Source organism: Rana temporaria, chromosome 3 (genome assembly GCF_905171775.1).
Source record: "Rana temporaria chromosome 3, aRanTem1.1, whole genome shotgun sequence".
Classification (NCBI taxonomy): Eukaryota; Metazoa; Chordata; class Amphibia; order Anura; family Ranidae; genus Rana; species Rana temporaria.
Window position 1 is genome coordinate 73,841,435 of NC_053491.1, and position 140,006 is coordinate 73,981,440.

General features: G+C 42.2%; 1 protein-coding gene across 1 annotated transcript; it reads left to right on the plus strand.

Moving 5' to 3' along the window:
- Window positions 1-57,313: 57,313 nt before the first annotated feature.
- On the plus strand, window positions 57,314-121,370 carry AQP9 (aquaporin 9). The gene is made up of 6 exons (XM_040342758.1): window positions 57,314-57,836; window positions 73,222-73,348; window positions 108,081-108,218; window positions 111,210-111,328; window positions 114,363-114,580; window positions 120,741-121,370. Exons 1-6 carry the CDS (start codon window positions 57,654-57,656, stop codon window positions 120,913-120,915), a joined length of 960 nt encoding a protein of 319 aa, XP_040198692.1. The 5' UTR covers window positions 57,314-57,653; the 3' UTR covers window positions 120,916-121,370.
- Window positions 121,371-140,006: the final 18,636 nt, after the last annotated feature.

Genomic DNA, 140,006 nt, shown 5'->3' on the forward strand with positions numbered 1-140,006 from the left:
GTGTTGGCGGGAATGCGGACAAGTAGGATCTCTGTATCATATACTGAATTCTGTATTCAGTATGTAAATGTCTATCCAGTTTTTGGCACAAAATATCTTGTATTCTTTCTGATATTACTCTCCCTTGTCAGAACTAACTTTTCATATTAAAAAGGCCCTTGCCATTAGTAATAACTCATTAATTTAGGTGTGGAGCATGGGCGAAAAAATATCAAACCATTTTTACACTTGGTCATCTTTTTTGCCGCCAGGGCCACAATTGTAAGAAATTGGAAATCCCAATTATCTCCCAACCCCTCAGAGGTAATCTTCATAGTCAGAACTAACTTTTCGTATAAAAAGGCCCTTGCCATTAGTGATAACCCATACTCGTCCTTCTTAAAGGCTTGGCAATCTTGGATAGAATGGAGTTCTGTTCACATACTCTGAACCCCAGATTACAATATTTAGTGGTATTACTGATGTAATGTCACCACTTAGTCATCACAAAATGATCCAAATGTGTTGTGTAGAACTAATCTGTTTCTGTTTTTGATTGCTTTTTGCATATCCTCTACCACATGTGGGGCCCTGGCTCATTAGCATCTGGGTATGCTGTTTCTTGTGTATTTGATATATATATATATATATATATATATATATATATATATATATATATATATATATATATATATACACACACACACCAATAAAAATTCATTGAAACAGAAATTGAATTAACAGTTGTTAACAATTAAAATGTTTTTGTGTATTCACCAAACCCTTGGTGAACCAAACCTTAGTTTATTCCTTCATCCCTATTAGCTATCTTAGGCCCCGTACACACAAGAGGATCCATCCGCTGAAAAATCTCAGCGGATCGGTTTCAGCGGATAGATCCCCTGGTGTGTACGTTCCAGCGGATATTTATCCGCGGATATTTCCGATTTCCAGCAGATAAAAATTTGTAGACATGCTTACAAATCTATCTGCTGGAATCGGCACCAGCGGATCGATCCGGTGGTCTGTACAGACTCACCGCATGCGTGGATATCCTTATATGACAGCGTCGCACACGTCGCCGCGTCATCATCGCGGCGACGGCGCGACACGTCACCGCGATGGGAATTCGGCGCGGATTTCGATCCGATGGTGTGTACACTCCATCGGATTAAAATCCGCAGAGGATTTATCCGCGGATACGGTCCGGCGGACCGTATCCGCGGATCAATCCTATCGTGTGTACCAGGCCTTAAAGATTGTGAGGAATTTCACCACAAGGTCCAGGAAAAACAAACTCTAATGACAGATCAATTGAATACATTCTGTGTACTCTACCCAAAATTAAAAATACTTTTGAGTTATGTAATTGAAATAGTAAGCAACTACTATTTAAGCAAATGTGGGGGAAAAGTGCCTTACAATTTGAACGTATTAATTTATATAAAAATTTTCATGGGTCAGGAGAGAAACATTACAGTATAATTATAATTCAGTACAGCTATGGTATAGGTGAGTGGATATACTTTTATTTTGGGTATGTGTACTATAATTTAAAATTAACGCCATTAAGTATTGTTCAAGATAATAATTTGCTGTCTGGTTTGATCTGGTTTCAAGGTGTAGCCAACCCAAAATTGACAAGTAAATGACTATCATAAACAATTCCACTATACTGTACATGCCACTTTATTGTATTCCAGTGCCTACATAAGCAATGGTGCTGGAAGGAATAATTTTATTACCGGTAATGCCCAATTGAATATTAACCTCTTCAGCCCCGGAGAAATTGGCTGCCCAATGAATTTTTTTGCGATTTCGGCACTGCGCCGCTTTAACTGACAATTGCGCGGTCGTGCGACTTTGCACCCAAACAAAATGTATGTCCTTTTTTTCCCACAAATAGAGCTTTCTTTTGGTGATATTTGATCACATCTGCGGTTTTAATTTTTTGCGCTATAAACAAAAAAACTGCGAAAATTTTGAAAAAAAAGCAATATTTTTTACTTCTTGCTATAATAAATATCCCCCAAAAATGTATAAAAAAATATGTTTCCTTAGTTTAGGCCAAAACGTATTCTTCTACATATTTTTTGTAAAAAAAAATCGCAATTAGCTTATATTGATTGGTTTTCGCAAAAGTTATAGCATCTACAAAATAGGGGAGTTTTATGGCATTTTTATTATTATTATTTTTTTTACTAGTAATGGCGGCAATCAGTGATTTTTATCATGACTGCGATATTGCGGCAGACACATCGGATAATTTTGACACTATTTTGGGACCATTGTCATTTATACAGCGAACAGTGCTTTAAAAATGCACTGATTACTGTGTAAATGACACTGGCAGGGATATCGCTTTGTTTAAATGATTGTGGGTCCCACGGGCATGCTAGGCGGCAGTTTCAAAGCAACTTAGAGTTGCGTTGCTTTGCCTGCCCATGCTATTCTGCCGATGTATATCTATGTTAGGCAGTCGGCAAGTGGTTAAGGACTACAGACCATACACGCATAATTTGCTGTATGTGTACATAGTGGATGTTTAAAGGAGAAGTACAGGCAAAACTTGTTTGGCTGTACTTCTCTTGTGGATTACAGGAGTGCAGTTCTGCACTCCTGTGACCTATTTTCACCAGACAACAGGCTGAAGCCCGCCTTGGGCAAGATTGCAACAATAGAGTCAGGATCCGCCCACATGCCTGGCCTGGCACCCGGCACAACCTCTCATCGAGCTGCTGAGAGCGTGAGCCATCCACTCCCACCCCCTCCACAGCCCAGCATGGGGCAGTTATCAGCTCTGCTCTCAGAACCGAGTGATTGGCTGTGTTTGATCGATCGGTTCTCAGTCTTAGAGCCGGCGGGGGACAGATGCAGCTTTGGACTGAGGCTGCATCCACCTATGTAAGTATGATTCTGAGCAAAAAAATCCCCATACTTCTCTTTTAATAAAGCCTTGTATACACAATAAGAATGTCAGATGAATGATCGTACATTTTTTTTTGCATGCTAGTTTCGAAAACCAATAGGTCACTAAAGTTCCAAAAATTCTCGTACTACAGAATACAACTTTGGAAGTGATGTAATGTTTTGTATTGTATTGTATTGTAATGTATTCTTTCATTTCTGAGCATGTGTGGTCTTGATCACACAATTGTTTTGTACAAATCCCATACTAATCACATGAAAATCGTTCATTCTGTTATCATAGGAGAAAAATTGTCATGCTTATCCCTTCAGATTAAATGTGTTAGGAACCTCGCACTATGAATATATAAGCGCTAAATTAAATAATTATTGTTGGAGCTGCTTCCCTAAAAAGTTAAATGTGCTGACTTCCGCCAAAAAAGATTGAGAGCTGGTTCCCAATGACAAAATATTTTTTTTTTTTTTTTTTTTTTTTTAGTGAAACAAGGATTGGTGATAAAGCATCAGTGGACAGGAGACACCTCTTCCTAGGGGTTGATTTTCTCTCACTTCCTGTTGTCTCCTTCCGTTTGCAAGTAGGAGTCGTTTGTAAGTTGGATGTTTGAAAGTAGGGGCCTGCCGTATATACTCTGCAGAAATTTGGGCCCTAAGTGTTGGTGGTGCCACAACACTGTAAGTCCTCACAGTTAGTCTTGGTGGGCGCTGGAACGCCCTGTTGTGAACGATTCTATCAAGAATTGTAATTACATGCCATTAATGAACAGTGGTAGAAAAATTGGGCCTTTGGTGCTGGCGCTGGTGCCACAACACTGTAAGTCCTCACAGTTATGCCGCGTACACACGGTCGTTTTTTGGCATGAAAAAAAACAACGTTTTTCAGCATGTCAAACACACAATCGTTTTTGAAAAATGATGAACAAAGCGCGGTGATGTACAACGCGTACGACAGCACTCTGAAGAGGGAAGTTCTATTCGCCTTTGGGCTGCTTTTAGCTGATTCCTTGTTAGTAAAAGACGATTCGCGATTTTTTGTATGTTACAGCGTGATGAATGTGCTTACTCCATTATGAATGGTAGTTTTACCAGAACGAGCGCTCCCGTCTCATAACTCGCTTCTGGGCATGCGCGGGTTTAAAAAGTCGTTTTAGCCCACACACGATAATTTTTTACAACCCGAAAAAATACATTTTAAAAAACGACATTAAAAAATGCAGCATGTTCGAATTTTTTTTTTGTAATTCTTCAGAAGCCGAAAAACTATGTGAAGCCCACACACGATCATTTTATATGACGTTTTTAAAAACGTTGTTTTTTTTCATGCCGAAAAACGACCGTGTGTACGTGGCATCACTCTTGGTGGGCGCAGGAATGGGCCCTGCTGTGAAATATTAGATCAAGAATTGTAACTACATGCCCCTGTTTAAAAGGGGCAGACAAATTGGGTCTTTGTTGGTGGTGGTGGTGCTGGTGCCACAACTCTATAAGCCCTCACAGTTACTCTTGGTGGGCACAGGAATGGGCCCTGCTGTGAAATATTAGATCAAGAATTGTAATTACATGCCCCTGTTGAACAGGGGCAGAAAAATTGGGCCTTTGTTGGTGGTGGTAGTGGTGCTGGTGCTACAACACTGCAACCCCTCACAGATACTCTAGTTGGAGTGCAGGAATGAGCCCACTGCAAAGTATTGCATCAAAAATTGTAATTACATGCCCCTTTTAAACAGGGGCAGAAAAATTGGGCCTTAGGCACTGGTGCTAGTGCCACAACACTGCTACCCCTCACAGATACCCTAGTTGGAGTGCAGGAATGAGCCCGCTGCAAAGTATTGCATCAAAAATTTTAATTACACGCACCTGTTAAACAGGGGCATTAAAATTGGGCCTTAGGCACTGGTGCTGGTGCCACAACACTGCAACCCCTCACAGATACTCTAGTTGGGGCGCAGAAATGAGCCCGCTGCAAAGTATTGCATCAAAATTTTTAATTACACGCCCCTGTTGAACAGGGGCAGTAAAATTGGGCCTTAGCCTCTTGTAGCAGTGCCCAGAACCAAAAATTTTCTTACAAGCTATCAGCATGATCAGTAAAGGGAAAATCTATTGCGCTACTGCGAGTATTGGAATGTAAACCAAGTGAATAAATAATAAAATAATACTAAAGCTACTATATCCAAAGCTGCACAAAAACCGCTGACATAAATAAGTAAAAGGTGATAAGCGCTAAAGTATAAGTGAAATAACACAATTAATAAATAAATACACAATGAATAGTTGGCTAAGAGCCAACACTCAGTGAGCTGTAAAGTGGTCCGATGGGCTACAGCAGCCTCTACACACAATGAGCTGCAAAGTGATCGGATGGGCTACAGCAGCCAAAACATTAACAGTGATCTCCCCACAAAGAAAATGCAATAGACAATGTGGATCAAAGATGACAAAATGAAATAAGAATATAAATGTGAGTGACACTGATCACTAGAGAGTCTATAAGGGATGCTCAGATGGAGCAGATGGGATGCATGGATCTTCTAAACATGGTGAGTAACTCCAACAACTGTCTCACATTGCCCTTACCTTCAACCGATGATAAATGCGCATAAAGGGCAAGTGGTTCCTTCTCCTGTTGGTTCAGCGCCGCCGATCCTGCATGGATTCAAATAGCCTCCTGGGATGGTGAGCAGTCCTGGGATCCGTTCGTCTCATGGATTGGAGTCAAGAAATAGAGGGAATAATACCACAATCGTGAAGGACGTTTGGTAAAAGGTGTTGGTTTTTAATAAAGGATTCGTTCGGTACAGATTTAAAAATTTGCGCTCAGCATGGGACGCGGCGTTGTAACCCATCAGACCACTTTACAGCTCACTGAGTGTTGGCTCTTAGCCACCTATTCATTGTGTATTTATTTATTTATTGTGTTTTTTCACTTATACTTTAGCGCTTATCACCTTTTACTTATCAGCATGATCATTGAGGAGGAAAAGGATAGTTACTCAGCATAACAGGATAGTCACTCAGCATCAGCATTTCAAAAAAAATTATTCAGTTACATCAGCATCAGGTGCTTGGTAGCTGGTGGTGATCCAGGCCTGATTCATTTTTATGAAGGTCAGTCGATCGACCAAGTCGGTGGAGAGGCGCACCCTGTGATCGGTTACAAAGCCTCCAGCAGCACTGAATGTGCATTCTGAAAGAACGCTGGATGCAGGACAAGCCAGTAGCTCAATTGCATACTGTGCAAGCTCTGGCCAGTGATCCATCCTCAAGACCCAGTAAGCCAGAGGATTTTCGTTGGTAAAGGTGTCCAAGTCTGATTTTGCCCCTAGGTATTCCTGCACCATGTAAAACAGATGCTGGCGATAGTTGCTGGAACCCACACAGACAGTACACACACCACGTAGCTTTTGGTGCACACTGCAGAAGACACAGACATTACACCACGTGAAAGTACTTGCAGCAATATACCCTGCCTGTAGTATTAATATGAGAAGATCTCTGCTTCTAGAAGTAAATATGAGAAACACCAGCTTTACGTTAGGTGCACAATGTGCAGAGGACACAGACAGTACACACACCCCGTAGCTTTAGGTGCACACTGCAGAGGACACAGACAGTACACACACCACGTAGCTTTAGGTGCACACTGCAGAGGACACAGACAGTACACACACCACGTACGGTAGCTTTAGGTGAACACTGTAGAAGACACAGACAGTACACCACGTGAAAGTACTTGCAGCAATATACCCTGCCTTTAGTATTAATATGAGAAGATGTCTGCTTCTAGGAGTAAATATGAGAAACACCAGCTTTACGTTAGGTGCACAATGTGCAGAGGACACAGACAATACACACACCCCCTAGCTTTAGGTGCACACTGCAGAGGACACAGACAGTACACACACCACGTAGCTTTAGGTGCACACTGCAGAGGACACAGACAGTACACCACGTGAGAATACTGCAGCTAGAACAATCACCTGCCTGCCTGTCAGTAAATTAGGAAGAGCGGATCTAGCTAAACTATACAGTGTATAAATATATATACAACACCTGGGATGCATATATATCCTCTACACACTGTGGGGAAGATTCACGTAGAGCCGCACAAAATTGTGTGGGCGTAACGTATCTGATTTACGTTACGCCGCCGCAACTTACACGGGCAAGTGCTGTATTCTCAAAGCACTTGCTCCGTAAGTTGCGGCGGCGTATCGTAAATCGGCCGGCGTAAGCCTGCCTAATTCAAATGTGGAAGGGGGGCGTGTTTTATGCTAAACTACTGTGACCCGACGTGATTGACGTATTTGCGGAACGGCGCATGCGCCGTCCGTGGAATTTCCCAGTGTGCATTGCTCCAAAGTACGCCACAAGGACGTCATTGGTTTCGACGTGAACGTAAATGACGTCCAGCCCCATTCACGGACGACTTACGCAAACGACGTAACTTTTTCCAATTTCGACGCGGGAACGACGGCCATACTTAACATTGGCTGCGCCTCATATAGCAGGGGCAACTATACGCCGGGAAAAGCCTAACGTAAACATTGTAACTTTACTGCGTTGGCCGCGCGTACGTTCGGGAATTCGCGTATCTAGCTCATTTGCATACTCAACGCGGAATTCGACGGAAGCGACACCTAGCGTTCAAAAAAAAATGCAGTTTAGATCCGACGGCGTAAGAGACTTACGCCTGTCGGATCTAATGGATATCTATGCGTAACTGATTCTAAGAATCAGGCGCATAGATACGACGGCTCGGATTAGGACTTACGACGGCGTACATGGCGCTGCGCCGTCGTAAGTCCTCTGAGAATCCGGGCCTGTAACTCTAACTGACTAGCCTGCCTGCCTGCTCTATCAACCTGCAATAAATGACACTCTATCTCTGTCTTCTCTTTACCACCGCAACACACTACAAAAGGCCGACCGGCAGGCGGCCTTTTATAGTGTGGGGCGTGTACTAAACCCTCTGAGCCATAATTTTGGCTCTCTGTTTTTTGCAAGCTGTGATTGGCAAAGAATGCGGGTCATAGTTCATGCTTGGCCAATCATCAGCCAGCAATGCACTGCGATGCCGCAGTGAATTATGGGCCGTGACACGCTGTATTTCGACGAACTGTCAAACATACGATGTTCGAGTCCCTATTCCTGATCACTAGAAAAAACAGATCTCCATGTTGTCCCCTGTCAGAATGGGGATCTGCCTTGTTTAAATAGGCGGATCCCCATTTTGCCTCTCTGTACCGCGATTGTGGGTGGCCGACGGACATCGGGTCCACTGGGCACTCACATCTGCTCAACCTCCGTGCAGCACGCGCGCACCCCCACACTATATATTGCATGAAATGACGCACAGGTATGTTGTTGCGTGCAATAGAGTCACCCTGCCGCAGTCTTTAAGTGGTTGAATCTGAGCTCTAATCAATGAGCTAAATTTATAATTGAAATATATACATGGGATCTGTTTTACCTGCCTAATGAATTGTACTGTATTTCTAAATTTGTCCATCTTAAAAGACACTCCTTACCTTATGATTGGACGGTGAAGCAGCAGCTTATTGATGAGGTCATCCCACATATAACATTTCCTACATAATAAATATTGTACACTAATTTAGTTTATTTTACCAAACAAAGATATTTTGGCTTAAATTTATGAATAAAGGATCTGGAGGATTTTAGTTATGAGGAAAGGTTGCGAGCACAGAACTTATTCTCTCAGGAGAAGACACTTGAGAGGGGATATGATTTCAATTTACAAATACCATACTGGTCACCCCACAGTAGGGATAAAACTTTTTCGCGGAAGGGAGTTTAACAAGACACGTGGTCACTCATTAAAATTAGAATAAAAGATGTTTAACCTTAAACTATGTAGAGGGTTCTTTACTGTAAGAGTGGCAAGGACATGAAATTCCCTTCCACAGGCGGTGGTCTCAGTGTGGGGGGGGGCATCAATGGTTTCAAGAAACTATTAGATAAGCACCTCAACGACCACAACATACAGGGATATACAAAGTAATACTAACATATAGGTTGTAATCACACTTATAGGTTGGACTTGATGGACTTGTGTCTTTTTTCAACCTCACCTACTATGTAACTATGTAACTATAATAAAGATTATTTATTTGCAAAATGTTATAACAAAAAAAGAAAAATGATTATTATTTTTTTTAAATTGGTCATTTTTATTTATTTAGAGGGAAATAAAAAAACCCAGTGGTGATTAAATACGATCAAAAAGAAAGCTCTATTTTTGGAGGGGGTGCTATGAAATGAAAAAGTGGTGAAAATAAAAGGAAAGGGAGGGTAGGATAACGAAAGGAAGCCGACAAAAAGGAAGACACGGGGGCTGGATAATAAAGACAAGGCTCCTCCTACAAATTCAGATGGGCCTGCGCCCCGCCTTCCTACTTGTACTCAGAGACTCTTATGGAAATTAGGGGAAGGCAACAGAAGAAAGCTAGAAGGTGACCTGGGGTGTGCCGTGGTCAGTATGCCTAAAAGGGGGCAAAAACTAAAGACAGTAGGATGAGTATGTGTAGAAAAGTGTAGCGCTAACAATGAAACAATTAGTGATAAACAATTGTAAAAGATAACGTGCAACACCACGTGAATTAATGGTATATTAAAGTCCATATATTAATGACTGAATCGGTGAATCCTTCTCAAATGAATGGAAAACGCACACATAATCCAATGCTTAAAAAATGTGAAGAGTCCACCACCACTTATGACAAGGGGCTTACCGGATCGATTGGACCCAGACAGGCATATACCTACTAGGCCAATCAAACTTTGTTAAAGATGATACGCTGAAGAGGGTACACCATACATGTCATGCGATTCGGTATCAATGAAGAAAACCTCAGGCAAATGGTATGAAAATGGTTTCCAGCAAGCAGCGATGTTCACACAGAGGGTATATCAGTAATCCAACCGATAAGTATGAAAAAGAAAAAGCAGGGCGCACATAGCATAATTTCGTAAAAAAAAACAATATTTATTTTAAAAGAGAGTAACTCACATTTTGCAATGTTCAATCGAGCTCATAAAAAAGGGTAGCAGGAACAACAGCAGTTCATCCCGACATGTTTCGTTACAAAAAGAACATCATCTGGGGTGTTGTCATCATGCTACACTTACCCTTAAATACATCAAAGGACCCCCACATTCATATCAAGGCTCCAATAGGCAGCTGGTGTCCATATCACAGCACTTCCTGCTTGTTGGAATGGAGGATATGGCGTGCGGGTCAAGCCTCTCTTTCAGTACAGGAAGTACATCGAGAGGGTGGATATAATGGACCAAACCTCAAAGGAAAGAGGATTAAGAATAGTGGAGCTATAAGATCGCTGAATAGCATCTGCTCCGATTTATAATAAAATTGGCTGTGCAAAGACCCGATCCATGGATCGCAGCGTCTATATTACTAAAGGGATGTGCGCTCCATGTTCTCACAGCACATCATGTGACAGTGCAACCATGCCTCGTTGTGAAATCCAGGATGGTTGCACATGATTTTTCCCTATTGGTAGATTGCGGTCACCTGACCGCATTACCAAGCCTCGTTATGGATCCAAAGTTATGCACTCCACAGCAGTCTGATTGCCTTGAAAAGCATAGCTGCGGATGTGCATATAGGGACACAGCCAGGCCTCGCTCTGAAAACCAAGACGAGTATACATACTTTCTCCCTATTGGTAGATGGCAGTCACCTGACCTCACTACCAAGCCTCGTTGTGGATTCAAAGCTATGCGTTCCACACCAGGCTGATTACAATGAATAACATCACTGTGGATATGCATATAGGGAAAACGTAATCAGGGGAGAAAACACTAGGGAATAGGAAAAGCACATAATAAGAGCCCATCCACATCACAAAAAATGTGAATACAAAGATATTAAATTTAAAATATAAAAGGGAAATTCTAACCTTCAATTAAAAAATTGCTGGTTGATATAAAATGACATAGACGACATAATAGAAGGAGAATATGTCAGATAAAAAGACTTGTATATATGAAAAATAAATAAAAATTTTTTTTTTTTTTTTAAGATAAAATATGCCACTAAAGGGAATTAAATCCACAAAAATGTCCTTTATAGTGATTGCTAAAAAGCTGCAACGAGTATCAAAAAAAGGAAGAAGGGATGGACATGTATTACCATTGGAGCCAAGATTGAACATAGGTTTACATGAACACCAAATAATCAGCAGAGATGCTATATATCGTAATAATAATCAGAAAAAAGGAATTATTAACCACTAATAAATTATTGGGAATTGGGTGGGATCAACTAATAAACTAAGACTGGTTGATAAATGCGTTGATATCCCACTCTACATTCATACCCTGTGGGGAGTGAGTTTGCAATTCGTATATCCAGTAGGTTTCGAGTCTGGATACTCCCCTGGTCTTGGCTCCCCCTCACCAAGGTGGGATATACCTGTCAATGATCAAGAACTGTGACCCTTTAGGATCCCGACTATGACAAGATCTATAATGCCTTGGTACAGTATGCTTAGTGTCACCCCCTATGATCTTGGCTATGTGCTCACCTACCCGTACAGAGAACGCACGCGTTGTGCGACCCACATACTGCTTCCCGCACGGGCAAGTGATCAGATAGACAACGTGAGTGGTGGCACACGTGCAAAAATGTTTGATCGGATAGCTCTGGTTGGTCACTCTAGATTGAAATTCCAAAGTTTTGCGTCTACCACAAAGATTGTATTGGCAGACTGTGCATTTTTTACACGGAAAGTATCCCTCCATATTTTGAAAAAAGGTTGGCCGTACTGGAGGGTCAACAGTATTTGGAGCGATACTGCTCCTCAAGGAGGGAGCACCTTTAAAGATGATCCTAGCCTGTTCAGGCAAAACTTGTCCGAGAACCTTATCCTTTCTTAGCATGTTCCAATGGCGATTAAAGATATTTTTGATATCTCTATGTTGGTTGGAGTAAGTTGTAAGCATAGAATAACTGAAAGAGTTATCACTAACTCGTGGAGGTCTATCAGCTAGGAGACATCCCCGATCAATCTGCTCTACGTTTAACATCTCTAGGTTCACAGAGGATTCATCATACCCCTTTTCAATGAATCTCTGTTTGAGCAGAGAAGCTTGGGACAGATATGTGTCGGTATCACTACAATTTCTCCGTAAACGTAAAAACTGACTCCGGGGCACAGATTTAAGCCATGACCTGTGGTGACAGCTATCCATGGGGATAAAGCTGTTATGGTCTGTGGCATTAAAATGGGTCTGAAACTTAAATTCCCTCGATTCCAACCTAATCTCGAGATCTAGAAAATTGATCTTGGTGGTACTCTATTCAAATGAAAGAGAAATACCTCGATTGTTGTCATTTAGTGTGGAAAAAAATGCTTTAAGGGATTCTGGAGAACCATCCCATAGGAGGAGGATGTCGTCTATATACCTGGCCCAAAGGACCAGTGAGGGATTGCGCTCCGAATAGACGACATCCTCCTCCCACTTGGCCATAAATAAATTCGCCAAGCTTGGGGCGAACTTGGCGCCCATCGCCACTCCACGCTTTTGTAAAAAGAACTTCTGGTCGAACCAGAAGTAATTGTGGGTGGTGGCGAATTTGAGTAGTTCAATGATAAAACTGCGTTGTTCATTAACTAAGGAATGGTCCCGATCCAAAAATAGAGTGACTGCTTCTATTCCCAAATCCTGGGGGATGCATGTATACAATGAAGCTACATTCGCAGTAGCTAATAGATAGTCACCACATATTTCGGTATTTTCTAGTAATTTGATAGTGGAGGTGGTGTCATTCAGATAGGACGGAGTTGTCTTGACTAATGGTTGTAAAAAGAAGTCTATATAGCGACCAATGCGAGAGGTAATAGAATCTATGCCGCTCACAATGGGCCTTCCGGGAGGGTGTACAGAGTCTTTGTGGATTTTGGGTAAATGGTAGATCGTCGGGATCCTGGGGGCAATAGGTATCAGATAAGATCGTTCTTTCTCATTCAGAATACGAGATTGAAACCCTTTCTTTACCAGGCCAACAAGTTCTTTTTTAAAACTATTAGTGGGATTATTTTGTAATTCCTGATACGTGTCGTGATCTGACAAAATTCTCGACATTTCAGCAACATATTTGGATTTATCCATAACCACTATTCCGCCACCTTTGTCCGCTGGGCGGACAACAAGATCCTTCTGATCACAAAGAGATTGAAACCCTTCTTTAGGTATGGGATTGTGGTAATGCTTCTTGATGGGTAAAGAAGCCAAATCTTGAAGGACCAAGTCTTTAAAAATGCTAACTGCAGGGGCCACTGCGACAGAAGGATTGAACAGTGACAGATTGGACAATCTAGTATGAACCGTTCCTGAAGTAGCTGTTAGTAGTATTAGTGGTTAATAATTCCTTTTTTCTGATTATTATTACGATATATAGCATCTCTGCTGATTATTTGGTGTTCATGTAAACCTATGTTCAATCTTGGCTCCAATGGTAATACATGTCCATCCCTTCTTCCTTTTTTTGATACTCGTTGCAGCTTTTTAGCAATCACTATAAAGGACATTTTTGTGGATTTAATTCCCTTTAGTGGCATATTTTATCTTAAAAAAAAAAAAAAAAAAATTTATTTATTTTTCATATATACAAGTCTTTTTATCTGACATATTCTCCTTCTATTATGTCGTCTATGTCATTTTATATCAACCAGCAATTTTTTAATTGAAGGTTAGAATTTCCCTTTTATATTTTAAATTTAATATCTTTGTATTCACATTTTTTGTGATGTGGATGGGCTCTTATTATGTGCTTTTCCTATTCCCTAGTGTTTTCTCCCCTGATTACGTTTTCCCTATATGCATATCCACAGTGATGTTATTCATTGTAATCAGCCTGGTGTGGAACGCATAGCTTTGAATCCACAACGAGGCTTGGTAGTGAGGTCAGGTGACTGCCATCTACCAATAGGGAGAAAGTATGTATACTCGTCTTGGTTTTTAGAACGAGGCCTGGCTGTGTCCCTATATGCACATCCGCAGCTATGCTTTTCAAGGCAATCAGACTGCTGTGGAGTGCATAACTTTGGATCCATAACGAGGCTTGGTAATGCGGTCAGGTGACCGCAATCTACCAATAGGGAAAAATCATGTGCAACCATCCTGGATTTCACAACGAGGCCTGGTTGCACTGTCACATGATGTGCTGTGAGAACATGGAGCGCACATCCCTTTAGTAATATAGACGCTGCGATCCATGGATCGGGTCTTTGCACAGCCAATTTTATTATAAATCGGAGCAGATGCTATTCAGCGATCTTATAGCTCCACTATTCTTAATCCTCTTTCCTTTGAGGTTTGGTCCATTATATCCACCCTCTCGATGTACTTCCTGTACTGAAAGAGAGGCTTGACCCGCACGCCATATCCTCCATTCCAACAAGCAGGAAGTGCTGTGATATGGACACCAGCTGCCTATTGGAGCCTTGATATGAATGTGGGGGTCCTTTGATGTATTTAAGGGTAAGTGTAGCATGATGACAACACCCCAGATGATTTTCTTTTTGTAACGAAACATGTCGGGATGAACTGCTGTTGTTCCTGCTACCCTTTTTTATGAGCTCGATTGAACATTGCAAAATGTGAGTTACTCTCTTTTAAAATAAATATTGTTTTTTTTACGAAATTATGCTATGTGCGCCCTGCTTTTTCTTTTTCATACTTATCGGTTGGATTACTGATATACCCTCTGTGTGAACATCGCTGCTTGCTGGAAACCATTTTCATACCATTTGCCTGAGGATTTCTTAATTGATACCGAATCGCATGACGTGTATGGTGTACCCTCTTCAGCGTATCATCTTTAACAAAGTTTGATTGGCCTAGTAGGTATATGCCTGTCTGGGTCCAATCGATCCGGTAAGCCCCTTGTCATAAGTGGTGGTGGACTCTTCACATTTTTTAAGCATTGGATTATGTGTGCGTTTTCCATTCATTTGAGAAGGATTCACCGATTCAGTCATTAATATATGGACTTTAATATACCATTAATTCACGTGGTGTTGCACGTTATCTTTTACAATTGTTTATCACTAATTGTTTCATTGTTAGCGCTACACTTTTCTACACATGTTTTATTAGCAACTTTTTTGATCTCATTTGCTGTGTTAGCGGCTTTTCAGTTTACTAGATAGCGCAGTATTTTTTTCTTTTTTCTAGTAGGATGAGTATGCAAAGGAGGTTTATTGAAACAACAATACAGACTAATCAGCCAAATGAACAAACGCTCGAGACATCTCAATGAGTGGCTCAGAAAAAAAACCTGGAGTTGCATGATGATCTCCACCTGCGTAACCTTTTAATTATGTGAACAGGGACACCCTGGCGTGAGGCCGCAAAAGCGGCTCCAATTCTAAACAAATGACCTGAGTAAGACCTAGGATCCAACCCCAGATTCCCTAAGAGGGTGTGACAATACTTAATGAAAAGTGCAGAGGTGAGAGGAGCCCTGTTAAATGGCAAAAGAGGATTATCCCTGGGTACCCCAGACAACTGGGCCATGAGTAGATCCAAGACCGGCACCAACCAGCCTCAACCTTGAAATACCTAATATCAGTACCTGCCACAGTTTGCTGCGTTTTACATGCATCGAGGTGTAACAGGAAATGGTCTGGGTACCTGACTAACTGACTAATGGACAGTGTACGGGAATTAGCTCCAGTACGAAAAAACTCCCCCAGTCTGAGAAAACCATAAAAAGCTAAATATATGGCTGCCTTCAGCACCAGTAGGTAGCTGCCCAAAAGGAGACTGTTGGTCCACCAAAGCATATTTAAGTGAAAACTCCTCCGATGGAATTAAGGAAGTTAAGGTAGGCACATGGGAACAATGAGGAGCTGACAAATCGTAAATTAACCAAAGTTTATTTGAAAATTTCCCTTTGACCAAGCCAAGATGGTTGACCCTCCAATTATGAAAAGGAGGTGAGAGAAAGGCCCTTTGACAAAGCCCTTATCCAGCTCAGATTGGAGCAGCCCATCCACCACCTCCATGTCTGTGCCTGCAAACAATAAATTCTTACATTTAAAAGTGCCCTGAGGCAACGTGATGCAACCTGTATGAAAACCGTGAATGAAACTCTCCACAAAAAATTGACATAGCATGAGTGAAGGATGGGAAGCCAAACAGGCCCGTAAGAAAGCGACATTGACATGGCTTAGTCACGAGGACATCCCCTGTTTGAATGAACAGGATGATTTGGGATGTGCCCTATAGCAACTGGCACAGACATGTAGGAGGCGACACTGGCTATAATTGCATGAGCCATGATTAAAATTGTTGCATATCTGCGACTTACTAAGAAATTTAATCCGGCGGCCAAGTTTAACAAAAGAGGTTGAAAGGGCCGGGGTTGGAAACAAACTAGAGGGCGCCCTGGAGGTACCTGGCACAGCAGGGGGTCCCATGAGAGGGCACCAGTAGGCTGTATGTGTAGATGACTGGCATGTGGTGCACACAGGAGACCCGCCAAATGGTGACAAAAAAGTTCAGTATCTACTGTATGTTACTCCAGTCGGTCATCACCTGATGCTGGGCAAACTCAGCCGCAGCTTTAGCAGAAAAAGACCAATGGTAGTCATAAAAGGCTGAACCACCATATTTTTGACTCAACTCGTCTGCCCCATACAGGGCCGCCACCAGGGGGGTACAGGCATTACACCTGTAACGTTCCCGATGGTCCCCAGAGGCCCAGCCACAACCCCCTACATTTTTTTTTGTTTGACCCCCCCCACGGGGGGTCAAACAAACGTTGCTCCCAACATTGCGTCGGTTTAACGTAAAGTCGTCGGCGTAAGCCCGCCTAATTCAAAGTAGGTGGAAGTGGGCGTGATACATTTAAATGAAAAGTGACCCCATGCAAATGATGGGCCGAACGAACAGTGCATGCGCCGTCCCGTGGACGCATCCCAGTGCGCATGCTCAGAATCACGTCTAAAATACTCCATAAGATACGTCGAATCACTGCCTACGACGTGACGTAACCTACGCCCAGCCCTATTCACGTACTACTACGTAAATGACGTAAAATATGATTGCTGTTCCCTGGTCCATACCTTAACATGACTTACCCCTGCTTTATGAGGCTTAACTTTACGCCGGACGTACGACTTACGCAAACCGCGTATATGAATGCGCCGGGCGCAAGTACATTCGTGAATCGGCATATCTCCCTCATTTGCATATTCCAATCGTAAATCAATGGAAGCGCCCCTTGCGGCCAGCGTAAATATGTGCCGATGATACGACGGCGTTGGAAACTTACGTCGGTCGGATGAAGCCTAATTTCAGGCGTATCTAGTTCTTTATCCTATGAAATAGATAATATTTTTTTTCCATGAAATCTGCATGCCCTCTCAAAATTAAAAGTCTAATTAAAAACTGCTGCAAATATGTACTTTTTTGGCCTTTAGCCTAAAAAAAAACACAGTTGTTTGTTTAACCAAAATGAAATCTGAGTATTTTTTCATTGCCTGTTAGCTATAATAGTAGTACTTACTGTGAAACAAATCAGTTCTGTTATTCTCTGGAATATTGCACTCCAATTTAGTTACATATAACACCTTCCAAGTCTCTCCATCTTCCACCTACAAGGTGTGCAGTGTGACTGTGACATAATAAATAGGATTTTTTTCAGAATCACATATGCCTTATCTTTTTCCCTAACACAGTGGCAAGTACAAATTATTGCATATAATTCAGTGAGTCTATGCAATATTAAGGCTGCTGTATTTGAAATATCATATTCTGTTTTTTTTTTGTTTTTTTTTTCCATTAGTCTTTATTTCGTTCTATAGAAAAAAAAAGTTATTGGAGCAAGCACAAGAACTAAAACATGTAAGAACAAAGATGTGAGAACAATTTAGGTTCAATCATTTGAGTGTTAAGAATACGATATCAACAACAAAGTCAGTTTGAGGTAAATTACATTAACAAGGAAGCTAAAGATTATCTACCAAAAGGTAGACACTCAATTGGTCACAAAACACAATAGAAAAAGAAAAAAGAAAGACAAATTAAAATATACAGGTTCTTTACAGTACAGTAAACAGATATTTTTCTCTAGAGAACTAGTTTCTGGGCCATTTTCCCTAATGCCAATACCCAACTCCAAACTATTTTGCCCAAGGCCTCCAAATGTTCTCACATATAATACTTTATCTTATCTTATAGCAAGAGAAAATTCATAGCTGTAGTGCATGTTAACCAATCCAACAGCTTTGGATGGGTTAGGTGAAAGATTTTGTTCCTAGTGTCTGGCAATAATCAGTCTTGCTTCCAATAGTGACCAACCATTGTATGAAAACTTGGGGGAAGTCATTAATTTCTAGGTTTAAAATGCCTAATGGTTATTTAGAGTTCAAGGTTTTTTTTTTTTTAACTGTGATGCTTGAATCAAAAAAATAAAAATAAATAAAAAATGAAAAACAAATAAAAATTAGTAAGAGCACTGCAGCTGTCTTGTTGGAACGTAGGTATAAAGTTATCAAAAGACCGTGCTAAAATGTGTAATTAATGCTTATTTCAGTGCTGAATGTTAATAAAATGTATAATAATCGATTCTATTCAACGTATATATTATAGTGCAATATGACCACATATATCAAAGTGCCATTGTGCAAGACATATTAATGCAATAATAAATGTAAACATTTTGCGCAATATAAAAAAGTCTCCTCAATTCATATGTATTTAAACAGTAACCAATATAAAAAAAATCAAGGCAAGATCCTTGTGCCTTTTTCTCAACTTTGGTCTATCAATGCTACACCAACAAAAAGTTGACTCTGAAAAAAAGACGTATATGCTGTATGTAGACCAATAAATAATGTAAAAGTAAAGTTAAATATTACCTATGCAAGTTATATGATGTGGTGATGCTGCTGATGCTGTCCCTGAGAATTGTAATGTTCTGTGAAACCATATACAGCTTAAGGCATTATTTAAGAGATTTTTGTATTTTTGTTGTCCTTAAAGTCACCTGAAAAGACATAAATTAAAGAAAAATAATAACTTGTACATATCCCTCAGGACACTACCCGGCTCCCATGCTCTTTTTGTCAACCCCTTAACTATTAGCTCAGAAAATGGGCAGGCATTACTGATATCTAAGATTTAGTGCTTCCTTCAAATTCAGGATCCGAAATGGCCGAATCGGTGTCAAACCAAACCCATACATTCAGCTCATCCCAACTCTGACTTCAGCATAGTTTTATAAATACATTTCATTGGAGATGTACTCCTACTTACGGCTTCATTCTTCTTAATCATATTCAAACAAACCTTGGTATAACCCTCTAGACACTAACTATTTTTAATGTGCAGAAAGAAATTATCCTATTTTGCTTTAAAGAAAAACACAAACTTCACTACTCTCTGCCTTCAGCATAATCTCATAAATTCATCTTAATAGAAATTTACTGATTATACCATTATTCTTAGGAAAGTTTTTTGTAATCAGGGTAGTAATAGCCTGTGTTTAATCTCCCAATCGCCTATTCTCCCTGAAATAGTTTTGCATGTACTGTATCTATAGGAGAACCTGCTTTGTCCTTTAGTTTATTAAAAGGAGTCCACTGGTCATTGTTCTCCAGAATGGATTCAATATTTGGGAAATCCCTGTGTTTCCATTATTGATATTCTCTAAATTAACCCCTGCTTGATCCTGAATTTTTCTAGCAAAGGCATATATTTTAAATGTTTGAAATAAAATGTAGTATTTTCCAAAAGAATTGCAAGGCCTTGAGTGTATCCCAAAAATAAAAAGATATTTTCAAAAGACTAAGTATTTTTTTATTTTTTTATTATTATTATAGCTTTTTTTCCCCATGCCAGATAAATCCATGTAATTGTGTAGAGTCTGAAATCCTGCGTTATAGGTATTTTAAACTCCACAATCAATGTTAATATTTTAGGCAAGTATATTTTTGAGTCAAAGACATGCAGAAGCATTTCATGCAGATCTATATATAATTTCTGGGTTTTGACCCCTGTTGCCCCAGCTAATATTATAACAAAAAATTAGTGAAATACTGAGAAAGTGACTAGCATAGTGCACAGTAAATTACTTGGTGACATTTGGCCAGAACAGACTGAAACAACAAGGAAGCAGGATTATGGAGTCACAAAGAAAGAACTGAGAACAATAATTCTAATCAAGCTTGCACAATTTAAAAATAGGAGGGATAGCAAATACAAGACCCATAGGGATGAGATGAAGCAGGGCAGAGAGGAAAGAAGGCATACAAGAAATAATCGGCTGAACACCTTAAGTAGTATACATTAGAAGAATAGTGATGGAGACAGTACACAGCACACACAAGCAACCCACAATCAAATATAACTTATGGTCTGATCCTCACAATACCTATAATCATTCTTGATTATAAATAAATAACCAAAGATTCATCTTCTCTAGAGTACATATGTTCCTTTGTCTCAGATATTCTGAACCTTAATCATCGCACAATGTCACCATGTATGGTGTAAAAAAAAAAAAAAAACCTTCATCTATGGATACTTCTTTTAATTTCAGTAGTCAGGTATCCATATCAGACAACTGTAAGCAGAGGACAAAAGTCAATTGGCAATGAACTAGAAGGTTTCATTGTGATTTTAGTTTTTTTATCTTTCAGTGGCAATTACACATCTGTCTAGGAAAAGAGAAAACCTTTCATCTTCTGTTTTTGCTTTAAACATATTTATATTCCATTTGAAAGCCTAACAAAGGGGATCTATAAAGAGCTATGACAACAGAAACCCATATCCATCTTCTTAATAGTAGTAGAGTTTGTTAAATTGATGAGATAAATCAGGGCTTTATAGCTCTGTAAAGTAAACTGATTCATTCAAAACTATTAAGGCTTGATGAGAAGATGTGGTCACTATCCCGATAAAGTGGTGCTCTGATTTGTTGCTTGTGCTATTACTTTTAAGAGCCTACCCCAGGTCAACAAAGGTAAGCTACATTCCAATAAAACAGGTTTTGTAGTAATTATTACTACTGTAGAGAAATTGTTTACATCATGTGGACTTACCAACACAGCTTTTTAGATGTATTATTATTTTTAACAAAACACATGCTTATCAATTTCCCGTTTCACATATTAACTTATAAGATTTGTCAGTACCGGGACAAAAAATAACAGAGATAGACTTTCTGGCTTATAAATTTTCTTTGCAAATTACTTAAAAAATTATGGTACAAGCAGTAGAAAAACACTAATGCCCACAATAAAAAGTAACATACGCAGTGTAAAGTTCGGGGGACCAGCTTGATCGCAGGACACAGGCTTTTAAATCAAAACTGAGGTTTATTAAACACAAATGGCTTCACAGCAGCAAAAACAAAATAAATAGCCTCATCGACTTGTAGAGCTCAGAACTGCTATCACAGTTAAACAGTCCTTGCAGGTAACTTATCAGGTAGCAGGCTTCCAGGCAGGACACTGCCAAGTCCTTTCACAGCTTTTCACAGCTTTTCATTATCCACCATTCACCATGCATAGACTCTCCTACACTCTAGAGAACTCGTTTCTGGGCCATTTACATTTAAGTTACACAGCCGAAAATTTCTAGGTAAGTGCTTTGTGGATCGGGCACTTAGGTAGAAATTTTGCGGCAGTGTAACTTAAATCAGAATATTTAAGTTACGGCGGCTCTTTGTGGATCTGGCCCTTTGGGCCAAATTCTCAAAAAGTCTGCGTAACTTAAATTTCAGCAGTTAAGTTACACTGACTTAAAATTTCTACCTAAGTGCCCGATCGTCAAAGCACTTAGGTAGAAATTTCAGGCCGTGTAACTTAAGTGCCGCCGTCGTAAGGCGGTCCTCCTCTCCTGGGGGCATTTTAAATTTAAATGAGGCGCGCTCCCGCGCCGGCCGTACTGCGAATGCGTGTGACGTAATTTTCCCGACGTGCAGCGCGCGAACGTAATTAACGCCGGGCGGCTTTGAGAATTTCGACGGGACACTAAAGTTGCGACGGGTGAAAAAAAAAGACGCGCCGGGAAAACAAATAATTATAAAAAAAAATGACAGCGTCGCTCAGCATGAATTCCTGAGAGGGAGAACTCCATGCCAATTTTCAAAGAAAAAAACGGCATGGGTTCCCCCCCCAGGAGCATACCAGGCCCTTAGGTCTGGTATGGGTTGTAAGGAGACCCCCCCACACCGAAAAATTGACGTAGGGGGTCCCCCTACAATCCATACCAGACCCGTATCCAAAGCACGCTACCCGGCCGGTCAGGAATGGGAGTGGGGACGAGCGAGCGTCCCCCCCCTCCTGAGCCGTGCCAGGCCGCATGCCCTCAACATGGGGGGGTTGGGTGCTCTGGGGCAGGGGGGCGCACTGCGGGCCCCCCCACCCCAGAGCACCCTGTCCCCATGTCGATGAGGACAGGACCTCTTCCCGACAACCCTTGCCATTGGTTGTCGGGGTCTGCGGGCGGGGGCTTATCGGAATCTGGGAGTCCCCTTTAATAAGGGGGCCCCCAGATACCGGCCCCCCACCCTAAGTGAATGGATATGGGGTACATCGTACCCCTATCCATTCACCTGGAGGCAAAAAGTAAAAGTTAGTAAACACACAACACAAGGCTTTTTAAAATAATTTATTATTCTGCTCCGGATGCCCCCCCTGTCTTCGTTATTAGCTCAATTACCAGGGGGGGCTTCTTCTTCCACTCTCCGGGGGTCTTCTCCGCTCTCCGGGGGGGGGGTTTCTTCTTCCGCTCTCCGGGGGGGGCTTCTCCGGACTCCGGGGGGCTTCTTCCATCTTCTCCCCTCTTCCGCTGTTGACTCGGCGAACCCCGGTTCTTCTGCAGCTCTCCGGTGCCTTCTTCTTCAGCGCTGGCTGCCTGCTATGTTTGTGTGTTAGCTCAATTAGTAACAGGCAGCCGGCGCCTGTTGTCGCTGTAATGATGGAAGCGCGCCTTGCATCCCATTTATATAGGCATCACCGTCCCATCATGCTCCGGTAGGTACCCACGTGGTGGGTGCACGTGGGTAGGCACCCACCACATGGGTACCTGCCGGAGCATGATGGGACGGTGATGCCTATATAAATGGGATGCAAGGCGCGCTTCCATCATTACAGCGACAACAGGCGACGAGTCAACATCGGAAGAGAGAAGAACAGAAGACCCTGACGTCACAGAAGACCGCGCCGGCTGCCTGTTACTAATTGAGCTAACACACAAACATAGCAGGCAGCCAGCGCTGAAGAAGAAGGCACCGGAGAGCTGCAGAAGAACCGGGGTTCGCCGAGTCAACAGCGGAAGAGGGGAGAAGATGGAAGAAGCCCCCCGGAGTCCGGAGAAGCCCCCCCCGGAGAGCGGAAGAAGAAACCCCCCCCGGAGAGCGGAGAAGACCCCCGGAGAGTGGAAGAAGAAGCCCCCCCTGGTAATTGAGCTAATAACGAAGACAGGGGGGGCATCCGGAGCAGAATAATAAATTATTTTAAAAAGCCTTGTGTTGTGTGTTTACTAACTTTTACTTTTTGCCTCCAGGTGAATGGATAGGGGTACGATGTACCCCATATCCATTCACTTAGGGTGGGGGGCCGGTATCTGGGGGCCCCCTTATTAAAGGGGACTCCCAGATTCCGATAAGCCCCCGCCCGCAGACCCCGACAACCAATGGCAAGGGTTGTCGGGAAGAGGTCCTGTCCTCATCGACATGGGGACAGGGTGCTCTGGGGTGGGGGGGCCCGCAGTGCGCCCCCCTGCCCCAGAGCACCCAACCCCCCCATGTTGAGGGCATGCGGCCTGGCACGGCTCAGGAGGGGGGGGGACGCTCGCTCGTCCCCACTCCCATTCCTGACCGGCCGGGTAGCGTGCTTTGGATACGGGTCTGGTATGGATTGTAGGGGGACCCCCTACGTCAATTTTTCGGCGTGGGGGGGTCTCCTTACAACCCATACCAGACCTAAGGGCCTGGTATGCTCCTGGGGGGGAACCCATGCCGGTTTTGAATTTAAAAATTGCCGTGGAGTTCTCCCTCAGGAATGCATACCAAATGCCGTCGCTGGAACGGGTCTTTACAATGTGTGACTAACTTTCCACATTATAAAACCAGCCCTAGTTTTGCGCAGGCAAATTCGGAACTTACGCAGAAATCACAGTGCTGAAATGCTTTGAAAATCTGCTTAAGTCCTCATTTGCATACGCAAAGCTGCATTTCAATGAGAAATGCCCCCAGTGGCGGATGCGGTACTGCATCCTAAAATCTGACCGTGTAAGTGTCTTACACATGTCAGATTTTCTGCCTAACTTTGGAAAAAGCCTTTTGAGAATCGTTTCCAAAGTTAGGCACAGGGATACGCAGGCTGAACAGCAGTTAAGTCTGCGTATCTCTTTTGAGAATCAGGCCCTTTGTTCCTAGTGTCTGGCAATAATCAGTCTTGCTTCCAATAGTGACCAACCATTGTATGAAAACATGGTGGAAGTCATTAATTTCTAGGTTTAAAATGCCTAATGATTATTTAGAGTTCAAGGTTTTTTTTTTTTTTGAACTGTGATGCTTGAATCAAAATAAATAAATAAAAAATGAAAAACAAATAAAAATTAGTAAGAGCACTGCAGCTGTCTTGTTGGAACGTAGGTATAAAGTTATCAAAAGACGGCGCTAAAATGTGTAATTAATGCTTATATCAGTGCTGTATGTCTCATAAAATGTATGATAATCAATTCTATTCAACGTATATATGTGCAATATGACCACATATATCAAAGTGCCATTGTGCAAGACATATTAATGCAATAATAAATGTAAACATTTTGTGCAATATAAAAAAAGTCTCCTCAATTCATATGTATTTAAACAGTAACCAATTAAAAAAAATCAAGGCAAGATCCTTGTGCCTTTTTCTAAACTTTGGTCTATCAATGCTACACCAACAAAAAGTTGACTCTGAAAAAAAGATGTATATGCTGTATGTAGACCAATAAATAATGTAAAGGTAAAGTTAAATATTACCTATGCAAGTTATATGATGTGGTGTTGCTGATGCTGTCCCTGAGAATTGTAATGTTCTTTGAAACCATATACAGCTTAAGGCATTATTTAAGATATTGTTGTATTTTTGTTGTCCTTAAAGTCACCTGAAAATACATAAATTAAAGAAAAATAATAATTTGTACATATCCCCCAGGACACTACCTGGCTCCCATGCTTTTTTTGTCAACCCCTTAACTATTAGCTCAGAAAACGGGCAGGCATTACTGATATCTAAGATTTAGTGCTTCCTTCAAATTCAGGATCTGAAATGGCCGAATCTGTGTCAAACCAGACCCATACATTCAGCTCATCCCAACTCTGACTTCAGCATAGTTTTATAAATACATTTCATTGGAGATGTACTCCTACTTACGGCTTCATTCACCTTGGTATAACCCCCTAGACACTAACTATTTTTAATGTGCAGAAATAAATTATCCTATTTTGCTTTAAAGAAAAACACAAACTTCACTAATATCTGCCTTCAGCATAATCTCATAAATTCATCTTAATTCCCCTTATGTGACTGTATATTTGGATTTGCATGTCCAGTTTTTATTAATAAAGACTACTTCTTCAAGTTCCTTTGGAGTGCGGCTGTCCATCCATTTCCACTTTTCCATGTTTGCCTAGTGCATTGCCAGCACCTTGGATTCCTGGGAGGTTCCTTGATTTGTCTGCTAAAGATCCATCTGGAGCGGTGACTCCTTTTCTCAAAAAATAGACAGAGTAGGGGGGAAGGACTGGGGGGGAAGGATCCAAGTGGGGGTTTGAGGTAGTAGTCCTGGAGATAGGATTCCCGATCTATCCCGTTGGGCAGTGGTATTAAGATACAAGTTAGGGGTCGGGGTAATTCCCCTAGAGGGCTTGGCCCTCATCTGAATATATGAAAAGATTCCATAGTGTCCATGTTTTGGTGTACCTTTCCTGTCTATGTTGGGCCGCTAGTATTTTCCATCTGTTTTATATCTTCCACCATCCTAAGCCACATGGCGATGGTTGGTGGTTGTGTCAACTTCCAATGTAAGGGAACGCATTACTTTCGATGCGTCTAGGAGGTGGTGCACCACAGGTTACTTATAGATGCACTCGGGAGTTGCGGACACATGTAGAAGAAAGAAAAGCGGGGTCCTCTGGAATAGAATGTTCCGTGAACTTTTGTGTAATCTGACAGACTGTTCTCCAAAAATCCACAATCTTAGGGCATGACCAGAATATGTGAAGGAGGGTTACCTTTTCCTCCCCACACCGCCAGCAGGTGTCAGATGTAGTCAGGAAAAATTTGTGTAGCAGTACCGGTGTCCTATACCACCTTGTCAAGAGCTTGTAATTCGTCTCTTAGATTTTGGTACAGATGGAGGATTTATGGGTAAATCTGAGAATGTGATGTCGTTGATTATCACTGAATGTGTGGTTCAACTCCCCACCCCATAAGGCTCGGAGGCTGATACCCCGCTGGAGGCGTGATCAACAAGGAAGAGTGCATGTGGTAGGTCACCCTCGGCTGTGCAATAGTCTTCTATCGATGTGAGGGGTTTACTAGCATCGTCGGGGGTTGTATAAGTCTCAGAAATTCCCGAAGCTGTAATGCTCTAAAAAAGTCTAGGTGAAAGAGCCTGTGGGGTCTGTCAGCTGTGCAACAGTTTTCCATCGGCCCTGGGAGCTAAAGTGCGATGCCTGAAAATGTCCCGCTACACTCAGTCCCCGGAAGGTCATGTCATGTCATGTAAGCCCGGTTCAAAACGGGGGTTACCTAGAATAGGGAATGAGGGAGATCTCTGGGAAGGGGGAGTGGATTGGGATTTGAGGTGTGAGCAGATTTTAGTGGTGGTGCCGATTAGTAGATGTCTTCTGATAGTCATGGGGAGCGTTGAGTAGCACCAAGGGGCTCTCCGAAAAGGGATGACACTTTGGGCCTGCTCTATTTGAGGCCACAGTTTAGCCTCTGTGTGTCTACATCAATTTATTAGCCTATTAAATATGGACAGCGTGGTAAAAAGTGCGGACGTCTGGTAGCGTCAGTCCCCATGTAGCTTAGGGAGGGAAAGTATCTTCTTACTGAGGCAGGGTCTTTTCCGTGCCCAGAAATTGACCTGGAGTTCCCCTAATGATTCATACCAAACAGACAGTGCCTGTTATCTTGGGGATCAAAGCCAGATCCCTGGTCATTGAAGTTGGACTTTAAGTCACATGGCAAAGTCGGATCCACAGTCATATGAGTGTTTTGTCAAAATCGCGGCCGCAAAATCGCAGCAAAATTGCGCGACTTTGGAATCGCACAAGTGTGAAAGGGGCCTAAAACCCACATTTGTTGTATTGCAGCTTACCAACTCTTATGCCGCGTACGCACGACCGTTTTTCATGATGAGAAAAATGCAATTTTTTAAATTGGTTATTAAAAAACGATCGTGTGTAGGCTCCAGAGCATTTTTCTCGACGAGAAAAATGGGCATTAAAAATTTAGAATCTGCTCTATTTTTTTCTCGTCGTTTTTCACGTCATTGTTTTTCTCGTTGTGGAAAAGGGTCGTGTGCAGGCTTTAACGACAGGGGAAAAAACACGCATGCTCAAAAGCAAGTTATGAGAAGGTAAATTTGCATAATCAGCCCAAAGGGTGGCGCCATTATAAATGGAACTTCCCCTTAATAGTGCCGTCGTACATGTTGTACGTCACATTTTTTATCATGATCATGTGTATTCAAGGCAGGCTTGAGAGGAATAACGTTGAGAAAAATATGACATGAAAAACGGTTGTGTGTACGCGGCATTAGATGTGATTGCGACAGAACAAGCTGTCAGGCAGATTTAGCAGAGAGTTAAGACAAACCATTTACTGCTGACAGGGGGCTTACAATGCCTGTTATCTTGGGGATCAAAGCCAGATCCCTGGTCATTGAAGTTGGACTTTAAGTCACATGGCAAAGTCGGATCCACAGTCATATGAGTGTTTTGTCAAAATCGCGGCCGCAAAATCGCAGCAAAATTGCGCGACTTTGGAATCGCACAAGTGTGAAAGGGGCCTAAAACCCACATTTGTTGTATTGCAGCTTACCAACTCTTATGCCGCGTACACACGACCGTTTTTCATGATGAGAAAAATGCCATTTTTTAAATTGGTTATTAAAAAACGATCGTGTGTAGGCTCCAGAGCATTTTTCTCGACGAGAAAAATGGGCATTAAAAATTTAGAATCTGCTCTATTTTTTTCTCGTCGTTTTTCACGTCATTGTTTTTCTCGTTGTAGAAAAGGGTCGTGTGCAGGCTTTAACGACAGGGGAAAAAACACACATGCTCAAAAGCAAGTTATGAGAAGGTAAATTTGCATAATCAGCCCAAAGGGTGGCGCCATTATAAATGGAACTTCCCCTTAATAGTGCCGTCGTACATGTTGTACGTCACATTTTTTATCATGATCATGTGTATTCAAGGCAGGCTTGAGAGGAATAACGTTGAGAAAAATATGACATGAAAAACGGTTGTGTGTACGCGGCATTAGATGTGATTGCGACAGAACAAGCTGTCAGGCAGATTTAGCAGAGAGTTAAGACAAACCATTTACTGCTGACAGGGGGCTTACAATGATATGCTTTTATTTATTCATGCAAAACCTTTATCCCAAAAGGAATTTTTTTTTTTTGCTGTAGCTGATTATTAGAGGGTGAGCTGGAGTTTGGCCTCAATGTGTTAGTTTATTTAAACCTGCTATTACATTTACACTACCTCCTCCCAGACTGACAATGCTGATGCCTTCTGTGCATTCTGTGCTCATTCATCGACTCTGTACAGCACTGGTCAACAGAGAACAGCCATTACAGATTTCAGAGTAGCATGTTTCGTCTTGAAGGGCAGCACAATGTGATAGTTAATACATGAATCTGTTTTTGTAAAGAAGATGGTATTCTTTAAATAACATTTAAATATGTAATGCGATGATTTATGTCAATTTGAAAGTTTATTCAGAACCATGTAGCCATGTGCTGGGCTACAGCAATATGGGGAAGGAGACATTGGGGATGATTTACTAAAGGCAAATCCACTGTGCACTAAAAGTGCAAGTGGACTTGGAAGTGCAGTCACTGTACATCTGAGGGGAGGCACTGCTGATTTCTATCATCCAATCATGTGCAAGCAAAAATGCTGTTTTTTATTTTCCTTGCATGTCCCCCTCGGATCTACAGTGACTGCACTTCCAAGTGCACTTGCAGTTCACAGTGGATGCTCCTTTAGTAAATAACCCCCCCTGCCTTTAATTCTTTCCTCCCTCTACTGAGATACTGATGTTATTCTGTACCATTCTCCTCCGCCCAGCAGTTGAAGAGCTAAAGCCAAACAAGGCCATAGACTTCTATGCAGAGCAGTGGGAATCCCAGGAGTTGCAGTTTTAGATGGCAGTCATATAATGGGTTGACTAGATTCCTTACACTACCAAACTCATTAGACACTGTGCAGTAGGAGCAGTGAAGAGATGATTTTTATTAAACTGCCCAGGAATGTTCTCTCTCTTGGCACCAAGGGAGTGAGAGAGCACCTCTGTCTGGATATTCGCCTGCCAGCGGGAGACCATGCCAGCAGAGATCCTAGCTGAGACTGGGAGTGAGGACACCTGGTGGTAGAACAGCAACCCTCACTTCTGGGCCGCAGGGAGACTGGAGCATTCCGGGCACTGGTGAGAGGACTATTCACCCATTGCTTATACTTCTAGCAGGGACTGAGCCACTGAGAGCAGGACACCAACTGTTCCCAATCTATACCGCACCCATACTGTACTCTATACCACACTTTTTCCATCCCCACCTATATCAAACCTATACCACGTTATCCTGAAACTTTACTGCATCTTAACAACATCTACCTAGCACCTGTGTCGAGGCTATACTGTACCTGTATTGTAATTATACTGCATGCAGGCTAACTGTGGCTGTTGTTAAGTGCACCAACATTCTTAAAGGATCCCAACAATAGCAACAGACTGTCCCTCCCCAAAAAAATATTCTGCAAGCCCCCTCTGTTTCATGCCTCCCCCCATATGATGCTTCTTTTCTTTTGGACAGTGCATTCTGAGTCAGTCTAGGACTAATAAACCATTGAGCATTGGACTAATAAACCATTCCTCAAGTAGCCTGGACACAGGCCCAAAATAGATTTCTTAAGGGTCAGATATTAAACCTCTGGAATGGTACATCATAACGTCTTAATGCATTCTTCTCTTTTTCTGCACAGGTCCAGTTATTCTTTGTCCACTGGAAATGAGACTACCCAGTCTCTATGTCAGATGCAAGCCTGCGAAGAAAAGGATGCACAGTGGAGCAGTATGTATTCTAGGGAACCCTGTCTCCGGCGCAAGTGATAAGATCCTCCAAATACAGATATTAAGAGTGATCTAGGAAGCTATCCAAAGGTAATATAATATTTTCTTTCAACGCCACATGACAATCTTCTCAGACAACACTAAGGCAGTAGCCTTTGTGAGCCATCTTGGAGGAAGAACCATTGTTATGGGAATTAAGCCATAAGATCTGCTCCGAGCCAGAGTCACATATTTTCACCTTAAAGGTGATACATCTGTGAGGAAAAGAAAAGATCTGTGACAACTTTCGCGGCTGCATGGACTTGGATCAAGAGGAAGGATGTCTAAACTTTGAGGTGTTCCAATATCTTAAGCCTCGTACACACGATCGGATATCTGATGAAAATCGAATCTGATGGATTTTTTCATCGGATATCCGATGAAGCTGACTTTCATCAGTCTCGCCTACACACTATCAGTCAAAAATCCGACCGTGCCAAAACGCGGTGATGTAAAACACTACGAAGTGCTGAGAAAAATGAAGTTCAATGCTTCCGATCATGCATCGACTTGATTCTGAGCATGCGTGGATTTTTGACCGATGGACTTCCACACAGACGATCGTTTTTTTCTATCGTTTTTTTATCCATAGGAAAAATTTAAAACATGTTCTATTTTTTTTCACAGATGGAAAACAAACCGACGGGGCCCACTCACGATCGGGGGCCCCATCAGTCGGTCTGTTTTTATCGGACAAACCGATCGTGTGTACAGGGCTTCATAGATCACTGGGAGACTCTCCAGATTGATCTTTCTTTCATGAGAGGAAATGCTCTATTACCAAGATTTTTTTCTTAAACAAAAGGGACCTTCCAGAGGGGTTGAATGCCCTTAATCAGTAGTGAGACTATGCTCTTGCTTATGTGTTCCCCTCCACAATTTTTTCTTAAAGAAAATCTGTATGAGCAAGCAGAAGTCATTGTCATAACTCCTTGCTGAACCAGAACAATTGTTCAGCACTTTGACAGTATGAGACATAGATTGACTGCCTAGCATTTTAGTGGGAGATGCTCTTAAAGAAGAGGCCTCTCCAACAGAGTGAAGAATATTAAAAAATATGCCTAAATAAAATCGCAGCATTAACAGCACTAAAAAGATATCAGGAGATATTCAGTGCAATCAAATTTCATTCAATGGGCTGTAAATTTCTCCCATAAAACATAAATGTCATCAAAGTCCATGCTTTAAAGGGGTTGTAAAGGTTCATGTTTTTTCACCTTAATGCATCCTATGCATTTGACATTTACCGGCCCCCCAGCCCCCCGTTTTACTTACCTGAGCTCTGGAAAGTTTTGCGTTGTGAACGCGCTCAATGTTTGTCCGGGTTATTTGGCTCTTCATTGGATAGATTGATAGCAGCGCAGCTATTGGCTTGTGCTGCTGTCAATCAAATCCAATGACGTGGCCACCGGGGGGCGGGGCAGAGTAATACACTCTGTGTCTATGGACAAAGAGTGTATGACAGGGAGCGTGCCTGCAAGGTAGCCCCCTCAGGAGAGAGCTTCCCAGAGGGGGTTAGCTATTGCAGGGAGGAGCCCAGACAGCCGCCGTGGGACCCCAGAACCGGAGGGTCGGGGGCAACTCTGTGCAAAACAAACTGCACAGTTGAGGTAAATATGACATGTTTGTTATTTAGAAAAAAAAAAAACTTTACAACCACTTTAATCAATGTGAAAAAGATAGCATACAGAGGGCTATGTACATCACACACACACATGAAGTGAATAATGTCAAAGTTCATGTAATCAATCCTTAAATGAGAGTGCCGTGTCGTATCTAATCAGAACTTAAATTGTGAACATTCTCAGCTTGAATACCACCACCGATCCACCTCGTGAGCACCTCTTTGTTAATGTACTCACCAGAGGTAAGTATAAAGTGAGCCTGTAAACTCCTCTCAACCAATAGATCACCTGGAACCTTTCTCTAGATCATTACAGATCTTTTCCTGGGACAGCTCAGAATGGCAGGTGAAGCATGGAAAGATACAAAGAAATACTCTGCATAGTGTAATGCTGTCTTTATTTTTTAAACACCAAACCTCTGCATACATAATATGCTTACAAGATGTATCTAATAAAAACAGTGTTTCAAGTGCAGAGTTGCGTCTTTCTTAACCACCGCTTGGAGTTCAAAGAAACCACTTGCCGCGATGAGACCCGGGATTATGCTTTCTGCGATTGACGCCCTCCGACGAAGACTTAATGATGAAACAGGTCACAGCATGACCGCACGGCTCACTTGTCAATCACAGAAAGCACCATCCTGGGTCTCATAGCTGCAAGTGGTTTCTTTGAACTCTAAGCGGTGGTGAGAAAGATGCAACTCTGCACTTGATACTCTGTTTTTATGGATATATCTTGTAATCATATTATGTATGCGGAGGTTTGGTGTTTCTAAATAAATGGTAGTATTACACTATGTAGAGCATTCCTTTGTATCTTTTCATGCTTCACCTGCCATGCTGAGCTGTCCCAGGAAAATATTTTTGATGATCTAGAGAAAGGCTCCAGGTGATCTATTGATTGAGAGGAGTTTATAGGCTCACTTTATACTTACCTCTGGTGAGTACATTAACAAAGAGGTGCTCACGAGTAAAGATGTATAGAACGGTTCGCCGGCGAATAGTTAGTGGCGATTTTCGCTTGTTTGCGTTTGCCGTCGCCGGCGAACATATGCGATGTTCGAACCGCCTCCTATTAATTAACATTGAGCAAACTTTGACCCTCTAACTCACCGTCAGCAGACACATTCCAACCAATCAGCAGCATACCCTCCCTCCCTGACCCTCCCACCTCTCGGGCAGCATCCATTTAAGATTCATTCTGAATCTGCATTCTTAGTGAGAGGAGGGACAGTGTTGCTGCTGCTGATTTTATAGGGAAAGCGATAGCTAGGCCAGTGTACTCCAGTCCTGAAAGACTCATCTGATCTCTGCTGTTAGAACAGCACCTCAAACAGCCCTTGTTAGGGCTAATCAATCAGTCGGCTTTTTTTTCTCTGTAATCTGTGCTGCGTGGTTTACAGAGAGAGAGAGAGAGTGTAACTTTTTGGAGTTAGGCAGGCTAGTCAGTTAATGTTACAGTGTGTAGAGGATATATATACATCCCAAGAGTTGTACATATACAGTATTTATACACGGTATAGTTTAGTTTGATTAGAGGTGCAGGGTGCTGTGTAATATAAAGGGGTCCAGTGGTGCAGGGTGCTATGTAAAGGGACCCAGAGCTGTGGGGTGCTGTGTAATGTAAGGGGCCCAGTGGTGCAAGCTGCTGTGTAATATAAAGGGGTCCAGTGGTGCTGGGTGCTATGTAGAGGAGCCCAGAGCTGTGGGGTGCTGTGTAATGTAAGGGGCCCGGCGGTGCAAGCTGCTGTGTAAAATAAAGGGGTCCAGTGGTGCTGGGTGCTATGTAGAGGGGCCCAGAGCTGTGGGGTGCTGTGTAATGTAAGGGGCCCAGTGGTGCAAGCTGCTGTGTAATATAAAGGGGTCCAGTGGTGCTGGGTGCTATGTAGAGGGGCCCAGAGCTGTGGGGTGCTGTGTAATGTAAGGGGCCCAGTGGTGCAAGCTGCTGTGTAATATAAAGGGGTCCAGTGGTGCTGGGTGCTATGTAGAGGGGCCCAGAGCTGTGGGGTGCTGTGTAATGTAAGGGGCCCAGTGGTGCAAGCTGCTGTGTAATATAAAGGGGCCCAGTGGTGAAAGCTGCTGTGTAATATAAAGGGGCCCAGTGGTGGAAGCTGCTGTGTAATATAAAGGGGTCCAGTGGTGCTGGGTGCTATGTAGAGGGGCCAGAGCTGTGGGGTGCTGTGTAATGTAAGGGGCCCAGTGGTGCAAGCTGATGTGTAATATAAAGGGGTCCAGTGGTGCTGGGTGCTACGTAGAGGGGCCCAGAGCTGTGGGGGTGCTGTGTAATGTAAGGGGCCCAGTGGTGCAAGCTGCTGTGTAATATAAAGGGGCCCAGTGGTGCAAGCTGCTGTGTAATATAAAGGTGCCCAGTGGTGCAAGCTGCTGTGTAATATAAAGGGGCCCAGTGGTGCAAGCTGCTGTGTAATATAAAGGGGTCCAGTGGTGCTGGGTGCTATGTAGAGGGGCCCAGAGCTGTGGGGTGCTGTGTAATGTAAGGGGCCCAGTGGTGCAAGCTGCTGTGTAATATAAAGGGGACCAGTGGTGCAAGATGCTGTGTTATAATATAAAGGGGTCCAGTGGTGCTGGGTGCTATGTAGAGGGGCCCAGAGCTGTGGGGTGCTGTGTAATGTAAGGGGCCCAGTGGTGCAAGGTGCTGTGTAGTGTAAAGGGGTCCAGTGGTGCAGGGTGCTGTGTAATGTAAAGAGGCCCAGAGGTGCAGGGTGCTGTGTAATATAAAGGGGTCCAGTGGTGCAGTGCTGTGTAATGTAAAGGGGTCCAGAGGTGCAGTGCTGTGTAATGTAAAGGGGTTCAGAGGTGCAGGGTACTGTTCAATGTAAAGGGGTCCAGAGGTGCAATGGGCTGTGTAATGTAAGGGGCCCAGTGGTGCAGGGGGCTGTGTAATTTAAAGGGATCCAGAGGTGCAGGGTGCTGTGTAATGTAAGGGGCCCAGTGGTGCAGGGGGCTGTGTAATGTAAAGGGGTCCAGAGGTGCAGGGTGCTGTGTAATGTAAAGGGGTCCAGTGATGCAGGGTGCTATGTAAAGGGGTCCAGAGCTGTGGGGTGATGTGTAATGTAAGGGGCCCAGTGGTGCAGGGGGCTGTGTAGTGTAAAGGGGTCCAGAGATGCAGGGTGCTGTGTAATGTAAAGGGGCCCAGAGGTGCAGGGTGCTGTTTAATATAAAGGGGTCCAGTGGTGCAGGGTGCTGTGTAATAAAAAGGGACCCAGAGGTGCAGGGTGCTGTGTAATGTAAAGGGGTCCAGAGGTGTAAGGTTCTGTGTAATATAAAGGGGTCCAGTGGTGCAGGGTGCTGTGTAATGTAAAGGGGTCCAGAGGTGCAAGGTGCTGTGTAATATAAAGGGGTCCAGAGGTGCAGGGGGCTGTGAAATGTAAAGGGGCAACACAGAGAGAGGAGTCTGAAGAAGAGGATTCAGAGGAGGAAGGTGGCTTTGAGGAGGTGGAAGACCAACCACAGCAGGCGTCCCAGGGGGCTTGTTGTCACCTTTCAGGGACCCTTGGTGTTGTACGTGGCTGGGTGGAGGAAGAGACAAGAAACGGGACATGGCTAGCTTGGTATCCAACCTTGTATAAACGGGGAGTTTGCGGTTGTGCAAATGGACTGTTTGCGGTTGTTTGCGGTGCGTTAAACGGGGAGTTTGGTCTGTCAGAGTTTGGTCTGTCACTGTGAACCCTAACCCTGTCTGTAACCCTAACCCTAACCCTGTCTGTAACCCTAACCCTAACCCTATCTGTAACCCTAACCCTTACACTACCTAATCAATACAACATCATACCTGATGTTTTAAAGCACGTTATTCCAAACAATTTAGGAATGTTAGGTGATTTATGCCCTTTAAGGATTAAAAACGGACTCTGCGACAACTACGTAATTTTCCATGGGAGTTTTGCCATGGATCCCCCTCCGGCATGCCACAGTCGAGGTGTTAGTCCCTTTGAAACATCTTTTCCATCACTATTGTGGCCAGAAAGAGTCCCTGTGGGTTTTAAAATTCACCTGCTCATTGAAGTCTATGGCGGTTCGCCCGGTCGCGAACATTTGCGGAAGTTCACGTTCGCCTTTCGCGAACGCAACATTTTAGGTTTGCGACATCACTACTCACGAGGTAGATTGGTGATGGTATTCAAGCTGAGAATGTTCATAATTTAAGATCTGATAGGATACGACACGGCACACTCATTTAAGGATTGATTGCATGAACTTTGACATTATTCACTTCATGTGTGTGATGTACATAGCCCTCTGCATGCTATCTTTTTCACATTGATTAAAGCATGGACTTTGATGACATTTATGTTTTATGGGAGAAATTTACAGCCCATTGAATGAAATTTGATTGCACTGAATATCTCCCGATATTTTTTAGCACTGTTAATGCTGCGATTTTATCTAGGCATATTTTTAAATGTTCTTTGTATACTTATAATAGCTGCTTTAGTGCGTGATTCCTCTACCTTATGAGCGCTGGGATCAGTGACACTTAGTGCCTCTAAAACTTTACAATAGAGTGAAGAATTTGACTTGCACAAACTGGATGTGAAAAGGTGCCTACTCCAGTATCTACAAGTCACAAAACCTTGATGAATAGACAAAATATTTTAGTCCAGTTCCAGTGTAAGGATAAAGGTCATAAAGCATCTATAATCCCTATAGCCAGACAGATTACACAGACCATTCATTCCTTTTGTGTAGAATAATTATAAGCACGCAATCCAAATATAAATAATAAAATACAAATAATGTGAATTCAAAAATTCTAAATTATAATGTGTCCATACATAAATAAGAACTATATATATGACCATATAAAAGTCCAACAAGTGCTCCAAAATGTGCAACTTAATGAACGCAGTGTTCACTCGGTGCTCCTTTTTCATATAAAATCAGCGCCACTTACCAAAACAGTTGGATCTCAAATTATAGCGATCATATGCGCTCATGCAAATGTCAGCCAACACGTATCATCCACTCCTCTGGCTCCTCCAAACAATGCTCCTCTCCAGTGAGAATGGGCTTTTTAGTTAAAAGATCTATCGTGGACACGGACCATCTATGTTGTCTCAGGGTTGTCTCAGACACATAGGATAATGGAAGGAAGAGGCTTCATGGTGTAGTACTCCAAACATATATTTATTTGAAAATACGTAGCACTTGCATTCAAGAAAACAGTGAAAATCACGATAATAACATAGCCACGGATTTTGCAAGTAGCCTGATGCGTGGTGATGTCAAGGAATACTGCTCCATCCGATCCGTTTCCCCGTAAGAGGCATTGACTGGGACCTCTGGTCCCAGTCCATGTCTCTTTTGGGGAAACACAAGAGACAGAACTGTCCAGACAGAGAGTCCTCCTGACCCTCTGTCTGGGCAGTCCTGATTGCCCCTGTGCTGATCACATGCATTCTCGCAAAAAAAAAAACTGTCTAGCAATACACACCAAAGCGAGCATGTGCAGCTTGTCCCCAAGCCTCTGTACTATCAGGAGATATATTGGGGACTGTGGTTGAAAGGAAGGATCAAATGAGACAGGATCAAACTACTTTTTTACACAATACAGAGGACTAACCCCTTAGGTTCCACAGTGAGTAGAACAAGCTTGTTGTACTGCATATACAGTCTAATTTTACTATTGTGTGTTTAGTAACACTTTAAACCTACTCCTCAGAAACTGAAGGCACATTCCACAAAATTATTCTCTACCTCTGCCTCAGCTATAGAGGACCAAATTTATAGAGCTGTGACATGGAAAAGTTTTCATACTTTTGTCTGGCACTATAGACTGGATATGGATCTGGATCTATCTTCCATTTGCCACACATAAGATATTTATCTGTTATATCTCTCAGGAGTTCTGTCATAGGATAGAGTGGAAAACACAAATTGCTCTCACCCATAATTCTCTTTCCTAATAAAAAATGAATAAAATGTAGTCACCGTGACAGCTCAGGCCTATTCCCATTCCTTGGCAATTAATTGTCTATTTTTGGTACTTTTTTATGCACTGAGTGAGTGTTGGTCTATCCTCTAGGGTTTTTTTTAGCAGCAAAATTTGTTTTGAAAAGCAAAAGGTATTACATTAAAAGGTTTATTTATTGAATTGATGGTATCAAGGATATTTTACATAATTACAAAAGTCGTAAAAAACAGTTCTGGCCCCAACATTAACAACATACTCATTAAAAAATTGGAAAATCTCTATAGGTGAAGTTTTAAAACCATTACAGTCTACCAGTTTAGAGTTTCACAGGAGATCTGGCATTCATTTTTGCTATCACTCTAATGTTTGCAACAGTACCTCACATTTGTGGTGCGATCATCATTTAACAAAGCATGTAAGACCTACAATGTCCATTTGCAAAATATACTGACCCTGAACTTTCACCCCAACCTTTGAGCCCAATCTTTGGCGCCGACCCTAACTTTTGACCCGTATCTTGACTCTAACTCAGACCTAGATCAAACCTTAATCCAGCTGTTTTTTCCATGTATTATCATATTTTTACACATTTTTGTTTACATCTTTCTCCCCTGCAAGGAGAGGAAGATACAGTGTAAGTGAAACATTTTTACTTCATGAACCATTATGAAATAGCCATTCAAGGAATAGGAACCCTTTAATAGCGATTTATTGTACAAATAGTAAAATCAAATCTAGTTACTAGAGTACTATATTTATACATAACATTTAATGACCACCTAATCAACTTATACAGGTACAAGTTAACATCCAATAGCAACTCTGCATTGATTGGAAAAAGCCAATGAAACAAGTAGAAAATATTATTAGAGCTTAAATTAAATTTTTATTATAAATGAAAATATCTTCTAATGTATACTTAATATAAATAGTGCCTTCTTTAGACTTATACCATATTTTCAGAGTCAGTCAAGTAATACATACCGTACATTTTGAAATCATACACAATAATTAACAATGATCATCATAATCATCATCATAATCATATACCTCCTTTATAAAGTATCAACTAAATTTAATGATGCAATTATTTACCAGTTAGTAGTTACTACATTTTAAATGTTTAGTCTATCATTAAACATTTCTTGACCTGTTTTAACCATGCAATATATGAAAAGAATTGTATGAATTAAAATGTGTCTTAATAACGAAGAGTATAATTTATAGCAAAGATTACAATAGTTAATGGAAAGTTTGCCAGTGAGCAACACATTTCTCTTTGCACAGTATTCCTAACGACCATGCATCATTATTTCACGTGTTACCTTTGGTTTCGTAATGGTATGATTTATCTAGGTTCTCTGTTACCTTATCAAACCTAATAGAGGAAGTGCATAAAGAACATAAAGAAGATATTACATATCCTAAGAAGTAGGTGTAGTGGGCAAGGCACATGTACGAGTGTAAGCTAATTCAAAAAGTAAGTAAGAAAGAAAATTAGGGTTAATGTAATTTCTTGCAAAAATTCGCTCCACTCAACATGACCCTTCTAAACTGACAAGTCATCAATTGCAATCAATTACAAATCTCACAAACCCTAAAGGGTGTTCTCCTAGATGTATTTTGTTTTGGATATGGCAGCAAAGGCTTAAAACCTCCTTTTTTTTTGGAAAGGAAGTGGTGGGAAATCTCTCCAATAGCGAACCAGGCAAAAGTTCAGCAGTGTAAAGAAAGGGTATGAACTTGATGCATACCAGTGTTCATTTTGGCAGCACCTTTTGATTTAGTCTTAGGACTATAAGGGCATTTTAGTTTTTGGTCCCATTTTAGTCTTCTGCAATTGTTTTAGTTTTAGTCGTATTTGGCCGACTAGATCTCCAGTATATTTTAGTCAACTAAAATGTCCTACATTTTACTAGACTAAAATCTTCAGTATATTTTAGTCGATTAAAACTAATTTTAGTCATCTAAAATCTAATGGGTGTAATTAAATTGTAATGCATTAGTTAACATTTCTCTACAATTTCTATACTTATTATATACTGCTGAAGTGAAAAATCGAATATTTATGGTATTGAGATATGAACATTTATTAAAATGTTTAAGTTGTTTTAGTTGACTAAATTAACACTGATGCATACATCCCTCATTTCTTGTATGGGAGTCGCAGGCACAGGGAGTGAGGGAAAACCTCTGCAATGGAATTACAGACATAAGGAAAAAAACTGGCAGAAATTTTAACTATTTCAGATCTTTAAATCCTAAGCCTAAGCCTGGGAAACCCAGAGATCCGTGCACATTTCCTTGCTCTTTTCAAATCGTACTATCTTTGTGATCTGCAGCAGGTGTCAGTGCAATCTTAATGACACCTCAAAGGCAGGTAGCCAATACAGTGCCTTTGCCCTCAACTGGATTGCATAGTACAAAAGTACTGGTTGCAGTGCAGTTCCAAAATTGCTGCATGCATGACTTTGTTCTGATGCAGTGCAATTTGAGCCCATTCAGAATGAATGGGCTCAAATTGCACTGCACTGAGTTGCATGTGAATTGAACAGGAATGTGGTGAGGTTCCTGTTTGATTCACATGCATTTTTTTTACTTGCAGTTTCAGCATAGATTGTATGTACTGTAGATGCAGCCTCATCCTATAAGAAGTAACCCATAGCAACAAAGCATCAATCTGGTATTGTTCTGACCGATACTTTTGATACTGTTCATACACTCAAGAATTAGAACTCCTTATTGTGTAAGACCATGTGATATGTTTATTAGTGCTGTGGTCCTCCATAGTGATGGGTACAGATTTGCTGGTTCTTGACAAAGCAAAAGGAATTGACACAGAAAGGGGAACTGACATCTTAAAGTGGTTGTAAACCCTCATGTTTTTTCACCTTAATACATCCTATGCATTAAGTTGTAAAAACACCTGTCAATGACCGCCCCCCCCCCCCAGCCCCACGTTTTACCTACCTGAACCCTGAAATTTCACCCAGCAGAGATGCGCTTTTCCTCTCCTCGGGGTTCTCGGCTCTTGATTGGATAGATGCCAAATGATGGACTCAAGAACACATCTGCAAGGTAACCCCAGGGGAGAGCGCTTCTCCTAGAGGATTATACAATGTGGGGAGGAGCCGTGAGAGCCGCCAAGAGGAACCCCAGAAGAGGGTGATTGGGGCCTCTCGCAAAACAAACTGTAAGGTGGAGGTAATTTGATATGTTTGTTATTTTAAAAAAAACATGAAGCTTTACAATCACTTATGGTTTACCAGGGGTTTTAAAGGGGGAGCAACACATTTTAAAAGAGCTTCTAGAATGATGAGGAATTCCTAAAACATATATGACTAATAACTCCTAGATACTCCTATCTATAGTAATTTATTTGACCCCCTTTTATGAAATATATTTTTTTTTTCAGTTTATTAAAATAACCAGTCATCTGTATTTCAAATTTGTGATCTGTGGTCAAGCTATAGTAAAAGGATTGTGCTTCCCTCAGCAGTTTTCATTTCAAATAGCTGCATTTGTGTGTACTGTACATGCATTTATGGTGAATTGTTATACCGGATTTCTAGCCTGTGCATCCTCCACTTGTGTGATATAATTTCCTTCCTCCTTTCGTGTACGTTTTTACTGTCTTTCCTGCAAAGGAAATTCTATGGAAGTGAATATTCCTTTTAACATCCAAATACCTCCAACTACAACATAATATTGTATCTGCTTGAACATTCTGTATGTAATGCATTATATTCGGGTGGCAAAGTATTTTGGTGACTTCACCCATCTAACAAAAAATGCCTGTGGAGTGTGTCTCTGTTCCATTGGGTCAGGCATAGAGGTCCCAGGGACAGTCACTATTACAGCTTTTCATTTAGAATAACAATGGTAGGTGACAGATTCTCTCATTTTCATATATTGGAAGGTCCTGGGGTTAATTACTGTAACTAAAGGTGTAAAGGCTGTTCACTTATCACTCACCAATCATTTGCAAAGAAAATAGGGAACAAAAAAAACAAGATTTTGGCTTACACTTGTTTGGATGATTGATGTTAAAGAACATTCACCTAATTTACTAAGCTTAGTGAGCGTTTACTTTGCAAAATACAGTGAACACACATTTTACAAAGTGAATATGTTCTGTTTCTTTAGTAAGTCATCCAGGGGTTTAACTACATATAAAACATGATTGGAGAAGTTGTTTTCTATATCTGGAACAATTGCACTCTTTCTTCAGTTCCAAGGGGTCTGCGACCTGTACTTGGATCATACAAATCCCTAGATAATCAGGCAGAATCACAGAGGAAGCTCCAACCCCAAGACAAGCCACCACCAAATCTCCTTAGATTCCCTCATCAAGATCTCTAGTTGCTGGGATTCCTTATCACCCTGGGCATGGGATCAGTGAATGTGCAAACCATCATGCAAAACATCAATTCCATTCCTTGTCATTACATGCCTGAAGTTTCTTCTGCAGGGTTTCTTTATCAACAATATACAGAGTATTAAGAACAGTGAAAACCCTGCACTATGGTGTGTATTTTCTTTGTAGCTGCCTGCACTATGATTATCCTGTATGAGATAATCTCAATGCTAACACCACTAAGCATATGTGGTGCTATTTCAACATGTACAATAGAATGCTCAAAGTGCCTAAATCAAAAATAATCTCCATAAATTAAACAATTAAAAATAAATTCCGGAGTGGGCATGGCTACAACGCTGCCTGATGGAAGCCTGACCGAGCAGCTCCTCCAGAGTACCAGGGAATATAGAATTTAGAGGTGACTTGCTGTACTGAAACATCTACAGCTACCTGCCACAGTTTCCCTGCACACATGGAGATGGCCAGAAAGAAAAAGGATGCTTCCAACAACAAATAATTACAGAGTGGCTGCATGTCCATGATGACTCCAGGAGCAGAACACCACCCTTCTCCAGCAGCTCCTCTCACTCCACACTGAGCCCTGCACAAACGGGAGCTTCAAAGGCCTCACAGCCACAATCGCTAGCGGCCTCAACTCCAATGTCACAGAGCCCTACCAAGAGCAAATCACAGCTATCTGATGGGACATCTCCCTTCGACATTTCCCATTACCAATCAGCCTATCTCTGACAACGCTCTAAAGGATATGTTGCTGTCCCTGCGTGCTTTACTGCACACAGACATGATGGCATGTATGACAAATTTCAGAGCTGAAGTTTAGAAGCTGGGAGGGAGAGTGGATCATATTGAGCAACAAATTTGGGAATTTGCATTCTCACACAATAGATGCACATAATGACCAGGATGATGAACTGGAAAAACTTAAAGCTAAAGTTGCCCACATTGAAGACCGCTCACGGTGAAATAATGTAAAACTCAGAGGCGCGCCTGAGTCTGTCCAAAATACTCAATTAAATCAATATGCCTGTGACCTGATCTGCATGGCCCTACCATCTATTATAGCTTCTGAATTAGTAATTTATAGAATTCACTGCCTACCTAAGCCCTTCTTTCTCCCTGACAACATTCCCAGAGATATCATCATGCGGGTACATTTCTATCTTTTAAAGGACCAGCTTATGTCTATCTTCTGCAAAATGACTCAACTACCTGAGAAATACTCCCACCATCAAATGTATGCAGACATCTCCCAATATACGCTACAAAAAAATAAAGTTGCTCCTGCCAATCATGAAGGCATTGCGCAATATCACCTACCTCCGGGCTACCCAATGAAGCTTACCATCACTCACAATGATGACACATCTGTGATCACAATGCTCATTGAGGGCCTAGCACTACTCCGATCATTGGAAATTCTTCCGGATAAAGAATCCACATCCCTATCATCCCCTACCAGGGTAAAAATCCTAGGATGCATGGCAGGTTGTTTCTTTTTTTCATATCTTATATTTTTATTTTATCAAAAGGAGAAACATACATAACAGAATACATATGCCATAAAAAAGAAAAAAAGAAATCCACGTCTGAATATTACAAATGTACAGGTATAACAAATACCTTATTCTATACATCCATACAATTTAATCTGACAATTAATCTATACTTTATGTATCCGTCTCTCCCTTTTACTGGTAGGTTGTTTCTAATAAATGCAAACAAATGAGCCATGTACCTTGATCGCCTCTTATTCTCAAGTTCACAGTAGCTACAGTATACTACCTGACTTTCCTAGTGAGATGGAGCACATAACCCACATAATTCCCTCCACAAGTAATGTGCAGTACTCCTGCAATCGGTTTCCAGTTGGAATCAATCACATTTTTTTTTCTAACTGTTCATTTTCCTTTTTTATACGTTTTTCTGTTTTTGTCATGCTTTCCTCCACTCTTAGTTGGTTCCAGGTCTGACATTTGTGATGATCACCCATCAAATACTCAACTGGTATACTAGCGAGCAACCTCTACCAACACTCACACTTGGCTTTCAATGGTGGTCAATGTGACTTGCTTTAATGTGCGGAGGCTTAATCACCCTGCTATGAGAGCATCTTTATTGAAAGAGTCTCTTAAATTAGGATGTGACCTAATCTGCATGCAAGAAACGCACTTTCAATCATCGGCCCTTCTAACCTAAGGCCCCGTACACACCATAGAATCCATCCGCAGATAAATCCCAGCAAATGGGTTTCAGCGGATAGATCCTATGGTGTGTACACGCCAGCGGATCTTTTTCCGCGGATAAATCTCCCCTGGGATGGATTCCAGCAGATCGGATATTTGCTGACATGCACAACAAATCCATCTGCTGAAGTCCATCCCAACGGATGGATCCGCTCGTCTGTACAGACTCACCGGATCCATCCGTCCAAAGGGATTCCCCGCACGCGTCGTAATGATTTGACGCATGCGTGGAATTCCTTATATGACAGCGTCGCGCCCGTCGCCGCGTCATAATCGCGGCGACGGCGCGACACGTCATCGCCAGAGGATTTCCGCGCGGATTTCAATGCGATGGTGAGTACACTCCATCGCATAGAAATCTGCGGAAATCTTTGAGAGGATTTATCCGTGGAAACGGTCCGCTGGACCGTATCCGCGGATAAATTCTCTCGTGTGTATGGGGCCTTAGACATAAACAGTTCCCTCACATCTTCACTGCATCTGCACAGCATAGTCCTCATTGCGGTCAAAAACTCTTTAGCTTTCTCCTCGCACAAATCTATCTGTGACCCAGAGGGAAGATAATTGATTCTCCTGTGTGATAAAAAACAACAGGCCATTCACCATAGTGAGCGAGCGCTTATGCTACCAATTCGCACCAGCTCCGCTTTGTACACAGTGGGACAGATCCACAAAGAGAGTACGCCGGCGTATCTAGTGATACGCCGGCGTACTTTCAAATTTCCTGCGTCGTATCTTTGTTTTGAATCCTCAAAACAAGATACAACGGCATCTGGGTTAGATCCCACAGGCGTACGTCTTCGTACGCCTTCGGATCTTAGATGCAATTCTTCGTCGTCCGCTGGGTGGCGTTCCCGTCGTATTCCGCATTGAGTATGCAAATTAGCTATTTCCGATGATCCACGAACGTACGAGCGGCCGTCGCATTCTTTTACGTCGTTTCCGTTCGGCTTCTTTCGGCGTATAGTTAAAGCTGCTATTTCGTGGCGTACGCAATGTTAATTATGGCCGTCGTTCCTGCGTCAAATTTGAAAATATTTTTTTTTGTTTGCGTAAGTCGTCCCTGAATGGGGCTGGACGTAATTTACGTCCACGTCAAAACAATGACGTCCTTGCGACGTCATTTAGCGCAATGCACGGCGGGAAATTTAGGGACGGCGCATGCGCAGTTCGTTCGGCGCGGGGACGCGCTTCATTTGAATGAAACACGCCCCCTACTCGCCGATTTGAATTAGGCGCCGTTACGCCGCGAGAGATACACTACGCCACCGTAACTTACGGCGCAAATTCTTTGTGGATTCAAAGCTTCCAAAAGTAAGTTACAGCGGCGTAGCGTATCTCACATACGCTGCGCCCATGCAATTGTATGTGAATCTGCCCCAAACTGTTTTGCAAGAGCTCAAAAATCAGAAGGGGCTCTCTAGTGATATGTGGAGATCTCAATCTTACTGCAGACCCACATATGGACATGTCCTCAAAACCAAAAGGACCTCCCTTGGCACTTCATCCGCTATTCCAGAAAGAAGACGTCTACGACACATGGACTGGACAGTCTATCAAAATCTCCAGGACTGGACAGTCTATCAAACGACTACTACAAACAATTTCAAGCAACCCTTACCCCAAATCTCTCCTCAGTGTTCGCAGCCGTAATGGCCTCGGCATCCTTCCCTCCTGAAATGCTACAGGCCTACATAGTAAAAATACAGAAACCTGGCCAACTACAGACCAATTTCCTGATTAAATACCAATGTTAAATTATATGCAAAAATTCTAGCCCATAGACTAACCCCTATTCTACCAGCCCTGATTAAGCTGGACCAAACAGGCTTTGTCTCCGGATGCCAGGCATCAGATGCAACTAAGATAGTCTTGGGTATAATTCAGCATGCTGGGGCTGGTCGGGTGTGTTCTCTGCTACTATATCTGGATGCGGAGAAGGCATTCGACCGCATCTATTGGAAGTATATGCATCAGACTCTTAGAAAATGTGTCTTTACTGGACCGATACTGTCTGCTAGTTTAGCAGTATATTCAACCTCTTCTGCTATAGTATACACCTCCAACATGCTTTCCCATCCCTTCCTGATTTCAAATGGCACCAGGCATGGCTGTCCTTTATCCCCATCCATCTTAAATTTAATAATTGAATCATTTGTAGAAGCTATAAGAATATCACCACAAATTACTGGATTCAAATTTCAGCAAAATTCCCATAACATAAATGTATTTGCTGATGACATAATAATCTTCCTAACAAATCCAGAAACTTCTCTTGCAGCAACCCATGAAATTCTTACAACATTCAGTGAACTATCCTATACTAAATCTTTACTTCTAGACCTTGAAATTTATCCCACTATACGATACAAACTTTAAACTTCCTGCCCCATACTTGGAGCACTGACAGTATTTCTTACCCAGGTATCAGGCTAGTATCTGATATCTCACAACTTGCGGACCTTTAGTCATTTTTTCAACTTTCCATCTATTAAATCTTGTGCCCCTGTTGTTTTACCTTTGGATAGTGAATTTTTTTTTTCTGACAGTAAATATATACAGCCCACTTCCTGTTTCATGTCTGATTATTAGCCTAGGCTTATGACATCATGCACAGCCCTCTCTCTCTCTCACTCTCATGATTGTTTGCCAGGAAGGGAGGGGGGGGTGAGTCATAAGAGGGCCAATGAGAGCTGCAGCGCTGCAGAGCTGGAGGTGTGCCTCTGTGTGTCTGTGTAAATCCAGGAAGTGAACAGGCAGCAGCTGCCCACAGTTAAAATGGTTGCAGCCAGACTCAGTGGAGGGATATTTCTGCAGCATATTTGGCAAGTACAGAATCGCAGTATATATACAATAATAAGCAAAGTGGTTGGAGGGAAGCTTCAGAATGGCAAAGATGTTTTTATTACAAATTATGTAAGCAGACTGCAGTTCCCCTTTAATTATTCCAATGAAAAGTGCAACAAAATAAGATAATAAGATAAGATAATTTCTTTATTGTTAGTACAACAAGTCACAATGAGATTTTCTCATATAGAACACTGACATTATATAAAAAAAAACACAAAACGAAAAAAAAAAAAAATGCAACAGTAACAATGCAAACAAACCCAATGCCCAAACCCCCCCCCCCCCCCTCAACAGGACCAGTTATCACAGCAGATGCCCAATCTTTACTACTATCTATTTATTTTTATGGAAGACTTCATTCATAGACCTGATGGCTCCTGGGAAGAAACTTTCACTGAAACGATTTTTCCTCACCCTAACACCCTAACATATCTGAACCGTCTTCCAGATGGCAGCAGTTCAAAAAGTTGATGTCCAGGAAGGGACAAATCACTCACTATCCTTTCCTCTCTGCCAACACAGTGGGACTGATAAATTTAATCTACAGAGACAAACTTACAGTCCACAATTCTCTGTGCAATGTTTACAATGCTATAGAGCACAGCCTTTTTTGTTAGCTTACAATTAGAATACCAGGCCAGAATTTAGTAAGTCAGCATGCTCTTAATAGAGAACCAATAAAAGTACTCTTAGGCCCTGTACACCGAAGTTCATTTTCATCGGACCAAACCGACCGTGTGTATAGGCTATCAGTCTGTTTTCCTTCGGTCCAAAATTTTAAAACATGCTTCAAAACCGAACCGAAGGACCGCTGCCCCATCGGACCAAACCGATGGTTAGTACAGAAAAGCATTGGTTAAAAACCCGCGCATGCTCAGAATCAAGTCGACGCCTGATTGGAAGCATTTAACGTTGTTTTTTTCAGCACGTTGTGTGTTTTACGTCACCGCTTTCTGACCCGATCGGATTTTGAACTGATGGTGTGTACACACATCAGACCATCAGGCCACTTCAGCGGTGAACCGATGAAAACGGTCCGTCGGACCATTCTCATCGGTTTTGTCCGACTGTGTGTACGGGGCCTAAAGTGTTTTTACCTAGACCATATTTCCTAAAGAGTTCCAACCACAATTAGCATTTTTTAAATGTATGTCCTTTCATCCTGCATTTTTATAATATAAATCCGGTCACTTACTATTTTACAATCCGATGCCGATCCGCATAAATATTCAAAAAATATAGGGCCAGATTCACAGAAGAAGTACGCCGGAGTATCTACTGATACTCCGGCGTACTTTCAAATTTGCCGCGTTGTATCTTTAGTTTGAATCCTCAAACCAAGATACAACGGCTTTTGGCTTTGATCCGACAGGCGTACGGCTTCGTACGCCTTCGGATCGTAGGTGTAATACTTCGGCGCCCGCTGGGTGGAGTTCGCGTCGTTTTCCGCATCGGGTATGCTAATTAGCATTTTCCGTCGATCCACGAAGGTACGCGCGGCCGTCGCATTCTCTTACGTCGTCGCTAGTCAGCTTTTCCCGGCGTATAGTTAATCAATATATTAGGGGCGGAGAGCTCCTGTATCATGCATGTCAAGCCTCAATTTCTCCGCCCCAACTAACAGCTGAGACGCAGGCCGCGCTTCTTGAATCACACATGACGAACCAGCCTCTGCCTCTTCCCCTAACTGCACTGCAACCTACTGTACCTACACATGATGCCTTTCTGTGGCTCGTTTATGGTGGAGCCTAACCTTACAGCTTGGAAAAATTGAGCCAAGGGAGGAAGAATTCTCTTCATTTATATGCCTGGCGGCAGTGACAGCTGGTGCTTAACATTTTTGGGGGGACGCAAACAAACAAAAAAAAACCCCATCAATTGAAGCCTCACTGTGCCCATCAAATGCAGCCACTGTGCCCATCAAACATAGCCACTGTGCCCATCAAACACAGCCACTGTGCCATAAAATTGTCGCCACTGTGCCATAAAATTGTCGCCACTGTGCCACGCCATTGTCAACACTGTGCCCATCAATTGTTGCCACTGTGCCATGCCAAATGCCAGTTTGCCCCTAAAATGCTGCCAGATCCCCCCCCCCCCCGCCTGGCACTTACCTTTCTCGGTCAGCCATCTTCGGATCCCTCGAAGTAGTCATGCCCTCAATGTCGTAACCAGAACCGGTGAACCTGATTGGCTGAGACGCCTGTTAGTGTTAACCAGGGAACGCACACCCTCGTGCGTCCCCTGGTTAACTATTTGGAAGCCGATTACAGCCCTCAGGCTGTAATCGGAAAGCCTATCAGAGCCGCTGGCTCTGATAGACACTTCCAAGGCCAACCAGCTGCCGTTATTCAGATGGCCGGCGCTCACCAGGGGGTCGGCCATCTAAATAGTGGGCAGAGGCGACAATACATAGATTTATGCAATGCATGAATCTATGTATTGGATTTCACTGCCTGGCGGTCACTTTTTGGCCTAAGATATCTGGTGAGCACATTTATATGTCACTTCGGGTGAAGCACACTTTTTTAAGAATTGAAGCACATTGCACTTTGGGAGGGACAGTGTTGGAGTTTGCACAGAAAGCCCGAATTACTTTGTTTACATACATAATATATTGATTATTGATTTTTGGACTCTGACAAAAATATAAGTAAATTGTGATAGGATATAATATGCACTTTATTTTATAATGTATTAGCACATGTTCTATTTGCACCCTTAACCCCCCTGGCGGTATTCCCGAGTCTGGCTCGGGGTAAGATTTTTATACCAAAATCGGTATCCCCGAGTCAGACTCGGGCTCGCCACGCTGCAGCCAGAGACAAAGTTACTTACCTTGTCCCTGGATACAGCGATGCCGCCGTGCTGTGTGAGCGAGCGGGACCTCGCTCGATTCACACAGTGTCCTCCTGTGCCGCCGATCTCCGTTCCCTGCGACGTTACGACGCACGGGGGCGGAGAACGGCGCCAAATTCAAAAAGGTAAACAAACACATTACATACAGTATACTGTAATCTTATAGATTTCAGTACTGTATGTAAAAAATACACACCCCCCCCTTGTCCCTAGTGGTCTGCCCAGTGCCCTACATGTTCTTTTATATAATAAAAACTGTTCTTTCTGCCTGAAAACTGTAGATTGTCCAAAAGTGTCCCTTTATGTCAAAAATGGTTTTAGAGCAGCTAGAAAACAGCGATAATAAATTATAATCACTTGCAGAATTGTGCGATAGCGATTTGTGGGGAAATTCGTCATAAAAAAAAGTGAGTTATTCCTTAGAATTACAGGTCTACAGTATAAAACGCCAAATTTCCTTGCAAATATTGGTACCGCTTTCAGCACCTTTTTTCTGAAATAATCATACCGCCAGGGAGGTTAATCACTCTTCTCTTATTTTCTTATTGTGTATGTGTATCTACTGGCCCAGCAACTCTCAAGGTTTACTGTTGCTCATTGATGTATAACATTTGTAATAAATCTTTATGTAGTTACTTTCATCTATGTTATGTACATTGGCTATTATGCCGGGTAACTCACAATCATTGTTGTTGCCGCTCAGTTACAGAACATTTTAAAACAAATAAATAGATTTTTTGCCCATTGTTCGTTATGAACATTGGCTAAACCTCTCTTAACTCATCTAAAGTCCCAGGGCTAACTCTTTTGTATTTTTGTGTACTACTAGGGATGGAGGTGTCAGAGGCCTCACACCAGACCTTACTTTCTTTTAAAGATCTCCACTATGAGCACATCTCAACCCACGCTTACTCAGATCTTGAAGCATGTTTTTTTTCAGTCTTCAGAAAAAGTGACATTAGTTGCTTCCAGGTCCTGTTCTCCTTTTTTTTTTTTTGTTCTTTTCCTGTCCCATTTAAGATCTCCTCATCCACCCGACTTCCTGTGCTATATATCTAATTGCCACCTTATTAAATATGACAGATAGGACATTGACCCATCCCCAAAGAGGGATGAACTTACTCTAAAAGGGCCTTACATACTGTACATACCATTCGGGACCAAATTTAAAGTGGAGGCCCCCGGTGACCTCTCTCTGTGGCATCTGGCAGTGTCAGCTGTGACAATAAGCCCTAGGACTGCTGCTGCATGCCACCATCTTGCCTCAGTTGACTCAAAGCTGTCACCCAAGTGACACTCTAGAGCATGGGTCTTCAAACTACAGCCCTCCAGTTGTTCAGGAACTACAATTCACATCATGCCTAGTCATGACTGTGAATGTCAGTGTGTTACAATGCCTCATGGGATGTGTAGTTCTACAACACCTGGAGGGCCGTAGTTTGAGGATCCCTGCTCTAGAGTATTCCCCTTTTCTCCTCCCCCGGATGCTACCGAAAAGGATAAGTAGGGAGTTAAAGGGGTGGGCAAAAGGATCTGGACCAGAAAATACATTAATTAGACACTTCCAGAAGAGGGAAGTAAAAGCAAAGCCTTGCAATAAAGGAGAGACTGTTCTAGGGAATTGACTCTTCTGGATTTGCTATCGGGTTTAGAGGCACATTGCAAGTGAAAAGATGCTTATGAAAAGGAAAAACAGTGCAAGCAAATATTTTTGATGCTTGATTATTCTGTGGTTTTACTCACTTTAAGTTGATGATGGGGTCCTTTAACCATTTGATTACTGGGAACGTTCACTCTGTTCCTGCCCAGACCAATTTTCAGCTTTCAGTGCTGTCGCAGTTTGAATGACAATTGCGTGGGCACGTAATACTGTACCTAAACAACATTTTTATCATTTGTTTGAGACAGATAGGGCTTTCTTTTGGTGTTTTTTATTGTTCACTAAACAAATGAGAAAAGACTGAACATTTAGAAAAACGAAAATAAAATCTTTGTTTCTGATATAATTTTTCTCCTTCACTGATGTGCGCTGATGAGGTTGCACTAATGGGTACTAATAGGCTGCACTGATGGGACTGATAGGCTACACTGATGAGCACTGATGGGCACTGATCAAACGGCACTGATCAGGCTGAACTGATATGTGGCACTGATTGGCAGCACTGATGGGCACTGATAAGCAACACTGACAGGCACTAATAGACACTGATAGGTGGTACTGATGGGCACTGATAGGTGGCACTGATGGGCACTGATAGGCATCACTGATAGGCACTGATAGGCACTGACTGGCAGCACTGATAGGCACTGGCAGGCAGCACTGATTGGCATTGCCTGGCACTAATGATCAGGGCAGTGATGATCAGTGCTCTGATTAGCAGTGTAAATGTAGATGTGGATTTGTCGCCTATCAGTTCTCCTATCCTCACATGCTGTCAGTGTGAGGAAAGGAAGGTCATTAACCGGCAAATCCTGTTTACACTGTAATTAGCTGTGACTGGACACAGCTGATCACAGGGTAAAGAGCCACTGTGATTTGCTCTTTACCCCGATCTGTGATAAGCTGTGTCCTAAAGACGCAGCAATCACAGATCCCTGCCAATGTGCTCTGCAGATCACGGGAGAACGTCCATAGACGCCCCCCCCCCCCGGCAATGTGCGACTGCGCTGTAGCCGTCTTTTGGCTATAGTGCAGTGGTGAAGAGGTTAACATTAATTTTCCAGCTAACCACTCCATCCTTAGTTGTTCACCAGTCTTTTTCATCATATCAGATCTCTGGGCCTTAGTCTAAATTCTAGGCCTTCCAACCCATTCCATAGCAAGAATGTGCTGAAAGGGGTGGCCTAGTAGTCAAATATAAAAAATAAGAAAACAAAAGTTGTAGTAGCAATAAAAAACCTTGACAATAATACGTATTATTGCATAATTGTTAGTATCTCTTCATGCTATTACTTTATAACTCTAATGCCGCGTACACACGATCGGTTCGTCTGATGAAAACGGTCTGATGGTCCGTTTTCATCAGACCAACCGATCTTGTGTGGGCCCGATCATTTTTTTCCCATCGGTGAAAAAACGTAGAACTTGTTTTAAAATTATCTGATGGTTAAAAAACCGATAGAAAAAAACGATCGTCTGTGGGGAAATCCATTGGTTAAAAATCAACGCATGCTCAGAATCAAGTCGACGCATGCTCGGAAGCATTGAACATAATTTTTCTCAGCACGTTGTTGTGTTTTACGTCACCGTGTTCTGACACGATCGTTTTTTTTACTGATGGTGTGTCGGCAAGACTGATGAAAGTCAGCTTCATTGGATATCTGATGAAAAAATCCATCAGACCGTTTTCATTGGATGAACCGATCGTGTGTACAGGACATAAGACAATCTTCTTAAAACGCTGACTTTTTAGCAGAACTACAAACTTTAGCTCTACTAAAAGTTTTCAGTTGAGGTAAGACGCTGGTATTTTTACAGAATGAGGAATACTGCATTAGACATGCAGGGTTTATTTCAGTGTTAGTCTGGATGACTAGAAACTCAGGCCTCGTACACACGATAGGTTAAACAGAGGACAACGGTCTGATGGACCGTTTTCATCGGTCCAAACCGATCGTGTGTGGGCCCCATAGGTTATTTAACCATTGGTTAAAAAAAGCCAACTTGCTTTAAATTTAACCGATGGATTCCTAACCGATGGGAAAAAAAAACGTTAGTAGGCACAACCGTCAGTTAGAAATCCACGCATGCTCAGAATCAAGTCGACGCATGCTTGGAAGCATTGAACTTCGTTTTTTTCAGCACGTCATTGTGTTTTACGTCACTGCGTTCTGACACGATCGGTTAACCGATGAAAACGGTCCATCCGTCCCTTCTCATCGGATGGACTGATCGTGTGTACGCGGCATCAGCCCGCAAAGATGATCTGTGGCTAGCAGGTAGCAAGGGTGATCCTAAAGACTCCTCCTGTGCATGCACCTGACATAAGTGCTTCTTGACTGAGACTGTTTAAGGAGCTACAGAGTCTACGTCGACAACAACTCTTAGGGCCTTTATGTAAGTCTTTGGGAGTGCAAAACCATAGTATGTTGATATCTATTCTCCAAATTTTTGCAACCTTTCAACTTTGAAAATCAAAGACTGTCATCATAACTTCAGTGCCACAAACTAAAACCGGTGTTTCGTCAGATTTGGCGACCCGTCAGAATTGGTAATGGAAGTGACGTAACTCAATTTACTGTTAAATATAAGTATAAAATGCAAAACTCCGGTGGGTGTAAAAAGATGTCCGCTTTCCCCTTCTCGGAGTATCCTTACAATGGAGGAGTGCGGGGTGTAACAAGATGGAGGCGACGGAACGTTACTTCCGTTACCAATTCTGATGGGTCACCATATCTGATGAAACACCAGCATTCCTCATAGGATTTTTATTCAGCACTCTTACGCTGAAGCTAAAGATTGCATAACGTGTATGTAAAGCCAAAACTTTAATTGATTTATAGATAGAATATGGAAGAGTTAAAACTCCTGTGTGTTTTATATTTGTCTGTAACCACTTTACATGTGTCCTGGTGACTATTGCTTCTGGTACAGAATGTAATGGAAAACCCCCATGATTGAGTGTTTGCAGTAACAAGAATAGAGGAGAATTTTTGCAAAAGGGTCCTGATGACGAATGCCTCTTTCTATCAAAATAAAACAAACTCTATCAAAAACAAAACAAAATTGGGGCTTTTTACACACAATTGCATGCATAGCCTTCATCCTTATATGCACACTCACAGAATAACTGCTGCTGCTTTCTGCACTATAAATGTAAAGGAAAATAATAATGCCATTATGACACCAGTGTGCATGCCTGGCTGTGCTAGGAATTATGGGATATGTAGTCCTGAGGAGGTTTTGTGCATGCTCCCCAACTGGAAATTCAGGGGAAGCACGTAATTAAGGAAAATGTGAGTCTTTAGTGGCATTGTAGTAAATAATTGATTAACGTCCAGTTACAATTTTCCAAGACGGTTATATCTGTAATATTTAAGGCTTTAGTATTACTTTCTAACTATCATTTACAAACTAAGACTGTACAGTGGCAGTGTGTATGAGACCTTAAAGTGATTGTAAAATCTTGTTTTTCTTTTTAAAATAACAAGCACGTTATACTTACCTCCTCTGTGTAGTTGGTTTTGCACATAGCAGCCTGGATCCTCCTCTTCTCGGGTCCCTCTTCGGCTCTCCTTGCCCCTCCCTCCTGTCAAGTGCCCCCACAGCAAGCAGCTTTCTATGGGGGCACTCAACGCGAGTCACAGCTCCCTGTGTCCATTCAGACACAGATCCCTGACCCCGCCCCCTCTTTCCCCTGATTGGCTAACTGACTTTGATTGACAGCAGCAGGGGCTTATGGTGTCGCTGCTGTATCACAGTCAATCAAGAGGAGAGTAACGGAGGGTGTGGACATCGCTGGAAAGAGATGGGGCTCAGGTATGTAACTTGGGGGTGCTGAGGAGGCTGCAACACAAAGAAGGTTTTTTGTATCTTAATGCATAGACTGCATTAGGATAAAAAACCTTCTGCCTTTACAACTCCTTTAATGTTAAATTCTTTGCCTTTAAAATCAATTGTACCAGGAAGCAGTGTTGCCAACCTACCAGATTGAAATTTACTGATACGACACCCAAAATTTACTGGCACAGTCAAGTTTTTACTGGCATATCCAAGAGTTACAAAATGGCAGTTTTTAGTGCACATTTCAGTATTTATGCTTCAAACAAGTACAATATGCAATTACTAAAGTGATTTAAGGTAGCTATTAAGACAAAAACATATTTCTTATTTTATTTTTGATAAGTAGCTCAGGAACAAGATTCGAGAGGGCAAGAAATTAGAATGGGCGGCACACACACATAAAATTGACTCTCACAGTGACACTGACAACAGTGTACAGCAGCACAGATGTTGGCTCCTCACCAACATGACATGTCCCATCCTGAGTCACAGTGACCCTCTCTCTCCTTCCCAGGTGGTCCCTTCAGTCCACTCCTGGCTTGCCTTCCTCCCATTCCACAGACCTGCACATGGGCTCCGGCTGCTCTGTTCCCTTTCACCATGACTTCACGCGACACACTGCCAGCACAGTGCGACCAGACTGTAGCAGGCACTCGCATGGTCTCGGCGACCAAATGCCACAGCCATATTTTTTACTGGCAACCTTTTTTTTTCACTAGCATTTACTGACAGGAGAAAAGTGCCCATTTTTTTACTGGCTGGCAGTAAAAATACTGGCGGTTGGCAACACTGCCAGGAAGGTGTGAGCTATGAACTAAAGGGGAATCCTTCCTTTAAGTTGGATTCATACTACTGGGCTGTAGTAACGCACATTATACATTTTGGTCTGTTGCAGCGCCTTTTGCAGCCTAATGCACATGCATACTGCAATGCACAGTCATGTGTTACCACTGCATTGGAAAATTAGTTAAGGGCCCTTTCACACCTACGGACCGTATGTCCGTTTTTTCATCCATCCGTTTACGGATGAAAAAGGAACATACATGTATCCCTATGGAATAGCGGGTGTCAGCGGTTTGAACATCCGCTGACACTCGATCTCATCGGTGTCCGCTATGCTTTGATTCTGCAGACTGGAGAAAATCCTATTTTTCCATCCGTCTGCGAATCGGATCGGGTGAACACAGACAGATGGTGCGTGTTCATCTGATCCCCCTATAGGGGAGAGCAGAGATCTGACAGGCTGCCCTGTCATCTGCCGGCTCAACTGAGCCATCCCCACTGAGCAAGCGGATAAGAAACGTACGGATCCTCATGGGATCCGTACGTCTGAAAGGGGCCTTACAGGTAACTCTTTCTGCCTGCTCTGGTATGTTGGCAGTTCATTACATGTAATTAGGACTTATTAGTGTTGTTTTTTTTTTAGTAGTCTGTAATTAAAAAGCAAAATTTCAAAAAACATTCGATAATTATGTAAAACATTTTTTGCATTCAGTTTTTTTTTTTTTTTTTTTAGAATAATCTGCTGTTCTGTGTATGTTTATTCTGACGACATTTTCCTAAGTAATGATTAACACAATCCAGGATGAGTCGTTTCATATACGCTGAACAATCCCCACTTCTCTACACATACTGCACATATTCACATTCATAAATCACCAAAGCCACAACTTTTAAATAGCCTGTTATTACTGGAGCTAGAAAAAACCCAGATTAATTAATAATATGTCTTCTATTATACCTTTTGTTTAGAACACTACATTCTCTCCACCCTTCTATTTTAGGGATGCACGTTTAAAAAAAAAGTTTTTTGGATGAGCTGTTTTTCTGCGTAGTTGTATCCAGCCAATAGCAGCACAAGAACAGGGTTTTCTTGGCAATATATGAATCGGTTCTTTCACAGGAGTTGATGCACAGAGCTCACAATTTCAAACGTGGGTTAAACTTTATATGGGGATCCAAAGCCTGCAGAAGAAAATGCCTGAAACTGACAACTCCAAGGACAGCAGGAGAAGCAGCAAGTACAGTGCGATAGCCATGCAGGAAGACAGAAGCTGTTTGGGCAAGCTGAAATTAAGGAACAGCCTGGCGAAGGAAACTCTGTCTGAGTTTTTTGGCACATGTTTGTTGATTGTAAGTGGCAGCTGCTTTCCTGTTTCTTTACAAATGACTGTGCTGATGTGTGCATATTACTAAGTACTTATGTGTAAGGCAGCTGTTTTCATTTTTCTGGTAAGAGCGTAGAAATAGAAAACATCTATTCATGTCTTCCTTGCTTTTACTTGCAGCATAGATATTGCACAAGCCACTAATTCGTATGTCAGAGTAGAAGACTAAAGCCTCGTACAGACGATCAGATTTTCGGACAAACGTTCGTCTGTTTTTTTTGCATGCTAATCTCATGTCGAAAGTGAAGAAGTTGCTCACCATACGAAAATTCTCGTACGACAGAAGTGACGTCATGTGTTGAATAGTTTTGTATGTATTTTTTCGTCTCTGAGCATGAGTTGTCTTGCTCTTATGCCGCGTACATATGATCGGATTTTCCGGCGGAAAAACCTTAGATGGTTTTTCCGACGGAATTCCGCTCAAGCATGCATTTTCTGATAGGATTTTTTTCCGTCTGAAAATTTGAAAACCAGCTCTCAATCTTTTGTTGGCGGAAATTCCGAATAGCAAAAGTCCGATTGAGCATACAAACGGTCGGAATTTCCGCTCAAAAGCTTGCATCGGACTTTTGCTGTCGGAATTTCCAATCATGTGTACGGGGCATTATGATTTTTTTCAGACGAAAATCGTACTGATTAAACAAAAGTCGGATGTTGTGTTCACATCTGACAAAAATGTTATAGTCTGCACATCCAGCTTTTGTCATCCGAAAAATCGGAATCGACTGTCGAAAGCACTGTACTAACAATCTGAAAATCGGCAGATCGTTAGTCGGATGAAATCTTACTTCCGATTTTCGTATCGTGTGACGGGCCTTAACTAGCTCCCAGTAGTAGTTTATGATAGGCTTCGACACAATTTCATCTGAAGTAGACAGAGGGGCATCAGTAGAACACAAAGTAGTTCAGGACTCAATTGAACTGTACTCTAGTTTAAAATTCAAGACATGTCTGTTGTCCCCGTTGAGTCCTTGGTGTATTGAGCCTTGCTTAACAGACAACAGAAAAGCACCGCCTGCTGTGTTTTCTCTCTTGGTATTCTGGTGACTATATAATCAGAATTCAGCGTGTTAGTAATCTCCTATTTCTCCCTTCTTAATATCTGCCGCCATAACAATGGTATTTAATGTCAAAGTAACGACTTATATATACTTGGCGGTCGGCTATTCTATAATGTCATTAACCACTTACAGACCGGAAGATTTGCCTGCTTAATGACCAAGCCATTTTTTTGCGATACAGCACTGCGTCGCTTTACCTAACAATTGCGCAGTCATGCAACGTTGTACCCAAACAATAAGCGCACAAAAGTTATCACGTTTACAAACTATGGGAAAGATTTAAGGCCTTATTTTTATTTTTTACTAGTAACGGTGGTGACCTGCGATTTTTAGCGGAACTGCGACATAGTGGTGGAAAGATCGGACACTTTTGACACATTTTTAAAACCATTGACATTTATACAGCGATCAGAGCTATAAAAATGCATTACTGATAATAATAATAATGATTACTGTGTAAATGTCACTGGTAGGTAAGGGGTTAACACTAGGGCGCGATCAAGGGGTTAACTGTGTTCCATAGTGAGTGTTTCTTACTGTATGGGGATAGGCCTGACTGGGGGAGGAGACAGATCGCTGTTCCTCATGAACATATTCGTCAGCACACCACGGATCGTATATAACGTCCAAAAAAGTTTTAATGCACAGAAAACATCACAAGAGGTGCAACGTTTCGAGGCCGCATAGGACCTCTTCGTCAGGCAAGTGATGTGCCTTGCCTGACGAAGAGGTCCTATGCGGCCTTGAAACGTTGCACCTCTTGTGATGTTTTCTGTGCATTAAAACTTTTTTGAACGTTATATGCGATCCGTGGTGTGCTGGCGAATATGTTCATGTGGTTGATTGTTCCAGTACCCAGCTGGTGATCGCTTCAGCACCCCTTTTCTGTACTTTTGAGCCGTTTCCCCAGGAAGGTGTGTGATTGGAAGATATACTAGATCGCTGTTCCTCTCCACTGACAGGACAGGGATTTGTGTGTTTACACACACAAATCCCCGTTCTAGTTCTAGTTCCCGCAATCGCGGGTGGCCGGCGGCCCTTAAAGGGGACGCGACATACCCATACGGCGATTCATGGGAATGTGCCACTTTGCCGACGTATATCGGCGTTAGCCGGTCGGCAAGTGGTTAAACAAAATACTCAATGAAATATGAGTAAGTTAAATGGACTTATACAATACGGTACCCTATAAAGTCCCAGTGGTTTTGGATTTATTAAGCCCTGGTTCACATTGGAGCGATTTGGCATGCAATTTGCACATTAAATCGCATGTCAAATCAACAGGATTTGCAGAAAATGGCCGCGCCAATTCCCAAAAGTAGTTTCTTTACTACTTTTGGCAACTTTGGGGTGCGATTTCCATTGACGTCTGTGCAGAAACCTGCACAGATGTCTCTGAAATCAGCTGAATTCACACAATTTCATTCGCACTGTCATTGTGAACCTGGGCTTAAGGTCATCCTTTTTTGTTATGGATGTATAGTTGGCCAAGGAGCATAAATAAACGATTTGCATGTCTCTGTCCATTATTCTGTAGTGAGGGACAAATCCTTTATATTTTGGATTTGAGATGAAAGTGAGACATGTAGATACCTTCTGTTTTAAGAAGGTTCCACTATGCCTGAAGCTGGCCATATATTAGTCAATTTTCTTGTTCAAGCTTTACATTTACTTTCAACTATGTAGTGCAAGGACCTGCCCCATTGCATACAAATTGAAAGTGTTTGGGTTTGACTTCATATTCTATGGTTTTGCCAAATCAAGGAACATTCTACAAGAGAATTGTATAATGTATGGCCAGCTTAACCATATTTTACATAATGAAAGCCATGCTATGGTAACCACCCTTGCCTCAGTTTTGAGCTGCTGGGAGTGATTTACTAAAGGATCAGCAACTATTCACTCTCCATATTAATTGTTCACTTAGCTTAGTGAATACAATGGTTAGGTTCACTTTAAATATTATATCACATGCATGGGAAAAAAAAAAAAGTTTTTGATCTTATTCATTAAATGAAGTGGACAAAAGTCAGAGGACCTCAAATTTCAGAATATAAAACAGCACAAATTCTGAAAGTTGATTAAAGGTAGATTGGGCCAGATTCACAGAGATCGGCGTATCTCTGTGCGGGCGTAGCGCATCTCATATGCGCTACACCGACGTAACCTAGAGAGGCAAGCACAGTATTCACAAAGCACTTACTCCCTAAGTTACGGTGGCGTAACGTTAATAGGCCGGCGTAAGCCTGCGTAATTCAAAGTAGACTGGTAGTGGGCGTGTTGTATTATAATAAATCGTGACCCCATTTAAATGAAGCACTATACGAACGGCGCATGCGCGCGCATGCTCAGAATCACGTCGAATTTACGCCCTAAGATACGACGGCTCAATGGCAACGACATGAACGTAACCTACGCCCAGCCCCATTCACGTACGACTTACGTAAACAACGTAAAAATGTTCCGACGTCCATACTTTGCATTACTTGCGCCTCATATAGCAGGGGTAACTTTACGCCGGACGTAAGCCTTATGTAAACGGCGTAGCGGGCACAAGTACGTTCATGAATCGGCGTATCTAGGTAATTTGCATATTCGACGTGTAAATATACGGAAGCGCCCCTAGCGGCCAGCGTAAATATGCACCCAAGATACAACGGCGTAGGAGACTTACGTCGGTCGTATCTTGGCAAAATTCAGGTGTATCGTGTTCCCTGAATAGGGCGCATAGATAAGAAGGTGCATCACAGAACTTATGCCGCGTATCAATAGATACGTTGGCGTAAGTCGTCTGTGAATCTGGCCCATTGTGTTTACTTTATAAACAGATCTACTTCACAGTATTATATTTTGGATACATATTTTCGTTTACTATACCTTACACCTTACACTTTAGAAAGGGCCTTTTTTTTGAGCATATAGATAAGGACATCCGACTATTCTCTAACTATCCTGACCTCTTGCAGCTAAGAAACTGAGATTACCAACGGGTCAACATATTAGCCAAAAGACCAATACTTTCAGAATGAGGTCAACAATGGCACAAATCTCCACCCCCCTTCCCCCCTCCCGGGATCTTTCAGGTTTGCTTTAACCTTTTGCAGTATTATAATTCACCTAGAAAGGAACAGGCATTTAGGAACTATAGCATGGAATTCTCACTGTGCCCCTATCCAAGACATGGGGAGGGACTGACACAATTTTGCACTTTCCTTTATATTGTACAGCTTTATTTCTGTTGTTCCCCTATCTAAGACATCCAAGAGAGGGGCTGATTCAGTGCACTGTGCATTGCATTATTACTTTTTGGTGGACTAACAACTAGCAGTAGGCAGTATTAAAACTTATGATGCATTTTGCTAAAAAAAATAGCACAGATTGTTACATCAATTATGTGCCATACAATGATATTAAAATATGTAATCCTTACCATGTATTTAATATTCAAAATCTATAACCCGTTAAGCAAATACACAGTGAAATAGAGTATACAATATAAAATCATTTTGAGAGGATTGACATTTATTAATTAGAAATGGTAAGCATTATTCAGATGTATGATACTTTTCATTGAAAAGATACCACATTATTTATACAATAACGTGTGTATATATATATATATTATATCATCAAAAGTATGGGGACATACATGCCTTTACACAGACATGAACTTTAATGGCATCCCAGTCTTAGTTAACTGAGTTGGCCCACCGTTTGCAGCTATAAAAGTTTCAACTCTTCTGGGGAGGCTGTCCACAAGGTTTAGGAGTGTGTCTATGAGAATGTTTGACCATTCTTCCAGAAGCTTATTTGTGAGGTCAGGCACTGATGTTGGACAAGAAGGCCTGGCTCGCAACCTCCACTCTAATTCACCCCAAAGGTGTTCTGTCGGGTTGAGGTCAGAACTCTGTGCAAGTCAGCCAAGTTCCTCCACCCTATACTCGCTCATCCATGTCTTCATGGACCTTGCTTTGTGCACTGGTCCGCAGTCATGTTGAAACAGGAAGGGGCCATCTCCAAACTGTTCCCACAGCTGTCCAAAATGTCTTGGTATGCTGACGCTATAAGAGTTACCTTCACTGGAAATAAGGGGCCAAGCCCAAACCCTGGAAAACAACCCCACACCATAATCCCCCCTCTACCAAATGATTTGGACCAGTGCAAAAATCAAGGTCCATAAAGACAAGGATGAGTGAGTTTAAGGTGGAGGAACTTAACTGGCTTGCACAGAGTCCTGACCTCAACCTGATAAAACACATTTGGGATGAATTAGAGCAGAGACTGCGAGCCAGACCTACTTGTCCACAAATGCGCTTCTGGAAGAATGATCAAACATTCCCATAGGCACACTCCTAAACCTTGTCGACAACCTTCCCAAAAGAGTTAAAGCTGTTTTAGCTGCAAAGGGTGGACCAACTCATTATTTAACCCTACAGACTAAAACTGGGATACCATTAAAGTTCACGTGTGTAAAGGCAGGCGTACCAATACTTTTGACAATATAGTGTATGTACTTATCATTGAAAATTAATGAAATCCAGAGAGTAAATGTTTTATGTCAACTCTGAACTCTAGTGATGTTGGCCTTAATCATTAACAAATATAGATTTATGTTCCCTCACAAAGCCCAACTGTTTGCTTTGACTTATTTTTGGAATCAATAGTATTGACTCGCTGGTTTGAACACAGCATATTTTTTATTTTTTTTTAGTCACATGAATATCACATTTTGCAACTTCCTTTATTTTGTACAGACTTATTTCTGCTGGATAAGCTTTTCTTACTCAATAGTATAACAGATGATAATGGACTGTTAGCCATCAGCATATATGATTCTGTAATACTGACATAAATACATTCATGTTTATAAATTTGCCATTTGTAGATTTGTATGTAATTAAACAAGCCACTACAAGTGTAAATATGAAACTATTAAAAGCCATTTAAGAATTACTTAGCTTTAATGACATGTAAATAAAGTTTCAGCTAAAGCATGTTAATATGTGCTGGAGTACCTCAGTAATGAAGGAAATCAAACAAGTTCTGACAACTTCATTTCTTATACTGAATGTATGATTTGTTTAAAGCTGAAAGTTAAGGTATGGAAATCTCCAGCTTGGATCGATGTAAATATGTATGTAACATACCTGTGGGATCCCGGTGGAAGCTGGAAATCACTGTAGTTAGGGATGAGCAGAACATGCCCCGTGTTTGGTTGGCAGCAGAACTCCCAAACAGGGGAAATGTTCTAACCCAAACAGCCAACCCCTTTGAAGTCTATATAAGCCGAACAGGGAAAATCAAAAGTGCCCATTTTGAAGGCTTATATGCAAGTAATTGGCTATAAAAGGGATATGGGGGCCTGGGTATTGCCCTGGGGTACCTGTATCTGACGTCATGTGGCCAGGTGGCCCTGCCTCTTGCCTATATTAGAAAAGTGCAAAGCAGATATACAGTGGGAGGCCTCCCAGGAAGTGGAGCTTTTTTCTATTTTTCGGGTCCAGCAGGCGGCATGATTGATGATGGATTTACATCGAGGGACACTATTTTTTTAATATTTAATAAACAATTTGTCAAAAACTGTCTCTTGTGTTTATTACTATTTGACACTTTTTTGGTGAATGGGTAGGGGTACTAAGTACCAGATACCCATTCACATAGGGGAGGGGCAGGATATGGGGGCCCCCCTTTATTAAAGGGGGCTTCCAGATTCCAATAAGCCCCTGACCACATACCCCAAAAACCACAGCCCAGAGTTTCGGGAAGAGGCCCTTGTCTCCACCAGAGCCCCCCTGCTCCAAAGCACCCAAATCCAATGTTGAGGGCATGTGGTCTGGTATGGTTCAGGAGGAGGAGGAGGTGCTCTCTTGCCCCCCCATTCCTGACCTGCCAGGCTGCATGCCCAGATAAGGATCTGGTATGGATTTTTGGGGGGACCCCATATTGTTTTTTTTCTTTCTTTTTTTTACCCGCTTCTTTTTTATTATTATTGTTTAGCTGTAAGCAGGGAAACCCATTGACAGCTAATGCCTCATCGGTTGTTATGGATGCCATGGCCGGATTCCCTTAACAACCAGCATACAATGCACCCTGATTGGGCAAAGCTTTGCCCAATCAGGGCACAGAATGCACTGTGTAGCGCTCAGTGCAGCGCTCAGTGCATTGCCGGATCTTCATTGGGTCAAACATCCTGCAAATTTGGGTGTTCGGCAGATAACCGAACATGCAAATTCACCCATCTCTAACTGTAGTAGACACGACTTCTACAAGGTTCCCCACTAGCTTCCAAGTCCCGTCCTGAGCAGCTGCACTGCTGCTTACTAAACATAGGAGGTTGTACACTCAGCATAGGTGCCATTTAGAGGTCACTTACAATTTTCCCAATAAATACAAAGCAGTGGACGAAGTCCAACCAGTGAACACTTTGCACTGAAAATGTAAAGCGTTCTTCCAATGGTGCCTGTTTTGAGTAAGTGGCTTCCTATGTGCACAATGCAGCAGGGTAACTGCTTAGCGTGGGACCTATTAGCTAATGGATATCCTTGTACAAGTGGTGTCTACTACAGTGATTCCCAGCTTCCACAAGGATCATACAGATATGGCACATACGTACATACATTGATCCAAGCTGGACCTTGTAACTATGTAAACATTGCCATATCAGGAATTTATCTTTACCTTTTTGCATGTCAGGTGAGGCTAATAGAGGCTCAATCATGAGTGAGAATCTTGACATGTGGGGGTCCACTAGATGTTTCCTTATTGGAGATCTACCCCTTGGCCTTGTGGGGGCAGCAATGTTACAAAAGATAGGCTGGTATCTTACCACTCTTTCTTTTTGGTGGGTAACTGCCCATGTGTAGCTAGCTTCAAAGCCTATTTAAAACCAAAACTTTAATATGTTGCAGCTTACAAGTCCGTAGATGTGGTGGCTGCATTAAGTTGGCCATTCCCAAATACTGTATTTATTGGCGTATAACACTCACTTTTTTACCCTGAAAATAGAGGGTAAACTGTGCCTGCGTGTTATACGCAGGGGGCTGTGTAAAGTTTTTTTCCTGAAACTTCCCTCTTAAAGTTAGGGTGCGTGTTATACGCCTGTGCGTGTTATACGCCGATAAATACGGTAGATTTTTTTTCAGGCAGAGCATGAAACAAAAACGTTTCTGTTGATGCTGAGAGGCTGAGCTGGGTGATAGTCCAGGCACGTGGTGGATCCTGACTCCATTGTCATGATGATGCGTTGCCTGGACCGAGTTCTGTGACATCAGCAGAGAGCGGACTTCAGCCTGCTGTCTGCTGAAAACGGGTCACAGGAGTGCAAAACGAACTGCACTCCTATGATCCACAGGAGAAGTACAGTGAAATAAGCTTTGGCTGTACTTCTCCTTTAACCATTTATGGACCGCCTGCCGCAGGAATATGTCACTACTTTGAAGAGAAATACCGTTATCCTCATCTTCAGCAGGTGGTCCTCTTTCAGATAAAAGTGGTCTCGGCGGCAGATACGCAGCGAGATCACTTTTATCGGTGGCGGTAGAGGGCCCCTTTTTTTTTCTTTTTTTTTTAAATGACATAAAAAGAAAAATGTATTGCATTGTAGTCTAAATATGAGATCTGAGGTCTTTTTGACCCCAGATCTCATATTAAAGAAGACCTGTCATACCTGTCATGCTTTTCTCTATTGCAAGGGGTGTTTACATTCATTGTAATATGAATAAAAGTGACCCAATTTATTTATTTTTTTAAACAGTGTTTAAAAAAAAAAAAGAAAAAAAAAAGCTGAGCTTGCGTGCAGAAGCGAACACACACGTGAGCACCGCCAGCATATGAAAATGGTGTTCAAACCATACATGTGAGGTATTGTCGCGATCGTTAGAGCGAGAGCAAACATTATAGCCCTAGACCTCCTCTGTTACTCAAAAAATGCAACTTGTAGAATTTTTTAAACGTCGCCTATGGATATTTTTAAGGTTAAAAGTTTGTCGCCAATCCACGAGCGGGCTCAACTTTGAAGCGTGACATGTTGTGTATCGATTAAAAAAATTGGGCTAACTTTACTGTTGTCTTATTTTCTTTATTCAAAAACTTTTTTTTTTTTGTTAGACCGCTACGCAAATATGGTGTGATAAAAAGTATTGCAACGACCACCATTTTATTCTCTAAGGTGTTAGGAAAAATATATATAATGTTTGGGGGTTTTAAGTTATTTTCTAGCAAAAAAATTTTTTTTTTTAAATACTTTTTAAGAAAGAGGTTCTGTCCTTAAGTGGTTAAATGATGCCATTCAGGAGGGTGCTGACAGGGTCAACCATAAAGTAAAAATTTGCTTTGTGTATGGCCAGCTTTAGTTTTGTCTGTTTTATGTGTTTTTGCCTTTATTTACACCTGCTGATCAGAAGGAAGATGAGGCTATTTAACCTTCCAGTTCAATTCATAGGAAGTGACAAGGACACGGAATTTGTGGCAAGGTCACCGCGTATTTTCTGAACTTGCTTAAATAGTTTTTAGCCTGAAAAAAGGATACTAATGCAGTTACCACATCTAAGGACTGGTAAGCTGCAATATATTTTAGCTTTATACAGTATACTGTATAAAAAGGCCAAAATGTAGTTTTTTCCCTTTTTCTTATTTGTGTTTCATGTAGCGCAGATTGCAGGGGTTACGTTTTTAAATTCCCCTCTCAACATTGGCAGGGCTGCCTGATTGTCACTTTCCACTGTAAATGACTATGTTCCTTCTCCATGGTCCCACTGTATGTAGGAAAGTAGCCAGGCCCGGACTGGGACAAAAAATAGGCCTGGGCATTTTAGCACCTTGTACCTCTGGACCCCTTTACATGACACAGCTCCCTCTGGACCCCTCTACATTACACAGCACCTTGCACCTCTGGACCCCTTTACATTACATAGCACCACACCTCTGGACCCTTTTAAATTATAGAGCACCCTGCACCTCTGGACCCCTTTACATTACACAGCACCCTGCACATCTGGACCCCTTTATATTACACAGCCCCCCCACAGTTTGTTACACAGACACCCCCCTAACAGTTCTAGACCCCCTGCATGTTACACAGACCTCCCTACAGTACAGACCCCCTCCCTACAGTACAGACCCCATGCCTACAGTGCAGACTCCCTCCCTACAATACAGACCCCCTCCCTACAGTACAGACCTCCCTACATTACAGATCCCGTGTACAATACAGAACCCCCCTACATTACAGACCCCCTCTACAATACAGCCCATATTAACCCCCCCCCACTACATTACAGAGACGTGACCTGCGGCCCGCATATGCCCGATGTGCCCTATAGACCAGTCCGGGCCTGAAAGTAGCCACCTGTTGCTGAGATGGACTGTGGACTATGAGATTTGCAGTGTGAATAGAGCAGTGCACATGATTGCAACTAATGCACACTGCTCATTTCAAACAAATGGAAGTAAGGCAGAAAGGGAGAAGTTAAAGAGCTTATAGAAGACATTACAGTGCATCCGGAAAGTATTCACAACGCTTCACTTTTTCCAAATTTTGTTATGTTACAGCCTTATTCCAAAATAGATTAACTTTATTATTTTCCTCAAAATTCTACAAACAATACTCCATAAAAACAATGTGACGGAAGTTTATTTAAAATCTTTGCAAATTTATAAAAAATTAAAAAAGCTTTTGCTTAATACTTTGTTGAAGTACCTATGGCACCAATTACAGCCTCAATTTTTGAGTATGACGGCACGCCTATTTTTGGGCAGTTTTTCCCAATAAATTTTGCAGGACCTCTCAAGCTCCATCAGGTTGTTTGGGGAGCGTTGGTGCACAGCCATTTTCAGATCTCCCTAGAGATGCTCAATTGGGTTCATGTCTGGGCTCTGGCTGGGCCACTCAAGGACATTCACAGAGTTGTCCCATAGCCACTCCTTTGTTATATTGGCTGTGTTCTTAGGGTCGTTGTCCTGTTGGAAGATGAACCTTCACCCCAGTCTGAGGTCCAGAGCGCTCTGGAGCAGGTTTTCATCAAGGATGTCTCTGTACATTGTTGCATTTATCATTCCCTCAATCCTGACTAGTCTCCCAGTTCCTGCCACTGAAAAACATCCCCACAACATGATGTTGCCATCACCATGCTTTACTGTGTTGGGGTGATATTGGCCAGGTGATGAGCATTGCCTGGTTTTCTCCAGACATGACGTTTGCCATTCAGGCCAAATCTTTGTTTCATCAGACCAGAGAATTTTGTTTCTGATGGTCTGAGAGTCCTTCAGGCGACTCGTCATAGTATTGTACGTCACCGCGCTCTTGACGTTCGGAATTTCCGACAACATTTGTGTGACCGTGTGTATGCAACACAATTTTTTAGCCAACATACCGTCAGAAAAAAATTCCACGGTTTTCTTGTCGGAAATTCAGATCGTGTGTACGTAAGAAAAGATTTAACCAAAAATAGAATACGGGACCGTTAAGCAGTAGATGTGTATAGATTATTTTTGGAAAATAAGGATATTGTGTAGAATCACTTTAAAGCCGTGTACACACGATCAGTCCATCCGATGAGAACGGACCGATGGACCGTTTTCAGCGGTTAACCGATGAAGCTGACTGATGGTCCGTCGCACCTACACACCATTGGTTAAAAAAATGATCGTGTCAGAACGCAGTGACGTAAAACACAACGACGTGATGAAAAAAACGAAGTTCAATGCTTCCAAGCATGCGTCGACTTGATTCTGAGCATGCGTGGATTTTTAACTTTAAATTTAAAGCAATTGGCTTTTTTTTTAACCGATGGTTAAATAACCTATGGGGCCCACACACAATCTGTTTTGACCAATGAAAATGGTCCATCACACCGTTGTCCTCTGTTTAACCTATCGTGTGTATGAGGCCTTAGCCTCTTGTAAACTCCTGTACAGCAACACTCAGACTGAGAGGAAGGGGCAACATATGTGGGCAGTCAGTTGTGCTTTTTTTCGCACGTCCTACAAGGGAGATGCTAATAGAACATAGAGATAACCTCCTTGGTCCATTAGTGTTGCTTCAGTGAGGTCACAGGCTGGGGGCACAAAGATGAGCAAGTTGCTTAACTGCAGCAAAGTATGGATGCCAAGCTGGCTGTGATTTGTGTTAATTCTGCAAGATTTAACAGCACAGTTCAGGGTTGGAGTATATTTTGAAACACTATCTGCATGCAGTCTGTATGTCCTCCCTCAGTTTAGATAACTTTCATCCCACATTCGATAAGACATCCTGGAACGTTTTATGGCTTTATTTCAAAACTAGCCTTGATGTGTGCACAGATGTGAATGGCTCAATAGAGTAATCATATTAGGTGCTAGTTTGCTGGAAAAAGGATAAAGGCAACTTTTTTAATTTTTAATAGATAGAGGGTTATAACCCCTATCATTTTTTTTTGGCCATCTGTGTCCCATTGGGGGGATTTTCCTTCACTTCCTGCCCCATAGCCAAAACAGGAAGTGAAATGGAATCCTTCAAAGGTGAGGAAATCCCTGGCAGTCAGCAGAACTAGTGTCTCCATTGGAAGATTTTCCCTCTATTCCTGTGCTAGTGACAACAAGACCTATTTTTTTTTCACTTTGACTCTCGTAATAATGGTAAGCAGGACAAATAAAGAGGGTGAATCTCCCTAACGTGGTACAGACATCATTAAAAACTGACAGGGGTTCTAATACCCCCCCCTGCAGTGGTTTGTCACAGAGCAGCCCTGACCCTCCTTTCTCGGATCCCTCGCCGGTGCTCCTGGCCCCGCCCTCCTGCTGAGTGACCCCCAAAGCAAGCAGCACCCGAGTCGCTGCTCTGTGTCCATTTATATATGGAGCCCCACCCCCTCTCTCTGATCATTGGCTCAATGACTTTGATTGACAGAAGCGGGAGCCAATGGCACCACACTACCAACCCAGCCAATGATGAGGGGGAGTCCTAGTTTTTGTAGAGTTTCTGTACAGGCGTTTTCAAGGTTAAAAGGTCACCAATGTAAAAGCAGTAAAACATAATGTAATCTGGCAAAAAAGTAGCTCATGTACTTTTTTGAGCGATGGGCGTTTTGCTTTAGGCGACAGGACGCTCAGATGTGGACAGGGGTCATTAAAATAAATGGGATTTGTCTTGGGCGTTTTTAGAGATGAGGCTAAAGCCGTGTACACACGATCGTTTTTCATGACGAGAAAAATGCTATTTTTTTAATTGGTCGTTAAAAACGATTGTGTGTAGGCTCCAGAGAATTTTTCTCGTCGGGAAAAATGGGCATTAAAAATTTTGAACATGCTCTATTTTTTCTCGTCGTTTTTCTCGTGTGTACACTTTAACGATGGGGAAAAAAACGTGCATGCTCAGAAGCAAGTTATGAGACGGGAAATTAGCATAATCAGCCCAAAGGTTGGCGCCATTCGAATGGAACTTCCCCTTTATAGTGCCGTCGTACATGTTGTACGTCACCACGCTTTGCTCAAGCATTTTTGTTCACGATCGTGTGTATGCAAGGCAGGCTTGACAAGAATCACGTCGAGAAAAACTTTGTTTTTTTCCATGACATTAAAAACGGTCGTGTGTACATGGCATTAGAAAAATGCCCAAAAAACACCTATGTGTGAACAGAGCCTTATGCCCTGTACACACGATCGGTACGTCTGATGAAAACGGACCGATGGACCGTTTTCATCGGACGAACCGATCATGTTCGGGCCCCATCAGTTTTTTTCCCATCGGTGAAAAAAAATAGAACCTGATTTAAAATTTTCATATGGTTAAAAAAAACGATCGTCTGTGGGGAAATCCATCGGTCAAAAATCCATGCATGCTCAGAATCAAGTCGACGCATGCTCGGAAGCATTTGACTTAATTTTTCTCTGCACGTCGTTGTGTTTTACGTCACCGTGTTGGACACGAACAGATTTTTAACAGATGGTGTGTAGGCAAGACTGATAAAAGTCAGCTTCATCGGATATCCGATGAAAAAATCCATCAGTTCGTTTTTATCAGACGAACTGATCGTGTGTACAGGGCATTACTGTTTGTTCAGAATATGTAAACACTTTATTGTGTATGATCTGGGCACAAGGGATGTATTGTTTGATAACAAAAAAAATGCCTGACTAGTTCGTCTGCTATGAGTAGAGTATAAAATAAATAACATCAGCGTCACTCTTTTAACCACTTCCCAACCACCGCATACCGATATATGTCGGCAGAATGGCACGGGCAGGCACATGGGCGTACCTGTACGTCCCTTTGAATTTGCCGCCCACCGCGTGCCTCTTAAGTGTACTCGCGAGTCCCGGGAACTCAATGTTCACCATAAGCCCGCGATTGCAGTCAGGAGAGGCAGAACGGGGAGATGTAAACAAGTGACAGGACGGTGATCTACTGTTCTCTGTGATCAGGAACAGTAATCAGTGATGTGTCACTGGTAGCTCCTCCAAATAACAGTTAGAACACATCCCTAGGACACACTTAACCCCTTCAGCTCCCCTAGTGGTAAACCCCTTCCTTGCCAGTGCCATTTACATAGTAATCAGTGCATTTTTATAGCACTGATCGCTGTATAAATGACAATGGTCCCAAAAATGTGTCAAAAGTTTCTGATGTGTCCGCCATAATGTTGCATACATGATAAAAATTGCAGATCGCCGCCATTACTTAAAAAAAAGTAATAATAAAAAGTAATAATAAAAATGCCATAAAACTACCCCCTATTTTGTAGACGCTATAACGTATGCGCAAACCAATCAATATACGCTTATTGCAATTTGTTTGACCAAAAATATGTAGAACAATACGTATCGGCCTAAACTGAGGTAAAAAAAAAAAATCAAATTGGGGACATAGCAAAAAGTATAATTTGTTTTCGTTTTTTTTCAAAATTGTCGCTCTTCTTTTGTTTACAGGGAAAAAAATAAAAACCTGCAGAGGTGATCAAATACCACCAAATAAAATCTCTATTTGTGGGAAAAAAATACGTAAATTTTGTTTGGGTACAGTGTTGCAGGACTGCGCAATTGTCAGCCAAAGCGACGCAGTGCAGAATCGGAAAAAATGGCCTGTAGATTGGGCAGCCAATTCTTCCAGGGCTGAAGTGGTTAAAAGCAGACAAAGATTAGATCACAAAGACAGAAGACAATGGCTCTGTAATGGATGCTAGGCCAACATTTTATCTTGTTAGTTTTACATGGTAAATATTTAGAAAGATGAAAAAAGATAAATGATTAATGTGTAATTTACATATCATCTCTAACTGGAACCTAATTTACAACATTATTTCTGTCTTTACCCAGACTTTAGGCTGCTCCTGTGTAGCATCTTCTGTTCTCAGTGAAGGAAAGGCTGGAGGATTTTTGACTAATAATCTTGGCTTTGCAATGGCAGTCACAATGGCAATCTATGCTACTGGAGGAGTGTCTGGTAGGCAACATCTTTTTTTTTTTGCTGTTAGCAGTGCACTGTATTGAAGTCTATGTATAGCCACAAAATTAAAAAAAGGTTTTATCTCAAGATTTTCTTTAAAGCGGACTTTCAGAAATTTTTTCATCTTTCCATCTATTAAATCTTCTGCCCGTGTTGTTTTAACTTTGGATAGTAAAACATTTTTTTTTTATGCCAGTAAATACCTTTTACAGCCCACTTCCTGTTTTTTGCCTGGTCATTAGCCTAGGCTTATGACATAATGCACAGATCTCTCTCTGATTCTAATGAGAGTTTGCCAGAGAGGGAAGGGGATGTGTCATAATAGGACCAATGAGAGCTGCAGAGCTGGAGATTTGCCTCTGTGTGTCTGTGTAAATCCAGGAAGTGAACAGGCAGCTGCTTCAGCTGCCCACAGTTAAAATGGCTGCAGCCAAACTGGAGGGAGATTTCTGTGGATTATTTGGCAAGTACAGATTTACAGTATATATAAAATATTATGCAAAGTGGTTGGAGGGAAGCTCCAGAATGGCAAAGATGTTTTTATTACAAATTGTATGAGCACACTGCAGTTCCTCTTTAAGCCATGTACTATATAGTATAACATTTGTGCTGTGTTCACAGTCATTTGTGCTATCACTGCTGACATTATTTTTGCATTATGTACTGTATATTGCATGTATAGCTGTGTTATTATTTTCAAATTATGTTTTTATAGAAGTGGAGTTTTAGGCCTCATTCACACGGACGGACCGTTCGGGTCCGCCTGTCAGTTTTGATGGCGGACCTGAACGGCCGCCCATGCATCCCTATGGAGCGTCGGATGTCAGCGGAGACATGTCCGCTGACATCTGACCCTATCCAATCTGCTAAAAACAGACGTATGGGAAGCACGTCCCCATCCGTCCATGCGGATTGGATCGGGTAAGATCTGATGAAAGTGAACATGCTGTCCGTTTTCATCAGATCGCTCCATAGGAGACAGCGGTGCCCGACAAGCCCCTCCCCGCTCAGTGAGCAGAGAGGAGCTTGTCATCCGTCGGCTCAGCGGAGATCTGCGGACTGATCTCCCGCTGAGCTGGAGGGAGCAGGTGGACTCCGTAGGAACGTGTGTGAATAGGGCCTTACTCTTGTAAGGGGCTGTGTTTTCAAGCTTTTGTCTGAGTCCCCCCATACACATCCATGGAAATGCAAATAACATAAAGTGTTTTTTAAATAACAAACATGTTATACTTACCTGCTCTGTGCAAGGGTTTTTTATAGAGCAGTCCCGATCCTCCTTTTCAGGGTCCCCCGATGGTGCTCCTGGCCCCTCCTTCATCGGGTGCCCCCACAAAGACCCGCATTCCCTGGGAGCACCCATGCGAGTCCTGCTGCTGCATCCATTGACACAGACAGCAGGACTCAGCCCCGCCCCCAAGCTCCCGTGCCACTGGATTTGATTGACAGCCAATGGCTCCCGTTATTATCAATCTATCCAATGAGGATGGAAACAGCAGCTGAATAGAACACATTAAGGTCAAAAAAATTAAGACCTTACAACTTCTTTAAAGTAGAACTATAGGCAAAACAAAATAAAAAGTGCCGCGCTTTTCCTTAAAGGCTGGTATATATAAATTATATATAATAAATCACCTGTTTAAATACTCAAAATCAACCATAACATAATTTCATATGTGATAATGTTAAGTGAATAAATCTCAAATATGAAAGTGCAGTCCAAGATAGAGTCCTCATACGTCCAATATAATCCAAGTGTAGAAAATCTAAATAAAACAATCCTTTAAATAGTGCCATGTCTTGATGCACATACTCATGCTTGTGCTGATCCCATTTTGGTGCTCCTACTTATTTGTGTATGTGTCCCCATGCATGTGACGCTGTTCAATATCATTTGGGCTCCCCCATTAGATGTGCTCTCACCTGATATTATGTGACCTTACACTTACTTCATGTCAAATAAGACTCAAACTAGATTTCTCTTTGCCCTCCTTCTTCCTCCTTAGTGCAGCTTTTTGTATTTCCTCATATCATACCATTTATAGCCAGAGCCATAATGGAAAGGAAGAAATTGCCAATAGTGCTTATATCATAAAATAAAATAACTTTATTCACACTCCATATACTACTGACATTAACAAGATGCTTGTAGCGTACCACACTCTTGCCACATTTGTTTAAAACCGTTTATATTCATGACACTGTAACAGCTCAACAGCGTATATTCGATTATTTCTCCTTCGGGATGTGAGCGCAGTGACGTCAATTTGCCCCTCCCCCATCACTCGCTCCCTTTCCAATATGGCTCTAGATATGATTGGAGAGAGCGCGAGAGGGAGGGTTATAACCCCTGTCTCTATTGTGGAGATTTTTTTTCACTTCCTGTCCTAAAGCCAAATCAGAGAAAATACTTCCAAAATTAGGGAAATCCCTGGTTGTCACCAGGGTTACTAAAGCTAGTTTACCCATTGGAAGATTTCCCCTCTATTTCTGTCTTGATGACAACCATTTTTTTTCCTATTTATACTTTCACTTTAAGTAATAATTGTAAACATGACAATAAGGCCCCTTTCACACTGGGGCGGGGCGGCGTTGGTGATAAAGCACCACTATTTTTACCGCCAATTTTGTGGCACTATTCGGCCACTAGCGGGGTGGTTTACCCCACGCTAGCGGCCGAGAAAGAGTTAAAAACCACTGCAAAGCGCCTCTGCAGAGCCTCTGTATAAAAAAGATTCTTTCCCTAGGGATAGGGATAGCCGTGGTGCCCCATTGATTTCAATGGGCTGAAGCAGGGGAGGTGCGGTATACACACCGCTCCTTCACCGCTCCAAAGAAGCGGCTAGCAGGCCTTTTTTCACATCCTGCTAGCGCACCGATCCAGTGTGAAAGCCCTCACACTGGAGATACAGCAGCGGCTGTTTCAGGTCGGTTTGCAGGCGCTAAGCGCCTGCAAAACGACCCAGTATAAAAGGGGTCTTAGAGAGGACAGATCTCCTTAAAGCGGAGGTTCACCCTCAAAATGAACTTTCCAGCATCCTTAAAGCGGAAGTAAACCCATCAATTTAACAGTTTGAAAAAGCAGTTACATTCCTGGCATGCCGGGCATGCTAACTGTCACATTGGTTGTGCTCTCAACCAAACTGTCAAACCATCCAATGGCTGGTGTCATAACTGATTACATGTGCAGCATCATGGCAGTTGAAGATTAAACAGAGGCCAAGACGCGCCTTAGCAGCCGTCAATCAACTCCTCTTCGCTTAGAAACGCCCATTCCCCGCAGGATTCCCCGCTCGGAGCCGGAAAACAAGGGCTCATATAACGGTAAGTACAAGTAAAAAAAAAAAAGCATACTGCAGATGTTAGCAGTATGCTACAGCTAATGTCAAAAAGTGGATTTTTGGGTAAACCTCCGCTTTAATTGGGGCACAGACAGCAATAACTACCTGACATGTTCTAATCTCTCTTACTTAAAAAAAGTTATCCTTTAAAGGGGAATATCATGGGAATAGCACATAACAAACACATAAACAATGACTAGTGAGTGGTAGGCACAAGTAGCAAATGTTCCCACAGCATGACCTTTCATGAGCAAACGCTCATTACAAAATAGTTGTTATCAGATGCCAGCCTGTAGGCTTCACGCTCAAAGAACTCTTCTAGTTTACAGACTGATGTTATACGTAAAGTACATTTATAGCTAAAACTTTTTTTTTACATTTTGGATAAGGTAGGTAACCATTATAATCACGGTTACATTTTTATTTCTGTCTGTGTCCCCATTTCTGAAATGAATCTTCTAATTTCTCCTGGTGGCCGTTGGCACTGGGGAAGAAAGTGATTAAAAATCCAAAATTGTACAGTTGTCAACAGAACAAGATGTAAGAGGAAATCTAACAGGTATACCTGTTACAAGAATAGGTACCATAAGAGAGACTTCCGCTCACTTAGAAGAGATTTTATCTTACTTTGTATTGTCTTTCTGGGGCAAGAAGTACAAGCAAATTACTCCAAGAGGATATAGACAGCAAAAAAACAACAACAAAAATGGACTAAACTAAAAATAAAGTTTCATTTAGATATATAACATTATAACATTTGATTGTAATTGAATGTAATTGAATACACAAAAATATAACTAATAAATTGGGGTTGATTTACTAAAGACAAAAATACTGCAGTTTCTCCAGCGCTTAGTAAATTAAGTGAAGCTTCACTCTGCAAAAAAAAAAGCATTTTTGCTTGCACATGATTGGATGATGGAAGTCAGCAGAGCTTTTGCTCATTTACTAAGCCCTGGAGCAACTGCTCTTACAGAGTGCAACTGCACTTTGGAAATTGCACAGTCTATTTGCCTTAAGTAAATCAACCCCACTATCTTCTATGCAAGATGGACATGAAGTCTTAGAACAATTGGAAAACTGAACATTCCATCTTTTAAGGTGAAGCTGTGTTCACTTCAATCGACCAATTATGTGCTAGCAAAAATACATTTTTATTGTTTCCTTTGCACACAACGGAATTGTACAGGGATCCTGTCAAATCGAGTTTGCTAGGTGGTAACTAACCTGGCCAATTGTAAGGGATCTTCTCGTTCTTTACCTAACTCTGAGTTTGATGTACCTCTCCCCTCTATCACTGGGTGGCATTGTCACCCACGACATTGGAATTTTAAGGTGGATATGAACTTGGAATATGAGTGGCTAGCCAATTGGCAGGGGTTTTCTTTGGCCCCATAGGCTGCTGGGAGAGCCTATTTATTTGGGGGGGCAGGTAATCAGGGTTCGGTGCCCCCTGGGAAGCTGTCTGAGTGGATATGTGTTGAAAGCTCCCGGCTGCTAGGCCAGAAGCCTGAGGCCTATCCGGGAGTTTCCTGGTTGTTACGCAGTCTGAGGCCTACCCAGGATAAGAAAGAGCAGCGTAGGGTTGGGGCTTCATGTCAGAAGCCTAACCAAGTTGCACAGGTTCTACCGGTCGGAGAACCCCTCTTTGTCGAAGTTGAAGGGACAAATTTGCTAACGGAGGACAACCATTCCTGTCACCAGGGGCATCAGGGGAAAAACTTGAACCAATGTCAGAGGTAAAGGGGAAACTGTCGATATCAAGGGATAATGCTCCTGTTATCAGAGACTAGAGTTCAGAGTCTGAGAGAGTACCAGAGCAGCCTTATTCACTAACCGGGGATTGTGAAGAAGTTGGAAAGTCTCAGTGGAAGTCAAGTCAGGGACCCAGCGGGATAGCGGGGGTGACGCTTGCAAGTGAGTTCAGTCGTTGGGCTGAGTAAGGAACCCAGCAGGTCAGCGTAGGTAGGCATCGCAAGCTACATCGGGAGGCTGTGAGATGGAGGGCAGGTCTTACACAACAGGGATACCAAGTTTGGTATGTGTACAGATCTGTATGGAAGTCAACCAACAACTTCAGTTGCTAAAGGAAACAGCTTGTTCAGGCGCAGTGGTGTCCTTGTCCAAACCCTCCCTCCCCAGTTCTTTAAGAGAAAATAAATCTTGTGTTCTGCATAATCAAAGTGTCTGGCGCCCCAACTTATTCTACACTACTCTTCACCCACTATGCCTAGTGACCTACACTGTGAGAATGGATGTCAACTCTCCTTGACATTGAAGTTCACCTCAGCCCTTCAGAGGTCGGGGCCATGGCTACACAAAGATTACATGGTTTTATCTGATTTACCAAGCTAAAGGTAGTCTATACACAGCTCCTTTTTCTCTTGTTCTGACCACAGGTTGAACAAAAGAAAATCCATTGATTCCCCAAGGAATCTCTACTGTTATCCATTATATACAAGCTCCCATAGCCATTTCCACTGCCTGAATGCCCAAACAGCGATGGCATTTGATAGGATGCAGACTCTGGCAGAAAAATTTCCACCTTGATTTTTAAATCAAATTTTGCTGGACCAGTAGTGCTTGCAAGGCCACCCAGGGCTCTAATCTGGGCAAATTCAGAGGAATCAACTGAAATTCGAACTGTCTATGCCAGACTAAGGGAACATTTACATCACAAGTGAACACTTTTAGTAAATAACCCCAATTTCAAGGGAACCCAACTGTACCTCCCATCCTATAAAGAGGCCGATTTACTTTAACCACTTCCAAACCGCTGGCCGTCATATGACGGCCTGTACTTTTAGTGGGGATATCTGAAAGATGCCTGCAGCTACAGGCATCATCCAGATATCCATCTCTTCAGCCGGCGATCCTGTGCACAATAAGAATGATCATATCGGCAGTTCCGCCGCTTGATCGTTCTTATACGCGACGGGACGTATGTCCCCTCCTGCCGCCATCCGGTGCTTCTCCGGGCTCTCCCGTGCCATCAGAGACCTGGAGAAATGATCTGCCGGCGTGGGATGGGAGGCATAAAGATGACTGGGGACCAGATGGTCACCAGTCATCTCTATGATCGTCGGAGGCCCGGGCGCGATGTTATGACGTCTCGTCCGGGTACCGGAATGTAAACAATTTTTTTTTCACGATCTCATGCTTTCCAGCCTTGAGAAGAGATGCAGGGTCTTATTGACCCTGCATCTCTCCATAAAGAGTACCTGTCACGAACCATTCCTATTACAAGGGATGTTTAAATTTCTTGTAATAGGAATAAAAGTGATAAAAAAAATGTAAAAAAACGTGTAAAAATAAAATAAATGAAGTAAAATAAAAAATAAAATAATAATAAAAAAAAATGTAAACACCCCTATCCCCGGTAGATCGCGCTCAGAAGCGAACATACATGTAAGACCCGCCCACATATGTAAATGCCATTCAAACCACACATGTGAAGCCTCGTACACACGACCGAGGAACTCAATGGGTGAAACACATAATTTTCCTCGTCAAGTTCCTTGTTAGGCTGTCGAGGAACTCGACAAGGCAAGTTTCTCCATTCCCGTCGAGGAAAAAGAAGAAATGCTTTCTTTTTGGCTCGACGGGATCCTCAACAGTTTCCTCGTCGAAAAATGTACACACGACCGGTTTCCTCTGCAAAAAAAAAATCACAGCAAGTTTCTTGCTGGTTTTTGCCAGAAACTCGGTCGTGTGTACGAGACCTTGAGGTTTTCGCCGCGTGCGTTAGAGCGCCAGCAACAATTCTAGTACTAGACCTCCTCTGTACCTCTAAACTGGTAACCTGTAAAAAAAAAAAATAAGCGATACCTATGGAGATTTTTAAGTACTGAAGTTTGGCACCATTCAATGAGTGTGTGCAATTTTAAAGCGTGACATGTTAGGTATCTATTTACTCGGCGTAACTTCATCTTTCACATTATATAAAAAAAATTGTGCTAACTCTACTGTTTTGTTATTTTTTATTTCATGAAACTGTTTTTTTTCCAAAAAAAAAGGCGTTTGAAAAATTATTGCGCAAATACCGTGCAAGATAAAAAGTTGCAATGACTGCAATTTTATTCCCTGGGGTGTCTGCAAAAAAAAACATATATAGTGTTTCGGGGTTCTGAGTAATTTTCTAGCAAAAAAATTATGATTTTTGCATGTAGGAGAGAAGTGCCAAAATAGGCCCGGTATGGAAGTGGTTAAAAATATGACAATCTTCACTGAAAATAGTGTTTGAAAACTTGCTTGATTTTTCCATGTATGTGTAAAGCAACTTTTTGATCACTTATTATGTCCAGATGCTCTTAACATGATTGGATAATTCAAGTGAATATCCACATCATTTTTTTCATTAACAATTCTCAATTCCTTTAGTAAATCAGCCTAAAAGTTTTACTCTTATTATTGTCTAAATTAGGTGCCTTTAATGGAAAATTGATGATTTTTTTTTAAAGGCTTGGCCATATTTGACAGATCAACACAATGAGGTCCTAATTCCAGGGTGTAAGAAAACTGCATACATAAATTTTGTTTAACCTGAATACGACTACATCCCCCATCCCAATCGTTCAGTATACCAGTAGGTATTGATCAGCTTTTGGAGTCATCTGTGCCCCCTATACAGCTTTATTATGGGAAGCTTTGATCTGAAGCACACCAATCTGGCTAATGTCTAGAATATTTATGGGCACATTAAAACTATTTACACACATTACTTTACAGTGTTCTACCCAAGTAATTTTAACATAGTCCATAATCTGTCAATACTTGGTGGACAAACAGTCAACCACTGTTCTCCAGTCAGCTGGTGCAGTTCATCGTCTTTTTCTGTGATTATAGTATTCCAACATTTGTATGTCAGTGAACAGAAAGCTGATTTGATGTTCAGATAAATAACATCTAACTGTGATTTAATGGGTATAAGAGCTTTAAATAAACAAACTTATGTAGTACGGAAATGTTATTGTATTTAAATCTAGATTATTTACATTTTAATGGGTCTATAGATATAAGATTTCCTAATTGGGCTGAAATCATCATAGAGGCTGTAAGCACATTTTAGATTTGGTGTCTTTTGACAGAACAGTTACTTGTTTGATTTTCTGCTCAGTGCCCCCAATGGCTCCTGCTGCTGTGTCTGAGACAATGAGCAGGGAGAGAGCCAGGAGAGCAACTGCTCTCGTGCACATCCCTGAATGGAGATTGGGCTCAGGTTAGTATTAAGGGGGCTGGGGGGAGCTGCACACAGAAGATTTTTTACCTTAAGCCTTTAGAACCACTTTAATATTGATATACAATTATTAAATGTACATATTATTAAAGACTTTATGAATTTAATCAAGTAAAGGCTTTAACAGGTGTTGGGGTTGAGCCAATGAGCAAATGTAGCTTGCTTTCAGGTACACTACAGTTATATTTAAAGCTCAATTCCAGGCAGATTTTTAAGCAAGACCACTGCTTCCACACAGAGAACAAGGGTCCTCTGCTGGAATGGGACAGGCTTTTCTGTTCAGGCTTTGACTGCTGTTAAACTTTAGATATCTTTCTTATGTCCCTGAAATGTATTTAGCTGATTTAATCTGAAAGTTCATTTGCGCTTGGGCTTCAAACACTTTAACCAGTTGTCATATTACTAGTGTATGGGCACAATAAGATATAGGTAAAAATCTGTGAAAAACACCAATTGTTAGGCAAAACTAGAGGCATCTTTTGTTTCTAGCTTTGGACAGAGTGGGGAAGAGGTAAAGCTTTTTATTTATTTAAGACTTCAGATAAATGCACATATGTTCAATATCATACAATGTATAATGCAATACAAGGTCACATTCTGTACCACATAATATATGGTTGCATATCTATATCCAAATAAAGCACCTATATAACTATATTTCATTGCGACCCCTTGTAGCCTTGTTCATCAGAATTCTTAATATAAAACCGGAATACAGAGAATATAGGGAGGGGAGGAAAGCCGTGGAAGGATAATCCAAAGATAGAAATAGGGTCTCCGTTATCTGTCAGGTTTTAACTGAAACATGCAACTGAAGGGATTTACCCTCACGTCCTGTCCTGTAAATTGTCCGAAACATGGAAAGTAAAAAGCAGACAGCATTAAAATCTGATGGAGATCCTAATGCCCTGTACACACGATCGGTCAATCCGATGAGAACGGTCTGATGGATTTTTCCATCAGTTAACCGATGAAGCTGACTCATGGTCAGTCGTGCCTACACACCATCAGTTAAAAAAACGATCGTGTCAGAACGCGGTGACGTAAAACACAACGACGTGCTGAAAAAAATGAAGTTCGATGCTTCCAAGCATGCGTCAACTTGATTCTGAGCATGCGTGGATTTTTAACCGATGGACATGCCTACAATCGTTTTTTTTTCTATCGGTTAGGTATCTATCGGTTAAATTTAAAACAAGATAGAATTTTTTTAACCGATGGATAAATAACCGATGGGGCCTACACACGATCGGTTTGGTCTGATGAAAACGGTCCATCAGACCGTTCTCATCGGTTTGACCGATCGTGTATACGCGGCATTACCCTTCTCCAGACAACTATCGATGTCAATATCTCCATTTCAGAAATCTTTCCTCATTTGTTTTTTTCAGTGAGGGAGGCAGGAAGACAGGAAAACATTGCCAAAATAGAAGCATAAACAGCATATAAAAACATTGCAGAAGGGTTAACATTTCTATCAGGTTTTGGAACTGTCTGTGTCTCTGTGGAGGAAATGTGGAAATGTGAAGTCTCATTTCCTGTCCATTCCTAACGTTATCAGAAAAAAAAAAAAATATTTTGACAGAAGTTGAGCTTTAATACTTTGCTATTGATGCAAAACCAAAGGCTGATGCTGCTCCATGGCAATTGACAAAAAATTCTACACCATCTGTAAATTATTTTGGCCACTTTGGGCTCCCTAAGCTAACAAATGACTGTAATAGCTCACCTGCTAGCCATGTATTACAGAAATATATATATATATATATATATATATATATATATATATATATATATATATATATATATATATATATATTTATTTATATATATATATATTTATATATATATATATATATATATATATATATATATATATATATATATATATATATATATTTGTAATATATTTAATAAAGGTTTTATTAGAAGGTTTTTCATACATATAGAATTGTCAAAGTACATGTGAGCAAGAAATATGATAGTATGACATCATTGGCTACATATCATAGATACAAAAAAAAAAAAAATTTGCAAGATAAGTAACAACAGTCATCTCTATTATACAGAGACTGTCATCCTGAACAGAGAATTACAGGGAACGCTCACTTGGGATGATACTCCTTTGGAATGCCACTATATGGACAACTGAGACATATAATTAGTGGGGGTTCCCCTAATTAATCCATAAGCTCCATAACAGCTCCATAACAGTTGCCTATCAGCAAGTCTTTCAGTTTTTTTTAACCACTTTTCCTAAGGGCCCCGTGTGAGTTTGTATCTATAGATTGGCTCTGAAGCCATTTGAGTATATACCCCTGCATTTCCGTCTGTGTTGCATTCTCTGTTTACTTTCTACTCTTTGCTTTTAAACTAATACGCCATAAGCTCCTGAAGGAGCGTTTTTTGAATACGCGCAACATGTCGAGCTTAGCTACATATGACACACTGCCTTTCTTTTCATGACAATATATCAACTTGTAGGAAGTGACCTCTGGGTCCTCGTTTCTAAGTATACTATACCATATCTGGTTTGTAGGTGTTGTGTTATTTTTGTTCTGAGGAATAGTATAGTTAATGCATTTTTATGATCTGCTTTGTATGTTTTCTGTAAAAAAAAAAAAAAATTTATATACATCTGTGTTATGCCTATAAAGTCCATCATCTGCCAACTTATCTTCTAACAATCCAATTTATCGGGACATGGCAAGTCGGAGTCGTTTGTAAGTTGGATGTTTGAAAGTAGGGGCCTGCCTAGGTGTTAGGCCCCGTACACACGACCGAGTTTCTCGGCAGAATTCAACCAGAAACTCAATCGGAGCCGTATTCCGCCGAGAAACCCGGTCGTGTGTACACTTTTGGCCGAGGAAACCGACGACGATCTCGTTGTGCCAAATAGAGAACATGTTCTCTATTTCCTCGCTAGTCAATGAGGAAACTTGGCTCGCCGAGATCCTCGGTGGCTTCACAAGGAACTTGACGAGCAAAACTATGTGTTTTGCTGGTCGAGTTTCTCGGACGTGTGTACGGGGCCTTAGTGTTGCTACAACACTGTAAGCCCTCACAGTTAGTCTTGGTGGGTGCTGGAATGCAATGAACCATTATACAACACTGTAAGTCCTCACAGTTACTCTTGGCGGGCGCAGGAATGGGCCCTGCTGTGAAATATTAGATCAAGAATTGGTATTAATATGAGCAGATCTCTGCCTGTAGGAATTAATTTGAGAACACCAGCTTTACGTAGCTTTAGGTGCACACTGTGCAGAGGACACAGACAGTACACACACCACATAGCTTTAGGTGCACACTGTGCAGAGGACACAGACAGTACACCACGTAAAAGTACTTGCAGAATGATCCCCTGCCTGTTGTATTAATATGAACAGATCCCTGCCTCTAGGAATTAATATGAGAAACACCAGCTTTACGTAGCTTTAGGTGCACACTGTGCAGAGGACATAGACAGTACACACACCACGTAGCTTTAGGTGCACACTGTGCAGAGGATACAGACAGTACACACACCATGTAGCTTTAGGTGCACACTGTGCAGAGGACACAGACAGTACACCACGTAAAAGTACTTGCAGAATGATCCCCTGCCTGTGGTATTAATATGACCAGATCCCTGCCTCTAGGAATAAATACGAGAAACACCAGCTTTACGTAGCTTTAGGTGCACACTGTGCAGAGGACACAGACAGTACACCACGTGAAAATACTGCAGCTAGCACAATCACCTGCCTGCCTGTCAGTATATTAGGAAGAGCGGTTCTTGCGTAACTCAAAAGAGTGTATAAATATATATACAACACCTGGGATATATATACATCCCCTACACACTGTAACTCTAACTGACTAGCCTGCCTGCCTGCTCTCTCTAACTGCAAAAAATGACACTCTCTCTGTCTCTCTCTGTAAACCACCGCAACACACTACATAAGGCTGATTTCCAGGAGACCTTATATAGTGTGGGGTGTGTACTAAACCCCCTGAGCCATAATTGGCAAAGGCCACCCTGGCTTTGGCCAATTATAGCTCTCTGTTTTTTGCAAGCTGTGATTGGCCAAGCATGCAGGTCAAAGTGCATGCTTGGCCAATCATCAGCCAGCAATGCACTGCGATGCCGCAGTGAATTATGGGCCATGACACGCCACTCGAATTTGGCACGAACGGCCCGTAACATTCGTATTTTGACGAACGGTCGAACATATGATGTTCATCCCTAATCATAAGGTAAAGCTGCAAAAAGAGTGTGAATATGTAGTAATGTAAATAAAGTAAAAAGGACTAAAGGAAGATAGAAGGGGTGAAGTTGAAGGCAATAGAAACAACAGAAAAGAGGGATGAAAAAGATGGCCTCAACTGCAAACTGATTTTGATTAGATCTAAATACAAAAAAGTACAGACACTCACAAATACAGATGCACACTAAGGACCAAATGATGTTACAAAATTAAGACATTAGGGAGATTTAGTAAAACTTATGTACACAGAATCTGGTGCAACTGTACATAGTAATCAACCAGCTCTTTAAAGCGGAGGTTCACCCTAAAAAACATCTATTCACCATTACATCCAGCATACTTCGGATATGTAAAGTATGCTGGATTTTTTTTTTTGGGACACATACCTTTTAAAAGTTCTGTTTCACTCAGTTCGGGTTCTCTCTGCCACGGGGAATAGGCGTTCCTAGGCAGTGGTGTAGATGATTGATGTGCTGTTATGGCGCGTCACGCTTTCCGAAAATATCCGAGCTGGACTCGGCTCTGTACGGCGCCTGCGCTTGCCGTGTAGAGCTGACTGCGCAGGCACCGTACAGAGCCGAGTCCAGCTCGGATATTTTCGGAAAGCGTGACGCGCCATAACAGCACATCAATCATCTACACCGCTGCCATAGGAACGCCTATTCCCTGCAGCAGAGAGAACCCGGAAGTCGGATGAAAAATAACTTTTAAACGGTATGTGCCCCGAAAAAAAAAAAAGTCCAGCATACTTTACATATCCGAAGTATGCTGGATGTAATTGTATATAATTCTTTTAGGGTGAACCCCCGCTTTAACTTTAGCTTGTTCAATTCAGCTTTGACAATAAAACCTAGAAGCTGATTGGTTCTGCACCAGATTCTATGTGCACCAGTTTTTAATAAATCTCCCCCATTGAGTCCAGATAGTCCTTAAGATGAACCAGTAGGTCCATATTTTATTAGCAGCATTTGAACTTTATTTTCAGTAATCATTTTAAATTAGGAACATTCAAAGAAAACATTACCTATGATTTTCCTAAAACCATATGCCTAGTTAAATTCTAAAAACTTTCCATTTGCTGTTATTAAATAATGGAAGATGATATCATTATTGCCTTTCTTACAAGTGATGTATTTGGCAATGTGAGTCATTCCTTACCCAGTGTTATAGTGACAGTTATTAAAGTTAAATGAGTGGTCATTTGGAATGAATGGATAAGAATTGGTCGGAGCTTTTAAGTGGAAACATTTGTGCCATAGCTGAATGTGAATTTTCATAAAATAAGCCAGGTATCTTCTAAGTGACAGAATAATCTATGTCAAGAATCTTATAACCTATCCAGCTGCTGTTCAATAACAGAGTTCAGAGATCAATGGCAGCCAAAAATCTAATTCTATTTATGAATGGAAGGGGCAATGTTTTAAAGCCTGTGTATCACTTAGATGCATATAAATTGGATTTGCAATAATGTGAAAGCACTTGGTTATATAACAGGCAGTTAAGGAGTAGTAATTCACACTTTGAAAGACAAGCTTACAATAAAGTGAAGGTAATAGATCTTTCAGGTTCCTATAGAGAGGACCATTGCTGATCTCTCAAGCTCGGTGATCTGTATTAGAGAGCCCTGAACTGGCAACTATGGCAACGATACTTATCTTCTATAAGATGTGCACTCAACATTGTTGTCCAAATATATTCCTTTATTCCTTTTATCTACTGAAGTTTGATAAATTAAAATTGCTTAACTTTGAGGTGCAATTTACTATTATGAACTGCCTGCTCCAAAATGTTTTAAGAACTGTAACAAAAGAAAAAACAATTCAGAAACCACTCATCCATAAAATTAATTGGTTACTTGAGTCTGAATTTGGCTTTTGTTTTCACTGTTCAACAGAAAAGGATTCGCACCATATTTTGGCTTACTTTAAATCCAAGATCTGCTTGCAACATGATTTATTAGGGTTGGGGTTGATTTACTAAAAGCAAATAGACTGAATAAAGAGAAATTGCACTTTCCAAAGGAAATCCCCCCCCCCAGAGCTTAGTGAATGGGGTGAAGCTCTGCTGACTTCTATCATCCAATCATGTGCAAGCAAAAACACAGTTTTTTTATTATATTTCTTGCTTATGATTGGGCATTTTTTGCAAAGTGAAATTTCATCTCAATAAGTTCTGGAGAGTACGTATGGTTCTACCAACCTCTGGTTGTTTGGTTCTCTATTGGGTGTTAAGACCCCAATACACTTACCTCCTACGATGCTTGCATCCATACGAACTTGGCAAAAATGTATAAGCTCCACTGGTCTAGCAGGGCCCGGAGTCGAAGTTAGAATTCCCATCCAAACATTATACTTTTTTACTAACAGGATGCCGATTTCCTTTTGGTACCAGAAAGGTATTAGGTATCTGGACGACTTTTATTCGAATGGATACATCAAGACCTTTTCTTCTATCCAATCGGAATATGACCTCCCTCACACCAACGAGTTTCAATATACTCAATTAATGCATTGTCTATATAAACTTGGCAATATTTCCAAACAAATTAATGCTTCAGCTTGGACCTATTTTTCTTCGCCAATACGACAAAATAAGGGCATTTCTTTATTTTATCAATTAATGCAACAAAAACGAGTTTTTAATAAATCTGCCTCCCATCTTCTTTGGGAAAAAGATCTTAAATGCTCTTTCACGAATGACCAATGGCGCTTGGCCTGTAAGGCCAATCAATCTGCCACTCGTTGCACCTCCTTGTGGGAGTTATCTATCAAAATCACTTTGCGTTGGTACCTTACTCCGGTAATAGTGTCTAAATTTGACCCCCAAACCCCTGCAGCTTGTTGGAGACGTTGCCCAACTTCAGTCAGAGGAGACATATTCCATATATTATGGAGTTGTCCAAAACTCACAGTCTATTGGGCAGGAATCTTCAATATAATATCTGACCTGACTCAAACACGAGTGGCTCCTGATCCAGCATTGGCTATTTTATCATTAGGAATAGACAGGTTTTCATTTAATCTTCGTAGAACGATAACCCATCTACTCTTGGCAGCTAGATTGTCGATTACAAGAAAGTGGAAAGATCCCGATCCGCCTTCCCCTGATGACGCTATTGACCTCTTGGATTTACATAATTCCTATGAAAGGATTTTAGCGTCATCCTTGGGCTCTCTTCATAAATACTCAATCCAATGGGACCTCTGGAACGTCTGGTTCAAAAACAGGACATAATTCTGTTTACCTTATTTCCTCCGACAAGTTGTTTATTATTCAGATAGGAAATATGAGAGGAGATAGCTCTCGAACACTATGATTCCCATATGGGGTGTTCGGGAAAGCTAGTTCCTTTATTTTATTTGTTTGCTAATGTATTTCTTTCTTTTTCCTTTAATATTGTGATTTGATCTCTTATTGACTTGATACTATTGAGAAAATATTCTACAGAAAATACTCTACAATTTTTCTTATGATGATTGGTAGTATTATATTGCTTAGCCAACACATATCTGTATGTTAGATAATGAGTATTACTTTGTCTCCTACTGTTACGATGCATTCTGTACTATATGCTATTGTAATGCATTATTTTGTTTGATTGAAAAATATCAATAAAAACTATTGAAATAAAATAAGTTCTGGAGAAAATTGCCTTGCACAATGTAACTTTCCTTGCAAAGTGAATAGCCTACTTGCCTTCAGTAAATTAACCCCAATTTGTCAAACACACTGCTATATAGACGGCGACAAGACAATTGTTTTTAGTTGTTGGGCCTTTTGAGTAAACCTGGTCCAACAATGTGCCTAAAGCCTGATACACAAAAACCCAGTGGGTTGCACGAAAAAAAAAAAACTGAGAGCTCCGGAACCTGGAACCGCTGTGCTAACCATCCGACATTAGTACAGCGATCTCCACCACTGAGCTGTTGTGTTCTGACAGAGGGAGAACCCCCCCAGAACACTCCAATCAGTTCTCTCCACCATTAACAGGAATCGGTTGGCTGCTCTTTTTCCAGCATGCTTGCCAAATGTCCGGCTTCTGTCGGACAGACGGACATACACACAGGCCGAATGTCAGATGTTTTTTTTTTTAACCTGCAAATGTCTCTTGACATTAACCATGTGTATAGCCGGCTTAAAGGAGTTGTAAATAAAAACTTTTTTTTTGCTGAAATGACTGTTTACAGGGTATAGAGGCATAATAGCTAACTGATTCCTTTTAAAAACGATTAAAAATAGATAAAAATCAATCATATAATGTACCTGTAGTTTCTAGTTTCGTTTTTGCATGTTGTTTCCTGCCTCTGCTGTACAGAGCCACAGAGCCAATACAGGGCAGTGATGGTTTGGAAAATGAAACTGATTGGTGCTGAGGGGTTTTAGACACACAGTAATCACACCTCTTTGAAGTTAGTGACCACAGAGAGAAATCTCCCAGTACTGTGGTTATCAGGAAACAGACAACCAGGAAGTGTGGAGATCAGAGAAGAATTACAGCAACTTGAGAGCAAAATCGAACAATGAGGACATGAAAACAGCACTGCTCTAAGGTAAAGGAAGCTATTAAGATAAAAAAAAAATTCCTTTGAAAACCCTTTAAGGGTGGCCATCATATTTTTTGGATCAGCCGGTGGATTGATTGTAAAAAATGAATGGGTTCCTCCTTCCACCCAAGCAAGGCGAATTGAGGAATCCTTTGTGCTGTGCCATTGTATTCTGACAACAGGACTCCTCCACTATCATGCCGCGTACACACGATCATTTTTCGGCATGAAAAAAAACGACGTTTTTAAAAACGTCAATTAAAATGATCGTGTGTGGCCTTCACATCGCTTTTCGGCTTCTGAAAAATAACAAAAAAAATTCGAACATGCTGCATTTTTTAACGTCGTTTTAAAAAATGGCGTTTTTCGGGTTGTAAAAAATGATCGTGTGTGGACTTAAACCCGTGCATGCTCAGAAGCAAGTTATGAGATGGGAGCTCTCGTTCAGGTAAAACTACCGTTCATAATGGAGTAAGCACATTCATCACGCTGTAACAGACATAAAAGCGTGAATCGTCTTTTACTAACACGGAATCAGCTAAAGCAGCCCAAAGGTGATTAGAACTTCCCCTTTAGAGTGCCGTCGTACGTGTTGTACGTCACCGCGCTTTTTTCATCATTTTTTAAAAACGATGGTGTGTGAGCAACGTCGTTTTTAATGATGAAGTTGGAAAAACTTTGTTTTTTGGACATGCTGAAAAACAACGTTTTTTTTCATGCCGAAAAATGATCGTGTGTACGCAGCATCAGAGTACAATTATCAGCGCTGCAGCCACTGATTGACAAAAGCTTTCCAACATTCCCATTCAACAGAAGTCAAAATTCGTCCAATCACTGCTGAACTGGCCAAATTTTGATCTATGCCCAGATTAACAAGATCATCTGGGAGACAGAAATGGGCAGAAATGCTTACATTCTCGATGATATTAATCTTGCACAGTAGAGAGACATGGGTCTTAGGTTCCCTAAAAGAAGTATGAAGGAATGTTCACAGAAATAGTTGTTCCTCAATTCATTTAAGGAATGTATATGAATCTGACCCGAAGGGTCTGGTATTGATTGGGGGGAACCCCACACCGTTCTTTCATTTTTTTTTTTATCCGAGCCGACAATACATTAAAGCCGCAAACAAGTTTAAATTAATTTTTTTCTTTTAAAAAATGTAATTATTGACGCAGCATGTTCTATACATTGTACAGATGCTCCACTTTACAGGCAGACTAAGGAGACTCCCAGGCACAATATTTAGAGGAATATTTTATTTTTATTGTTTCAATTTAAGCATCATTAAAATCACTGCTTCTTTAAAATAAATTGTTTTAAAAACTTTTATTTTGCGGGGGGCGTGGCCTAGCGCGCGAGAGAGATGGCAGCTTAGCTCGAGAGCTCCGTCGGCATCGCGGCCCTAACCCGTCTCTCTGCACGGAAATCACATGAGGATGAACAAGCAAGGTCGCCATTCTCATCACACCCGTTCCAGGCGATCATCGGCTGCTAGTTCAGGGCGGAACATCTCTGATCTGTTCCGAAATCAAGCTGCGGCATTGAAGCTTACAGCGGGGGGCAAGATGGCGCCGGTCCACGCGGACGAGGAATACAGCGAGGATTCCCAGTCAGCTACCGAAGACACTGGCAGAAAAAGCACTAGGGCTGACCACCCGCTCACATATTCAGACATGTCCGGCTTTGCTGCGGATATTAAGGCATCCTTTTCGGCTGCAATCACGGACTTGAAAACAAGCCTCATTGTACTGCAGGAGAAAATGGCTACCGCAGAAACGGAGGGGAGGCACAGGGACAGAGCGATTCAGAGGCTTGACAGGGTCGTTACCACACAATCTCTACATTTTATCGAGGTAAGCAGACACCTGGAAGACCTTGATAACAGGGGGAGGAGGAATAATATTCAGGTGCGCGGCATACCGGAATCAGTGGACACAGATCAAATAGTGCCTGTCCTCCAGAGGGTTTTTAATAGCCTACTTGAACGACCTGAAGACACGGCAATAGACTTTGTGAGAGCGCACAGGGCTCTCAGAGCCAGAGGCCCAGACATGCAGCCGCCTCGGGATATCATTTGCTGCATGCAGCACTTTGGCCTAAAGGAGGAGATCATGCTGAAAGCCCGCAGAAACGAGCACATCGTATTCAATGGGGAGAACATCAAACTGTTTCAAGATCTCTCCCAGATAACTCTAAAAAAACGCAGGGCCCTGCGACCTTTATTGGATAAGTTAAGGGAGAGGGATCTTCGTTACATGTGGCGCTTCCCCTTCGCCCTGCTCGTCACTCATGGAGGCAGACAACATACGCTACGCACCCACCATCGATCTCCCCGAATTCTGCGATGCGCTGCAGCTTGGCCGGGTCGATCTGCCGGAGTCGTACCAAGAATACGCTGTCCCACCCAGAGATAGGAGCCCGACGAGATCCCCTCTGACAACGCCAGAGAAACAACTATCCAAGAGGCAGAAGCCAGCTCGTCATGAAGGTCAGCATCTGGGATCCCCAGGCATCCGAGCCCACCCCTCCAGGAACCTGATGGAAGCATGAAGCCCCTGATTATGTTTCAACCCGCTCCACATCGCAGATCGCTTCTGTTGGATGCTGGCGCATCATTTGTTCACTGCACAGCGGGCTTTTTGCCCTTTTCCCCACGTTAGTTTCACCGGGCACCTGGCCCACACCACCGGAGACTACCGTGTGGTCACGCGGCTATAAAGCGCGCCATGATCGTTTATTCTCCGACCAGCAGTGCGAGACAGACATGCCAGTCACCGGAGCCTCACCGCCCGCCCTTTTGGTAATTACTTTACTTCATATGCTAAAAACTGTACTCCTCCTCACATGCCTCCTCCATCTACAACGCCCGCTCCACCTGGGACCGGGTGAGCTGGTGTGTGGAGCCTTATGACCGACTGAGTAGTTATGTTAGTTTGTTTCACACTCAGCTGTTTTGTCCCGCACTAACTTTATAACTATATAAGTTTTTCAGCCCACTAACTATGGGCATATTGGGAGGGGAGAGATTGGCGGGTTTCTAATCTCGCGGGGCTGGTTGCTGGATGTGTGCTCAAGCACCCCTGTTTTACATGTGACTACCCCTAGGTGTAGTCTATAGGCTGGGACGTCAGTAGCTTATGGGGAATGTGCAGTCTGTTAAATGAATAACTTACCATTAACCAATAGTTTATCTGCTTATACTTAGATGTTTCACCTATTGTTTCCTGTTGATATGCTGCCAGTAGTTACAAATGTCATAGGTTGCGTACGGGGAGCGATGGACGGGTCCAAGACACCTTTGGCGGGTGGCTTGACCACTCGGTCACTCCCCCTTGGTGATCATGCCTCCGCATAACTAAGTGTTTGCTGACCCTGCGATCATTGCTTAAACTGATTTTTCCGTTGCAGAGTAGACCCTTTAGCATACATTTTGCCTTTTGATAGGGCCGTTGCCCGACCGTTCTAAATTTATACGTGTCGATCGCGTATACGGGACAAGGTTACGTTTGCCATCTGTTTGGCGCGCATTCCGCGTTCCCCCATAGGGTACGTGAGCGGGCCTCAGGGCTTGGCTCGGTACGCTGATTAGAGTTTCCCGGGACGTTATATACGTTTGGGAGAAGTTAACCTCACACCTTCTCTTCTTATCTCACACTCTGTTGTCCCCGCTCTACCCTCTCTATCCACTGTCCCACTTTGGATCTATTGATCCTTCCCTTCCCTTCCCTCAGTACCTCCCCCCCTCCCTCCTAGAAGCTAGTTGGTGAACATAGTACTTAGTGCACAGACAGGCCACCTGGGACCCCCTTTATAGTGCGGGAGCCCCCTTCTCTCTGTGATTTACTATGGCATACTCCGGTCTTGGACGCAATCCGTCAGTGATATCCCACAATGTTAGAGGTCTAAACATTCCTGAGAGACGCTCGGCATTGCTGAGGGAACTCAGGAAAAGCAGGCCCGATTTAGTTTTCTTGCAGGAAACACATCTTAAGACGGGTCAGATCCTGAAACTCACTGACTCATATTTTTTAGAGGCCCACCACGCCACTAATGATGTCTCTAAGACTAAAGGGACGACCATATTGGTCAGCAGGTCCGCCTCCTTCGAGCTAACTGACAAATTAGTAGATCCTGGGGGCAGGTTCATCTTCATTAAAGGGAAGTGTGGAGGAACCCCGGTCACACTAGCCAACGCATACTTTCCCAACACATCACATCTGACCTTCTGTCAGAGGCTAGTAGGAGAGCTGAAGGCATTCAGCTCTGGCCTTTTGATCCTCGGCGGAGATTTTAATGTCCCCCTGGACCCCCTAACGGATACTTCAGCCGGTAAGACTTGTATCAGATATAGGATCTTTAAGAGGATCAAAGCACTATTGCACTCTCTCAATTTGGTAGACACATGGCGCTTCCTCCACCCAGACGACAAAGACTTCACTTTTTTTCGAACCCGCATAATCGATACTCCAGAATCGATTACTTATTTATTTCACAACAAGATCTACAAGCAGTGACGGAGGCACACATAGGGACTCAGAGACTCTCAGACCATGCCCCAATCTCCCTCACTTTAAACCCGGCAACGTCTCAGACTAGACCCTCAATGTGGAGACTGAATGCCTCTCTATTGACTGACCCGACCTTACTTCCTGAGTTGAATTCGGCCCTCCTTGAATACTTCAAACACAATGTCACCCCGGAAGCAGACCCCTTGATGGTGTGGGAAGCCCATAAGTGTACAATCAGGGGGGAATTAATTAGGATGGGCTCAAAAAAAAAGAAGGAGAGAGAGGGGGAAATCTCGAGGCTGATACACCAGATTCGTCTTCTAAAAACCCAACACAAACAATCCTTGTCTATCCAATCAGCGACTTCACTATTGGAGTCAAGGAAAGCCCTGAGACAGATTATTGACGCTAGGACCAAGAGATTCTTTTTCTTCCGGAGAAAGTTATACTATGAGCATGGGGATAAGCCCGGCAACCTGCTGGCCAGGGCCTTAAAGGGTCCGATTTCACGTTGCACTATAGCGGGCATACAGAACAAAAGTGGTAGAATTGACAGGGAAACAAACAAGATAGCGCAACATTTCCAAGAATTTGACACCAAATTATATAACTTGCCAACACACCATACAACTCATGGGTCCAGGGAGTCTAGAACGCAGGCCATTAAGGACTATCTGACAGAATCAGCTTTACCCTCACTTTCCTTGGAGGATGCTTCCCTTCTGGAGAAAGACGTAGATGCCTCTGAGTTAAGGGCCGCAATCAAAGACCTGAAGACGGGCAAAAGCCCTGGACCTGACGGGTTTAGCGCCATTTATATTACAAGACATTCTTGGACATACTTGTTACCCCCCTCAAAGACGCCCTAAACTCATTATCTACTCATAGGGAAATACCCCCTGACTTTTTGTCGGCTTACATCACTGTGTTGCCCAAACCGGGCAAAGACCCACTACATTGCACAAGCTACAGGCCGATATCCCTGTTAAATCTAGATGTCAAGCTGATGGCGAAGATAGTCGCCAACAGGTTGAGGCCTCTGCTACACAAATTGATAGGCCCATGCCAGGCTGGCTTCATGCCTGGTAGGGAGGCCAGGGATAATGTAACTAAGTCACTGAACCTTATCTATGCGGCCCGAGTACGAAAGATCGAGGGCTTTCTCCTATCGGAGCGGAGAAGGCCTTCGATCGAGTAGACTGGGACTTCATGTTGGGGACATGTCGTCACGTGGGCCTAGGTCTGCACATGATGGCATGGATCTCAGCGTTATATAGGAACCCCTCGGCTAAACTTAAAGTTAACGGCTCACTCTCCGACAGGGTTAACATTAAAAACGGGACCAGGCAAGGGTGCCCCCTGTCACCTCTACTTTTCATAATCTCACTGGAACCCTTCATCAGACGGGTCCTGGCAAATACTGACATCAAGGGATTTCAATTGGAGGGGAAGGAGTTTAAGGTTGCGGCCTATGCCGACGACCTCCTGTTTTTTCTGTCGGCTCCGCACACTACCTTACCGTCTCTCCTGAGGGAATTTTCGCTGTACGGCCAACTAGCAAACCTTAAAATTAATTATTCCAAGTCTGAAGCACTGAACATCACATTACCAGAAGCAGCTCTGAAACTGGCCCAAAGCAATAACCCTTTCACATGGCAACCCGCTGCCATAAAATACCTTGGTGTCTGGTTAACCCCTAGGCTCCAGTCGATTTTTGAACGGAACTTTCCCCCCCTCTTCAAAAACATTGAACGTGACCTGAAGACATGGCACCCTTGTCATTTTTCATGGTTTGGTAGGGCTGCCGTCTGTAAGATGACAGTCCTCCCCAGGGTCCTCTACCTTATCAGGGCGTTGCCGGTCAAGATCCCCACCAGCTTTTTCAAAAACCTACACTCCATCCAGATGAAATTTATCTGGGCACACAAGCCCCCTCGCATAAAATCGAATCTATTGACTAAACCCAAGGCGCAGGGGGGACTGGGTATTCCTGACTTTAAGGCTTATTATCACGCTTCCCATATCGGCAGGATTATTGATTGGCATTGCCATTCCAACAGCAAAGATTGGGTGGGGATTGAGTCCCTCCTCATATCTATTCCCTTGAAGTATTCACCCTGGATGTCCAAGACCTCTTACCCTCAGTCAGTTCAAGCTCATCCACTGGTCAGTACCACACTTAACATTTTCCACCAGCTGACTAAACACGCCAGATTCTCATCCCCCCTGAGCCCACTCACCCCCTTGACGAATAACCCAGGATTCCTACCGGGATTAGAAAAAGGTTTCTTACGTTCCAATGCTGCTAAGACCCCCCTACTTGCACGGCACTGTTTCAACAACCAATCAATGAAAGACCTGACACAATTCAGGACGGACAATAATATTCCCCTACTGCCCTGGTGGTCATACCTTCAAATTCGTAGCTTTGTAACCAACCACGCTCACGAATTACACCTAACCAGAGACCTTACCGAACTCGAAAAGGTCTGCAACAAGGGGGAACAGGTCCCTAGATCAACTTCTGTGGCCTATTCGTGGTTACAAGATGTGACAGATTCCGGCTCGAACAAGTATAGGGAGAAGTGGTCAGAGAACTTGGGCATTCAGATCACGGAGGCCCAGTGGACCAGAGCTTGTATCCTGTCCCACAAGTGCTCTATCAGCACTAGATTACAGGAGAGGGCATACAAACTCTTAACACAGTGGTATGCCACACCGGAAAGGGTCAATAAGTGGTTCCCACAGGCTTCGGATGAGTGCTGGAGATGCCATAGAGAGAAGGGAACTTTATTGCACATCTGGTGGCAGTGTGACATGATAACACCTTATTGGTCGGAGGTCAGAGAGGTTGTGAGGCGGATCACGGAGACCAAACTTTCCCTTGATGCGGCATGTTGTTTGCTGCAAGTTTCTCATCTCTCCCTTGGGTCTTATAAAAAGTCCCTGTCTAGACACTTACTAAATGCGGCCAAATCATTGGTCCCATTACACTGGAAGTCCACAAAGGTCCCCACTGTGTCTGATTGGCTACGCAAGGTTACTGACGTTTGCGAAATGGAAGACACCACAGCTCAATCCACCGAAAGTGTGGAGAGATATCACAAGACTTGGTCTCCCTGGTTCGCCTTCAGGTTCTCGAAAGACTATGACCTCCTGTTACAGAAATAAAGATGGTTGGACAGGACCGTATGTCCAACTATGCACATGTAATGTTATTTGCCTTTATTTGACCCCATGCTTGGTTACCTTAAATGTCTTTTCTCATTGCTTAGTGATTCACCCACCAATGTGACCCCAGTGACCTCTAGAGATGCATAATTGTTAGATCCATTGCCAGCTGCCTCTTTATGATCATGATCATTGATATGCGTCTATATCCACTCCTTAACATGCAACGATGACTCAACGAATAGTACTTCACCACTCTTCATGCACTCCTCCCACTCCCCCCCCTCCCCTCCCATTATCTCTCTTCCCACTATTCTTTTCTTATGTCATTACCACATGGAAGAATCCTTAGATCTTGTGAGGGGGAAACTCCTCATTTTACCGGATCCCGGGACTCAGTCCTGCACCGGTATTGCACTAGTTAAGCCTATCTCCCTTACAGTGATATATGCTTTATATTTATATAGTGTTATATGCTTTACATCTATATACTTCACTAATGTTTGAATGCTTTTCAAATTCTGTTGGAATGTGACTTCCATACTGTATGTACTTGTACATCTATTTCTTTTTCTCAATAAACTTTGATGTGAAAAAAAATACTTTTATTTTGCATTGATACATGCCCCCCTAGGACAGTACCCAGGTCCTCATACACCTTTTATGGCAATAACTTGCATATAAGCCTTTAAAATTAGCACTTTTGATTTTTCATGTTTGTATCCCATAGACTTTAATAGGGTTTGCCTGTTCGAGGTGTGAACCAAACAGTGGGATGTTTGGCCCATTCCTACTGATCAGTCTGCTTCTGCTGTTTAATTGTCAAGCAAGTAGGCATGGCATGGAGAGAGGACACCACTGTACTCCCTAAAGTGATTGTAAAGGAAACTTTTTTTAAATAAAACATGTCATACTTACACACTTACCTTCTTTGTCCAATGGTTTTACCCAGAACAGCCTGATCGTTCTCTTCTGGGGTCCCCCACCGGTGCTCCAGGCTCCTCCCCCCTCTGAATGCCCACATAGCAATCAACTTGTTATGGGGGCACTTGTGCAAGCTTGCTCCCAAGCTGCATTCTGTGTGTCCACACAGCGTGGCTCGGGCCCTGTCCCCTGCTCCCTTCTCCCTGGCTGTAATTGGCAGCAGCAGGAGCCAATGTCAAGTCAAAAGAGCCACTGCTCTTGGACACATCACTGGATCATGACCGGTCTCAGGTAAGTATAAGGGGGTCTTGGGTGGAGGGGAGCTGCACACAATAGAATTATTATTTGTTTACCATATGCATATATGGTATCTACATATGCATATGCATTAAGGTAAAACACCTTCTACCTTTGGAACCACTTTAAGTGTAAAGCCTCGTACACACGACCGAGAAACTCGACGGGCGAAACACATCGTTTTGCTCGTCGAGTTCCTTGTTAGGCTGTCGAGGATCTCGGCGAGCCAAATTTCTCCATTCCTGACGAGGAAAAATAAGACATGCTCTCTTTTTGGCTCGACAGGATCCTCGACAGTTTCCTCGTCAAAAAGAGTACACACGACCGGTTTCCTCGGTAAAAAAACAAAAAAACAGCAAGTTTCTTGCTGGTTTTTGCAGAGAAACTTGGTCGTGTGTACGAGGCTTAAGTGTGAACCTTGTGGCTGTGCTGTGTAAATCCCAGGACTGGAGGAAAGAAATGACCAGTCACTGCACATTAACCTACATTCCATGTCTTCTGGTGCGTATACAAGAAACAAATTTATATACAATTGTATTGTTGATCAACTTACTGTTCAACAATACAACTGGTATCAGAAGATCGCAAATATTGATCAAAGCGCTATACATTCAACTATCATATTGATCTATCTACCTTCCTATGATCAAATTTTACCCAGCAGGTTATGCAAAGTCAGTACAGCGATCTCCGCACACTGAGCTGTTGTGTTCTGACAGGGGGGTGCCTGCCAGAACACTCTAATCAGTGTTCTCCACCATTGGCCCGAGAGCGCTGATCGGAAGTCGGTCGGTTGCTGATTTTCCAATATGCTCGCCCGACAGAAGCTGGCCAAATGAATGGCTTCTGCTGGCTGAATGTCACCTGGTTTCTTTTGAACTGGCCGCAGGGCCGGCGCTAGCAATAGGCGGGTCAGGCGGCTGCCTAGAGCGCCAGGGTAGGGGGAGCGGCAAAATCCGGATCCCCAGCCACTTGCTGGGGATTCAGATTATTTAAATACCTCAAGGACCGTCATTTTTTTAAATACATGCCTTATGGCGCATTGGCGCCAGCCACCAGGCTAGGGGGCGGTTGCGCCTGTGACATCCCGGACGGACCGCTCTATCCCCAGCCTGCAGTGCCGCCCTAGTAGTGGCGACAGTGAGGAGAGAGCCAGCCGGAAGTGCCGCATGATCGGTGGAGGAGGATGAGATGGAAGCCCTGCATGCACTGTAACTACAGAGGGCTTGCCGCGATATCCGCTCCCCCCTTCTCCTGGGCACCCGGGATCTAGTGTGCAAGGACAGACAGGCGCAGCGCAACTCTCCTGGAGACCGGAGTAAAGTAATCCCCCACCTCTGGCTCAGGTATAGTGGCAACACTACAGGCAGCACTCAGTCACAAAAAATAAAATATTGACTGCTTTTAAGTTAATAGCACATTGCACTGTGTACAGAGGGGGTACTGATATGTGTGTGGGGGGAACACAGACGTGCATGGGGGTACTGATATGTGCAGGGGGGGACAGATATGTGTGTGTGGGGGGGCAGACGTGCACGGGGGTACTGATATGTGTGTAGGGGGGGGACAGACTTGCAGGGGGTACTGATGTGTGTGTGTGTGTGGGGGGGGGAGACGTGCAGGGGGTAATGGTATGTGTGTGGGGGGGACAGATGTGCAGGGGGTAATGGTATGTGTGTGTGGACAGACGTGCAGGGGGGTAATGGTATGTGTGTGGGGGGGACAGATGTGCAGGGGGGTAATGGTATGTGTGTGTGTGGACAGACGTGCAGGGGAGTACTGATATGTGTGTGTGTGTGGGGGGGGGAAGACGTGCAGGGGGGTACTGATATGTGTGTGGGGGTGTGGGGGAAAGAAGTGCAGGGGGGTACTGATATGTGTGTGGGGAAAAGACGTGCAGGGGGGGTACTGATATGTGTGTGGGGAAAAGACGTGCAGGGGGGTACTGATATGTGTGTGTGTGGGGTGGGGGAGACATGCAGGGGGGGGTACTGATATGTGTGGGGTGGGGGACAGACGTGCAGGGGGGTACTGATATGTGTGTGAGGGACGGATGGACAGATATGTGTATGGGGGGGGACAGGTGTGCAGGGGTGTACAGAGGGGAAACAGATGTGTGTGGGGGCAGATGTGCAGGGGGTAGCAGATGTGTGCGGGGGACAGATGTACAGGGGGGTACAGAGGGGGAACAGATGTGCAGGGGGTACAGAGGGGGAACAGATATGTGTGTGTGCAGGGGGGTACAGAGGGGGTGATGATCAGACCTGAAAATACAGGAATTGGGGCCATTTGAGGTGTTAGGGCCCTTTCACACTGGTGCGTTTTTGCCGCATTTTCGCGGTAAAAATCGCGCTATTAAAAACGCTTCCCATGCCCCTCTCCATTGAAAATAATTAAAAACGCGGTGTTTTTACAGCGGTTTTTAATTCATTTCAATAGATGAGGCATGGGGAGCGTTTTATGAGCGTTTTAATAGCGCTGTTTTTACAGCAAAAACGCACCAGTGTGTAAGGGCCCTAACGGTTCAAGTCCACCTTTGTAAAAAAAAAAAAAAAAATCCAGATATTTTTGCAGATACAAAAATGTGCATTTATTATTGTTTCTAGTAAGAACCTGTAAAGCATTGTCAGCGTATCTGTCTGCTTGTACAGACAGGCAGTTACACAGTGGATTGTGGACCACGGCTGGCGTGAGGAAGCGAGCTAGTGCCATCCACTATTTGTCTTCGTGCCGGGTCCAGAGGCACATGTGCAAGCCTGTGGACCACGGCTGAAGAAATGGGTGCCACAAAATTTTTAGTGAGGGGCAGAGCGTGCGTGCTGGGGGGGTCAAAATTAGGTTTCGCCTAGGGTGTCAAAACTCCTTGCACCAGCCCTGACTGGCCGATGTCTTTCGACATTTATCCTGTGTGTACTCATCTTTAGGCCTAAAGATGACTGAACCTATCTGTTGTATTTAAGGGCAGTGGTGGATTAGGGTGATTCACAACTAGTGGAGTCTTTAATGATCAAGTTAGGGTTTTATATAGACTCCCTCTTGTAGCATTAATCTGCTAATAAAAGGCATACAAGGTGGCCTGCATATTCATTGATGTACTAGCCATTGGGATATTTATTTGTTCTTTTATATAATGTCCTAGATTAATATTGTTTGTAGGTGCTCCTTCAAAAGCAAGCACAAAAAAAGAAAAACAAATCAATAGACAATCAGCAATTGGGCACAGATTGCAGAAGTGGAACCAAGGAAATACCAGAAGTTGGATTTTACAAGATCACTCTTATCTAGTAAACACATTTTAATAATTACACCTGGCCAGGCTATATTAAGCAAGGCAGGTGGGCTTTAAATTATCTGTGTTTATTTGCTGAAAGGAAAAATGACCTTAGGAACAAGCAAACAAAAAATGAGCTCATCAAGGTCGCTTCTAAATAACAACTCAGGAGATACAAAACCTCTAGAGCTGAAATGTATGGTTTTACTAGCTGTGTAAAAAAAAGAATCAAATAATATACTCATATATTATTATTATTTATTTATATAGTTTTACTGTTTTGGCTGTTATGTCATTCTAAAGTACTTTGAAATGTATTTTTCTTTTAACATTCAATTTTGGAGTGAATGGACTTTCTCAAACAAAATTTGTTTATTTGGGAAAATGTTTCCATCCTGCATCCTGTTTTCTCATCACTGCAGTCAAAAAATTAACGCTGATTTGTCTCCACTAATGATTAGAAAATTAATTGAACCTTCTTTTTCCTTTTTTTTTTTTTTTTTTTTTACGAAGCATGATTTTTTTTTTTTAAATCATGAATATAGTACAGTATGACAATTTGACATGGTTAAAGTGGTTGTAAATCCTTACAGACCACTTTCACCTACAGGTAAGCCTAAATTAAGGCTTACCTGTAGGTGCTTGAAATATCTCCTAAACATACACGTTTAGGAGATATTTGAAATGTCCCCGATGATGCTGTTTTCTGGGCTGGGGTAAAGCTGGGGTAATGATGTGACTGGCAGCTCCTGCGCGCATGCGTGGGAGTGACGTCACCCGACTCCAGCCAGTCACAGAACCGGATTTCGGCCCCCGGAAGGAAGAGGGGTGAAAAATGGACGCTTCCAGCCAGCGAGGATATCTGGGACATCGCAGGCTTTGGTTTCAGGTAAGTGACACATAATGGGCTACTATGCGATGCAAAGTAGCCCATTATGCTTTACCTTTGCAGGGAAACAAAGAGGAATTAAAACCCATCAGGGTTTACTTCCTCTTTAAGTGCCATAAAAATCCAAAAGGGTAATTACATCAGAGAGTAATAAGGTCCAACAAGACAAAGCAACACCAGCATACCAAGGTGGCATAGATCACAGTAAAGCTTATTTGGGTTATAACAAGCACAAAAAAGTCCCAGACTATCCCTAGTACGGGAGGAAAAACGGACAGGGTTAGTCAAGAAGTTTTAGGAAAAGGAAGAACAGTAGAGGGGATACAAGCCCAACACTCTACCTATGATCGTTATACCCTCGAAGTAAGTGAGGTCGCAAACACACCAACGCCTACCACGACATCCAGAGAAGCCACATCTTATTGTTCTTCCAGGTTGAATGAACCTTCTTAAAAATATTTTTTAACAGATTTTATTAGTGTATGGCCAGCTTTACACCATCCCACTGACTGAACAAAGAGATCTGTTGCTCTACAGTGAGCAGGAGAGAATTAAGTTGGGATCAGGGGACATTTGCACCCCCAGGCCAGTGCAAATAAGATATGGGTCAAGATAAGTCAAGTTCAGAGACACTGATCAGACTCACAATTATTGACAAATGCTGATTACTACCTACCTGCTCCCTCTTCAGACCTATGGCCAGTCTTCCAGCACCAACATTTATTGTAGCTCTGAGATGTCATGTAACATATTGCTTAGAGCTGCAAAGTGAGCTGATGTTTAAAGATCTGTGTCATAATAAAATATATGTGTCATAATAAGTCATACCCTTTAAAAAAAAATACCTTCCATCATGCCCACTAATCAGTGCAGCTACCTTACTTTGCATGCTACACTTTCTTTATACCACACAAATATTCCAACCTTGGTTGTGTTTGCCCCCCAAGCCTAAAAGGTTCCAAGCCTCCTCTAAACAGTGGGCATCATAATGTTATTTTTTTGAAGGGCATACACACTTCATTTGGACACTAGGGGCCAGATTCATGTACAATTCCGGCGGTGTAACGTATCCCATTTACGTTACACCGCCGCAAGTTTTCAGCGTTTTTTTTTTTCAGTGCTTGATTCACAAAGCACTTGCCTGTAAACGTGCGGCGGCTTAGCGTAAATCCATCTGGCGCAAGCCCGCCTAATTCAAATGGGGCGTGTATCATTTAAATTAGGCGCGTTCCTGCGCCGAACCTACTGTGCATGCTCCGTTTTGTAATTTCCGGACGACTTACGCAAAAAAAAAATCAAAATTCAACGTGGGAACGACGGCCATACTTTAACATGGCTGGTCTAAATATAAGCCATGAAATAGCAGCCGTAACTTTACGACGGGAAAAAGCCGACTAGCGACGACGTAAGAGAATGCGACGAGCGCGCGTAGCTTCGTGGATCACTGTAAACAGCTAATTAGCATACCCGACGCGGAAAACGGCGCAAACTCCACCCAGCGGGCGCCGAAGTATTACACCTACGATCTGAAGGCGTACAAAGCCGTACGCCTGTCGGATTGAAGCCAGAAGCCGTCGTATCTTGGTTTGAGAATTCAAACTAAAGATACGACGCGGCAAATTTGAAAATACGCCGGAGTATCAGTAGATACGCCGGCGTATTTCAACTGTGAATCTGGCCCTATGTTTTTTTTTTTCTAAAACGAGAGAGTGCAAAATCTAGTGCAGCTCTGCATTGAAACCAATCAGCTTCCAGGTTTTATTGTCAAAGCTTAATTGAACAAGCTGAAGTTAGAAGCCGATTGGCTACCACGCACAGCTGCACCAGATTTTGTACTCTCCAGATTTAGTAAATCAACCCCTATACATAGCCAGGCTCAGGTCTCCAACTTTTACATATTCCAAACTTCCAAAGTTTTCCAAATGTCTCATGAAGAAATCATCGAAACAAGAGTGATGGCAGCAGTTGGTCCGTCACTTATAAAAATGTGAAACAATATCATTTTACAGTATGTATCTAAAAGAGATGCATATTTGAGTTTTCACAATAAGTAATTAAGCCAGGTAGTTTTAGGGCCTTCAGAGCCTCTGTGTTAAGAAATAGGCTGTCCTATCACTCTTTCATGTTCTAGTGTCTGTTTGCCAAGTACTAGTGCTGACTAGATTGAGTATTATGCAGTCAGACAAGTCAGACAAAGAAGCCTTAAGGGAATGTTTTTTCTCAGTATACTTGGCCTGCTGTACCATTGGCCTCATAAAAGTCACATGAACCGATGTTCTTATAGTTACCCCCTTGTCTAGCATAAATGACTCATCATTTATATAGAACAAGTCTACATAGCTAATTTTAAAGTTTGCACAGAATGTATTATTGCTATTAAAACATGTATTGTCTGCAAAGTTACAAATAGTCTTCTGTTTCATAAGTCATGTGTGCAAAACAACTTTACTAATTCTTTTAGGCTGGGTTCACACCAATGCGAATTGGATGCAGATTTATTTCCTTATGGAGCCGGTTCACATATCTCTGTTGTGGCTGCGGAGCGGCCTGCACAGGAACGCTGTGTCTTTGGCTCAGTTTCAGGGCCGAATTCAGGCAAAAATTTGTCCCTGATTCGTCCCTGAAATGAAGAACCGGGACGCACCGGAACCCTGCTGTGAGCCGCATCCCTCAGAGGTGTGGGCCCAGCCTTGGTGTTATCACTGACCTATATTGACTGCTTAGGGCTGCATGCTACTTCCATGACAATACGGCTGCAAGTCTAAAGGTGTGGTTCATTACCTTGGAGCTAATATGTGGTTGGGGGGTCAGAGAACAGCAACTTTCATGAAAATATTCACTGACTGACAAATTAATACTGTGGGATTATTCACTGTGAGGTTATTTAGAGATTATTCACTGTGAGGTTATTCACAATAACCCAAGGACAAATGTCTGTGCTGTATTATACTAATTTACTCACCTCTGCATTTGTTCAATGAAGTACTGCAAGGGGCAATGCACATAGTGAAAAACAAATACCTCTAGCAATCAAGTGCATGCCATTTTACAGTGGCCACGTTAAAGTGATTTTTAATTGGTTGCTTTTTTTACTGAAAGTTAATCACTTTTTATTGAAAAACAAGATGAAAGAACATTTTTTTTATACTCAGAATGAAAGAACCCCTTTTATAGTTGATCACCTTCTTAAAAACTGCCTGGCTGTGTCTGACTTTGATACATTAAAAACGTGAAGACAAAACAATTATGCAGCAAGTGAAGCCAGCGGGAACTTCAGGTTTGCATAATTGTACCAGGCCAAAGACTAGAAAGTCAAAGGGTCAACATGAAAACTGGAAAACTAGCATTTAAAAAGCAGATTAGCATCAGCAATGGAAACCCTTAAAGCAGACCTGGGCAAATTGTGGCCATCGTGCCACAGTCGGCCCTTCAATGCCTACACTGTCAAGAATCTGAGAGACTCAGAGAGGCATCCAGACAGATGTCTAATGTGGAGAGCTGCAAGAATTGAAAGGAGAGAGCCTAAGGTGATAATCGGTACAGCAGGGAGGCTATGTTCTGGTTGGACAGCGTTGCCTAGATGTCCCAATGCTCTATCTTTGCTCTGCTACCTGGCCCCAGCATTCTTCCTGTTATATACTCCCAGAATCTTCAGAAATCCACACTGTACCAATCTCAGGCATTCTCCTTCCAGTCACAGAGCTTTTCAGAGGGCATTTGGCACGCAGTGAGGAGTGCCTCCTCACCGCATGAATTAACCCTATGATGCCAGACTACCATGCTGAAATTGTGTGCGGTTACAGAACTCAGTGGTCAAAGAAATAAAAAGACCTTAGAATTTCGTGAAGTTACCAATAAATAGATGTTCTCAAAAACAGTATGAATTAACTGGCATCTTCCTTATTTCTGTACACAATGGTATGCTACAATTGATCACAAATGTATTTGTTACAAAATTATAATTGATACTTACAGGTTAGATTTACTGCATATTAAATACCAAAGCTGCCACCAAACACCCGGAGGCAAGTGCCTAATTAATCTTTCAGTAACTTGCTCTGCTACATTAGGAACAATCTACAGACCAATATCAGAACGTAATTGGCAACGGTTTACATCTGTGCAATTTGGTAACTAATTAGTACAGTGTTCATTTTACCGCCTTGCAGCTGGAGGTAATACTGGTTATACAAGGTTAGGAGAATGGAACTATTAAGCCAAAAAGCAAATGTGTATATGGGTATATTAAACTTTTGTATAATAATATAGAATTAATATTTTTTTTTTTTTTGTCATTTTAGGTGGGCACATTAATCCTGCAGTTTCATTAGCCATGTCTTTAACTGGAAGACTAGATTGGGTCAAGCTCCCTTTTTATGTGACTGCACAGTTTTTGGGCGCCATCACTGGGTCTGCTTTAGTTTTTGGTGTTTATCATGGTAGGTGTATTCTGTGTATGAAGCATTGTAAACTAAATGTATATCCTTTGTGGGACCAAATTGTTACTGTTGTCATTGATTCCGGAAGTGAGGGTCAATCTTGTATATTCTGCCATTGATTTTCTGTTACGTCCCTTAAAGGATAAATATACAAAAAAAAAAAAAAGATTAGTTAAACTCATTAGGGCTTTTTTTACCACTACTATTGCTTTATGCTGGTTTTGAAATTTACAAATGCAGCAATTTAGAATTTGGATGAAAGGTTTAGCATTGGGAAACAATTTTTGAATGATAAAAAGTGCATTTTAAATACAACTATATAGATCAGACTAAAATAGGTGACAAATGAGGAGGGACAGAGGGACTTTGTTCCAAATAAGGGACAGTTCCTCCAAATCAGGGACAGTTGGGATGTATGCATACCTCCAAACTTTCTGTGATGGAAACTAGTGACACCCTTTAGCAAAAGTATATAGGCATAGGACATACCCTCTGCCACTGCCCCTTAGGAGAATTGTACACAAAAAAAGCCTATATGGTTAAACATAAAAGTGCTTTTTTACCACTACTATTCCTTTATATTGGCTTTTGAAATTTACAAATGCAGCAATTTCGAAAAAGGATGAAAGGTTTGTCACTTTATCCACTTGAGATCCACGCTGTAGACGAAAGACGTCCACAGCGCGGCTCTCAAGTGCCGGGTGGACGTCCCTGGATGTCCTGTAGTTTACATTCCCCGCGCGCGCCGCTGGGGGTGTGCAGAGGGGAAATACTGTGCCCGGCGCATCGCTGGGTAGCCGATGCGCGTGCCTGGCGGCCACGATGTCCGCCAGGTACCCGCAATCGGCGGTGACAGCAGGGATGTGGAGCTCTGTGTGTAAACACAGAGCTCCACGTCCTGTCAGGGAGAGAGGAGACCAATGCTGTGTCCCTTGTACATAGGGACACAGCATCGGTCACCTCCCCCAGTCACCCCCCTCCACACACAGTAAGAACACACCCAGGGAATACATTTAACCCCTTCCTCACCCCCTAGTGTTAACCCCTTCCCTGACAGTCCCATTTATACAGTAATTAGTGCATTTTTATAGCACCGATCGCTGTATAAATGTGAATGGTCCCAAAATTGTGACAAAAGTGTCCGAAAAGTCCGCTGCAATATCGCAGGCCTGACAAAAAAAATCGCAGATCGCCGCCATTACTAGTAAACAATAAAAAAAAAATCATAAATCTATCCCCTATTTTGTAGACGCTATAACTTTTGCGCAAACCAATCAATATACGCTTATTGCGATTTTTTTTAAACAAAAATATGTAGAATAATACGTATCGGCCTAAACCTAGGGAAATTTAAAAAAAAAAAAAAAAAAAAAATTGGGATAATATTATAACAAAAAGTAAAAAATATTGTGTTTTTTTTTCAAAATTTTCTGTCTTTTTTTGTTTATAGCGCAAAAAATAAAAATCACAGAGATGATCAAATACCACCAAAAGAAAGCTCTATTTGTGGGAAAAAAATGATAAAAATATAATTTGGGTACAGTGTTGTATGACCGCGCAATTGTCATGCAAAATGCGTCAGCGCTGAAAGCTGAAAAATTGGTCTAGGCACGAAGGGGGTATAAGTGCCCAGTATTGAAGTGGTTTAAACATTTTTGGATAGGCAAATAGTACTTTTTTTCTATACAACTATTAAGATCAGATCAAAATGAGGGACAAATGAGGAGGAATAAGGGATAGAGGGACTTTGTGCCAAATCAGGGACAGTCCCTCGAAATTAGGGACAGTTGGGAGCTATGAGCTCGCCCGCCAACCAGCCCTGCACTTAACCCATCAAGGTTGCAGACGGCTTCCCCTGGCTTCACCGGCTTCTCCTCCTGGCCAATCCAGGAGAATAGCAAATCAACATTCGCTAAAATCACAAGTGGTGGGCTCGGGCGCAGTGCTCTGCACCCCGAGTATACCCTTTTTTGAAGCCAATTAGAGCCTCAGGCTCTAATCATGTGCGCATGGAGAGTAGGGGGGTGGCGCCCCTTATGGACTGACCGCCACTGGTTATAACCCTGCTTTACTCTATCCAAAATGAGAAAAAAAGTTTTGCCTATAGAATACCTCCCAACATTTTGATATGGGAATGAGGGACACCTACTAACAATTGTATATAGGCATAGGACATGCCCCCTGTCACACCCACTTAAAGGAGAAGTAACCAAAAAAAGGTTAATTAAATCCACAAGGATTTTTTTTTACCACTACTATTTCTTTATATTGTCTTTTAAAATGTACAAATGCAGCAATTTAGAAATTGGCTAAAAGGTTTAGCACTGGGAAACACTTTTTGAAAGATAAAAATTAAATGTATATACAACCATATAGATCAGACCAGAATGAGGGACAAATGAGGAGGTGAGGAGGAAAGAGGGACAGAGGGACATTGCTCCAAATTGGGGACAGTCTCTCGAAATCAGGGACAGTTGGGAGCTATGACTAACTCTTCTGCGGCTTTGGCTTCTACTGCCGGCCTTTTGGCCTCCTTTGTGTCCTTATGCCTGTGTACTATATCACAGTTATTTATGTCCTTAGGTGTTTGTTTAGTCTACAAAAAAACAGATAGCATGTGGATAGATATGTGGCAATACCATCCTTGTCCTTAGGGATTTTAAAACATAATATATAGTTACATACATAGTCAGCTTGAAAAAAGATACAAGTCCACCTAGTTCAACCAAAATATGTTGACATACAATCTATCATTATATGCTGTTCTAGTTAGATTATGAAATACAGCAATGACAATACCATAATAATGAAGTAAATGTATACGCAGGTGGGTATATATGTGTATGTATATCTGTAGCATCTTTGCCTGTTGGGTAGAGGGTGGAGGGTAATCAAGCCTAGTAAAACATTTTATATCAGCTACAAATTAAAAATCATTAAAGATCTGGGGGCTGAAGAAAACTAATGCATATGGCCCTGCTTATTTTTCAGATGCATTAATCAAGTACACTGGTGGAGTTTTTACAATAGATGGTCCAAATGCCACAGCTCATATTTTTGCAACCTATCCTGCTCCATATCTGTCAACAATAAATGGACTTGCAGATCAAGTAAGATCGTTATAATAATGTGGTACATGTGAAGGTGCTCATAGATATTGCCTCCCAATTTTAGCAGGTCTCAATGTGAATTATAATGCCAAAAACCATTAGATTCCATAGAAAAGGTCAACTGGTCAAGATAGATTTTAAAATACTATTGCTCCCCTGAGGCAAAGTTAGGGAATTCCTTAGGTTATGCTGATATACTAGTGGGTGTGCCTATGTGTCCATCATGTGTGACAGACATTTATAGGCTACCAAACTATTTATGTTTAACTACTGTCTCATATCTGGGGCTATCTTTTTTTTTAAATCTATTTATTGGTGTTTTCAAGCATACAGTGTAACAAAAAAACACAACAGTAAAACAAGGCAATCTACATGGTAAGGCAGGACACAGTACACCCTTGCAGGGGCTATAAAAGATAGTATCTCATCAATTCAGGAAACGGGACGACTATTGCCCGACTAACAGAAATAGGATGGCACAACTTGCTCTGTAGGAACTTTACATGATATCATAACATAACTGGCAAAAGGAGATGTTCCCAAAACAAAAAACAGGAAAAATGAAACGCCACAAAGAACATCAGAGGCCTACACAATAGGATTATGATCTATCAATCATAGAGGCTGTTGCTGGATCGGCCTGCCACTTGGACCATACTTTATCGTATTTCTTCAGACAGCCCCTATTTGCAAACATCTTTTTGTACAGGGGTAAATTAACATTAACCAAGTGTTTCCAAAACGTAAGAGGAGGAGGTGCAGCTTTTCTACAGGACATAGTGATGGCTTTGCGAGCATAAGTGAAGAGTAGGCTAAGTAGTGTTCTTTCTGCAACTGTGGGAACCAACTCCTCCACCAGCCCAGCAGACATAAAATCACAGTATGTGTCAGAGAGATTTTGTCAATCTTATTAACTTTTTTTTAATCTATTTATTGGTGTTTTCAAGCATACAGTCTAACAAAAAAATGCATCAGTAAAACAGGACAATCTACACGGTAAAGGGAGGACACAGTACTTGTCCTGCTTTACAGACATAAAATCATGGTAGGTGTCAGAGAGATTTTGTCAATCTTATTACCGGTAACCATTGAACCCACCTCCTCCCAGTATTTGGAGATAATGGGGCAACCCCCTAATACGTGCGTAAAGTCACCATTTGAGTAATTGCACCGCCAACACACCGGGGAGATGGATGGGTCCAATTTATGCAGTCTATATGGGGTATAGTAGGCCCTTTGAACAATTTTAAACTATATGAGCTTGTACCTTAAGGAAACCAAGTGACAAAAAGGGAAGATCCCAAATGTCCTCATCCAAGTCAGGGATGTCCCTCATCCATCTCTGTCTGAGAATGCAGAGATCAGGGAGGGAAACCAAGAGAAGGTGATTGTACAATACCAAGGTAGGTTTTTCTGAGCACTCTGTCTTGAGAAAATGTTCCAGCTCATATTGATTCAACCGCAATGAGGCACCTGGGAATTGGCTGCCGAAGGCATGGGACACCTGTAGATATCGTAATAAGTAAAGGGGCGGAACATTGGAAGTTGCAGTGAGGTAAGCGAGGGGCCTCAGAGAGTGATTTACTACCATGTCAGAAGTAAGCATAATTTTATATTTGGTCCAACCATGTGGATCTGGTAGGGTTTAAAAATTAGGTAGATTCAGATTATACCACAACGGAGTATTTAGGAAAATGGTATCACCTGGTCGGTCTTCGAAAGTTAAACCCAGATTCCAGGCCTTGAGGGTAGTAATCATAAGGGGAGTCAATGGGTAGGGGGCTTTGTGTCCTCAAAAAAGAAGGTGCTGGAGATCCTCCAGGGAATTTAATACTGCTGCTTCCAGAACCGTGGTATGAGAGGGTCAGGGAGTACCGGCCTGTGTCCTCTTGGAGTGCGGCTTCTTCAGTGGCATGCTGGAGAGAAGCAATTTTGCTGCAGGGGACCCAACATGTAGACGACTATGTGAAAATCAGAGAAAATAGCACCTGAGGATGATGAAGGATAATAGCAGGATCGGAGCCGATGCACCAGACATCTTGTCCGTTCACATCCTGGCCACGCCCCGTCTGGGGCTATATTAAGGAGTTCTCTATAAGTAGACTCAGTGTTAACAGTAGACTGAACAAACTTGTGCAAGGAACTGCACTTGGCTTTCACTCTATATACCCTTTAAAGAGTTAAAGTATGTGTAAACAGAATACATCAAAGGGAAACTGCAAGAAAATAGCACTGATCACTGTATTAATGTCACTGATAGGCTGCACTGATGAGGTGGCACTGATGGGCACTGATAGGCTGCACTGATGGCCACTGATTGGGCGGCACTAATACAAAATATGCATTAAAACGTTTTTCCGTATCTTCTTAACATTTGGAAGTCATATCCCAAAAAATCTAAGAAGTATTTTTTTATCTCATGGACGAAATGTTCTAAATAACATATATATCATACAATCATTCCATAAACACATACCACATACACTGCATAAATAATTCGAGGAAAATATGCTTATAAAATATAATTATAATTTGCAGATAAAAAAATAAAAATATGTCCCCAGATTTCAATTTGAAAATCTGGTCACCTTAACTTAAGTGGCACTCTACAGTATTCACTTTTGCTTGTCCCCCACCAGCTTCATAAAAGGTTATGTAGAGAGGTGAGGGTCAGAGTAGCTGGGCCACCATGGGACGTAATTAGACACTCTCAAAAGAGGAGAGGGCCATGACATGCAAGAAGGGAGAGGGCTGTGCTAGGAAATTTACTCTCCTGGAGTAGTTACATTTTCCAGCAGGTTCAAATTCACATTACAAATAAATAACAAATTATTTCTCTAAAAAGAATACAATGCAAGTGAACATCTATGTTTAATTTTTTCTGTCTTATTATCTGTATTTTTTTTTAATTTTCTTCGTAAATACAAAACTGGTGACGTGAGCTCTGGAAATTTGGGCACCTATCATTTTGTTTTTTTTACCTAGTTGGAAAGCATACTAACTGACATGTTTTGTATATTTTATTTTTGTACAGATACTGTCTACTGCACTTCTGCTCATAATGGTATTTGCCATATTTGACAAGAAAAATCTTGCAGCCCCCAAGGGCCTGGAGCCAGTTGCAGTTGGCCTTCTCATTCTGCTTCTAGGGCTATGTCTGGGAATGAATTGTGGAGGTGCTATGAACCCGGCTAGAGACTTAGGGCCACGCATCTTTACAGCGGTGGCTGGCTGGGGTTATGAAGTTTTCACGTAAGTTATCTGAGAGCACTGAACCATATTTCCTACACATGTGTGTATGTTTACCTAGAATATATACAAAAATGTTGCAAACAAATGCTGTACACTTTTTGCTGATAATTTAGTGACAAATGTGAAGATTTGTAAGCAGTACAAAGCTATAGGGTTCAGACGTGAAATACAGAAAATACTCTTTTTAATTATAGACTTTCCCTATGCATTATCAAGTTAAAGCAGAGTTCCACCCAAAAATTAACCTTCGGCTCTTTCGGAATCCCCCCCTTCGGTGTCAAATTTGGCACCTTTTAGGGGGAGGGGGAGCAGATACCTATTTAATCACCCCCCCCCACCCCCGCTGTCTTCTGGGAGACACACAGGTCCCAGAAGACAGCAGGGACCAGTGAGTACGTGCAGCATGACTCACGCATGCGCAGTAGGGAACCAGGCTGTGAAGGAATGAATTAGAGCGGAGACTGTGAGCCAGGCCTTCTCATCCAACATCAGTACCTGACCTCACAAATCCAATTCTGGAAGAATGGTCAAACATTCCCATAGACACACTCCTAAATCTTGTGGACAACCTTAACAGAAGAGTTGAAGCTGTTGAAGCTGAAAAGGGTGGGCCGACTCAATATTGAACCCTCTGGACTAAGAACGGGATGCCATTAAAGTTCATGTGCATGTAAAGGCAGGTGTCCCAGTACTTTTGGCAATATAGTGTATTTTAGAATACCTGTCAATGGTAATTAGGGCTGGGCCGAACAACCCCCCCCCCCCCCAGTTCGGTTAGCACCAGAACATCTTGAACAGGCAAAAAGTTCTAGCGAACATGCAAACTCTATTAAAGACTATGGGACACGAACATGAAGTCCTCATTTTAAAAGCTTATATTCAAGTTATTGCCATTTAAAGTTTATAGGGACCCCGGTACTGCCCTAGGGGACATGTGTCAATTCAAAAAATAGCAGTGATTTTAATGATGATTAAAGTGAAACAATAAAAAAATGAAATGTTCCTTTAAATATCGTGCCTGGGTGGTCATCTTAGTCTTCCTGTAAAGTGGCACATCTGTACAATGTATAGAACATGGCGCAGCAATAATGACATCTCTAAAGGAAAAAAAACAATAATTTAAACTTGCTCGTGGCTGTAATGTATGTATAAAAATGGCGTGGAATCCCCCCCCCCCATTCAATACCAGGCCCAAAAAAATAATGTAGTTGGGTCCCCCCAAAATCCATACCAAACCCTTATCTGAGCATGCAGCCTGGCAGGTCAGGAAAAGGGGGGATGAGCGAGCACCCCCCACCTCCTGAACCATACCAGGCCACAAGCGCCCTCCACCCCAAGGCACCTTGCTCCCATGTTGATGGGGACAAGGGCCTCTTTCTGACAATGGTAAAGAAAATATTGCGCTCATCCAAAAAAATATATAATAACCAGCAAGCAACTATAAGGCCTCGTACACACGACCGACTTTCTCGGCAAAAACCAGCAAGAAACTTGCTGTTTTTTTTTTGCCGAGGAAACCGGTCGTGTGTACATTTTTCGACGAGGAAACTGTCGAGGAACTCGTCGAGCCAAAAAGAGAGCATGTTCTCTTTTTCCTCGACGGGAATGGAGAAAATTGGCACGTTGAGTTCCTCGACAGCCTAACAAGGAACTCGACGAGCAAAACGATGTGTTTTGCCCGTCGAGTTCCTCGGTCGTGTGTACGAGGCCTGAGGCCTCGTACACACGACCAGTTTCCTCGGCAGAATCCATCAAGAAACTTGGTGGGAGAACTTTTTTGCCAAGGAAACTGGTCGTGTGTACGTTTTTCATCAAGAAAACTGTCGAGGAACTCGACGAGCCAAAAAGAGAGCAAGTTCTCTTTTTCCCCGACGGGAGTCTCAAATTGGCTCGTTGGGCTGGTTTCCGATGAGAAACTCGAGCGTGTGTATGCTAAGAAACCTGCACTTGCTCAGATTAAAGTATGAGATGGGAGTAAAAGTAGCATTTGTAATGGAGATAACACATTTTTAAAGCTGTAACAGACTGAAAAGTGCAAATTGTCTCTTATCAAACATTTATTTAACACGCAAACACATAAGATTAGCAAAAGCAGCCCCAAGAGTTGTGCAAGTGGAATCGAACTTCCCCTGCCGTTGTATGTGTTGTACATCACCGCGTTTGAGAACGAGGAGATTGTGTCTGTTACGTGTGTACGCAAAGCAAGCTTGTTGAGTTCGTGTGTACGAGGCCTCAGTGTTATATTACACCAAAACCAAAAACGAAAACAGAAAAAGCTGCACTAATAAAGTGACTATAAAAAGATTCCTCTATATAAATGCCATTAAGAATGGATAAAAAAACAAAACTCTCTATATAAACAAAATGAATTGATATGCTATATAAATTACCCCAGTGATAAGTGTAAATAATAAAGTCCAAATATTAACAATCTAGATAAGTGGAGTCCCAATAAATATGTTTTAACTTATTGATCCAGTGCAAAAAATTCCCAAAACATGTAAGTAAATGGATGAGTAGATAAACAGCCCAGTGATAGGTGTATTCACAGGGTCCAAGAATTGAACAGTCCAAAAAGGTGAAATCCCAGGACTAGGTTTTTCAGTGCAGAAAACTCCCAACATCCAGAAAAATTTGAGGATAGGAAAGCCTCCACCATAGGTAATTACTGCCTCTTACCAGCTAAATTTGATCTCTGATTAGGAGATCGCAATCGCATAAGGCAGGTAACTTCCAAACAGCTCTCCACCAGGGAAATCCTCAATGCAGATTTTCACGTTCATGTAAGGATGTGCCATAAAAAGAAAACTCGCATAGTGTAAAATCCGGGTTAACTTTAGTAATAAGATATAAAAATGCGCACTTACAATCTCTCAATTGTTTGAAGCATATAGTAAAAATGTGCCTGCTCGTATCTTCTGGGCTCAGCTGGTAACGCGGTGATGTCAGAACGTCGCCTGTCCAACGTTTTGTCGCAAGGGGACGTCACGTAATTTTAAAGGAGGCTCAACCCTCCTGATTGGCTGCTGGGGAAGAGCACCCAAACCTTGACTCCACTGCTGCCATCTACTGCACTGGGGTGGGAAGAACACCCCAGCACAACAGAATGAGCCCACAGCACAGCCAAGCTGAGATAGAGACCCTGTTTTGAACATAACAAATTTGCATCAGAGTTTAACTACACTCTGATCCCCCTATAAATTTAAATAGCACCGGTACTCCAAAGTAACCAGGCGTTAGTATTTGTTAGGGGTAAAGACTTGTCTATTAGTGAAAGTGCAGGACCCTAAGAAGAGAGAAACAAAAGCAGAAACTATGACAGTTGCAGGAGACCTTGCCATAATACCTGCGTACAGACATCTTTAGAGCATTTTAAAGTACAGAACACCTGGGTGACTTCAGCTCTTCTTATAAACCTATTACTGGTAGCTAAATTTTTATGATGCAGACCGTGAACCAGTGTGATTTATGCTAGGGCTTGTTCACACTATCACCTTTGAACTGCATTGATCTGCATAGTTCAATGCAAGGGCACATAAAGAACAACTGTTAGTATTATTATTTTGAATTTCTTTTCATTCGGCGAGCAGAAGCCAGTGGAAGGAATGGGGTGGTGGACACTGATGTGAATGAGTGCAGCAGCATTTATATTAGCCTGAAGGGGGATAGGCAAACAAGGAGGGTGTTTCAATAGTCAAGGACAGAGATGATAAGGAAGTGGATAAGTATCTTGGCGGGGGTCACTGGTTAAATAGGGGCATAATCTGGAAATGTTTTGGAGGTGTTTTGGAGGTGACTGTGACAAGATTTGCAGAGTGATTAGATGGAAGGAAAGGTCAGAGTCCAGGATAGAACCCTGGCATGTGGGGAAGGACTGATAGGTGTGTTATTGATCTTAATAGAGAAGTCAGGGGAGAGGACACAGGGGAAGAAATATTATAATCTCAGTTTTATAAAGCCTGAGTTTTAGAATGTGATGTGATGTCTGTACTGATATGTCAATTAGTAAATTAGTGATGCACAAAGAGACTGAAGTGGTGGGCTGAGGAATAGAGAAATAGATTTGGGTATTGCAAACAAAGAGATGGTATTGGAAGTCATAGGAGGCAAGTGGAAATCAAATGGTTTAAAATAAGTCTTGTCTAGCACAGTTTTCGTTTATTTAAAGAATTCCAGTTTATGGTAGTTATAGATTCTATAATAAATATATAAACACATATACAGTATATGCACCAGTATCAGTCATGGCAAATAATTATGTAGTCTTCTTAGCTTGTAGTCTTACCTTTATAGAGACGTGTGCTGATATTGTCTGGTAGTTTTCCCTAAAGCTAAAGTTTAGGTATGTTTTTTTTTTTGCATTGTTACATTTAGACCAATGTAAGTATGCATATGCCATTCCTGGCAGATCCTTGTAGAAGTTGAAAATCACAGCTAGCTTCTGAGTTCCATACCAATTGGCTGCCCCTCTGACTATTGAAGACAGGGGTTACTCACTCAGCAGTGGGTCTCATTCTGCTAGGATGAGTTGCAAAGGTTGGGCCGCATTGTCACAATTACCTTGTTCAATCATAGAATAGTGTGTTGTGTTCATTAAGCAGAAGGGCAGTCACTTAGCATAGGACCCAGATGCTTGCAGAGATCACTGTAGTAGGGGTGCCTATTAAAGGGGTTGTAAAGGTATATATGTTTTTTTTTTTTAAATAACGGTGTAGTTCATTTTGTACAGAGTGGCCCTGATTCTGGTCTTCTGGGGTCCCTTGGTGGCTGTCTCGGCTCCTCCCCGCAAGAGCTAACCCCCTTCTTGGGAAGCGCTCTCTCAAGGGGGTTAGCTATAGCCGCCAACTGTATCACTCGGCCTCCCGCCCCCGGTGTGCCGCATTATTGATTTGATTGACAGCAGCGGGAGCCAATGGCTGCGCTGCTGTCAATCTCCATAGGTTGCATTGAGGTGAAAAAATACAAAGCTTTACAACACCTTTAAAGTGATTTCCTGCTTCCACAGGGACTGAACAGGTATGGCACATGCAGGTCTAGGCTGGATCAATGCAAAAAAAAAGCCATACCAACTAATTAAATTACAGATATTCTCCTGACGAAGCAGCATTAGTCTGCAAAATTAATCGAGACGCTCTTTGCGACCCACAATCCCACTGTGACTTTCCCCTCTTGGGGACTGCTATTTTAGTGATATGTATGGATTGCCACCATGTTTTTAATCTGTATATGATTGTGTACTGTTTTTATTGATTATGCATTAATACAATTCTTTCTATTTTTCTATATATATTTCTATACTTGTTTTCATCTCCTTTACCTGTACCGAGATAGTCCAGTAGCCCCTACTTTTCTGAATTTTTGGTTGGGGACCAAATAAATCCGACCTCTTTTTCTCATACCTAAACTTCAAAGGGGTAGATTCAGAGAGCAATTACGCCGGCGTATCCATAGATACGATGCGTAATTGCTAAGTTGCGCCGGCGTATCTACTTTCTGTATTCAGAAAGCTAGATACGCCGACTTTAGCCTAAGATACGACTGGCATAAGTCTCTTACGCCGTCGTATCTTAGGGTGCATTCTGACGCTGGCCGCTAGGTGGCGCTCCCGTAGTTGTCAGCGTAGAGTATGCAAATTACATATTTACGCCGATTCACAAACGTAAGTGCGCCCGGCGGTAGTTTTTTTACGTCGTTTGCGTAAGTCGTTTTTGTCGGAACGTTGCTCTTGCTATTAGGAGGCGCAGCCAATGTTAAGTATGGCCTTCGTTCCCGCGTCGCAATTTGAAAATTTTACATCCTTTGCGTAAGTCACCAGTGAATGGCGCTGGACGCCATTTACTTTCACGTCGAAACCAATGACGTCCTTGCGACGTCATTTACCGCAATGCACGTCGGGAAATTTTAGGGACGGCGCATGAGGGAACGCGCCTAATTTAAATGATCCACGCCCCCTACAGGATCATTTGAATTACGCGCACTTACGCCGGCCCCTTTTACGCTACGCCGCCGCAACTTTTCAGGCAAGTGCTTTGTGAATCAAGCACTTGCCCGTAAAACTTGCGGCGGCGTAACATAAATGTCATATGTTACGCAGCGCGCCCCTACCTGAATCCACCCCAATATTAATAATGACCATTCATTTTTTTTTCTTTTAATGCAGAGCTGGAAATAACTTTTGGTGGATTCCTGTGGTTGGACCAATGGCTGGAGGAGCACTTGGAGCTTACATATACATCCTCTGCATTGAAGCTCATCACCACAATGGACAAGATAACATAAATAACGATGTTAACACTGATCACTATGAAAAGCATGAACTTGCCAATATGGCATAATCTACTTCAGATATTGTTTGAACTGAGCTCAGGGAATGGTGGGATTACAAATGGCAAACAGCACAAACCAACATTGCCTCAATTCCCACCAAAGACAGTTTCTACATGCAGTTTGTACATGTTTGCATCATGTCCTCATGGTGCATTGGTTTTCTGTTTTGGAATCCACAATTCCAAAACATACTGGCACGGTAAATGTCTTCCACCCAGATTGGTGTGCGTTTGTGTAGGAACACTATGCTGTAAGCTCTCGGTGGGGAGGGACTGATGTGAATGGTTTAATGTTATCTTCAAAGGACTGGATAAAAAAGAATGTGTCAGAGCTATATTAATTAGTTTAGTAAATAAGTAGCCTCTCATATTAAATTGGGCATATTGTGACTGATATGTGATATACCTAATTACTTGCATTAAAACTTGAAATAAAATAAAAAACTAAATATTTTTTAAGGCAATCGTTAGTATTTTATTCCTAACCTTCAATCTCCCATATAAAAGTTTTAGGGGATAATCATAATGCCCTTAATTGCTCAGACATAAATCCTCCCTGTTAATGAAGCACTAATGGACCATAGACTGGGTCACCAAGGTATATGCAGGTAATTAGTCTTGTCGTGCATTAATGTGTAATAACTATGATTAAGCATCAATACCATTAAAATTCACTGTGTGTTAAAATGATTTTACTGTCAGAAGCCAATATCTTCCCTGCAGTAGGATGCTGTCTGCCATTTAGAAGAAGATGTATGATGCACTGCCATCAATTCTTCTGCTAGAGAGGTCAATTTGTGAAGCTATAAACATTCAGTATTTCAGGGTTACTGGAAGCCACAAGGCTGTGGAACAGCTTCTGCATTGATGCAACCTATCTTTAGTTATGTCTAGCTCTTTTTTTTGCTGTTGTTAATGCTATTGCTTTCAGCCAAGAGTTTATAAATCCAGACCTAGGAAGGAAGCCAGGCCTTGCAATATACCCCTGGATAAGAGACACTGGGGTTGATTTACTCAAGGCAAATAGACTATGCACTGTGCAAAATGTGGTTGCTCCAGAGCTTAGTAATGAGGCAAGGCTTCACTTTGCAAAATGTACCCAATCACATACAGGGCCGTTTGAAGGAATTTGGGGGCCCCAAGCAAAATGGACATGGAGGCCCCCCCCCATGCACGCACACAAAGCCTACAAGAATTATGGATACTAGGATAAACATCTTGTACAGTGGACACAGTATATCTAATGACATCTAATGAGGAGAGCAAAAAATAAAGATTTACCATAGCATTACCATAGAAACAATTACCATAGCTTTCTTTCCGTTTTCTTTCTTTACCATCCCATTTCCATCTAAGAGTCCTTTCACACTGAGCTGCTCATAGCGTCGGGCGGTAGAACTCCGCTATTTTTACCGCCAACGCTATGGGCGGATTTGCTAGTGCCCGAGGAAGGGTTAAAACCGCCCGCAATGCGCTGCATTGATTTCAATGGGCAGCAGCGGTGAAGGAGCGGTAAATACACCGCCCCTTCTCCGCTCCAAAAATGCGGCTAGCAGGACTTTTTTACCGTCCTGCTGGCGCAATGCTCCAGTGGGAGCCCGAGGGCTTTCACACTGGAGACAATTGAGCAGCTTCTTAAGGGCAGTTTGCAGGCGCTATTTTTAAGAAGCTGCTCAATTGTCTCCAGTGTGAAAGGGGTCTTATTGCTTCTTTTTTGAATCCGGTAATATATACCAAACAATTACCATAGATTTCTTTCCATTTTCTTTACCATGCCATTTCCATCTTATAGCTTCTTTTTTGAATCAGGTCATATTTATTAAAGACTTTTGCAAAAATGTACAAAGCAGAGTCTTTTCTCTGCTTTGTAAATTTTTGCAAAAAGCTTTAATAAATATGACCTGATTCAAAAAAGAAGCTATAAGATGGAAATGGGATGGTAAATATAATGGGAAGAAATCTATGGTGGTACCGTAACTGTTTTGTTTATAATACATAAGTGGGGTTATTAATTATCATCACTGTCTGTCGGCTAACATATTTTTGTAATGGCAGTCCCCCCCTGTTATTTTTAACCCCCCCTCCCTACAGGCTACAGTACCGCATACCGCGCGGCAGCCGGCAGGAGATTCAGTTTGTTGTTCCTGGCCGGCTGGACTGAAAGGAAGTGAGCACAGAGGCAGAGCACTCAGTGTGTGCACTTCCTGTCAATTTGCAGTCCGGCAGGGTACAACAAACTGAATCTCCAGTACCGCGCGGCGTGGGATGCAGCATAGGACGCGGCGGCTCGGAGGCTCGGTGAAGCTGCATTTTGTTGTGTGTACAGAGTACAGTCAGTGTTGTTATTATCCCCATTAAAGATACAAAAATCCTGCTGCCTGTGCCGCTGGATGCTGGGGCCCCTGGCCAGCTCGAGGCCCCAAGCAATTGCCTCCTTTGCCTGTCTTGTTCCGACGGGCCTGATCACATGCAAGGAAGAGAAAAAAAAAACATTATTTCCTACACATGATTGGATGGTGGAATTCAGCAGAGTTTTTGCTCATTTACTAAGCTCTGGAGCAACTGCTCCGTATTTATCTCCACAGCCTTCCTGTTCAGCCCATCAGTCTATGCAGGTAATGCAGTTCTGTAATCATTAATACATCATTGAATGTGATTTTTAACCGCTTCCCGCCCTTCCTATAGTCATATGACGGCCGCAGAAACCCTTGGTCCCTCCAGTCAGCCGTCATATGACGTCTTGGGATTCCCGCAGTGTGGAACGCGTTTTCTCGCCGCATCACCGGGGACCCGATGCACATGCCCGGCGGCCGCGTTGGCCGCCGGGCACCCGCGATTGCTCGTCACAGAGCCAGGGACGTGGATCTCTGTGTGTAAACACAGAGATCCACGTCCTGTCAGGGAGAGGAGACCGATGGTGTGTCCCTTGTACACAGGGACACCGATCTGTCACCTCCCCCAGTCAGTCCCCTCCCCCCACAGTCAGAATCACTCCCTAGGGAACACACTAACCCCTTGATCGCCCCCTAGTGTTAACCCCTTCCCTGACAGTCACATTTATACAGTAATCAGTGCACTGTTCGCTGTATAAATGTGAATGGTCCCAAAATAGTGTCAAAAGTGTCTGAAGTGCAAGGATTTCCTTTCACTTCCTGTTTTGGCTATGGGACAGCAAGTGAAGGTAAAAATCTCCCCAATGGGACACAGATGGCATTAAGTTGAGCTCATCACTGTGCTTCTACTGCTTTCGCTTCCCATTTAAATGCCGATCAGGTCCAGGACATCCTAGGCTCAGAGGAAGTGGGTTTAATGATGTTGACTATCAGACTGAGGGCATCTTGAGGTGGGAAAAAAGTACTAAAGCGGTGAGCGTTAGATTAACCACTTTCGGACCGCTGCACGCCGATATATATCGGCTGTTTGAAGAGCGATATCTCTGTTATGGCAGCAGCTAGCTGCCATAACACAGGTATCCTCCTCTTCAGCCAGCGGTCCGGTTTACGATAATGGTCGTCTCTGCAGCAAGATTTTTTTTATCGGCAGTGGGAGAGGGCCCCTCCCGCCGCTTTCCCGTGCCCTCCGCCGCTAACCGGAGCCGTGAGCAGCGGCAGAGGTGATCGGGTCGTTCTTGTGGCTCGGTATGGAGACAAGTGAGGGGAAGATGGCCCCCACCCATCTCCATACCATAGCAGGGCGGAAGCAACGTCAAAATGTCACTTCCGCCCATAGCTCTTAAAGGGCCATTTTTTATTTTCAAATGATACATTTTTTTTCATTCTGTTTTTATTGCATTTTAGTGTAAATATGAGATCTGAGTTTTTTTTTACCCCAGATCGCATATTTAAGAGGTCATGTCATGTTTTTTTTCTATTACAAAAGATGTTTACATTTTATTTTATTTTATTTATTTAAAAGAACAGTGTAAAAATGTTAAATAAATTAGAAAACAAATAATAATAATTTTTAAACGCTCCCCGTCCCGCCGAGTTTGCATGCAGAAGCAAACTCATATGTGAGCAGCTCCCACTTATGAAAACAGTGTTCAAACCACACATGTGAGGTATCGCCACAATCGTTAGAGCGAGAGCAATAATTCTAGCCCTAGACCTCCTCTGTAACACAAAACATGCAACCTGTAGAATTTTTTAAACGTCGCCTATGGAGATTTTTAAGGATAAAAGTTTGTCTCCATTCCACAAGCGGGCGCAATTTTGAAGCGTGACATGTTGGGTATCAATTTACTTGGCGTAACATTATCTTTCACAATATAAAAAAAAATTGGGCTAACATTACTGTTGTCTTATTTTTTCATTTAAAAAAGTGTATTTTTCCCCAAAAAAGTGTGCTTGTAAAACTGCAAATACGGTGTGACATAAAGTATTGCAACGACTACCATTTAGTTCTCTAGGGTGTTAGAAAAAAAATTATAATGTTTGGGGGTTCAAAGTAATTTTTATTTTTTATTTATCTTTACTTTTCTAGAAGTAAAATGTATTCCTTCTCAATGCTTTTCTATTCTAAGTAATTTCCTAGCAAAAAAGTATATGTTTTTAACTTGTAAACAACAAATCTCAGAAAGAGGATCGGTACTTAAGTGGTTAAAAGTAAATGTTGCTTTTTTTATTTTATCTTTTTATGGACTGTTATCTTACATCTTATTATTTTTGGCCTAAATTGTGCTTTAAGTTTATTTTTGTCAGAGAGAAATGAAGAGTAAAAGGGAAGTTATATAGTAGAACATCACAAAACAAGTAAATTCTGGATTACAGCCATAGTAAGGCGCAGTCAAATTTTCTTTTTCTTTAGTAACTGGCTCAGTTTTTTTTTTTTTTGCTGTCTCTCTAACTTTCTGACCTCTTGGCCATCCATTGTCACCAGGCCACACGGGAATCCAAAATGTATACTGACACAGGTCTAGAGGTGAAATCTCACAATGGGAAAACCTCTTTCAATGACAACTGAACTGTTAAGTTTGGATTTTCCCCTAATCATGGCACGGTGCACAAATAAGGCCAAATGCCATTAATAGAAGATATTGGGGGTTATTTACAAAAGACAAATCCACTTTGCACTACAAGTGCACTTGAAAGTGCACTTGTAAGTGCAGTTGTTGTAGATCACTGTAGATCTGAGGGGAAGCTCTGAAATAAGGCATATCATTATTATTTATTATTATACAGGTTTTATATAGTGCCAACACTTTGCGCAGCGCTTAACAAAATAAAGGCGGACATTACAGTTACATTACAATTTGGTACAAGAGGAATAATGCCTCGTACACACGACCAAAAATGGTCGTGTGTATGTTTTTAGTCGAGAAAACTGTTGTGGATCTTGACGAAAAAAAAAGAGAACATGCTCTCTTTTTTCTCGTCGGGAGTCTCAATTTTCTCGTCGTGGTTCTCGTCGGGCTGGTTTACGACTAGAAACACATTCGTGTGAATGCTTGAAAACATGCGCATTCTCAGAATAAAGTATGAGCCGGGAGCGCACCTTCGGTAAAAGTAGCGTTCTTAATGGAGATAGCACATTCGTCACGCTGTGACAGACTGAAAAGTGCAAATCGTCTCCTACTAAACTTTTACTTAACACACGGTCACATGAGATTAGCAAAAGCAGCCCCAAGGGTGGCGCCAGTGGAATCGAACTTCCCCTTTATAGTGCCGTTGTACGCGTTGTACGTCACCGCGTTTGAGAACGACAAGATTTTGTCTCCACAGTGTGTATGCAAGGAAAGCTTGACAAAATTCTCGTCAAGCTTGACAAGAACCTCGTCGAGGAAAACAACGTTTCTTTTACAACGAGATTCTCGGTCGTGTGTACGAGGCCTCAGAGGGCCCTGATCATTAGAGCTCACAATCTAAAAAGGGAGGGTCAATTGATACAAAAGGTAATAGCTGTGGGGGAAGTAAGTTAATGAGCTGATGGAGGAAGTAAAACAGTGTTAGTTAGATGCAGGATAGGCTTCTTTAAAGAGAAGAGTTTTCAGGGATAGTCAAAATATGGATAGATTAGGGGACAGTCGGACAGATTGGGGTAGGGAGTTCCAAAGGATGGGAGAATCTCTGGGGAAATCCTGGACGCGAGCATGGGAGGAGGTGACAAGGGAGCTAGGGAGCAGGAGGTCTTGGGAGGATCGAAGAGAGCGGTTAGTGATGTAGTTGGTGGCAGAGTTGTGCACTTTTAGTGCACTTTCAAGTGCACTTGCAGTGCACTTGTAGTGCAAAGTGGATTTGACTTTAGTAAATAAACTCCAGTGTGTACTCAGTTGCCTATTATTCTATTTACTCATTGATAGGAGCTTAGTGAGGATGAGCAGGTGACCTGCACTCATTCACACCACTGGTCAACATGGCAAGAGTATGGGCTATGGAAGATCACTGCTAAGGGACCTTATGAATTATTTTACCAGTTGGTGTCTTTAGCAATCTGATGTCTGTATTCTGACCAGCAAACCTTATTAAATGCAGGGAAAGCTCTGAAATGGCCTTAGCCAAAGGATCAAATTTATGGAATGCTATGAGCAAAGTGCTTGTTCCCACATAAAATGTATCCATGCTGACAGATATGCGCTTGCATAGGTGTATACATATAACTCTGATCTGATAAGAAGGTTCCATGTGCATTTATATTACAGATTACCTTATTTACTTAGAACTCCTGTAGCAGCAGAGAAATAGTAGTGGGAAGCTGTATTTCTTTACCATTAGGTTTACATTCATCATCATATTTAGGCATCAATCACTTTACCTTTTCAGTATTTGAAAAACACTGTAAGTAACCCTACCCTTTAGAGCAATGTTTCTCATCCAGTGTTTTGTAGAATTCTAGGGGTTCCTACTCAGGTTTGGCAGGAGCTCCTTGAGCAATGATGAAGAGTAGAATGATCTCCCAATTATACTAATGTCAGCGGGAAATATTTCTACTAACCACCAATGTGAAGGGTCGCTTCTACACTCACCCCTGAGGAGGACTACCAATGGGTGCTGAAAACAAGCAAATAGCAATATACCAAACACAAACAATGTGCAATGAACAAACACAAACAATGTCCTATTGTGAGCCTCCATTTTGCTGGAGTCCAGCAACGTTACCAGGTGGATTGAGAAGAATACTCTTAAGACATCCTCTGCCCAGCAAGCTTGTCTGCAGTTACTATATGCCTAAGATCTATATGTTGGAGTAGGGTGACCAGACATCCCATTACTAGTAAAAAAATAAAATATGTCCCCGGATTTCATTTAAAAAATCTGGTCACCTTATGTTGGAGGTAAGCACTCTGTGAGCCCATAGCATAAGAAGATTTACATTTGGAAATAATTTTGAAGCACTTATCTGGCAGCATAGCAATTAGACTTTACTCACTGTTCATTGCACATTGTTTGTGTTTGGTATATTGCTATTTGCTTGTTTTCAGCACCCATTGGTAGTTTCACGACCATCATCATCCAGTGGGCTTTATGTCAGCCATTGTCGTTTTTTTGAATTATTAGTTGCACTTTATTGGTACACTTACTGTGTTTCCAGCAGCGTGTATATATTTATTATATATAACACTTTGCACGTTAGTGTGTTGGGGTTTGCGCTTATCACTTTATTTTTTCATTGAGAATTGTTACTACATACATCAAACCAGATATTAATTAGTTTATCAGAAACAGTGTCAAATATCACACTAGTTTTACGTTGCCATCTTTATTTTTATTTAAAAACAAAAAAGGTCCCGTGGGCGCAACCCAGTGCGCATGCTCAGAATCACCTCGAAACTACTCCCTAAGATACGTTGAATCACTGCCTACGACGTGAACGTAACCTACGCCCAGGCCTATTCACGTACTACTACGTAAACGACGTAAAATACTACGGCTGTTCACTGGTTCGTACCTTTGCATGAGTTGCGCCTCATAGATGGGGAATAACTATAGGCCGGACATAAGCCTTACGCAAACTGCGTATATTATGCGCCGGGCGCAACTACGTTCGTGAATCGACGTATCTCCCTCATTTGCATATTTGCAATGAGACGGCCAGCGTTAATATGCGCCCACGATGCGCCGGCGTAGGAAAGTTAAGTCGGTCGGATGAAGCCTATTTTCAGGCGTATCTAGTTCTGTGGGCATGGCGCACAGATACGACGGCGCATAGTTATACTTACGCAGCGTATATCGAGATACGTCGGCGTAAGTGCTTTGTGAATCCGGGCCATAGTGTATACTAGGCCTTAGATACTGACAGAGCCAATGCTGCATGTCCTGATAAAAGAAATAGCTGGTTTCATTGCATGTACTAACAATTTTTGCGATCGGTGATTCAGAGAATGGATCCGCCAGCCCCAGAATTGTGATCATAGAGATTTCCGGGAGACCAGATGGTAGCCGGAGTCTCTATGATCGTCGGAGGCCGAGCGCAATGTTATGACGTCAAAAAAATGATACAGCTTTGGCTGTTTTCTTATTTTAGGCTTCCCAGCCTAGTGGTGAGATGTGGGGTCTTGTTGACCCCATATCTCACTGTAAAGAGGTTCTGTCATATTTACATTCCTTGTAATAGGAAAAAAAGTGTTAAAAAAAAGGTGCCACTGTGAATGTTAGAGTGAGAGCAATAATTCTAGCCCTAGTCCTCCTCTGTAACTCAAAACAAGTTGCAATGACCACAATTGTATTCTCTAGGGTCTCTGCTAAAAAATCAAATATTGCGTTTGTGGTTCTATGTCATTTTCTAGCAACAAAATGATGATTTTTACATGTAGGAGCGAAGTGTCAGCATTGGCCTGGGCTTCAAGTGGTTAACCCCCCTGGCGGTATTCCCGAGTCTGGCTCGGGGTGGAATTTCAGGACCAAAAGCGGTAACCACGAGCCAGACTCTGGATCGCCTCGCAGAGTCCACAGGCACAAGTTACTTACCTTGTCCCTGGATCCTGCAATGCCGCCGCACTGTGTGATCGAGCGGTGTCCTCCTTGCTCGATTCACAGTGCCGAGTGCCGCCGAGCTCCGTTCCCTGTGACGTTACGACGCACGGGGCGGAGATCGGCGCCAAATTTAAAAAAGTAAATAAACACAATACATACAGTATACTGTAATCTTATAGATTACAGTACTGTATGAAAAAAATACACACCCCCTTTGTCCCTAGTGGTCTGCCCAGTGCATTTTTATAAAATAAAAACATTTTTTTCTGCTTGGAAACTGGAGATTGTCCATAGCAACCAAAAAATGTCCCTTTATGTCAAAAGTGGTTTTAGACCAGCTAAAACACAGCGATAATAAATTAGAATCGCTTGCAGAATTGAGCGATAGCGATTTGTGGGGAAATCTGTCATCAAAAAATTAAAAGTAGTAATTGTTATTATTATTATATTATTTGTTATAATTATTTATATTTATTTATTGTATTATAATTTATGATTTTGCGTTTAACATTTTATTATACCGGGATGTCTACTAGACTCTTGTTTGGACAGATTTAAGTGAGTTATTCCTAAGAATTACAGGCCTACAATATAAAACGCCAAATTTCAATGCAAAATTATGGTACCGCTTTCAGCACCTAAAATCTGAATTAATCATACTGCCAGGGAGGTTAAAAAGATTTTCTTTCTTGCAAAATCAGCCTCTGAGCATTGGCCCTGATATCCTGTTTTGGGGTGGCTCCTTTCCCTTTCAAGGTTCCTATGGAGTCTCTCTTGCATGTGCACAAGTAAGATATCCACAAACACACAGGTTTGATAAGGCAAGCTACTCCCTTGCTCCTCCTTTCTCCAAGATTGTATTTGGATAGCTGCTGGAGATTGCGCTCTTTCTTGTGATTTTGTACTTAACAGGAAGTTCAGGAAAGCGAGAGAGTAAGGCCTCGTACACACGACCGAGGAACTCGGCGGGCGAAACACATCGTTTTCCTCGTCGAGTTCTTGTTAGGCTTGTCGAGGAACTCGACGAGCCAATTTACTCCATTCCATGCTCTCTTTTTGGCTCGACGAGTTCCTCGACTGTTTCCGCGATGAAAAACATACACACGACCGGTTTCCTTGGCAAAAAATTTCTCCCACCAAGTTTCTTGATGGATTCTGACGAGGAAACCGGTCGTGTGTACGAGGCCTTAGAGACATCTTTTTGGAAACGTGATAACTGTAGGTACTTGGGCAAAAATTGAAAGAAATACTTTGCTATGCAATGTATGTTGTATTTGTTTGTTCTGAATTCATTTGTGAAAAAATGTTTTAGCGTTTAAAATTACTTTCAGTTTTTTTTATTTTTTTTATTTCTTTACTTGATCATAAGTAATATTTATGAATACAACTATTATTTATTACTGTTCACTGTAAAAGTAAAAAAAAAAAAAATATCAAACATAGAAATGAATTTCTAAACAACAGCCATAAATATTTTATACACTTTTTCTAAAATGAATATAAATGTACTTGTGTTTGCTGTAGTATGCTGATTGCAAGTAAATATATATTGTAAACTATAAATCATAATAAATCCAAGTGTGTTTATTTGTTCACAAGCAACCAAGCCATTGGATTAAAAAAGTCATAAAACAATATTTAAATGTAAATAATGTATTTTCTAAATGTTCAGTAAATCTACAACCAACATTTTACCAAAAACATTTATAATATTTTTATGTATATAGAGACTATAGACTAGTGGTTCTCAACCTGGGGGTCGGGACCCCCTCGGGGGTCAAATGATGATTTGCCAGGGGTCACCGAATCCTGAGCTGTTCCTGAAGCCCACACCGCTCTCCCAGCCTTTTGCGACCCCCCCAGCAGGGCTGTCCTTGGAGCCTGTGGCCGCCCAGCTGGTATGTTTCTGCGTCCTCCCACCAAGGAGTAAGTGAATGAATAAAAATAGAGAATAGATGGAAGGGAGAGGAAAAGGGGAAGGAACCAAGAAAAGGGGAGAGAAAGAATAAGAGAAACAACAAGAAAGACGGCTAGAGAGAGGGATGGGGGGAAAAAAACAAGAAATTAGGATAGAGAGAGATAAAAGGGAAAGAAAGGAGAACAAAGAGAAATAGTGGTACATCCTAAAATGTACCATAAGGGTTTTTTACACTGTATGAGTGGAAGGGACTCAGGGAGCGCTATATGTCTGTGGGTTAGGGGCGCAAATTACTTGTCTTGCCACGCAAATAATTTTACTGTTAGGGGTCCCCACAACTTGGGAAATTTTATCAAGGGGTCACGGCGCTAGAAGGTTGAGAACCACTGCTATAGACCTTGACAATGGCAGCATTTTGTTACTCAGCTAAGAGGAAAGTTTGGAGTTTAAAACCAGGTTCACACCTGTGCGAATTGGATGTGGGTTTTTCTATGGAGCCGGTTCACATATCTCCAGGGCGGCTCCAGAACGCAATGCACAGGAACGATGTGCGTCTTTAGCTCAGTTTCAGGGCTTTATTGCAGGGGTAGGCAACCTTTGAGAGGTGGAAATGTACCTGGACAACGTGGATAAGATCAAAGATCATGAGATATGGCAACCTTTATTTACCCACTTTGGCTCCGGAAGGTTTACCCCTTTCATGACCAGGCCATTTTTTGCGATAAGCACTGCATTGCTTTAACTGACAATTGCGTGTTCATGCAACGCTGTACCCAAATAAAATGTATGTACTTTTTTTCCCACATATAGAGCTTTCTTTTGGTGGTATTTGATCACCTCTGGTTTTTATTTTTTGCGCTATAAACCAAAAAAAAAACAAGCAAAAAATCAAATTTCTTCATCAGTTTATTCTGCTACATATTTTTGGTAAAAAAATCCTAATAACCGTATATTGATTGCTTTTCTCAAAAGTTGTAGTGTCTACAAACTATGGGATATTTTTATCGAATTTTTATTTATTTTTATTTACTAGTAATGGTTAATGACTCAACACCTTCATGCATTCTATGCATTAAGGTGAAAAAACATCTGCTGATTTTCGGCATCCCCGAGCCCCCCTTTACTTACCCGACCCCTCGAAAGTACTGCGGCGTGAACGCACAGGCTTCTCGGCCTTCTTACCGGCTCATTCATTGTTTGATTGAAAGCTGCGCAGCCATTGGCTTGCGCTGCTGTCAATCACATCCAATGACGCGGCGCGCCGGGGGCGGGGCCGAGTCATACAGTCGGCGGCTATGGCCGCCTCTGTATCACAGGAACGCGCTCGCAATAACTCAACACCATGCAGGCTCGCTCGCATGAAGGTGTTGAGTCCTTGAGGAGGGGGAGCAGAGACAGCCGGCGAGGGACCCCAGAAGACTAGGTTCAGGGCCACTCTGTAGTGATCCTTCAACAAAGGTGGGTTTGGACATGAGCCTGCACCAGGCTTAACCCTGAATAAAGGGTCCTTAGTTGTTGGGTCAACTGCAGCTATAGGATGTTCACTTTCCCAGGAATACTTATGGATCAGCTGGAACAATTAGGCTGTGTGACCACTGTCACTACAGGTGGAGCACAATAGCCACAGGTGTCTTACTGTGTCTCTGAGTGCAGGCTGTCAAAAACTGTTGCATAGAAAAAGTAAAACAGTCTACCTGCTAGTTCACCACAATGCTTCACAGCTGATATTTCACAATTCTGCCTCGCTGTGTAGCTTCCCCCAAGCACCGTTCTCTTGTCTTTGGCAGAACTGAGGTGAGGGAAGAAGCAGTGCTTGGAAATTCAGACAGAAACTTGGTTAAAAAAGTGTCCAGCCACTAGAGCACAGTAGAAACACAAGGCAGGCTTTCAAAAGTCAATAGCCAATCAAAGGAAGAATTGCCTCTACTACCAGTGATTGGCTTCATTAGCTTCACGCAAGATAGCAGTACAGATGGGCCGAACACTCCCAGTTCGGTTTGCGCCAGAATTCTCGAACATTGCAAAAGTTCGAACTCGAACGATGAACCACATTGAAGTCTTTAGGACCCGAATGTGAAAAATCAAAAGTCCCCATTTTGAAGGCTTATATGCAAATTATTAGCCATAAAAAGGGGTAAGGGGGCCCCCCAGGCACTATATTTAAAGAATTTATTAAGATCACTGCTCTTTTAAAAGCTATCTTTTTTATTTTATTTGCATTGGTACATGTCTCCCAGGGCAGTGGGCGGCTACTGCCCTGGGGGACATGTACCAATGCAAAAAAAAAAGATAGCTTTTAAAAGAGCAGTGATCTTAATGATGCTTAAAGTTAAACTATAAAACTTAATAAATTCTTTAAATATAGTGCCTGGTGGGTCCCCTTAGTCTGCCAGTAAAGTGACGCATCTGTACAGTTTATAGAACCTGCAACAGTAAAACTGACATATATAAAGAAAAAAACAATGGCATTTAAATAGATTTTTCCCTGCAAGCTTTCTTGAAGCTTTCTTGGTAAAAGTAAGAATTGGCCATGATGTGAAAAATGTAAATTTGATGCCCCTGTCACACAGTAACAGAAAAATTGGTCTTCCGGTGTTGGTGGTGCCTTCAACCTGTAACCTTCTAGAAGCACTCTTGATGGAAGCAAGAATTGGCCTTACTGTAAAAATTGAAATTTGATACCCCTATCAGGGGGCAGGTCCACTCATAGAATAGATCCCCTTTTACTTAGTATTCTTCCTCTTCTATCCTCCTTTAAGACTCTCCCTCTGGTCATTCCCATTGTTTTCAATGGTGCACTATGCATGCCGCAGGTCAGCATCACCTTGGTAGGGGGGCAGGGGCCCATAATGCTGTTAAGGTAGTACTTCCTTTGAAAGGCTACTGGTGCCTTTACTGGATCACCAGCTTAAAGTCCCCTGCCACTCTGCATGTCGCCAAGCTTGGTGCCCGCATGGGTATGTCCACATTAATGTTGCGTCAAAAGGATGGCTGCCGCATAGCGGCCATCTGTAAGCCTGGGGGCCCCATAATCTCTTATTGCCCGAGGGCCCCATGAGTTGTTAGTCCACCCCTGGCACCAACAACTGTGGGAAAGTGCTATTTATTAGCACTGACCTCACTAAAGATGGCTGCAGCGGTCATTCAGTGCAGCAGCCTGCAACCTGATGACACCTACAGAGGCCCCAGAGAAACAAGACCTTCCCTTAGCCTCCTTTCCCTCTGCATAGCACCTGCCAAAACAACACCACCTGTGTGGGGAGGCTGAACTGCACCTGCCTACACAAGACCTGGAAGAAATACACAAAACACACCTAGCCGGATTCAGAAAGAGTTAAGCCGGCGTATCAGTAGATACGCCGGCGTAACTCTGAATCCAAGCCGTTGTACATTTAAGTGTATTCTCAAATTGAGTTACACATAAATGTAGCTAAGATACGACGGCCTGCGCCGTCGTATCTTAGCTGTCTAGTTCCGCCGGCCGCTAGGGGAGGGAGCGCTGATTTACGCCTAGAATGCGTAAATCAGCGAGATACGCCGATTCACGAACGTACGCTTGCCCATCGCAGTAAAGATACGCCGTTTACGTAAAGCGTTTTCAGGCGTAAAGTTAGTTCAACAAAAAGTTGGACTAGCCAATGTAAAGTATGGACGTCGTTCCCGCGTCGATTTTTGAAATGTTTACGTTGTTTGCGTAAGTCGTCCGTGAATGGGGCTGGACGTAATTTACGTTCACGTCGAAAACAATACGTCCTTGCGGTGTACTTTGGAGCAGTGCACACTGGGATATGTCCACGGACGGCGCATGTGCCGTTTGTTAAAAACGTCAATCACGTCGGGTCACGAGTCATTAACATAAAACACGCCCACCCACTCACAATTTGAATTAGCTGCGCTTAGGCCGGCACATTTACGCTACGCCGCCGTAACTTAGGACGCAAGTGCTTTGTGAATACAGCACTTGCCTCAATAACTTAGGGCGGCATATCGTAAATACGATACTCTACGTCGGCTAAAAGATACGCCGCACTACCTGAATCCGGCTAATAAAGATTCCAGTTAGAATACATATGACTCTTGTGATAAGAAAATATTTACTTAACCTGGAATTCAGCTTTATCCTGCTATATTTGCTCAGATTGTGCAGCATACTAGTCTTTGTTTGGCACATGTCAGTGCCTTTCATACCATAGCAAGCATTCCTGCTTCTTTTATTAAAGCATTATAACATATTCATTTCTTTGTACACTCTAGCATAATATAGCGCAGCAAAACTATCATCTGCATGTTCAATTCTCACTGCAAACTGGGACTGCAATGTATGCATGGAACACAAAAGTACCCATAAGCGATAGGTGCACATCCATCTGCACACTTATGCAAACTCGCTCTGCAAGCATAACATTTATCTCCATAGCAATTTCCCCCTGCTCTTGTGCATTTCTTTTTAGCAAATCAGTTTAGCAAACTTTTGCCTCAAGCAAACTGTCAAAATGTTCTGTAAATCCTGGTTTGGGCATATCAGTTCAGTCATCACTACTAGAATATTTATTAAAAATTAAACAGAAAATAAATAAATTTAAAAATGTTGCGTTCTTCAAATGAAATGGTGTTCTAAGGCTTTTGGCAGAGCAGTGCATGTTAATCATGCTGCAGCAGTGCCACCTTGTGGTGTACATCATTGTAGCATACATCAGAGACCGGTATGAGACTTTTCAGATATCACCCTTTTATTCAATTATTTTTTAACCAAGCAGTTTCTTTGCATATGTAAAAAAACAATCAAAAGCTCAGCTTTCACACTTTCACACTGAACATTCATTGGAATAGATCAAGTGAGCAAAGAAAAGCTAACCTATTTTGATGCATTTATCATTTGGAATACCATACATTTATAAAGATTATTCTAAGTTACTTACATAAGTTACTGTTAAATACATACATTTAATTGTAATTGGCAAGAATGTATAACATTTTGATACAGGATTTCCCTCCCCACTGTGTATGGTCCCTTTCTCTACCTTTTTAACCCAGAGGAACCCTTAATATAATTTTCAATCCTCAGGGAAACTCTGCTAATGCCCCGTACACACGATCGGAATGTCCGATGGTCTAAAATCCGATGGAATTTTTCGTCAGAATTCCATTCAAGCTGTCTTGCATACACACTGTCTAAAACACGGTGATGTAAAACACTACTATGAGCCGAGAAAAATTAAGTTCAATGCTTCCGAGCATGCGTCGACTTGATTCTGAGCATGCGTGGGCTTTATCTTCATTGGAGTTGCACACAGACGATAGGAATTTTCATCGGAAAAAAGTTAATTGTGTCCTATTTCTAAACACCGACGGAAAAAAGTATGATGGGGCCAACACACAATTGGAATTTCCGATAAAAAGAGTCAATCGAACTTTTTTCATTGGAAATTCCGATCGTGTGTAAGATTAGTCTATCAGGGGATCATTGGGAAAATGCCACTTATGGTGATCAGTGGAAAGAATGCATACCCACCACAGTGCGGGTCAGAATGCCACCCTTATAGCCAGTAATTAAGATCATATGTGTCATGCTGCTGTCTTTTCAAAGTGCCATTGGACCTGGAACTATGCCGGTATCCCCAGATGGGATGGGAATTAGCCACAGCCATTGGTGTGCGCAGCCTGTTGCATTAGGGTGTGCACACCAGAGCACAATCACACATGCGTGTGTATCAGCAGAGCAGTGAATGGTGTTAGTAGAGCAAAGATTGGTGTCAGTAGGGCAGTGGAAGATGTCAGTAGGTTTTTTATTTTTATTAATTATTTATTTCTTTATTTTTAGGACCCCTGTTATGGGGCTTTGGTGAAATATCAAGGAGACCAGATGTCTCACTTTTTAGATAGAGTAAGCAACTGAGGACAGAGATTCTCCAGTTCCTTTCTCTGCAGCCTGCAGTAAACATAGTTTACAATGCTTCAGTTAAGAATGAAGACAGGAGCGATCAGTACAGATCATTTGCTGTGTTCATTTAGAAAAGGAAGAGGAGGGAAGAGGAGGGAAGCTGACAGCACTGCAGGGGAAGAGAAGAAGCAGGAGGAGCCAGCACCACACAGGAGGATTAGGGTGTGCCTAGGCACACCCAGCACACCCTGTGCGCATGCCTATGGCCACAGCTCAAGGAACCCCTAACAACTTCTGGAGTAACTGTAAGATTCCACAGAACCCGCAGAGCTTATTACTAATGTTCAGATAAAGGAACACCTGGGTAGCAGTGATCATAACATGATTTCATTTAATGTTAACTATAAGCAAGAAATACATACAGGAAATATTAAAACACTAAATTTTAAGAGAGCAAATTTTCCAAGGATGAGGGCTGCTCTCCAGGACTTGGACTGGGAGGGACTATTGGCACAGATGAACACAGAACAGAAATGGGAATTCTTCAAAAAGACTGTGTGGAACCTCACTGCAAAGTATGTTCCCATGGGCAATAAGTTTAAAAGGCTAAAAATAAAACCTATGTGGTTCACGGTCAAAGTTAAAAAAGCTATAAACAATAAGAAAGTAGCTTTTAAAAAATATAAAAATAAGGGGACACTAGTGTTGTTTAAATGTTACAAAGAATATAACAGGATATGTAAAAAGGAAATCAAGGATGCAAAAATTCAAAACGAACGACAGATTGCAAAAGATAGTAGGACAAACCCCAAAAAATTCTTTAAATATATTAATAGTAAAAAGGTGAAGTCTGAGCATGTAGGCCCCTTACAAAATAATCTAGAGTGGGTGACTGGGGACAAAGAGAAGGCAAATTTATTAAATGTTTTCTTCAGCTCTGTGTATACAATGGAGCATGGGGGAGCTCATGTCCAAAATGGGGGTGGGAGTGACACAGCCTCAAATCCACAATGGCTCAAAAGTGATATGTTTCAGAAATATTTAGACAGAATAAAGGTGGATAAAGCACCTGGACCTGATGGCATCCATCCACGGATCCTAGGTGAGTTGAGCTCTGTCATTTCAAAGCCACTGTATCTAATATTTAGGGACTTATTAAAGACAGGAATAGTACCACTGGATTGGCGCAGGGCCAATGTGGTGCCCATATTTAAAAAGGGAACAAAGTCTTTACCAAGTAACTATAGACCTGTTAGTTTAACTTCTATAGTTGGGAAGATACTGGAACGTTTAATAAAAGACCACATGGATGAGTTCTTGCTGGAAAAAAACTATTTAAGCAGCAGACAACATGGATTCATGAAAGACAGAAGTTGTCAGACAAACCTGATTTCCTTTTATGAAGAGGTAAGTAAAACCCTGGACAGAGGCGTGGCTGTGGACGTGATATATTTGGATTTTGCAAAAGCGTTCGATACAGTTCCGCACACACGGCTCATGTGTAAGGTAAGGTCTACAGGATTGGATATATCAGTTTGTAAATGGATAGAAAACTGGCTGAAAGACAGAATTCAGAGAGTCGTGGTTAATGATTCTTACTCTGAATGGTCCAAGGTTATCAGTGGTGTACCCCAAGGTTCAGTGCTGGGACCCTTACTTTTCAATATATTTATAAATGATATTGGGTCTGAGATCAAAAGTAACATTTCTGTCTTTGCAGATGACACCAAGCTATGCAGTGGAATAACGTCCTTGCAGGATGTCTCCAATTTACAAGCCGACCTCAATGCTCTGTCTAATTGGGCGACTAAGTGGCAGATGAGGTTTAATGTAGATAAATGTAAAGCTATGCACTTGGGGGCTAAGAATATGCATGCATCATACATACTAGGGGGAGTACAACTGGGGGAGCTGTAGTGGAGAAGGATCTGGGGGTTTTAGTTGATCATAAGCTCAATAATGGCATGCAATGCCAAGCTGCGGTTTCCAAAGCAAGCAAAGTCCTTTCTTGTATTAAGAGAGGTATGGACTCCAGAGACAGAGATATCATTTTGCCCCTGTACAAATCATTAGTAAGACCTCATCTGGAATATGCAGTTCAGTTTTGGGCACCAGTTCTCAAAAAGGACATCGGAGAACTGGAGAAAGTGCAGAGAAGGGCAACCAAACTGATAAGAGGCATGGAGGAACTCAGCTATGAGGAAAGATTAGAAGAACTAAATTTATTCACTCTTGAGAAGAGGAGAATAAGGGGGGATATGATCAACATGTACAAATATATAAGAGGTCCATACAGTGAACTTGGTGTTGAGTTATTCGCTTTACGGTCAACACTGAGGACAAGGGGGCACTCTGTACGTCTAGAGGAAAAGAGATTTCACCTCCAAATACG

What these genes read in the sequence shown, in the direction of transcription:
- AQP9 (XM_040342758.1), top strand. Translation starts at nt 57,654, where the DNA reads ATGGGGATCCAAAGCCTGCAGAAGAAAATGCCTGAAACTGACAACTCC. An exon ending in AGTTTTTGGTGTTTATCATG is followed by an intron (nt 108,219 to 111,209) that starts GTAGGTGTATTC and finishes CTTATTTTTCAG; the next exon opens with ATGCATTAATCAAGTACACT. An exon ending in TGGGGTTATGAAGTTTTCAC is followed by an intron (nt 114,581 to 120,740) that starts GTAAGTTATCTG and finishes CTTTTAATGCAG; the next exon opens with AGCTGGAAATAACTTTTGGT.